Source organism: Zootoca vivipara, chromosome 3 (assembly GCF_965207765.1).
Source record: "Zootoca vivipara chromosome 3, rZooViv2.hap1.1, whole genome shotgun sequence".
NCBI lineage: Eukaryota > Metazoa > Chordata > Lepidosauria > Squamata > Lacertidae > Zootoca > Zootoca vivipara.
Genome location: NC_142586.1, coordinates 119,052,727 through 119,186,055, shown reverse-complemented (window position 1 = coordinate 119,186,055; position 133,329 = coordinate 119,052,727). Strand labels below are relative to the sequence as shown.

The 133,329-nt window shown below is 53.5% G+C and overlaps 7 protein-coding genes across 9 annotated transcripts; 4 read left to right on the top strand and 3 right to left on the bottom strand.

Annotated features, from left to right (window-relative positions):
* The first annotated feature begins 7,794 nt into the window (after positions 1-7,794).
* Positions 7,795-14,656, top strand: PREB (prolactin regulatory element binding). The gene is made up of 9 exons (XM_035110773.3): positions 7,795-8,166; positions 8,319-8,532; positions 9,665-9,885; positions 10,002-10,082; positions 11,108-11,232; positions 11,316-11,489; positions 13,097-13,169; positions 13,888-14,038; positions 14,169-14,656. The coding sequence occupies exons 1-9, from the start codon at positions 8,032-8,034 to the stop codon at positions 14,261-14,263; spliced, it is 1,269 nt and encodes a 422-aa protein (XP_034966664.3). The 5' UTR covers positions 7,795-8,031; the 3' UTR covers positions 14,264-14,656.
* Positions 14,657-15,703: 1,047 nt separating this feature from the next.
* On the bottom strand, positions 15,704-23,824 carry ABHD1 (abhydrolase domain containing 1). Its single transcript, XM_035110775.3, has 9 exons — positions 23,245-23,824; positions 21,189-21,349; positions 20,866-21,051; positions 20,365-20,410; positions 20,073-20,185; positions 17,095-17,268; positions 16,883-16,931; positions 16,597-16,762; positions 15,704-16,498 (listed from the first exon to the last, which is right to left on the bottom strand). The coding sequence occupies exons 1-9, from the start codon at positions 23,446-23,448 to the stop codon at positions 16,248-16,250; spliced, it is 1,350 nt and encodes a 449-aa protein (XP_034966666.3). The 5' UTR covers positions 23,449-23,824; the 3' UTR covers positions 15,704-16,247.
* A 1,929-nt stretch (positions 23,825-25,753) lies between these two features.
* On the top strand, positions 25,754-39,767 carry PRR30 (proline rich 30). The gene is made up of 5 exons (XM_088667071.1): positions 25,754-25,914; positions 31,023-31,072; positions 31,307-31,399; positions 37,127-37,970; positions 38,151-39,767. The coding sequence occupies exons 1-5, from the start codon at positions 25,858-25,860 to the stop codon at positions 39,645-39,647; spliced, it is 2,541 nt and encodes an 846-aa protein (XP_088523197.1). The 5' UTR covers positions 25,754-25,857; the 3' UTR covers positions 39,648-39,767.
* A 729-nt stretch (positions 39,768-40,496) lies between these two features.
* On the top strand, positions 40,497-47,302 carry CGREF1 (cell growth regulator with EF-hand domain 1). Its single transcript, XM_035110770.3, has 5 exons — positions 40,497-41,173; positions 41,258-41,329; positions 42,085-42,155; positions 45,478-45,602; positions 46,641-47,302. The coding sequence occupies exons 1-5, from the start codon at positions 41,091-41,093 to the stop codon at positions 47,016-47,018; spliced, it is 729 nt and encodes a 242-aa protein (XP_034966661.2). The 5' UTR covers positions 40,497-41,090; the 3' UTR covers positions 47,019-47,302.
* Positions 47,303-49,234: 1,932 nt separating this feature from the next.
* Positions 49,235-63,632, bottom strand: KHK (ketohexokinase). The gene is made up of 7 exons (XM_088667020.1): positions 63,415-63,632; positions 62,809-62,925; positions 54,967-55,039; positions 53,336-53,482; positions 52,165-52,253; positions 50,968-51,125; positions 49,235-49,590 (listed from the first exon to the last, which is right to left on the bottom strand). The coding sequence occupies exons 1-7, from the start codon at positions 63,504-63,506 to the stop codon at positions 49,505-49,507; spliced, it is 762 nt and encodes a 253-aa protein (XP_088523146.1). The 5' UTR covers positions 63,507-63,632; the 3' UTR covers positions 49,235-49,504.
* An 11,073-nt stretch (positions 63,633-74,705) lies between these two features.
* Positions 74,706-106,527, top strand: LOC118082917 (cGMP-dependent protein kinase 2-like). Of its 2 annotated transcripts, none has more exons than XM_088667038.1 (21): positions 74,706-74,788; positions 80,651-80,784; positions 83,440-83,602; positions 83,935-84,101; positions 85,047-85,160; positions 89,208-89,313; positions 89,723-89,786; positions 91,363-91,440; positions 91,897-91,985; positions 92,846-92,911; positions 94,205-94,243; positions 96,003-96,047; positions 96,834-96,963; positions 99,112-99,254; positions 99,670-99,759; positions 100,475-100,616; positions 103,078-103,241; positions 104,561-104,677; positions 104,814-104,876; positions 105,947-106,022; positions 106,122-106,527. In XM_088667038.1, exons 2-21 carry the CDS (start codon positions 80,709-80,711, stop codon positions 106,206-106,208), a joined length of 2,019 nt encoding a protein of 672 aa, XP_088523164.1. In that variant the 5' UTR covers positions 74,706-74,788; positions 80,651-80,708; the 3' UTR covers positions 106,209-106,527. The 2 variants fall into 2 exon arrangements, with proteins under 2 accessions (XP_088523164.1, XP_060129225.2); XM_060273242.2 differs by lacking the exon at positions 74,706-74,788 and adding an exon at positions 79,402-79,484.
* A 5,980-nt stretch (positions 106,528-112,507) lies between these two features.
* On the bottom strand, positions 112,508-132,248 carry EMILIN1 (elastin microfibril interfacer 1). Of its 2 annotated transcripts, none has more exons than XM_060273234.2 (8): positions 131,741-132,248; positions 125,140-125,265; positions 123,047-123,246; positions 119,255-121,255; positions 118,099-118,206; positions 116,866-116,883; positions 115,308-115,442; positions 112,508-113,785 (listed from the first exon to the last, which is right to left on the bottom strand). In XM_060273234.2, the coding sequence occupies exons 1-8, from the start codon at positions 131,929-131,931 to the stop codon at positions 113,451-113,453; spliced, it is 3,114 nt and encodes a 1,037-aa protein (XP_060129217.2). In that variant the 5' UTR covers positions 131,932-132,248; the 3' UTR covers positions 112,508-113,450. The 2 variants fall into 2 exon arrangements, with proteins under 2 accessions (XP_060129217.2, XP_060129216.2); XM_060273233.2 differs by having other exon boundaries at positions 123,047-123,249; positions 131,741-132,067.
* Between the last annotated feature and the right edge of the window lie 1,081 nt (positions 132,249-133,329).

The following is a 133,329-nucleotide window of genomic DNA, read 5'->3' as shown; positions in this document are numbered from 1 at the left end:
GATTTATGAGCTCGGCCTTGGCCCCAACCCCTTTCCCAGAGAAATACGGACAGGGCTGCCTTCCCTCTCCCCCCCCATCGCCCAGCAAGCTAGCCCCACAGGCAGCCCCTGCCAAATGTGGGTTTTTCTTCCCCCACCCCCACCCCACGCCTCCCATGGGGTTCTTCCAGAAGAAAAGATGGCTCAAGGCTCCCCAGACCCCCTCCTCAAGGACCCAGAGGATCCACCCCAATCTTCTTGCAGCCGTAGAAATGCACTCTGCATATGCTCAGAGCCACACTGTGCAAAGGATGCCGTTTTGTTAATAGCTGCCACCGATTGCATGCGTTTTGGGAGCTGGCAAAATCCAATGCAATAAAAGCATGATGCGACGTGCAAGATTTAAACACTAGGTCAGTGGTTCCCTAAGTAGGTGGTGGGGTTACCTGGGGGGGCGCTGAGAGGGAGGGGGCAGGGAGGTGTCGGAGGGGGAGATTACGGTCAGCTGGTATCACCAGATCCAATTCAACTGGTTTGAATTGGAATCTGAATAAACTGCAAACGGTTGTGACTGGTTTGGATGTGGTGGAGTTCGCTTCCTTATAGCGAGTCACGCAAACCGCCATTCTGAATAGGGTTTTCTGTAGGGTAGGGAGGGAGCACTGGGGATCCATTGAGGGAACCTAGGGGGCAGGCCCCTGAAAAAGTTTGGAACCCACTGCACAAGATGGGAGACTCAAAAGAACAGCTGTCCAAAGCTGCGGCAAGTTTAAAAGGTCTGGGGAGATAAAAGGGTTCTGTCCGCGCCACCCCCCCCCAAAATTCAGGAAGGCCTTTCTGGGGGAGGGTCTTTGGCAAGGAAAGGCCCGTCCTCTGGGCTCCAGGCCAGAAAGGGGCTCTGGCTCTGATGATCCCACAGGAAGAGGCAGCCCAGCCCAGCCCAGCCTTCTGGTCCCAAACCCTGAAGGGCTTTAGCAGTCAAAACCAGCCCTTAGAATTAGCCCTGGAAACATACAGCGGGGTGGGGAGCCAGTGCCGGTGGCATAGCAGGGACCCATAAGCTCAGCGCTAAAGCACCTGCCCTACATGTAGGGGGGGGACTAGAGGACCTTTAGAGTCCCTTCCACCTCTAGCATTCCAGCAGGCAGCAAGTGGGAGCCCCACGTGAAGGCGAGCTGCTTCTATAGAACAGTTATAAAAGATGTTTATGAACAAATTCCTGCAATGAAGGGGGTTGGACTAGATGACCCCAGGTGCCCTTCCAACTCTAGGATTCTATGAAATGTTGGAAGTGGTCTTGCAGCAGGTCGCCTCCCTCTGACCCACCTAAGACCTCCTGCATTAGATGATGCCTTATGAGGAACGGCTTAGGGAGCTGGGCATGTTTAATCTGGAGAAGAGAAGGTTAAGGGGTGATGTGATAGCCATGTTCAAATATATAAAAGGATGTCATGTAGAGGAGGGAGAAAGATTGTTTTCTGCTGCTCCAGAGAAGCGGACACGGAGCAATGGATTCAAACTACAAGAAAGAAGATTCCACCTAAACATTAGGAAGAACGTCCTGACAGTAAGAGCTGTTCAACAGTGGAATTTGCTGCCAAGGAGTGTGGTGGAGTCTCCTTCTTTGGAGGTCTTTAAGCAGAGGATTGACAGGCATATGTCAAGAATGCTTTGATGGTGTTTCCAGCTCGGCAGGGGGTTGGACTGGATGGCCCTTGTGGTCTCTTCCAACTCTACGATTCTATGATTCTTCTATGATTCTATGATATGGACTCCAGTCAACCCTACAAACAGCTTTTAAGGGGACCAGAGACCTGGTCTTTGACTGCCATAGGCTGACCAGGCTCCTGTAACCCACTCTCTGAATAGAGCAGCCTGTGACTCGGCTGTCCCTCCAAAAGAGGGCAGAGGAGGGTTTGGGGGGCATCCAGGCTTTCCCACAAGGCAGAAAGCACCCCATGGCACCATCATCCCTGGGAGAATCGTAGAACTGTCAAGTTGGAGGGATCCCCAAGGGTCATCTAGCCCAACCCTCTGCAGTGCAGGAATCTCAGCTAGAGAATCCTCTCCCTTCCCAGGGAGTACGGTCCACCATCAATCTTGCTTCACAGAGAGAAGTCATGGCTGTGCCCCCCTGGCATCAGGACCCACCTGACCCTCCCCACCGGGGGCAGGCGAGGGTGCGACTGCTGCTTCGGCGGAAGGGCGACCTCCAGGCCAGGAGCCCATGTAGAGGGTGCAGCGCATGGGCCACTTCTGCAAGACAGGAAGGGGAGACAGGGGAGGTGAGAGGGGAGAACGAGCGAGAGGAGCCTTGCCGCTCTGGTGCAAGAGGCTGGCTCTGTCGGGCCCCTCCTGCCTCAGATCTGGGCCAGCCAATCATATCTGTTTCAAAATCAGTGCCTGAGTTTTGAGTTTTCCTCTTCCCTCCCTGTTGCTTTTACCTTGCATGTCGTGAGGTTTTATTATTTTTTTGGGGGGGAGTGTTAGCCTGCTGGTAGGGCTTGTCTCATTTCAAATGTATATAGGCCACTCTGGAAGCCATTTGGGCAGAAGAGCAGAGTACAAAGGCCAAAAATGAAGCAAACAAACAAACTTGGGGGAGGAAGGGGCTGAGCCAAGCATGTCCCTGCAGGGGAGGGGGTGATGGCTCCTCCTCCAGGCCCAGGGACTACCACTACCACCCCTCCAGGGCTTGTTCAGAGGGTGCAGCCAGGGCTTCAAATATATGTTCAAATATATGAAAGGATGTCATATGGAGGAGGGAGAAAGGTTGTTTTCTGCTGCTCCAGAGAAGCGGACACGGAGCAATGGATTCAAACAAAAAGAAAGAAGATTAAACCTAAACATTTGGAAGAACTTCCTGACAGTAAGAGCTGTTCAGCAGTGGAATTTGCTACCAAGGAGTGTGGTGGAGTCTCCTTCTTTGGAGGTCTTTAAGCAGAGGCTTGACAGGCATATGTCAAGAATGCTTTGATGGTGTTTCCTGCTTGGCAGGGGGTTGGACTGGATGGCCCTTGCGGTCTCTTCCAACTCTATGATTCTATGATTCCCCAGGACTCTGGGACTCTGGCTGCTGAATAGATATTCCGGCCCGCCTGCCCGCCTCGCAGGGCTCCTTGTGAGGAAGCCACCAGCTCTTCAACATGTGACTTGGCCTTGCCAGTTCCCTGGTAGATGCTGCCAAAGCAAGGTTCCCCCCCCCACTGCCAGTTTGCAACTGCCAATGCCAGACCCCAAGAGGTGGAGCCCAGCCCTCCCCCCCCTTACCTTCAGTGGGTGCAAAAAGGCTGCTGGGGGCACCCTGGGTGTGAGGGGCCCCTCCTGCTGGAGGGTCTGGCTCAGGTGGGTGATGTAGCTGGTGGCCAGCAGGAGGATGTCCAGCTTGGAGAGTTTGGTGCCAGGGGGCACAGCGGGCAGCGCCGCCTGCAGGGCGAGGAAAGCCTGGTGGAGGGTCTGCATGCGACTTCGCTCCCGGGCAGCAAGGGGGGCCCTCCTGTGGCCCTGAGGACGAGGAGAGGCAGCGGCTTCAGCCCAACGTGATGCTACCAATGGCCCCCTGCCTGTCCGCTTGCGCCATGCCCAAGCCACGCATTCCTCTGGCCCCAGAGCAAGGACATCACATGACACCCCCCCAAAGCCCCCCCTGCTCTGCAGAACTGGGGGCTTGGCTACAGGTGCCCTTGTGCTCCTTTTATGCCCCTTTGTCCCAGATGTTTAGTTGCGATTCCTGCACTGCAGCGGGGTGGACTAGAATCATAGAATCATAGAGTTGGAAGAGACCACAAGGGCCATCCAGTCCAAACCCCTGCCAAGCAGGAAACACCATGAACCTTGGGAGCCCCTTCCAACCCTACGACTCTAAGCTCCCGACATTTCCAGCCGCATAAGAGCCAGTGTGCCATAGTGGTTAAAGGTAAAGGTAAAGGGACCCCTGACCATTAGGTCCAGTCGTGACCGACTCTGGGGTTGCGCGCTCATCTCGCATTATTGGCCGAGGGAGCCGGTGTATAGCTTCCAGGTCATGTGGCCAGCATGACAAAGCCGCTTCTGGCAAACCAGAGCGGCACATGGAAATGCCGTTTACCTTCCCACTGTAGCGGTTCCTATTTATCTACTTGCATTTTGATGTGCTTTCCAACTGCTAGGTTGGCAGGAGCTGGGACCGAGCAACGGGAGCTCACCCCGTCACAGGGATTCGAACCGCCGGCCTTCTGATCAGCAAGCCCTAGGCTCAGTGGTTTAACCACAGCGCCACCTGGGTCCCATAGTGTTTAAGAATGTCCAAATGGGGCCTGGCGGAGACCAGGGTTCAAATCCCCACTCGGCTATGAAGCTGACGGGGTGTGGCCGTGGGTCAGTCAGTTACATGCTCTCAGCCTGACCTCCCTCGCAGGGTTGCTGTGAGGATGAAATGGGGAGGGGCAGAAGCATGTACGCCACCTGGAGCGCCTTAGAGGGTCGTAGCTCAGCGGCAGAGCCTCTGCTTTCCATGCAGTTGCTGCCAGTCAGAGGAGGCACTACTGAGCCAGATGGAAGACAGGCAGCTTCCTATGGTCCCTATGCTCTCTGGTGGGATAGAAGTGCAATCAATAAATGCACGCTTGGTAAGGGTTGGGCCTCAGCGCCATCTCTCAAGCTGCGACCCCCCAGGCTCCTCTGCCATGGGAGCAGGGAATCTGCCGGGCCAGCAGTCGGGGCGGCCAGCATATCCAGCAATCGAGAAAGGAGTTGTTGCCCCCGGGGTCTCTGGTATGATCCACCGCACGTCCGCCCGGCTGCCAGCCTTGTTCTGCAAGCCCTCCCTCCTTGGACCAGCAGCTCCAGGTGTGGCATGTTGCTTAAGAAGAGAGGAACACGAGGCGAGCCCTCCTGGATCAGGCCCAGGCGGGGAGCCCCTCTACCCCAGTGGCCAATACCCCAAGGAACAACCTCGGAGTCTGGATAGACTGCCTCTGGAACCGGAGGTTCTATCAGACCACCTAGCTGCTGGCCAATGGGGATTCCACCCAGTCCAGTGGCCAACCAGATGCCCATCGTGGGAAACCCCCAAGCAGGATGCGAGCACGAGAGCAATCCTCTCCCCTGCTGCGGTTTCCAGCCCCTGGCATTCAGAAGCATCGCTGCTTCCAGCTCTGGACGCAGAACAGAGCCGTTGACTGCCCTCTCCTCCACCAAGCGCCCCCTGGCTGCTCCCCTCCTTACCCTCCTTGCAGCTGCGACTGGCATTTCGTCACCAGGCAGCCGGGGGGCTCCTTTGGCTCTGCTGCCCCTTCTCTGGCTCCTGCTCAGCCCCACTGGTCCCCTCCTTCTGTGGCCTGAGGAGGAGGAGGAGGCCGGCTGGGACTCCCTCTGGCTGCCTCTGCTACTCCCATGGCACAGGAGGCAGGCAGCTTGGGGGGCACAGGGGCCAAGCGTCTTCTCCCCGATCCCCGCCACGGGCTCTGGCTCAGCCATGCCTCCTGCTGCTGCTGGCCCTGATCCTCCTCCTCCTCTGGGGCCAGATGTGCTTTGCCGCTGCAAGGCAGATTCCAAGTGCCCCATCCCAGCTGGGAGGATCCGGCCCCAGCCCAGCTTCCTGCTAGGACAGCTCAGCCAGCTCCACCCACAGGGGCTCAGAGAACTCAGGCCCACTGCCTCTGTGCCAGCCCTGAGCATGGCAGGGGCACCTGCGGCCCTCCAGGTGGGGCTGGCCATAGAATCATAGAAATGTGGAGTTGGGAGAGACCCGCGAAGGTCATCTAGCCCAACCCCCTGCAACGCTGGGCCTTGCTTTGGGGCAGGCAGGCAGGCAGTGGCTCGGCAACACACAGCAGGGTACATAAGAAGATATTGCTGGGTCAGGCCAGTGGCCCATCTAGTCCAGCATCCTGTTCTCACCGTGGACAACCACAGATGCCCATTGTGGGAAGCCTGCAATCAGGATTCGAACACAAGAATCATAGAATCATAGAGCTGGAAGAGACCACAAGGGCCATCCAGTCCAACCCCCTGCCAAGCAGGAAACACCATCAAAGCATTCTTGACATATGACTGTCAAGCCTCTGCTTAAAGACCTCCAAAGAAGGAGACTCCACCACACTCCTTGGTAGCAAATTCCACTGCCGAACAGCTCTTACTGTCAGGAAGTTCTTCCTAATGTTGAGGTGGAATCTTCTTTCTTGAAGTTTGAATCCATTGCTCCGTGTCCGCTTCTCTGGAGCAGCAGAAAACAACCTTTCTCCCTCCTCTATATGACATCCTTTTATCTATTTGAACATGGCTATCATATCACCCCTGAACCTTCTCTTCTCCAGGCTAAACATACCCAGCTCCCTAAGCCGTTCCTCATAAGGCATCGTTTCCAGGCCTTTGACCATTTTGGTTGCCCTCTTCTGGACACGTTCCAGCTTGTCAGTATCCTTCTTGAACTGTGGTGCCCAGAACTGGACACAGTACTCCAGGTGAGGTCTGACCAGAGCAACTCTCCCCTCCTGCCGTTTCCAGCAACTGGGATCCAGAAGCACGGCTGCCTCTGACTGTGGTTGAAGAGTGGAGCCTACCTGAATCTGTCCCCCACTGCCAGCCTGCTGGGGAGCTCTCCCTCCCAGGGACCCCCCCTGGCTTGCTATACTTAGGGGGCAGGATGGGACAGGCTGCTCCTTTCAGCTCTATCCTTATGCAGATGTGCTTGCGAGTCAACAGCCCTGAACACAGCAGGGCTGGCTTGCAAGTAAATCTCCGCAGGATTGCACCCTTGGCCTTCCTTCTCCTCCGGTGCATGGGTCTATTCAGCACTGAAGACAAGCCTGCCTCGTGGGCTCAGAAGGCACTTTGGGATTATATTTCATTTCTTTTCACTGAGAGATTGCAAGGAGGCAACAAAGGTAAATGGTGCTTAAGAGGTTTACAACCAATTCTGTCAGCTCCCAGACTTGCTTTGTCTCCTGTCTGGCCCATCTTCTTCACACAGCGCACGCAGTGAGTGTTCAACTGTGGAACTCCCTCCTGCAGGAAGCAGTGATGGCCACCGACCTTTCAAAGAGGATTGGACAAATCCATGCAGGCGGAGCTTTCGATGGCTGCTAGTCAGGATGGCCAACCTCTGCCTCCACCGCCGAGGAAGCAATGCTTCTGGATCCCAGTTCCTGGAGATAGCAGGACAACAGGAGAATGGGGCTCAATCCTTTGACTCAATACACAACATGTTCAAATCCTGCTTGCTGGTTTCCCAGAATAGACACCTGGTTGTCGGACACTGTGAGGACAGGATGCTAGACGAGATGGCCTGATCCTTGGGCCTGATCCAGCCGGCTCGCTTTCTGTTCTTCGGGAACCTCCAGGTCCAGAGGCAGTCTATCTCGATTCCTAGGTTCTTTGGGTCTTTGCCGGACCCGATGGGCCCCTTCTCCTCTTCAGTCTCTGCTCCCCAGGAGCTTCCGATCGAAAACTGGCGGTGCAGCTGTGCTCCCCGCAGGGAGGGAAGAGAGGGGCGAGCGAGGCAGGAGCGCCGCTGCCGCTGCATCAGCTTCGCTCTTGGCCAGAGAGCTGGGACCCAGGAGAAGCAGCAGCAGCCCCCGGCCACGCACAGCTGCAATAATTTTAAAAATGCATATAAGGATCGCGTGCCCCTCTTTCTGTTCAGGGCACCGGCTCATAGCTGCCAAGTTTTCCCTTTTCTCGCGAGGAAGCCTATTCAGCATAAGGGAAAATCCCTTAAAAAAGGGATAACTTGGCAGCTATGCACCGGCTCTCTTGCAGGCGCAGCATCTCGAAAGCCCCAATGAAGCAGCAGACCCGGAGGCCGCTGTCTCTTTAAGATCTCCGGGCTTCCGCCCTTCCCAAAGATGGCGCGCGACGCGACGGAGGGACGCGGCTGACGCGTGACGCCTCTCGCGCCGGCCGGCCGAGCTTGGCGCTGACGTGGGCCGGGAGTCCGCGCATGCCCAGTCCGGACCTGAGCGCCGCCGCCGCCGCCGCCGCCGCCGCCGCGACCGAGAGGGGCTGCGGAGGAAGAAGACGAGCGCGGAGGGGGAGGCGCGGGCATGAGCTGACCTTTGACCCGGCCCCGCCATGGCCCCCCGGCGGCCCCCGGAGCTCTACCGGGCGCCCTTCCCGCTCTACGCCCTGCGCGTGCACCGCGAGGCCGGCCTGGCGCTGATCGCGGGCGGCGGCGGAGCGGCCAAGACGGGCATCAAGAACGGCCTGGTGAGGCGCCGGGAGACCCACCCCTTGGCACCCTTGGGTGCCCCCTTGGCACGGGGGGAGGGGGCGAGGGGAGGAGGGCCCCGGGGAGGGAGGAAGGCGCGAAGGAGCAATGGCTGACCTGCCCCCTCCCCTCCCCTCTCCCCCCCCCCCAGCATTTCCTGCAGCTGGACTGGCGAGGAGGGGAGCTGTGCGCCTCGCTGCTCCATGCCCACGACACGGAGACCCGCGCCACCATGACCATGGCGCTGGCCGGGGACCTCATCGCGGCCGGGCAGGACGCATCCTGCCACATCCTCAGCTTCCGCCTGCAGAAGCCCAGCGGGAAGAAAGCGGAGGCGGGCGCTGAAGGGGCTCCCGACAAAGCAGGTGGGGTCCCGGGAGAAGAGAGGGGCAGAGGGCGATCCCCTACCTAGAATGGGAGAGTTGGAAGGGATCTCCAAGGGACATCTAGTCCAGGGTTTCCCAACCTTGTGCCTCCAGCTGTTTTCGGACTACAATTCCCATCATTCCTGACCACTGGCCTTGCTAGCTAGGGATGATGGGAGTTGTAGTCCCAAAACATCTGGAGGCACAAGGTTACCCCCTCAAGAAGTCATGAGGCAGCAGTGTGATGCAGCAGCTAAAAAAGCCAATGCAATTCTGGGCTGCATCAATAGGAGTACCATATAGCATCTAGATCAAGGGAAGTAATAGTACCACTGTATTCTGCTCTGGTCAGACCTCACCTGGAGTACTGTGTCCAGTTCTGGGCACCACAGTTCAAGAAGGATACTGACAAGCTGGAACGTGTCCAGAAGAGGGCAACCAAAATGGTCAAAGGCCTGGAAACGATGCCTTATGAGGAACGGCTTAGGGAGCTGGGTATGTTTAGCCTGGAGAAGAGAAGGTTAAGGGGTGATATGATAGCCATGTTCAAATATATAAAAGGATGTCATATAGAGGAGGGAGAAAGGTTGTTTTCTGCTGCTCCAGAGAAGCGGACACGGAGCAATGGATTCAAACTTCAAGAAAGAAGATTCCACCTCAACATTAGGAAGAACTTCCTGACAGCAAGACCTGTTCGGCAGTGGAATTTGCTACCAAGGAGTGTGGTGGAGTCTCCTTTGGAGGTCTTTAAGCAGAGGCTTGACAGCCATATGTCAAGAATGCTTTGATGTGTTTCCTGCTTGGCAGGGGGTTGGACTGGATGGCCCTTGTGGTCTCTTCCAATTCTATGATTCTAAGAATCCCTGAGGGAGGGCCCTTTGGTCTCTGTTTAGAAACCTCCAAGGAAGCAGAGTCGATTCCAAGGGAGTCCATTCTTACCGTCAGAAAGTTCTTTCTAATATTCCATCGGAATCTCCTTTCTTGGTTTGGCTCCCTTCTGGAGCAGCAGAGAGCCAGCTTGTGGCATCCTCCATTGCAGTCTTGCTCCGTCTTCCGTGAGGGAAGGGGCATGGTGGGCAGCGAGTGGGCAGAGTTGCCCACAGCCCCTCGATCTCTTCCGTTGCGCCCCCAGGTGCTGGCGACAAGGGCCCCCGGAGGCGCAAGGCCCCCACCCCCAGCGGGCCGGGCAGCAACAGCGGAGTGCGCAGTGAGACGAGCGAGGTGGCCGTGGAAACTCTGCACTGCGTCCAGACGGACACCAGCCCAGACGCCCTGCAGAAGGCTGTCTGCTTCAACAACGACCACACTCTCCTGGCCACGGGGGGCGTGGACGGCTTCTTGCGCATCTGGGAGGTAAGGGGAGGGAGCCTGAATGGGTGTTGTTGTGATGGTGGGGAGGGGAAGAGGGGGGTGCTCTGGTGCCAGGGGGTAGGGGGCCAGAAGTGCCAAATATTTCCTTTTGTCTGCAGTTTCCCAGCATGAAGAAGTCCCTGGAGTTCCAGGCCCACAACGGGGAGATTGAGGACATAGCGCTGAGCCCAGACAACAAGGTGAGGGGGTGCTGGTCTGGTCCCTGGGGGTCTGTTAGGGGACACCACAGGAGCCCCCGAGACCCCAGTCCTGGTGGTCCTTGGAAGAGTCACTCGCTTGCAAAGGGAAGAGGCACCTTCGCTGTCTGGCTTCAGAGACCAGGACTTTGTTGAGGTGCCCTTGGGGTGTCCATGGGGTTGTTCCTCTTGTGGCTGTGCAGAGGTGTCTCCAGCATATTACTTCCTGGAGCAAGGGAGGGGGGCTCCAGAGGACCCCCCCCCCAAAAAAAGGCAAGTTGAGCAATGGATTTAACAAATTCATGGGGGAAAGGGCTGTTGATGGCTCCTGGCTGTGCTGTGCACCGCACACACACACACACCCCGTCACAGCCAGCGATGCTTCTGAATGATAATTGCTGCAAACCGCAGGCGGGTAGAGAGCTCTTGCGCTCGGATCCTGCTTGCTGGGTTCTGATCAGCCTCTATGAGAGCAGGATGCAGGACCAAATCTAGCAGGCAGACTCTTCATATGTCAAGGAAATGAAGCGTGCTTTTTATTTTGGTTGGGGAGGGCTTTGTATATCCTTGTCTCCCCTCGTCTCTCAGCCCAGGGGCTCAAAGCAAACGGCACCTTTTTAAAAAGTGGGGCAGGCAATGGGTCTGTGCTGCACAGCCCAGGGAGCAAAAAGAATGCAGGGTTTTGAGCCCATGTGGTCTCCCCCCTCCCCATGCTTTTTCCAGCCCTTCCTTGAGGCCATTTGGCTTCTTGCCAAATGCTCCCCCTGGGGCAGCGTACCGTGACTGCGGGCCAAAGTCCCTGCTGGTGGAAATGAAGCTCTCGGTTCCAGTCCATACCTTTCAAGGCTCCCTAGGCTGGGTGTAGAAGGGAGGAAAGGCAGGAAGCAGCCGTCGCTTTGCCTTCCTTCTTCCTCCAGCAATGAAAGCGATGGACCCGGGAGGGCCTCCCTCCCCTGAGCAAAGGCCGGTGGGCTTCTGGACGAGGGCTGTTTCTGGGGTCCCTCACCCTCCCTCTTGTTCCTCCGCAGGTGGTGACGGTGGGCCGGGACTTCCAGTGCTGCGTCTGGCAGCGGGACCAGATGGTGACGGGGCTGCACTGGAACGAGAACCTCCCGGGCATCCCGGAAAAGGCCTACCGCTACCAGGCCTGCAGGTAACGGCCTGCGCTGGGCAGGTGGGGCCCCTGGGTGTGCGCTGTCCGTCCCCTGACGACGACGCCTCCCCTTTCTGGCGCAGGTTCGGGACCGTGGAGGACCAGGCTCAGGCGCTGCGGCTGTACACGGTGCAGATCCCCTACAAGCGGGAGCGGCGGCCGCCCCCCTGCTACATCACCAAGTGGGACGGGCACAGCTTCCTCCCTCTGCTCACCAGGCCCTGCGGCAACGAGGTCATCTCCTGCCTCTCCGTCAGGTAGGGCAAGGCCTCTCTTGCTTTCCTCCTTCCAGAAGTGCGGGGCTGGGCTGGGGAACCTGGCGTAGATGGGCTCCAAATCCTCTCGTCCCTGACCATTGACCTTGCTGGCTCTTGGGGGTTGGAATCTGATGGCGTCGGGAGATGTGCCGGTCCCCTCGGCCTTGCTGGGGCAAGACTGATACTGAAGCTACTAAGGGTCCTTTAAGTTGCACCCAGGCAGGACAGAGATAGTCAATAATGACACTGGGGTTGAATTCAGAGAAAGAATTTAATTCTTATTAATAAGAGACTCAAGGTGATCAGCTCACGACAAGAGTAGAGAAACACAAATTGCAAAGCTTCTTATACACTTCTTTGGGCTCCTTTTCCCCTCCCTGTAAATGTGCGCATGCAAGGGGGGGTCACAAGTCCATATATGGATCTTCCTGTGTCCGGTCCTGTGCGTAAACACTTGCTGGCTTAACAAAGCCTTTAGCCTTCAGTTTACACATCAAGCTAGCAACTTCCAGCAGCCTTGAGTAAGATTACGCGTCAGGCATAGCAGCTGATAAGCCCTTCTGTGTTCCAGACAGGGCCAGCTCATCCGGCCTTGATAGCTTAGCATTCTGCCTGGCTTCCCCTTTGGCACACAGAGGCATAGAGGCAAAGAGGAAAGCATTTTAGGGGAAAAAGCATCCCAGGAATATGGGGCTAAGCCACACAGTCAGAATTGTACAATGCAGGCTATATGATCAGATTTATAACTCAATAACACAATTGGCAATTCTCTTCCTACACCCACTGCCTACAAACCACACCTTTCTCCTTTAATCCCAGGTGGATGCCGTTGTCGAGATTCCCGCCTTGCAGGGGGTTGGACTAGATGACTCTCAGGGTCCCTTCCAGCTCTACAATTCCATGAGAGACCCACTGGAAATACTCAGGGAGGGAGGCTGCCTTTCTTAGGAATCCTACAATTGTAGACCTGTAGGATTGGAAGGGCCCCCAAGGGCCATCTAGTCCAACCCCCTGCAAGGCAGGTACCACAGCTAAAGGGTCCCCGGCGGCTGGTCATCCGACCTCTGCATAAACGCCTCCAATGAGGGGTTCCTCGTGTGCGCTGGGGGTGAGATGCGTCTGACCATGAAAGGGCTCTCCGTATATATTCTGAAGAACTTTTGACATACTTGCCGATTGCTGTGAGGCAAACAGAAGCACAACCCAAGAAGCCGTTGCACAATCTAGCCTAGCAGGCCTGGTGTCGGAGCCCTTGCGACATTGCAGTCACCCACAAGCCACATTTGCTGTAGGTTAAAGGGAGTTTATTTTATCTGCCTCCGGATCACACAAAGAGCCAGAACAATTCGCCTTGCGCGATCTTCTCCCCATCGAGGTCCAGCTTCTGTTTTTGCCGAAGATGGGGTGCCAAACCTCCTGCTCTCCTGTTTTGCGATGGGGGAAAGGGAGTGTTTTATGCCGCCTTTACATTTTCTGTGCAACGGAAGCGATATTAAAAGGATATTAACCTATGTTTTGGGGTGGGGGGTCCCCCGCAAACCTGCGTGCCTGGTTCTGAAGCTGACGGCTGTCTGTCTGTCTGTCTGTCTGTCTGTCTGTGCTTGCAGTGAAACGGGCACATTCCTGGGGCTGGGCACCGTCACGGGCTCCGTGGCCATCGTCGTGGCCTTCTCCTTGCAGGTAGGCGCTTCCCGCTCCTCCTCAGGTGGCTCCTGGTCTCCTGGTGGGCAGCCTGACACTGGTGGCCTAAGGGCAAGAGAGAGCCAGCAAAGGCCCTGGGCAGGTCCTGTGGCTGGACCACAGAGAGGGGTGGGGCTGAGCCTGAGGACAGGCACGCTGCAGGCATGGCCAGCTTCTTCCCTCCAAGGGGTGGGGGCCTAAATGGCACCGGGGAACAAGTGCTGATCCTGAGAGCCCCGCCGCTGTTCCACACACACACACCAGTCCCCCTCTGGAAGACCTTCACGCAATGCATTGTTAAACTGGGGAACTCCCTGCCACAGGAGACTGCGAGGGCCACAAAACTAGATGGCTTTAAAAGAGGACGAGACAAATTCATGGAGGAGGAGAGGGCTATCAGTGGTTTTACAGTTGTTGGAAACTGCCCAGAGTGGCTGGGGCAACCTAGATAGGTGGCATATAAATAAATAAATTATTATTATTATTATTATTATTATTATTATTATTATTGCCAAAATTGCTGCGCTCTGCCTTCCCAGCTGGTTCAGTGCTTCTGAATCCCAGTCTCTGGAAACTTCAGGAGGGGAGAGGGGAGCTCTCGCACTCAGATCCTCTTGTGTGCATTTCCCCCTGGGGAATATGGCTGGTGACAGTGAGAACAGGATGTGGGACGTGACGGGCCCTCGGCCTGACCCAGCCGGCTCTTCTCTCCCCCCAGAGGCTGTACTACGTGCGAGAGGCGCACGGCATCGTGGTCACGGCCTTGGCCTTCCTGCCGGACACCCCTGACATGCTCCAGGACAACGAGGCGGCCCTGCTCAGTGTGGCCGTGGATAGCCGCTGCCGCCTGCACCGGATCCCTTGCCGACGTAGGTCGGGGGGTGGGGAGGCAGCGGTAGGGGCCCTGCTCTGCCAGCAGTGGAGCTTGGGGGGCCGTTGGAGGTGGGTGGGGGCCTCTCCCCTGCTTTGCTCTCAGTCGTCTCCCCTCTCTCCTTGCAGGGAGCTTCCCCGTGTGGCTGCTGCTGCTCTTATGCGCTGGACTCATTGTGGCCTCGGTCCTGCTGCTCCAGTTCGCCTTCCCCGGCTTCCTCTAGGCCTCAGCTCTGCCCTTCCTGTGCAGAGGGGGGGGGCACTGACCCCTTCCTCATCCCACAGACTGCAGAAGGCCCCGGGGTCCGGGGCGAAGGCTTGCCCCCCTCAGAGCCTGTGGACAGGTGTGCTTGGCTGAGCCGGGTGTTCCCTGAGCCAGGGGGGAAGAACCCCCCCCCCCCCGCAGATGAAGTCTTGGGGTGGGGCATGAACTCTCAAGCCCTCCCCCTCCCCCCGCGCTGGTGACTATGGGGTGGGGCAGCCCGACTCCTCCCTTTTGGACTGCCACGTTGAAACATTCCAGCCTCGGCTGCGTTGGGCAAGCGAGGCCCCTCCCAGCCCCACAACAGGGGTCTTGCAAGTTCCCATTAAAGAAGATGATGATGCTCTCCTCCCTACCTGCTTGGTCTGTCCCCTCCTGGCTGGGGTGGGGCTGGAGGACCCAACGGGTGCGTGAGGGGCTGGACTTGGAGCAGTGGAGATGGCCGGCCACGGGGGACTCCTTCCCTGCTCTGATAAACGGCTGCAGCCTAGCAGCCCCCACCTGGCCTTGTGCCCATGGATGTCCAGGCATGGGTGTCAGGGCACTAGGCAGAGAGGAGCAGAGGGGGCTTGTGTCTTTTGGGGGTCCATGTGCTTTTTAGGGGTTGCTTGTGCCATCAAGCTCAGATTCTTGCCTTGCAGTGGCTTGGACTTAGATGACCCTTGGGTTCCCTTCCACAACTTGAGATATGACCCAGCTAAGCCACAAAAAATCCCCCTAAGCAGTAAGCAGACCTCCTTCCTCTTGCTCAGCTCCAGCCGTTTCCCCGGTATCTGTTTTCCCTCCGTGTAACGCTAAACCCCTCTCTTCCTGCGGCGAAGACGATCCTTTGCTCCGCCGTGTGCAAAGGCTGTCAGGAATCTCTCTGCAGCTTCCCAGGGAGGCTCACATTTCGGCAGATCAGCTGTGAGGATCCTGCCTGGTGACGCCATTGGCTCCCCGTTGCCGTGTCCTGAAATGACGCCCGCCCTTTATTTCCCCAGCAGTGAACTTGTCTTACGAACGGCCTTTGCATGCCGCCTGACGACCTCTGCCCTCATTGAGGTGCAAGCAAGTCTTACCTGGTTCAGCGGCAGCAGCCCAGGTGTGCTCTGAGCTGGCTGCCCATCCCCCCTTGAGGGAGTGGACGAATCGGAGGCGGGAGGGCGACAAGGCCCAGAGCAGGTGTGGCCTGAGTTGTTATGGCAAGGACAATGAATGGTCTTCAGAGGGCCGGTCTCCACACGAGCCCACACCTGCTGCCCCAACATCCAGATTGGCTCTGAGTGGCATTGAGAGATTTTTGTGGGGTAGGTGGGCATAGAATGTGCACATTTGTGTGTGTGTATTTTACAGGAAATCGACCCAAAGATCTCAGCCCTTTCCCTCCTTTCACCAGTTTGGCTGGAAGTGGCTCTCTGGGTTTTTTTGTTCATTATTTTTTATTGATTATTGATTAATTTTGTTAGTCACTTAGGGCAACCCAAAGCGACTTGCGACCATTTTAGACTGGTGTCCTTTGCCAGCTGTTCTGACCCTCTATAGTTCTTTAACTGGCAGTAGCTCTCCAGGGCTTCTGACGGGGAGTCTCTTCCCCCAGCCCTCCCTGGAGACGCTGCCAAAGGGGATTGAACCCGAGACCTTCTGCAAGCAGAGAAAGAGGGGAAAGGGCTCATCATTGTGGTAGAAGCAGTTTCTGTGTGAGAGAATTGCAGCTTCCTTTGTGCCCAGAACGGAAGCAGCCTCACGCCAAGGTACTGGAAAAACCATATTGTATTCTGCTTGGTCCTGGTCCCAGCAGCACTCCTGAAGGACAGAGGCCAGGCCCTTGGAGGGGCTGCTGGTCCTCCTGGCCTCTGGTCTCCCCCCTTGGAAGGAGGGAGAGCTACAAGCTCAGGCCCTCCACCTGTGGGGCTCACGGGGCCTGCGCTGGGGGCCGCAGGAGCCCTCCTCCTCCCTGGTTTTGCTTAGGAGGTTCCCACCTGGGCGCTTGGCCCCTGTTCGTGGCGCTGCGGCGGCGGCTCCTCCTGCTCTGCTGCCACGGCTGCCGCCAGCTCTTCCTGGTGCTCAAAGACGGCAGCCGCAAACTGGGCAAAGACGCGGTCCATGTAGCTCTGGTGGCGCGGCAGGAGCCCCTCCAGGAAGCCAATGTGCCCGCCTCGTGCCGTCACCAGCAGCGCCAGGGTGGAGACACGCTGAGCTTCCTTCACGGGAATGGCTGCAAGGAAGGCGGCTGGGGGTCAGTCGAGAGCAGGAGCCCCGGGGGGCGGGGGCGCCCACCTCCCACCCCGCCTGGGGGAAGGCCAGGGGACTCACCGTGAAGTGGGGAGAAAGGGTCGTCGGAGGCGTTGAGGCACAGCACCGGGACGCGGAAGCTGTGCACCTTCTGGCAGGGGCTGGCGGCCTGGTAGTATTCCTCGCAGGAGCTGTAGCCAAAGGCCACGGCCGTGTAGCGCTCGTCAAACTCCCGGATGCTGCGCGCCTGGGAAGAGAGAGAGCACAAGGGCCAAAGCGTTAGCTGCGATTCCCGTGTCGCGGGGGGTTGGACTGGATGACCCTTGGGGGTCCCTTCCAACTCTACCAGGGAGGGGGGTGGCAGTACCTTCAGCACGTGGTCCACATCAATTCGCTCAGCAATGACCTTCCTGTGCCTGAAAATAGGGTCGAGGTGTGAGCAGGGAATGGAAAAGGGGGCAGCTCGGGGGGGGGGGAGGGGGTGGTTCTGGGAAGGAAGAGCCAAAGGGCAGGGGGTCTTGGGGCCCCTCCCTCCCTCCCAGACCTGCCTCTGCTCCCTCCCCACAAGAGCCAACGCACCGCTGGATGAGCTTGCGCAGGTTGGCGGTCAGGTGCTGGTTGAAGAGCACCTGGTTGAGGGGCTTCTCGAGGGAGTGGGTGGTCTCGAAGGAGTCCCAGCTGACGGAGCACGTCATGGCGGCCACCAGTCCGGCTTCAGGGCCCTTGCGCCCCAGGTAGTTCAGCACCAGGATCCTGAGAGCAGGAAGAGGGGGGCTTCAAATGGATGGAGGGGCACCATCAACCCCTGTCCTGCCCCTCTGCCCTCCCAAAGCCCCTCTCTCTTGCAGGCTGCCACTGCGATCGGCCAGCAGCTCTCTGGGAAGTGTGGAACTCCCTCCCCCAAGAGGTAGTGCTGGCCACCAACTGGGGTGGCTTGAAAAGAGAAGAGAAGGTTAAGGGGTGATACGATAGCCATGTTCAAATATATAAAAGGATGTCGTATAGAAGAGGGTGAAAGGTTGTTTTCTGCTGCTCCAGAGAAGCGGACACGGAGCAATGGATTCAAACTTCAAGAAAGAAGATTCCACCTAAACATTAGGAAGAACTTCCTGACAGTAAGAGCTGTTCGACAGTGGAATTTGCTACCAAGGAGTGTGGTGGAGTCTCCTTCTTTGGAGGTCTTTACGCAGAGGCTTGACAGGCATATGTCAAGAATGCTTTGATGGTGTTTCCTGCTTGGCAGGGGGATGGACTAGATGGCCCTTGTGGTCTCTTCCAACTATGATTCTATGAAAAGAGGAGGAGACAAATTCATGGAGGAGAGGGCTGCCGATGGCTACTAAGCACGATGGCTCTGCTCTGCCTCAACAATGAGAGGCAGCAATGCTTCTGGATTCATAGAATCTCAGAGCTGGAAGGGACCCAAGGGTCATCTAGTCCAGCCCCCTGCAATGCAGGAATTCCAGTCTTGCACTTGAATCCTGCCCATTAGGGCCACACTGGAGGAACAGGATGCTGGACTAGAGGAGCGACTGGCCTGATCCTGCAGGCTGTTCTTGCACTTCCGTGCAGTGAACTGCAAATGGCACCTGCACCCTCCTCTTTTGGGCAAAAACCCGGGCAGCTTTCAGGCTGCTCAGAACATTTCTTCAGGTAAAAACGGCTGCAGGCCAAAGCCTTGCCCCCCTCCCAAGAGAAAAGCTCACCCACCCCCATTCCGGAGCGTCGCCCTTGAGCCCCTTCTGTTTTGCACTTCTGGGTCCTGGTTTCAAATTTCCCGCACTAGCAGGAGAATGTGGGCAAGTTCTGGAGGAGCAGGCCTGCCAGTCCAGAGGGGCAAACGGGGCGGAAATGAACACCGACGGCTGCCACAGGCCACTTCCGGAGTCACACCGGACCATTCCTCGGATTCCTAGCGGTCCTGGGGGTCCCTTTCTCAAGCAGACTGGCTCTGGCAGCCCCTCCCAGCCCCGAGTTGGACTGAACCCATTTGCTCAAGGTTATCCGCTGAACCTCTGGAAGTGCTGCCCCAGGGCTTCCCTGCGTCCCAGCTGGCCAATGTGCTCTTGCTAGTAAGGGAAACCTTTCTCTAGATGCTGCTGGGAGCAAACTCCTGAGTCATACGAGGAAGGCTGACTCACCAGCTCCCGTAAACACCAGGGCCGGGCAAGCTGGGCTCTGCCTTCCCTTTCACCCAGATGATCAACCGCAGCAGAATCCCGGTTGTGTGCGTGCAAGAGCCTCTCTCCCCCATTTCAGTTCCTTTCCAGCTCCCGCCAAGGCTTGATTCAGGGACCCAGGAGGTCCAGGTCTGTGGGTCCCTCTGGCGGCACATGGGGAGCGAGGGGCGCCTTTCCTCCTTCCAAAGGGTTTCCCCCAGGACCCCCTCGCTCCTAACAGGCTGAAGGGCAGGGGCAGGGCCAGGAGGAGCCTCTGGGAAGGAGGCCCACTGGCTGCGCAAAGTTCACAGAAGCAGCAGGAGGTTACATGTGCCGGAGAATCCGCTCGCAGAGGACTTAGGCGCTGTTTCCGTGCCCTTTGCACTGCCATCCTGGAAATTTGTTTTTATGAGCAGAGTCATGGCAAAACGACGCAGAGGTCATTCTCCAGCTCGTGTCAGAGAATCATAGAATCATAGAGTTGGAAGAGACCCCAAGGGCCATCCAGTCCAACCCCCTGCCAAGCAGGAAACGCCACCAAAGCATTCTTGACATATGCCTGTCAAGCCTCTGCTTAAAGACCTCCAAAGAAGGAGACTCCACCACACTCCTTGGCAGCAAATTCCACTGCCAAACAGCTCTCACTGTCAGGAGTTCTTCCTAATGTTTAGGTGGAATCTTCTTTCTTGTAGCTTGAATCCATTGCTCCGTGTCCGCTTCCCTGGAGCAGCAGAAAACAATCTTTCTCCCTCCTCCATGTGGGGGTGCACATGTGGGTGGGCCCTTGTGGGTGGGCCCTGGAGTGAGCCCCTGCTGGGGCGAGGCTGGCAAGAGAACAGCAGGATCCGAAGAAAGGGGGCCCTTGGAGTCCAGCCCCCTGCTCTCACAGTGGGCACCCGGGTGCCCAGAAGCAAGCGGGAGCTGAGCGCACAGCCGCAACAGCCCCCTGTCTCCCTCCTGAAGTGCCCAGCAGCCAGGATTCAGAGGGCACCTTGGCATTGCCTGGGGGGGGGGGAGAAGGAAACCCGGCCTCAGGCAGGAGGGGGGATTCCAGGAGGGGCGGGAGGCCCAGGCGTCTTTCGGCAGGTCCCTCCTGGCTCAGCTCAGCGATGCCTCCGAATTCCCAGTTGCTGGAAACCGCAGGAGGGGAGAGTTATCCCGCTTTTGGGTTTCCCACAATGGGCATCTGGTCGGCCTCTGTGAGGACAGGATCCTGGGCTAGAAGTCTAGGCCACGGGCCTGATCCTGCAGTCCCTCCCGGTGCTCTTTCATTCCTACGAGCGAGAGGCCCAAGCTGGGGGGCAACAGGACTCCCCATACTGGGGCAACGGAGCCTCTTCTCTGTAGTGCAACTTCCATTTCCCACCCACCTCAACTCTTGCCCCGCCTGAGCCTCACCCGCCCAGCGAAACGCCCACCGCCATCAGGGGGGCTCGGGGGAAGCGGCTCTTGATGTGCCCCACCACCAGCTCCAGGTCTTCGGTGTTGTTGGCACAGAAAGCCCTGTGCGTCTGCGGAGGAGGAAGAAGGAGAGGGGAGATTGTGGGTGAGGCTTGCCTCTTCTGCGGAGACAGGGAGTCGGGGGGCCCATCCTGCCTTCGCCTTGCGGTCCCAGAGCACCCTCCCCTTCCCTCCTCCTCCACCAGCCAGCCCCCAAGGGTGCGCTGCCCCCAGCTATGGCCACACTCACCAGCAGCTCCTCTCCTTTGCAGCCTCGGTTGTTGAACACAACAGCCCTGCGAGGGAGACGGGAAGAGAAGGGTAATTGTGGCTGCAAGTCACAACCGTTGCTGGGAAACAGCAGTGGGGGGGGCAGAGGGCCAAGACCCTCCTGCTGTGGTGCTCCTGTGGGTCCCGGGGGGGGGTGTCCCCTGGTTGGCTGTGGGAACTTGATGCTGGACCTAATGGGCCCCCTGTGACCAGACCCAGGGCCGGGCTCTTCTCAGTTTTTTATGATTGCTAAATGGAACCTCCATAGAGAGAATCAGAATGGGAAAGGCAGTGGTGCATAATGGTTAGAGTGTTGGACTAGGACCTAGGGGAGCAGGGTTCAAATTCCCCCTAGGCCATAAAACTCACCTCTAAGCCTACCCTACCTCACAGGGTTGTTGTGTGCCACCTTGAGCTCCTTGGAGAGAAAGGTGGGGTGTAAATGCCATGAGTAATAGCACCCCGGGGTGCCCTTTCGCACCTGTAGCCCTGTCGCTGGACGCCCAGGACCATGTGCAGAATGTAGGTCTCCTGGCTGTTGCCCGTCAGTCCTGGCAGGAACAGGACAATGGGGCAGCTGTCTGGGTCAGGGCGCTGCCCGCTCTCTCCATCGCCATTGGCCCAATCCAGCATCAGCTGACCTCCGTCTGCGGTCCTCAGCACTTCACTGGATGGGAAAGGACAAGGAGGAGGCGGGTGAGCTGGGCTCCGTGGCATCACAGCGCCATGCCCACCATTTCCACAAGCAGACTGGTACTGCCCCCCACCCTCGGGCCTGGTTCCCCCCCCCCTCGTCGGGCTGACCTGTGGTAGGAGACGGGCGGGCTGGACTTGAGGAAGACGCGGACGATGGTCTGGAGCCGTCCTTCGAAGCACCACGGCGTAGGGTAAAAGGTCTCATTCACAATGGGGCAATATTTCTCCAGGAAGGAGCGGAAGGGCTGGCAAGCCACCAGCAGCGGGGGCTGCAGGGGGAGGAAGAGGAAGGTCACAAAGACGTCCTCAAGCTCAGGAGGCCACAGCGCTACCCCAGAGCTCTCCTTCCTTGGAGCTCGATATTCCTGCATTGCGGGGGTTGGACTAGATGACTCCTAGGGGTCCCTTCTAACTCGACGATTCTATGCTGCCTCTGCTGCTGCCCACACAGAGGTGGATTTCCTGCCTCTTGCCAAAGGGCCTCCGGCTGGCATTTGTTGTGCCCCTGGGCAGTGCCCTCTCCTGGTTCCACAGGCAGACTTTGCTGGCCCTTTCCTGTGAAAACACCTCTTACTCCCCAAGAGTCCTTCCTAATCTTCACTTTGCATCTCCTTCCTTGTCTCTGGAATCCATTCGTTTGGGTCTTACTCTCCAGAGCAGGAGGAAACACGATCCACATGACAGCCCTTGAGATATTGGAAGATGGCTACCATATCAGTGGCGGATTTGGGGAGCTCCAATTTCAGGGGAAGAAGGGGAAGAAATGGAGGCAGTGAGAGATTTTACTTTCTTGGGCTCCTTGATCACTGCAGATGGTGACAGCAGCCACGAAATTAAAAGACGCCTGCTTCTTGGGAGAAAAGCAATGACAAACCTAGACAGCATCTTAAAAAGCAGAGACATCACCTTGCCGACAAAGGTCCGTATAGTTAAAGCTATGCTTTTCCCAGTAGTGATGTATGGAAGTGAGAGCTGGACCATCAAGAAGGCTGATCGCCGAAGAATTGATGCTTTTGAATTATGGTGCTGGAGGAGACTCTTGAGAGTCCCATGGACTGCAAGAAGATCAAACCTATCCATTCTGAAGGAAATCAGCCCTGAGTGCTCCCTGGAAGGACAGATCGTGAAGCTGAGGCTCCAATACTTTGGCCACCTCATGAGAAGAGAAGAATCCTTGGAAAAGCCCCTGATGTTGGGAAAGATTGAGGGCACTAGGAGAAGGGGACGACAGAGGATGAGATGGTTGGACAGTGTTCTCGAAGCTACGAACATGAGTTTGACCAAACTGTGGGAGGCAGTGCAAGACAGGAGTGCCTGGCGTGCTCTGGTCCATGGGGTCACGAAGAGTCGGACACGACTAAACAACAACAACAACAATTTCAGGGGTACCATGTGTGCAATACCAATATTCGAGCCAGCTGCGCTTCCCTAAATCTGCCTTTGATCATATTGCCTCTCAGTCTCTCTTTTCCAGCCCAACTTCCTCCACCGTTCCTCATAAGGCTGTTTTCCAGACCCTTCATTGTCTTCCACCCACCTTCCAGCTTGTCAATACCCTCCTGAAACTGGGCTGCCCAGAACCTCAGAAGGTGTTCTCTGCCAGGGAGAGCCAAAACCAGGCGTGGCCACTGGGCTGGGAGGAATCCAGTTTCTGTCCCTGATGATTGTTGTGGCAGATCATACCTCATGAATACTTCCGAACCTGTTTTTCCAAAGCGGGGGTTTGCCTCACGTGCGTCAGCCTCACATGCCAGCCGGAGGTAGGTGGGCAGGCAGGCAGGCAGGCAGCCCACCCCACCGTCTGTGGCAAATGCTAGGCTTGGCCCCGAGACCCCCAAGGGCAGGAGTGAGGCACGTGCAGCCTCTGGAGCAAAGACCCCCCCACCCACCCCTTGGCCCCCCCGGTGTGTCTCTTGCCTCCATCTCGGAACCTGGCCAAGGGTTACGCCAGGCTGTCGTCGGGGGAGCTGGGCTCGTGGGGGTGGGACGGAGAAGGGTCCCCCCCAGCCTACTCCCTCGGCCGAAAGAGGGGTGCCAACTTAGGATGCCCGGGGTGCCCTCTCCTCCTCCCTCCCTCTCCCCCTTGCAAAGAGGCTCAGCCTCGCCCGCCCCGTCGAGGCTGCCCGTCCGGAGCAGCGCCCGCCCGCGCCCCATCCATGCTGACCTTCGGGACGCGCGCCCAGTAATAGGCCAGCAAGCCGGTGCTGAAGCCCAGCAGCAGCGAGAGTCCCAGCATCTCTTCCGTTCCGTCGGCGGCGTCGGGCCGGGCAGGTGCTGCTGCGGCAAACAAGGCACCCACGAAAGTGGCCCGGGACGGGAAGGCGCACGCGCAGGCGCACACGCCGCCCGGCCTCACCGGGGCGGCCATCTTTGGGACGGGCAAGAGGCCCCGCCCCGCCCCCCCGCGGCCATCTTTGGGGCGGGCGAGGCTCCATTCCGTGCCGTCCAGTCTGAAAGAGCCCAAAGAGAGGGAGGCTCCTTAGCCCAGTTTCTTAAGGAAGAGCTGGCCGGAGTCGGACAAGGGTCCCCCTCTGGGAGCTCTGCCCATGCTCAGAGGCACTCTTCTTTCTTTCCCTCCCTCCCTCCCAGGCTGAGCAGTGGAGAGAAGGGAGGAAAGAGGAGTGCCTCTGAGCATGGCGGAGTGCCTTCCTCCTCCTTACCTCTTCTCGGCCGGGGCTCTGCCTGCCTGCACAACCGGCGAGGCAGGACTTTGTGGGTAGCTCAGTCGGTACAGGGTGAGACTCAGTCTCAAAGTCGTGGGTTCGAGCCCCAAGTCCGGCAAAAGATTCCTGCATTGCAGGGGGTTGGGCTGGATGACCCTCGTGATCCCTTCCGATTCTCTTAGTCTCTGACTTAGAGCCCTGATCCCATCCCGTGGGCAGGTACTGGCTCGGGTGTGTGTGTGTGTGCCAAGCTTACTTTCAGTTCATGAATCAAGTCTATCTTCAAATGCTGGGTGTGGCTATGGGTTCCCCTAGAGGCCCCGCCCCCTAGCTAATATATTTATGGGTCAATTTGAAAAACCCCACATTTTGCATAACAACCCTTTTGTCTCACCTTTGTTACTCTATTTTACATATAGCGATTATTTATTTATTTTCTTTTTAGTAATGGAAAGGAGTTCGTTCAGTTTTCAGGATGGCTCAATTCTTTGCATCCTTTTTTGACTTTCTTATGGCAGCATAGTTCCGTCTCCTGTAATCAACTTCTTATACTTCAGCATCGTTCGAACATTATACCACTTACCTTCCTATTTGATTTTCGACAATTGACTTTTTGAGTTGTGACCAGCACAGACTTTCCTAGACTATTGAATCCTGCTTTATTTTTTATGTATTGAAGAGTATCTTCTATGAGTTGTTTATATTGTATACTATCATTTGCTGCCCTATTGACATAAAGAGTTCTTTTAGAATTGACTGCATTCCCATGTATGGTCGCGTGTTGCTCTATGTTTGAATCTCATTTGAATTGCAACACAGGGGTCTCTTTTTTGTATTTTCTAAGCACCAGTCCAGTCAATTGAACAGGGAACCAATGAGCACTATACCCCAGAATTCTGGGATATCTGGGGGACAACAGCAACGGAAGCCATGGCAGCCTGCCCTGTGGCAGCTTCTTCTATCCTGTTGGAAAACAGACCGTCCTCACCATTATTAATAGACCAGCAACCGCCTATTTCGCTTCTTCACACAAAGATTTATGCTCCAGAAATCTCCAGAATAACATGCCAGATCTTGGGCTCCTTGATCACTGCAGATGGTGACAGCAGTCACGAAATTAAAAGACGCCTGCTTCTTGGAAGAAAAGCAATGACAAACCTAGACAGCATCTTAAAAAGCAGAGACATCACCTTGCCGACAAAGGTCCGTATAGTTAAAGCTATGGTTTTCCCAGTAGTGATGTATGGAAGTGAGAGCTGGACCATAAAGAAGGCTGAACGCCGAATAATGGATGCTTTTGAATTATGGTGCTGGAGGAGACTCTTGAGAGTCCCATGGACTGCAAGAAGATCAAACCTATCCATTCTTAAGGAAATCAGCCCTGAGTGCTCCCTGGAAGGACAGATCGTGAAGCTGAGGCTCCAATACTTTGGCCACCTCATGAAAAGAGAAGACTCCCTGGAAAAGACCCTGATGTTGGGAAAGATGGAGGGCACAAGGAGAAGGGGACGTCAGAGGACAAGATGGTTGGACAGTGTTCTCGAAGCTACGAACATGAGTTTGACCAAACTGCAGGAGGCAGTGCAAGACAGGAGTGCCTGGCGTGCTCTGGTCCATGGGCTCACGAAGAGTCGGACACGACTAAACGACTAAACCACAACAACATTAATTATGAGTTATATAGCTTACACGGAACTTCCAAAGACTAGACTGAGGGTTTCTTTACATTTATTGGTGTCAGAGGTGCAAGTGTTGTAGATCGTATTTGGTGTTCACCCGGTCTTGCTGAGAAGGTGTACTGTTTTAATGTGTTTAACAGAGTCTGTCTGGGGAAGAGGGAGCCTTGGAGGGTCTGCAATATCCAGCCCAAGCATGCTTGAGCTTCAGGTCCTCTCATTTCAGAATCGAAACCTCAGCTGTGGGGCAGGTTCCACTCTTGGGGGGTCAGGGGGCAGTTGCCTCTCAGCCCAGCCCAGCTGGCTGACTGATCACAGAGAGGCCATGAGCCAAGCAGGGGGGGCTACAGCAGACATTTGTGATGCAAGTGTAACCTCGGGAGATAACAGGGCCCTGTGCCTGGGGTCCACTCAGAGCAGCTGCCTCCCCCCAACAACATGATGCTGCTGGTGCTGCTGGTCCTTTTGTTGCTGTTTGCTGTCAAAATATTATGGGTAAGCAAGCCACAGCCTTCTAGCATTGTAAGAATCATAGAATCCTAGAGTTGGAAGAGACCACAAGGGCCATCCAGTCCAACCCCCTGCCGAGCAAGAAACACCATCAAAGCATTCCTGACATATGCCTGTCAAGCCTCTGCTTACAAGACCTCCAAAGAAGGAGACTCCACCACACTCCTTGGCAGCAAATTCCACTGCCGAACAGCTCATACTGTCAGGAAGTTCTTCCTAATGTTTAGGTGGAATCTTCTTTCTTGCAGTTTGAATCCATTGCTCCGTGTCCGCTTCTCTGGAGCAGCAGAAAACAACCTTTCCCCCTCCTCTATAGGGAGGGATAGAATTCAAGTTCCAAGAAAGGAGATTCCGATGAAACATTTGGGAAAACTTTCTGACGGCAAGAGCGGTCTCCCTCAGGAGGTGGTGGCCTCCTTTCCTTGGTGGTTTTTAAGCAGAGCTTGGATGGCCATCTGTCATGGATGCTTTAGCTGAGATTCCTGCATTGCAGGGGGTCAGAATAGATGACCCGTGGGTCTCTTCCAACTCCAAGATTCTATGATTCTAACTCTGCTTTCCCCATGCCGTGCATAATTTTAAAAACTATTCTGCCACCTCTTATGTGCCTTTTCTTTAAAAAGTCCCAAATGCTAAAACCTTTCTTCATAGATAATATGACTAAAGCAACAGTTGAATTTTCCTGGCTAAACATGTTTCGCTCCCTCGGGAGGTGGTGGACCAGGGGCGCCAACTTTCGGGAGCTGTGGGTGCCTGAGGTCTCTCGAGGTCTTGGAATCTGAGTTTCGGTACCACCGGAGGTCAGGTTCCAAGGTGGGGGGGGGGATGATGTCATGACCTGGGGCCCACGTTGGCTCCTCTGTGGTAGACTCTCCTTCCTTGGAGAGCTTGGACAGCCATCTGCCATGGATGCTGTAGTGAAATAGAGGACTCTGGGAATAACCAGAAACTGGGGTTCATCGTAGAGTGCATTCTGGAACTGAGAAAGTGCGGCATTTTGGGACCTGGGCTATGCCGACCTTTTTCTGTAATGTGTTCTGGTCTTCTTTAAGAGCCTTGGTTACAGGTAGGTAGCCGTGTTGGTCTGGGTTGAAGTAAAATAAAAAAATTCCTTCAGTAGCACCTTAAAGACCAACTAAGTTTTTATTTTGGTATGAGCTTTCGTGTGCATGCACACTTCTTCAGATACAGTGAAATGGGAAATAAAAAAATTCCTTCAGTAGCACCTTAAAGACCAACTAAGTTTTTATTTTGGTATGAGCTTTCGTGTGCATGCACACTTCTTCAGATACAGTGAAATGGGAAATAAAAAAATTCCTTCAGTAGCACCTTAAAGACCAACTAAGTTTTTATTTTGGTATGAGCTTTCGTGTGCATGCACACTTCTTCAGATACAGTGAAATGGGAAATAAAAAAATTCCTTCAGTAGCACCTTAAAGACCAACTAAGTTTATATTTTGGTATGAGCTTTCGTGTGCATGCACACTTCTTCAGATACAGTGAAATGGGAAATAAAAAATTCCTTCAGTAGCACCTTAAAGACCAACTAAGTTTTTATTTTGGTATGAGCTTTCGTGTGCATGCACACTTCTTCAGATACAGTGAAATGGGAAATAAAAAAATTCCTTCAGTAGCACCTTAAAGACCAACTAAGTTTTTATTTTGGTATGAGCTTTCGTGTGCATGCACACTTCTTCAGATACAGTGAAATGGGAAATAAAAAAATTCCTTCAGTAGCACCTTAAAGACCAACTAAGTTTTTATTTTGGTATGAGCTTTCGTGTGCATGCACACTTCTTCAGATACAGTGAAATGGGAAATAAAAAAATTCCTTCAGTAGCACCTTAAAGACCAACTAAGTTTATATTTTGGTATGAGCTTTCGTGTGCATGCACACTTCTTCAGATACAGTGAAATGGGAAATAAAAAATTCCTTCAGTAGCACCTTAAAGACCAACTAAGTTTTTATTTTGGTATGAGCTTTCGTGTGCATGCACACTTCGTCAGATACAGTGAAATGGGAGTCCTTGTGTGAGGTGCCTTTCCCTGCTCATTGCCTTCTGTGTGAGATGGCAAGAAAGAGGGGGGTAACTTTCAATTATGGGTTGATTGCAGGATAAGGCTTAGCTGTGAAAGGGCGTCTAACCTTTGCCAGCTACTTGGGGAGGTGTCCGGGAATAGGAGAAGGGAGTGCCTTAGTTAATTCTTTGATATGGGTAAATCATATACATCTGGCTTTTGTCCTGTCAAGCTATAAGACGGCTGTCTATCAACCGGCTATTGGCTAGTCCCTAATTAAACAAGTATGTTAACTGGTTAATTCAAACTTTCCCTCCTGGGTCTGAGAAGGATGAAAGTCCCGTTCTTTGTCATGGAGATTGCTCTTAGCCCTGCTCTAAGCAGAGGCTTTTAGTCACTTCTTGGAGGAACTTGCCTAAGACTCTTGCCTGATTCCTACCTTCGGGAGAGGAGCCAAGGTGTTATTAATTTCTGTTCTGTTTGTCTGTACTTTCTTGAGTTTAGTCAGTATATTTTACAATGTTTTTAATTTGTTTACCTGTAACCTGTAATTGGGAACTATGTAATTTTGATATGATATGTGGTTTTCTTTAAAATAAACCTGAAAAAGATTATTTCTAGTCTGTGGATTTTTGGGGAACTTCCATGAGGCAAAGCGAAGTCTAAAGTGCTCCAGACTGCTCGCTCCTACTGTTTTGGAATTTAGTTGTGCTCACGGAAAGTGAACAAAGGTTGTGCAGCTGGAAAAGCAGAGGGGCTTATCCCTTTTCCCCTCTGGGCTGGCAGCGGTTATTTGCAAAGGGTGGTGGCAGCATTTCTATCAATTGGCTTGTTTTGGGGAGATAGGGTTGGGGGAAAGCCCTCCCCTGGCTAGTGAAACCTTGCTACAGATGCTTTTAGCTGAGATTCCTGCCTCGCAGGGGGTTGGACTAGAGGACCCTTGGGTGTCCCTTCTAACTATCTTGGGCCCAGTCTTGTTCAACATCTTTATCAATGACTTGGATGATGGGCTTGAGGGCATCCTGAGCAAGTTTGCAGATGACACCAAATTGGGAGGGGTGGCTAACACCCCAGAGGACAGGATCACACTTCAGAATGACCTTAACAGATTAGACAACTGGGCCAAAGCAAACAAGATGAATTTTAACAAGGAGAAATGTAAAGTACTACACTTGGGCAAAAAAAATGAAAGGCACAAATACAGGATGGGGGACACCTGGCTTGAGAGCAGTACATGTGAAAAGGATCTAGGAGTCTTGGTAGACCACAAACTTGACATGAGTCAGCAGTGTGATGCAGCAGCTAAAAAAGCCAATGCAATTCTGGGCTGCATCAATAGGAGTATAGCATCTAGATCAAGGGAAGTAATAGTACCACTGTATTCTGCTCTGGTCAGACCTCACCTGGAGTACTGTGTCCAGTTCTGGGCACCACAGTTCAAGAAGGATACTGATAAGCTGGAACGTGTCCAGAAGAGGGCAACCAAAATGGTCAAAGGCCTGGAAACGATGCCTTATGAGGAACGGCTTAGGGAGCTGGGTATGTTTAGCCTGGAGAAGAGAAGGTTAAGGGGTTATATGATAGCCATGTTCAAATATATAAAAGGATGTCATATAGAGGAGGGAGAAAGGTTGTTTTCTGCTGCTCCAGAGAAGCGGACACGGAGCAACGGATTCAAACTACAAGAAAGAAAATTCCACCTAAACATTAGGAAGAACTTCCTGACAGTAAGAGCTGTTCGGCAGTGGAATTTGCTGCCAAGGAGTGTGGTGGAGTCTCCTTCTTTGGAGGTCTTTAAGCAGAGGCTTGACAGCCATCTGTCAGGAATGCTTTGATAGTGTTTCCTGCTTGGCAGGGGGTTGGACTGGATGGCCCTTGTGGTCTCTTCCAACTCTATGATTCCATGATTCTAACTCTACAATTCTATGAAAGCAGCCCTCTCCTGGCTTGTGATTCCTAGCTGCCAGTGGCTTTCAGATGCAGATCACCTCTGACAGCGGAGGCAGAGGGACAGATGCCTCTCTGCACTCTTTTTGTACGGACATTTCTCCTGCCTGGACAAAATGACCCCCCTCCCGTCTCTCCCTCTGTGCTGTTCTGATGCTTTCAGAGGAAGCAGTGAGGGCCAATTTAAAGAAGGGGATTGGACAAGTTCACGGAGGAGGAGAAGGCTATGGCTGGCTCCCAGCCACAATGGCTCCGCTCTGCCTCCACATTCAGAGGCAGGAAGGCTTGTGAATTCAAGTTGCTGGGATCCACAGGAGGCAAGGGTGCTCTTGGGCTCAGATCCTGCTAACGGGTTTCCCATAGAGCAGGCACGTCCAACAGGTAGATCGTGATCTACCAGTAGATCACTGGACATCTATGGTAGATCACTGGCTCCCCCCAAAGAAGCTGAATAACTTGGGCTCCCCTAAAAAAACTCAACATTTTGGCCCTTCACCCCTTCACCCAAAGCGGGCCTTCCCTCTTCCCTAAAAGAAGCGCAACAAGTTTGACCTGAACCCCACATAACAGGGCTTTCCTTCCTAATAAAAAAACTTTGACCTGAACACCCAAGAAACGGGCTTCCCTCTTCCCTAAAAAAAGCTTGACGACTTTGACCTGAACCACCCAAAAGGGGGTAGATCACTGCCATTCTTTAACTCTGTGAGTAGATCGCAGTTTCTTGGGAGTTGGCCACCCCTGCCATAGAGGGATTTGGCTGGCCCCTGTGAGAGCAGAATCCTGGGCACGATGATCCAGCAGGCGCTTCTTCCGTTCTTAAGGAAAAAAACTGGGGTGGGGGGGACGGACGGACTTGAAACACATCAAGACTAACAGGGCCAGCACCTGCCCTGCACCCACTAAACCAAGTCGCTGTCCTCGGGGTGTAAGGGAGGATGTTGAAATAAGATTCAGCCGTCTGCCTGGGAGGAGGAAACTCCTTGCCCTTTGCTTCAGGCGGCAGAAAGCCTTGAACAGGCCCTGCAGACTATGAAAGGGATTCAGACCCATTCACCTCCCCGCCCCGCCTCTTGCTGTCGCTCTGTTGCCTTCAGCTCTGTTCTTCTTGCCTTGCTGTTCTCCGACAGGTTCCTCCTTGTATGGCGCAGAAGCAGACCCAGCACCCAGCAGCATGGAGGTGAGTCTTGATTCCTGCAGTGCAGGGGGTTGGACTAGATGACCCTGGGGGGTCCCCTTTCAACTCTACAATTCTGTGATTCCATGAAAAATCAGATGGGAAGCATCATCTGTCCCCGTTCCCCAAAGGTCATAGAATTGTAGACACTGAGAGTCATCTAGACAGACCACTGGCCTGATCCAGAAGACTCTTATAATGTCCTTATGCTGCCACGACTTCTCTGCTTTTTCTTAGGTCATGCGAGACCCTGTGCTTGTATCGCACTCTGCACACCTTGGACAAGAACATCCAGTATCTCACCTGGCAAATGAAACACATCAGCAGCACGTAAGTCACTCCTAGAAACCGCCATGCGCTTGCTGTCTGAGGGGCTTGCAGACCCGAGGTTCCTTGGCACAGCGCAGCCTTCGCGCGCGCGCGCACACACACACACACACACACACACACACACACACACGGATGCCCTCCAGATTATTATTATTTTTACATTTGTATGCTGCTCTTCATGCATAGATCTCAGGGCAGTTCATGGCAGAAAAGCAAAAGGTGAAAACACAAACAAGAACAAGCTGCATCAATAGGAGTATAGCATCTAGATCAAGGGAAGTAATAGTACCACTGTATTCTGCTCTGGTCAGACCTCACCTGGAGTACTGTGTCCAGTTCTGGGCATCGCAGTTCAAGAAGGACACTGACAAGCTGGAACATGTCCAGAGGAGGGCAACCAAAATGGTCAAAGGCCTGGAAACGATGCCTTATGAGGAACGGCTTAGGGAGCTGGGTATGTTTAGCCTGGAGAAGAGAAGGTTAAGGGGTGATATGATAGCCATGTTCAAATATATTAAAGGATGCCATATAGAGGAGGGAGAAAGATTGTTTTCTGCTGCTCCAGAGAAGCGGACACGGAGCAATGGATTCAAACTAAAAGAAAGAAGATTCCACCTAAACATTAGGAAGAACTTCCTGACAGTAAGAGCTGTTCGGCAGTGGAACTTGCTGCCAAGGAGTGTGGTGGAGTCTCCTTCTTTGGAGGTCTTTAAGCAGAGGCATGACAGCCATCTGTCAATAATGCTTTGGTGGTGTTTCCTGCTTGGCAGGGGGGTTGGACTGGATGGCCCTCGTGGTCTCTTCCAACTACGATTCTATGATTCTATTCATTTATTGGATTAGAACTCCCATGGTCCCTGACCACGGCCCATGCTGGCTGGCAGGAGTGCCAGCTTGGCCCGTGACTTGTGGGTGCCTGGGGCCATGGGTGCCAGGCAGTGTGCCCTAGCACTGAAATTTGTGGGTGCCCAGCCCCTTCATAGTCAGGGCCCCAGGGTGTTGCCACCTATGTCTTCTGGGGCTGACAAGAGTTGGCGTCCGACAATGAGAGTTGCTTGACAATGGAAGAGACTCCCTTGGGAGCTGGAGGTTCTTAAGCAGAGGTTGGACGGCCAGCTGTCCTGCATTGCAGGGGGTTGGACTAGATGACTCTTAGGGTCTCTTCCAATTCTACAATTCCTTGCATTAGCACTATTCTACAACAACAGTTATTATTATTTTATTTATACCCTGCCCATCTATTCCGGGCGGCTCCCAACAGAATATTAAATCATGATAAAACACCAATCATTCGAAAACTTCCCTATACAGGGCTGCCTTCAGATGTCCTCTAAAAGTCGGATACAGTAGTTGTTTCTTTCCGTGACATCTGGTGGGATGTCTGTTCCACAGGGTGGGCGCCACCACCGAGAAGGCCCTGTGTGCCTGGTTCCCTCAAGACTGGAATGGACCTTTATTCTCCATAATGATAAAACTCCTAGGTGGATAAAACTTTTCTTTTCTAATAAAAATAAAAATAAAAATAAAATAAATAATAATAATAATAATAATAATAATAATAATAATAATAATAATAATAATTTATTATTTATACCCCGCCCATCTGGCCGGGTTCCCCCAGCCACTCTGGGCGGCTTCCAAAAAAACAGAAATTCTAAAATACAGAAATCCATCAAACATTAAAAGCTTCCCTAAACAGGGCTGCCTTGAGATGCCTTCTAAAGGTCTGGTAATTGTTCTCTTTGATCTCTGGTGGGAGGGCATTCCACAGGGTGGGCGCCACTACCGAGAAGGCCCTCTGCCTGGTTCCCTGTAACTTGGCTTCTCGTAGCGAGGGAACCGCCAGAAGGCCCTCGGAGCTGGACCTCAGTGTCCGGGCAGAACGATGGGGCTTTAAAGGTCAACACCAACACTTTGAATTGTGCTCGGAAACGTACTGGGTGCTGCCCAGGACTCTCTCCTGCTGTGAGTGCCCACAGGCCCTGTCCCTGCCTCCTTCCACCTGGTCTAGGGCGGGGCCTGGAAGGCCTCATAAAGGACTGCTGCCGCCGCTCTGCTGCTGGTGCTGCCCAGGGGAACTTGAAACAGCACAGAGTTCTTTTTAAAATGCTTTTTAAAGAATTTTTTATGTTTTTATCTTCTTTGGGGTGGTAGGTGGGAGGGATTTTTAGTTGGGTGTGGGAATGTGTTAAATTTTAGTGTATTTGTAATTTTTATTGTTTTTGGTTTTATTGTTTTATTGTGTTTGGGGTGGTAGGTGGGAGGGATTTTTAGTTGGGTGTGGGAATCTGTTAAATTTTGGTGTATTGTAATTTTTATTGTTTTTGGTTTTATTGTTTTATTGTGTTTTTTTGTGTTTTCCTTTTGTTCCGTTCTTGCTGTTTTTTACAGAGGTTTTATTTTGTTTTTAAGGGGAGGGGTCAGGGCTGCCCGGGAGGGGGTCCCAGCAAGCAAAATGGCTGGGGCAGATTCCACAGGGGTGTGTGCACTGGAACAACCGATCTCAGTGGTCACGGGTAGGAGGAGGAGTTACGCTAAGACCAGACCATGTCATTACCGAGGAGGCAGACTTAGTCGTTGTCTGAGGACTATCCCTGCCTCCAGGTCTGGTCCTGACCGGACGGATATTGGAATAGGCAAGGGATACCCACATGACCTGAAGGTGCTGCTGTGCAATGCCAGGTCGATGATGAATAAGACCACCGCCATTCACGACCTGATTGTGGATGGAGGATTTGACCTGGCATGTGTGACGGAGACCTGGTTGGAGGAAGCCGATGGGCCCGTTCTTGGCGCTGCTTGCCCACCAGGTTTCTCTTATGCACAGCAACCCAGGCCATCTGGGCGGGGAGGGGGGGTTGCAGTGATTTTTAGGAAGTCATTAGTTTGCACCAGGCGTCCTATTGGGAAGACCCAGTTCTCTGAGTGCATGTTCTGGAAGTTGGGCAATAGAGGCAGTACAGGATTCCTTTTGGTGTACCGACCTCCCCGCTGCACCAAGGATTCCCTGCCCGAGCTGCTTCAGGTCGTGTCGGATGTGCTCCTGGAGACACCTAGCTTGGTTGTCTTAGGGGATTTTAACATCCATGCCGACACGACCTTACAAGGAGCCGCTCGGGACTTCGTGGAAAGCATGGCCACCATGGGGCTGTCCCTGAATAAGTCTGGCCCAACTCATAGCCGCGGACATGCCTTGGACTTGGTGTTTACCTCTATGGATGTTGGTGATCTGACATTAAGTAAAAGTGAAACAAAAGAAGTGCCATGGTCAGATCACTTTCTGGTGCAACTGGACTTCTCCGCAACCCTTCCCCTCTGCAGGGAGGTGGGACCAATTCGGATGGTCCGCCCCCGCTACTTAATGGATCCAATTGGCTTCCAAAGAGTGGTAGGGGATGATTTATTATTCATACCCCGCCCATCTGGCTGGGTTTCCCCAGCCACTCTGGGCAGCTTCCAACAGAACATTAAAATGCAATAATCTATTAAACATTAAAAGCTTCCCTAAACTACCACACATGACTCATTGTTGTTGCACTGAGCGGATCAATTTTCCAGGGGTTCCAGGCACAGGGCCTATGTTTCCTTCTGGAAATGAGGCACATTAAAACTCCATATTCACACATTTATTCACACACATATATGGTTTATTCACACATATATACAAGCTGAGGCTACGAACATGAGTTTGACCAAACTGCGGGAGGCAGTGCAAGACAGGAGTGCCTGGCGTGCTATGGTCCATGGGGTCACGAAGAGTCGGACACGACTAAACGACTAAACAACAACAACAACAACATCATCATATCACCCCTTAACCTTCTCTTCTCCAGGCTAAACATACCCAGCTCCCTAAGCTGTTCCTCATAAGGCATCGTTTCCTTATATGTTGTTTAGTCGTGTCCGACTCTTCGTGACCCCATGGACCAGAGCACGCCAGGCACTCCTGTCTTGCACTGCCTCCCGCAGTTTGGTCAAACTCATGTTTGTAGCTTCGAGAACACTGTCCAACCATCTCATCCTCTGTTGTCCCCTTCTCCTAGTGCCCCCCATCTTTCCCAACATCAGGGTCTTTTCCAAGGATTCTTCTCTTCTCATGAGATGGCCAAAGTATTGGAGCCTCAGCTTCACGATCTGTCCTTCCAGGGAGCACTCAGGGCTGATTTCCTTAAGAATGGATAGGTTTGATCTTCTTGCAGTCCATGGGACTCTCAAGAGTCTCCTCCAGCACCATAATTCAAAAGCATCAATTCTTCGGCGATCAGCCTTCTTGATGGTCCAGCTCTCACTTCCATACATCACTACTGGGAAAACCATAGCTTTAACTATACGGACCTTTGTCGGCAAGGTGATGTCTCTGCTTTTTAAGATGCTGTCTAGGTTTGTCATTGCTTTTCTCCCAAGAAGCAGGCGTCTTTTAATTTCGTGACTGCTGTCACCATCTGCAGTGATCAAGGAGCCCAAGAAAGTAAAATCTCTCACTGCCTCCATTTCTTCCCCTTCTATTTGCCAGGAGGTGATGGGACCAGTGGCCATGATCTTGGTTTTTTTGATGTTGAGCTTCAGACCATATTTTGCGCTCTCCTCTTTCACCCTCATTAAAAGGTTCTTTAATTCCTCCTCGCTTTCTGCCATCAAGGTTGTGTCATCTGCATATCTGAGGTTGTTGATATTTCTTCCGGCAATCTTAATTCCGGCTAGGGATTCATCTAGTCCAGCCTTTTGCATGATGAATTCTGTGTATAAGTTAAATAAGCAGGGAGACAATATACAGCCTTGTCGTACTCCTTTCCCAATTTAGAACCAGGATTGAAGACAGGGTTTGCAAGCAAAAAGACAATGGGAAGGCTTTCCCCACCTGCCTCCCTTCCTGCAGGGGAATATTGGAGGTCCTTGGGAGAGTCAAAATGGCTTCAGGATTGCTCTCCCATACTATTTCAGACACATGGTTCATCTAATTAGATAGGTGTGCATTTATGAGTATTTATTCTATATTTGAGACCTTCACATTCTTATAACATTCTGTTGCCGGTGACAAACAAGACAAAAGTGAAAGAAGGCCTGTTCTGACCTCCTTCCTTTTTAAAAATAATAATATATTTATTAGATTTTTTCAAACGAACAAAACTAACACACCAAAATAGCAAAGGGAAAAAAAGAAAAAAAGAAAAGAAAAGAAAATTACAAAAAAACAATACAATAACAAGAAAAAATAAACAATCATTATATAAACTCATTTCATAACACAATTTCGACTTCCCCGTCCCCCCCATCCCGGGCCTTTATGGTATCCCAATTTACGCAGCTTTCAAATTATAATCATATTACACATAATCATTATACCTTTGCATTTCATTACAATTCATTTGTATTATTCACTTATTATTATTATTTGATCAAATCTCGCTTCCAATATACATCTCTTTCTATTTAAAACCATATTCTGATATTTCATTATTCCATCTTTCATAATTTACCAACTCTCTATTAACTCCCTTTGGCCTATAATTTTTCTTTAAAAATATTCTATCCTATTCATCTAAAACTTATTTCTAACCCATTACAATTCCCACTACCCCCCTCTATCCCCTGGTTAGCAATTCCCTAATTAACAATCCCTCATACAGTCCAATTTCAAACCATGTAATCCATCCCATTCAAAATGCCTCTTCACTGTTCTGACCTCCTTGCTTTGCCTTTCTGCCTCTCCCACCCGACCCCCTCCAGGATCTCGCGGACTCCGTCCAATGTCTCCATGGCGTCCGTCACCTCCATCCAGAGCTGGGGCCATTCCTCAGGAGGAGGAGGAGGAGGAGATGTAGAAGAGGAAGAGGAAGAGGTGGAAGCTGACACCACCTGCTACAGCTGGTCAGCCGTGCCCCCCTCCCTGGCTCCTGCCTCCCAGCACAAAGCAGCAGCAGCAACAGCAGCTCATCTCCCCAAACCCCCCAGGGTGGTCTCCCACCAGCCCCACCACCAACCGCACCACCAGCCCCACCCCTGCCCCAAGCAGGACTCCAGCCTGTGCCAGAAGCGGCTGCAGGGGCAACGGGGGAGCCCCAGGCCTTGCTCGGACTCCACCGCCAGGCGCATCAGCACACCCCCTCCTTGGCACCCCGCGAGCAAACCCCCCAGCGGCCCACCCCACCCACCGAAACCACCCAACAGGATCAGCTTCCTGGACTACAAGTCCCAGGAGCTGCTCAACTGGCATGTCCACACCAAGCAGCGCCACCCCAGGAAGGAAGAAGATGCGGTGCTGGCAACGCTCTCCCACCGGGACCCCAGCCCCAAAGGCAGGGCCTGTTTGGTCAGCGTCGAAGCTCCCAAGGGCGGGGTCCCTCCATGGGCCGCCAGCCCGCAGCTAACCACAGGTCAGAGGTTGCGCAGCCGCACGCCCCCTCGGCCCCACCTGGCAGGCCGCCAGAGCCCACCCAAGACCCTCCATGTGCGCAGCCCGTGCCCCAGGCCCCCCCCACCGCCCCGGGAGGAGCTGCTCACTCATCCCATCCTCAAGACTGTGAGTCACAGCAGCCTCCGGGGCCTGGCCACGGCCGAGTTGGGCAGCGAGGCCACCAAAGAGGACCTGGAGACCCTCCTTGCCCTCCTTGGCCCTGGCAAAAGCCCCCGGGGCCTGGCCACGGCCGAGCTGGGCAGCAAGGCCACCAAAGAAAGCCTGGAGACCCTCCTTGGCCTCCTTGACCCTGGCAAAAGCCCCCAGGGCCTGGCCACAGCTGAGCTGGGCAGCGAGGCCACCAAGGAGGGCCTGGAGACTCTCCTTGGCCTCTTTGGCCCTGGCAAAAGCCCCCTGGCCAAGGAGCTGAGCAGACCCGGCACCCCCAAGGAAAAGGAGAGGGATGGTGGGGGCAGTCAGAGGCCCCACAGCAACCCCAAGGAGGCCAGAGTTGCCAGACCAAAGGGCAGACCCGCTAGCCCCAAAGCCAGACCCGCTAGCCCAAAAGCCAGACCCGCTAGCCCAAAAGCCAGACCCGCTAGCCCAAAGGCCAAGCCCCTGGAGATCGAGATCAGCGCCACCGTGGACCGCAAGGTGCGACGCCTGAGCTGGGCCGACGCCACTGCGCCCGAAGCCCCGAGGCAGCTGGCCATCTGCGATGCGATGAGCACCACCCGCCCACCAGTCCTGGACCCGTTATTCATGTGCCAGGCGCAGCTGGAGATGCCCTGCTTGGCCCTGGGCCCAGCCAAGCTGCAGCAGGAGGTGTGCCAGCCCGCTGTGCTGCCCAGCAAGACCCCGTGCCTGGCCCACACGCTGGTGGAGTCGCTGGACCAGGACCAAGCCATGCAGGACCTGCACCGGGCCCTGGCCAAGGGGCTGGAGAAGGGGCGCGGCCGGCCATGCGTGGAGTACCCCGTCTGCCTGCTGTGCGCCCGCTGCACCCCCTACTGCCCCCACCCACCCACGCGGTACAGCCCTTCCCTCGTGGTCTACCCCCGGCTGAGCGTGCGGGAAGGGGAGGTCCACATGGGCCTGGGCTTCTTGCTGAAGATCAAGCGCTCCGAGGCCAACGATTGGGGGCTGGGGTGCAAGCCGGACACCTCCCGGACACGCCCGGGCAAAGAGGGGCTGCCCTCCAAGTTAGACAGGAGCAAGAGCAAGCGGCGGAAGACCAAGGCAGCCGCCCCCCAGCCTCGGGACCCAGAGAAGGTGGTCCGCCTGCCCAGGCAGGACTCGGCAGAGAGGCTGGACCTGAGGCCTAAAAGCCACGGCAGGAGGGTCCCAAAACCCACCCCACAACCAAAAATAAAGCCCGAGCCGGAACTCCGAATGCCGGCCCCTAGCACGAGGCTTGCCGTGCCCCCCCAAAAGCGCCCCAACATCCTAAAGCGGCTGCTTCTCTGCATCAAGAACATGTGGGCAAAGGTGCGAGGCAAACCCAGCAAGCCCCCCAAGAGGCAGGGCTCCCCGCCTTCCCTCCCCAAGTCCCCCGAGATGTCGTCGTCCCCTCCGTCCCCTCCATCCCCTCCATCCTCTCCCGATGACTCCCAGCCCCCAAACCACGAGGGGATCTTGCTCCGCAGGCGGGACTCTCTGCTCACCAATCTCGATGCCATGGAGCCCAGCCCCAGGCAAAGTTCCCGGAGGGGGTCCCTGCAGCTCGGCACACCCAAGGTGCCACGGAGCCCACAAAAGTCTGGGGCGCGGAAGAAATTGCCCAGGCAACCCTCCCCGGTGCAATTCAGGAAGGCCGCATCCAAGCAGAAATCCCGCAGGAGCAGCGCACCCTAAGGGCCTCGCCAAAGACGCTCGGCCCGCTTGCCTTGGCCAGAGGGCTGGGGAATGGAATAAATGTCCTTAAGCATATGCACCCAGTATTGGAAAGTGTTTGAAAGCCTGATTTGGGCTCATTTATTTCATGACACGTCTCACCCATCCTGTCTACAGAGGATCTCAAGATACTGACATTGTTCTTCCAATGCACCTGTTTTATTCTCACAGCAACCTTGTGAACTGGATTTAATGGTGGGAGGGAGCCTTGCTGGGTCCATTGGGGGCAGGATCACCTACGGCGGGGATTTGTAACTAACAGATCGTGCCTTCTAAAGGGAATTCATGGTTACGCAGGAGTTTTTTAAGCAGAGGTTGGGGGCATAGCTGCCAAGTTATCCCTTTTTTAAAGGGATTTTCCCTTGTGCTGAATAGGCTTCCTCGCGAGAAAAGGGAAAACTTGGCAGCTATGGTTGGGGGGGGGCGCCTCGTGGCAGGAATTCATCTTGCATGACAGGGGGTTGGACTAGATGACCCCTGGGGGTCTCTACAGTTCTACGATCCTAAGTTCCCATAAAATCTCCTGTACGGAGTCTTTCCATCTTGGAGAACAACTAGATATCTCTCTATGCCTGCATGTCTGGTGCCGTTGCACCCCCTCCCTCGGAGAGCGCCACGTCGGAGCCGGCTGCAGTGCCGCCCAGACTGGCTGCGAGGCCCAATGGTCGGAGCGCCTGGCAGGCAGCTCCCGAGGGAGGGCGCAAGGGGGGCGCAGGCATGGGAGCTCCCGCCCGCCACCCCCGCCACGTCAGTCGCCCGTGGGTCCCTCCCTCGGTCTGCCTGTCATCTCCACCCCGTCAGCCCCACGATCCCCGCGTGGAGCGAAAGATCCCTCGGGCTGCGCGTGGCTCGGGCTGGGGCTGGGCAGCAGCCGGGCGGGCGGTGGCATCTCCTGGGAAGCTCGTTGCCCCTCCCTCCCCCCCGGCCCATAGCTGTCAAGTTTCCCCTTTTCTCGCGAGGAAGCCTATTCAGCATAAGGGAATTTCCCTTTAGAAAAGGGAGAACTGGACAGCTATGCCCCGACCCCAGGTCCTCCCTTCCGACGTGCAAGGTGATCTTCCCCCCCTCCTGCATTGGTACAGTCCATTCTGCCGCCGCCGCCGCCGTGCTCGCGCACCCTCCCATCTTGGGGCGTCCCCGGGCTGGGGAGGCGCGTGCCTGCCTGCGCGTGAACGAAACGGGTCTGGCTGTCCGCTGTCGGAATCCGTGTTCTGGGTTGTCCCCCGGCTTCCCTGCCTGCCCGTGGAGACGCGTCCGTCCCCGTGGCCCTTGCCACCTTCGGCAGTTTCGTTGGCAAAGCCCCGGCCGGTGCCCACCGAACAGACGAAGCGGGCAGCCCTCCGCCGCGTTGGCAGCAGCAGGGCATGAGCGGACGGCGGGCAACTCCTCCTGAACGGTGCCAGGATGAAGGAAATGCTTCTGGCCACGCTGCTGCTGCTCGCTGTGCCAGCCAGCTGGGCGCCGCCGCCAAAGGATGGCACTAACAGGTACCAGGTGGGGAACTGGGGGTGGGGAAGGGGAGAGGGTCCTCGGTGCCCCCTCCAACCTCACCTTCTCCTTGTGCCCTTTAGGTCTGAGCCCCTCCCCCATGCCAAGGAGCCACCCGTCCTGAATCCCCTTGACCCAGGGCAAGAGGCTGCCAGGTGAGTTCCTTCCTTGCCCATCACACACCTTGCCCTCTGGGGAGGACGCATTTGGGGGGAGACTGGCAGAGAGGTAGGCAAGGCCTTTCTGCCCCAGTCAAATCCCCACTCCATTGTTACCCTCAAAGGGTCCCCCCCCAGGCTTGAAGCTGAGGAACACCCCCCCCCCCGGAGAACCATAGAAATATGGAATTGTAGAATTGGAAGGGACCCCAAGGGTCTTCTAGTCCACCCCTCGCAATACAAGTGGGTAGCTCAGTCCTTGTTCCTCTCCAAGCAGAGAATGGGCCCCTCCCCCCTCTACTTCTGTCCCCCCCCAGCAGTCAGTTTTCAGTTGGGCCTGGTGCTCATTCAAGCCCCCAAACCTATTTCAAAGCCAGGCATATAGTAAGGCAGCTTCTGAACATATACAGGTAGTTCATAGTAAGAGGGCCTCTGAGCATGTGCAGAATACACACCCTCCCCGGCCTTCCCAATGAGGAGCTGCAGGTGTCCCTCCCCACCCCTTCAAGGCATAGTTTCCCCATCAGGCATGCATGGGGACCCTGAGCAAACAGGAGCTGCCCTAAATTCTTTGTCTGCAAATGCCTCAGTCTGCCGTTCCCTAGAATGGGCAGCTCTTCTCTCCTTCCTGACCGTTGCACCCATTGCCCAGGCCCAGAGGCTCCCTGCTGCCCCCTGCTGCCCTGCCCTTGCCAAGCCCCACAACCCTCCGCTGCCCCTGCTTCGCTGACCTGTGGCTTGGCCTGGCTTAGGTTGATACAGGACTACCTGAAGAACGTTGGGCAAGAGGATGGCAAGCCCAGCGCCATGAGCAGGAAGCAGGGTAAGTTGCAGGGGGTCTCGGGGTCATGATGGCGTTAGATGGCACCTCTGGGCCTGGAAGGGCGGGGAGCGTGGGCTGGGGGCGAGGGTAGAAGGCTGGCCCTGCGCACCCCGGAGGCTGGGGGGTGAGTGGGCTTTCTTCCAAGAGGGGCCACGGGGAATCCCCTGGGGCAGGTGAGCTTGTCCTGCTCTTTATTTGTGTCGGGAACAGATGCTTTGGGGAAGAAATGGGTAAAAATGAACAAATTCTGCTGGGGGGAGCTGAGCAAACCTTAGAACACGCACAGGTGTGTGTAGCAAAAAGTGGGGGGGGACAGCTGGATCAACAGCTGATTTTGACAAGAGGAAAAAAGAAGAATCAGAGAACTGTAGAGTTGGAAGACACCCCGAGGGGTCATCTAGTCCAACCCCCTGCAATGGAGGAGTTGCAGCTCAAGGCCCCCCCCCCAACAGATGGCAATCGAACCTCTGCTTGAAAACTTCTGACCAAGGAGAGTCAAAGAGCTCTTGCAGCCAGAAAGTTCTTCCTAAGGTTTAGTCGGAATCTCCTTTCCTGTAATTCGAATTCGGGTGCCGCCCTCTGGAGCAGGATGTAAACAGAGCAAGGGGAGAGGAAGCGGAGAGCCTCTCTGTGTATCGCAGGAGAGGGGAAGTCAAACAGGGAAACTTGGGTCTAATGGGAAATAGGTGCTTTGGGTCTTGAAGAGAGATGGGGGGGGGGGGCTGCTCAGTTTGCTCAGGGAGAGGGGGGGGAGAAGCCTCTCTCTGAGCCAAACCAGCAACTTCCAGGCCCCTTTTGAAGTTAAGCCACTCAATAAACAGAAAAAGACCTTCAGGTAACAATGTGTCAATTTAAAAAAACAAAACCCTTTTTTAAGGAAGGGAGAAAAGGACCTAGGAGTCTTGGTAGACCACAAACTTGACATGAGTCAACAGTGTGATGCAGCAGCTAAAAAAGCCAATGCAATTCTGGGCTGCATCAATAGGAGTCTAGCATCTAGATCAAGGGAAGTAATAGTACCACTGTATTCTGCTCTGGTCAGACCTCACCTGGAGTACTGTGTCCAGTTCTGGGCACCACAGTTCAAGAAGGATACTGACAAGCTGGAACGTGTCCAGAAGAGGGCAACCAAAATGGTCAAAGGCCTGGAAACGATGCCTTATGAGGAACGGCTTAGGGAGCTGGGTATGTTTAGCCTGGAGAAGAGAAGGTGAAGGGGTGATATGATAGCCAGGTTCAAATATATTAAAGGATGTCATATAGAGGAGGGAGAAAGGTTGTCTTCTGCTGCTCCAGAGAAGCGGACACGGAGCAATGGATTCAAGCTACAAGAAAGAAGATTCCACCTAAACATTAGGAAGAACTTCCTGACAGTAAGAGCTGTTCGGCAGTGGAATTTGCTGCCAAGGAGTGTGGTGGAGTCTCCTTCTTTGGAGGACTTTAAGCAGAGGCTTGAGAGGCATATGTCAGGAATGCTTTGATGGTGTTTCCTGCTTGGCAGGGGGTTGGACTGGATGGCCCTTGTGGTCTCTTCCAACTCTATGATTCTATATTCTAAGCCATGACAAGGATGCTGGGAAAGGGGCCTCCTTGCTCCAGAGACGTGGCCCCCTCAGATGTCTGTGTGTCCTCCCCCCCCCCCGCCAGCATCTTCCCACCGAAGCACAGCCTGTGATTATGCAGAGCCTAAAATAAGCCCCTGGCTGCCCACACAGCCCAGCCTGCCTCCGGGGCTCCTCTGCTCTCCTTTTCCCAAGGGAGGGGAAGGAAGGGAGAATTTCCTTATGAGGAAAAGGATCTAGGAGTCTTGGTAGACCACAAACTTGACATGAGTCAACAGTGTGATGCAGCAGCTCAAAAAGCCAATGCAATTCTGGGCTGCATCAATAGGAGTATAGCATCTAGATCAAGGGAAGTAATAGTACCACTGTATTCTGCTCTGGTCAGACCTCACCTGGAGTACTGTGTCCAGTTCTGGGCACCACAGTTCAAGAAGGATACTGACAAGCTGGAACGTGTCCAGAAGAGGGCAACCAAAATGGTCAAAGGCCTGGAAACGGTGCCTTATGAGGAATGGCTTAGGGAGCTGGGTATGTTTAGCCTGGAGAAGAGAAGGTTAAGGGGTGATCTGATAGCCATGTTCAAATATATAAAAGGATGTCATATAGAGGAGGGAGAAAGGTTGTTTTCTGCTGCTCCAGAGAAGCGGACACGGAGCAACGGATTCAAGCTACAAGAAAGAAGATTCCACCTAAACATTAGGAAGAACTTCCTGACAGTAAGAGCTGTTCGGCAGTGGAATTTGCTGCCAAGGAGTGTGGTGGAGTCTCCTTCTTTGGAGGTCTTTAAGCAGAGGCTTGACAGCCATATGACAGGAATGCTTTGATGGTGTTTCCTGCTTGGCAGGGGGTTGGACTGGATGACCCTTGTGGTCTCTTCCAACTCTATGAATCTATGATTCTATGACGCACAGAGAAGGGCAGCCAAGATGGTCAAGGGCCTAGAAACCCAGCCGTATGAGGAATGGTTGACACAGGCGGGGTGTTGAGCCTGGAAAATAGGAGACTCAGGGGAGATCGGAGAGCCATCTTCAAATATCTCATGGAAGATGGAGCAAGCTTCTTTTTTGGGTGAGAACCCAAAGGGATGGATTGAAATGCAAGAAGGATGGGCAGACCAAGTGGATGGATTATGCCAAAATGACTAAAATAAACGAAAGACTCAGAAATCAGGAAGATCAAAATTTTAATAAGGAATGGGGGAAATTTATAACTTCTCTTAAAAACCCTGGCAAACAGTTAAAATGGTTAGTAGGGTTGGAATATCCCTTGTAGTTTAATGGGGAATTTTGGATACAATGGAGAGGTAAAATATTTGGATTATTATAAAAGATGCAGGTGGAAATGATTAACAGTAGGAGCCACAAAGGGGAGGAGGGAAGTCCAGGAGATTCCTTGGAACCTTGTTTTTATGTTGTATGTTGAATATGTGACTGTGAAATTTTAATCTGAAAAACCAAATAAATTAAAAATTAAAAAAGAAAAGAAAAAAATGCCAGAAAGGAGATTCCCAGTGAAGCAGCTGCAACATCTGCCCAGCAACTCTGGTCTGAGTGCTGGGGACATCCTGGGAAATAGGGGTCGTGTTGTGTTGGGGAGGGCTCTGTGGGTCAGGAAGGAGAGGTGAGAGGGTGGGTGGGAGTCCCAGGCCCCACGGTCCCCCCACTGACTCTTGCTCCGGGCAGGATTTGGGCTCCTGTGCCCTCTGGCTCAGCCTCCCAATATCTCACCACACCCCCCACGTCCCCCCTCTGGTGTTTCAGCTCTGTTGCTCCTCTTCGCCCTCCACGACTACGACGAGAGTGGACGGCTGGACGGGCTGGAGTTCATGAGGCTGCTGAGCGAGATGCCCTCCCAGAGAGACAGGGGGCGCTCTGAGCCGGACTCGGTAGGTGCTGTTTTCACTCCTTGGCCTTTCGTGTGCCAGGCAGAGGGGGGCATCTCTCCCCAGGCTGCAGGGTGTGTTTACCTGAGTGTTTCGCTGCCTCCGTCTGCCTGCGATTTCAAAGCCCGTCCGCTTAGAATCATAGAATGACAGCGTTGGAAGGGGACCCCTCGAGTCATCCAGTCCAACCCCCTGCGATGCAGGCATCTCAGCTAAAGCATCCGTGGCAGGTGGCCACCCCACCTCTGCTTCCAGACCTCCAAGGAAGGAGGCTCTCCAGCCCTCCATTTCTGCGTACACTGGACAAGCGGAAAAGTGTTTGGAGTCGACGGTCAGAGTCGGCTGTGTTGGAGACCACAGAGGGGAAGAGTTCCTCTTGCGCTCAAATCCTGCTTACTGGTTTCCCCTTGGGGGATCTGGTCGGCCACTGGGAGGACATGGTGCTAGACTAGATGGACCATTGGCCAGATCCAGCTGCCTTCTCCTCCCCCCTCCCCTCCATGAATTTGTCTAACCCTCTTTCATATGGAGGAGGGAGAAATATTGTTTTCTGCTGCTCCAGAGAAGCAGACACGGAGCAATGGATTCAAACTTCAAGAAAGAAGATTCCACCTAAACATTAGGAAGAATTTCCTGACAGTAAGAGCTGTTCGGCAGTGGAATTTGCTACCAAGGAGTGTGGTGGAGTCTCCTTCTTTGGAGGTTTTTAAGCAGAGGCTTGACAGCCACATGTCAAGAATGCTTTGATGGTGTTTCCTGCTTGGCAGGGGGATGGACTAGATGGCCCTTGGGGTCTCTTCCAACTCTATGATTCTATGATTCTAAAGCCATCCCAGTTGGTGGCTATCGTGGCTCCTTGCAGCAGCGAGTTCCAAAGTTTAATTATACGCTGCATGAAAAAGTCCCTTTTTAAACCTGTCCTGACTCTTCCAACTTTCATTTTAGTTTTATTCTCCTTGAGGTGGGATTTTATTTTTTTCAATCAAGGGGTGTGTAAATGTTATGAAATAAATGGAAATGCCCCCCCTTGACCCCCTGCAGGTCGTACTGATGGTGGACAACATCCTGGCGACTCAGGACCTGAACCACGATGGGTTGCTGGAGCCCTCAGAGCTGCTTCAGGGGCCCTGGCACAGCCAGACCCCCACCCTCCTCGCTGCCCCCCATGGAGAAGAGGGCAGCGTACTGCGGGCAGACCCTGAACCTGACGGACAAGACGACGGCCACCTGGATCCTCTTGGCCAACAAGGCACTGCTGAGTCCCTGGCTGCGTCAGAGGAGGCTCAGGATCAGGGCGTGATGGAGGCCCCCTCGCTGAGCCCCCCGGCACAAAATCAGGAGGGGGCACCGGGACAAGGAGAAGCCGCTGATGTACCTCAGCCTCAGGAGACTGGGGAGCCTCTCGTGTCAGGAGACTGAAAGACACACACACACACACCCCGAGCAGAAGGGGGACCAGCGGAGGAGGACTGAAAAGCTGAGGCTGCGCAGGGTGGCAAAGCTGACCCATCCCATAAAACCATAGTTGGAAGGGGCACCGAGGGTCAACCTCCACAGCAATGCAAGACTCCTTGGCAGGTGGCCGTCCAACTTCTGCTTAAAAATCTCCAAGGAAGGAGAGTCCATCGCCTTCGGAGGGAGTCTGTTCCACTGTTGAGCAGTTTTTATTGTTTTTGTCAGAAATACATTTATTGCCATTTGAATCCATGGGTTCGAGTCCTACCCTCCAGAGCAGGAGAAAGCAAGCTTGTTCTCTCTCCCATTTGACAGCCCTTCAGATATTTGAAGATAGCTCTCGCATCTCCTCTCAGTCTCCTCTTTTCCAGGTTAAACATAACCCAGTTCCATCAACCGTTCCTCATATGGCTTGGTTTTCAGACCCTTGATCATCTTGGTCGCCCTCCTCTGCACACCTTCCAGCTTGCCAGCCTTCTTTTTAATTTGTGGTGCCCAGAACAGGTATGGCCTGACCAAGGCAGAATGTGGTTTAGTCATTTAGTCGTGTCCGATTCTTCGTGACCCCATGGACCAGAGCATGCCAGGCACCTTCTTCCACTGCCTCCCGCAGTTTGGTCAGACTCATGTTCGTAGCTTCAAGAACACTGTCCAAGGCAGAATAGAGTGGGACTATTCCTTCTCTTGGATGTGGGTGGCGCTGTGGGTTAAACCACAGAGCCAAGGGCTTGCCAATCAGGAGGTGCGGTTCGAATCCCCGCGACGGGGTGAGCTCCTGTTGCTCGGTTCCAGCTCCTGCCCACCTAGCAGTTTGAAAGCACATCAAAGTGCAAGTAGATAAATAGGGACCGCTACAGCGGGAAGGTAAATGGCGTTTCCATGTGCTGCTCTGGTTTGCCAGAAGCAGCTTAGTCATGCTGGCCACATGACCCGGAAGCTGTCTGCGGACAAACGCTGGCTCCCTCGGCCTATAGAGCGAGATGAGCGCCGCAACCCCACAATTGACTCATGATGAGCGCACAATTGACTCATGACACACGTACTTTTCTCATGTTCTACTTGTAAGCCAGGTGTCCCCCATCCTATATTTGTACATCTGGTTCTTGCTGCCTAAGAGCAGAACCTGACTTTTGTTCCTGTTGTGATTCATCTTATAATTTTGAGCCCGGTTCTCCAATCTGTTAAGGTCATTTTGAATTGGGATTCTGTCTTCTCTGGCCCCCTTGCTATGCATTGCCCCACAAGATCAAATGACCCACCAGCAGTGGACCTTGTGTCTCCTCCCTCAGCTCTCTCGACTTATGCAATCTCTTCTGCAGCCCGGCAGGACAGAGCTCCCTCCCTCCCCCTTTGCTGTGGGTCAGAAGAGAGAGCCCCACCATACCTGCCAAGTCCGGGTCGTAAAGATCCGGGATCGGCAGCGCGCGCATGACCGGACGTTGCGCGACGCAACTTCCGGTGGCGCTTCGCCCTTCTATGGGCACCAGAAAATGGCAGCGCCAGCGCTGGAAGTCACTTCCGCGCATGACCGGAAACACGTAAAGCAACTTCCGCCGCTGCCATTTTCTGACGCCCATAGAAGGGCAAAGTGCCACCAGAAGTCGCGTCACGCAACTTCCGGTCATGCGCGGAAGCGACTTCCGGCGGCGGCATTTTCTGGTGCCCATAGAAGGGCAAGCGGCACCAGAAAAATGGCCGGGTAACAATTGCATTCTCCTCCACAGTCATAGCTGCCAAGTATCCCGATTTAAGGGACAATACCGGGATTTTCCGCTAAACGGGAGACCGCCGGGAAACGGTAAGAAAAAAGGGGTTTTCCCGGTGGATACGGGATACTTGGCAGCTATGAGCCCCACTCGCTGCTCCATCCTTGCTGCCTTGGGCTCCCTCTTCTGCGTCCCCCACAGCCTGTACTTCTCCCTCCAGTGGGATACTGTGATTGGAGTGTCAGATTACGACCCGGGTTCAAATCCCCACTCGGCCACGAAGCCCACTGGCTGACTGGCCCTGCCTCTTCGCCTCATCTACTTTACAGGGATTAGTTGAGGGGGAGAACCATGCGTGCCACCCAGAGCTCAGAATATAAATGCAAGAGATAAATAGAATATGTGGGGCAGGCCAGCCCTTTCCATCCTGCCCCCTCACCCTAGCCCACACAGGTGGGGCTTCCACACAGAGGCCACTGGTCCAAGCGTTTTATTGATCTGCCTTTGCAAAGAGGCAACGTGGGCAAGTCTCTCCCTCTCTCCAGATGCAGGCCCAACCAGGGCGGTATGGGCAGAGCCGAGAACCTGCTTTGGCTGCCCAGCCCTTTGGGACCTTTCACAGAAGCAGCACAGTTGTTCCTCACTGAGTGCCAAAGAACAGGCTCGGGGGGCTTGTGTGATTTTGGTCCATGGTGTGGTGAAGGTCCCCAGACAGGTGGGCAGACACGGCTTGCGGCGTTCAGCTCACACGATCCCATCGTAGCCATGCACCCCGCACTTCCGGCCGGCCACCTGACACCCGTAGGTGATTGCTTCGGCCAGGGGCCTCCCTGGAGGGGGTAGAGAGAGAGGGGGGGCAGTTTAGCTCTGAGGCAGAGAGGAGCCTTGGGGTTCAGGCACCAAGAACTCTCCCCCCCCCCGCCAAGACCCCTCTCCCCATGCTCCAGGGCTACTCTTTATCAGGGGCGGGCAGAATTCAGGGCTTGTTTTTCTGCTCAGAAGCCAAAGATCCACCGAGTCTGAAATTGTGGCCGGAGGCGGTAGGGGGAAGAGCACAGAATGAAGGGCATGCTCTGCTCTATCCATGCTCAACCTCCCCAGGAACTTGGGCTACCAGAAGTGAACTCACAGTCCAAGAATCCTAGAATGAGAGAGTTGAAAGGGGTCCCCAGTCTGCTGCAATGCCGGAACCATGGCTAAAGAAATTTTGCCTGGCAGCCTCCCCTCCTCTCTTGAAAAACCACCCGCGAAGGAGAGGGCACCACCTTCGGACGTCTCCACCCCCCCTGTCAAATGGCTCCAACCAGCAGAAAGTTCTTCCAAAGGTTTAGCTGGAATCTCCTTCCCGTCGTTTGAATCCATTGGTTTAGTTCTCACCTTCGGGAGCCACATGAAACCAGCTGGCTCCATGGGGCAGCCCTTCAGAGAGCTGAAGATGGCTCTCCTATCTCCTCTCAGCCTCCTCTTATCCAGGCTAAACATCCCTAGCTCTTTCAACCACTCCTCATAAGGCAGGGGTCTCCAAACTAAGGCCCGTGGGCCGGATGCGGCCCAATCGCCTCCTAAATGCGGCCCGTGGACAGTCCGGGAATCAGCATGTTTTTACATGAGTAGAATGTGTCCTTTTATTTAAAACGCATCTCTGGGTTATTTGTAGGGCATAGGAATTCATTCATATTTCCCCCCAAAATATAGTCCGGCCCCCCACAAGGTCCGAGGGACAGCGGCCTGGCCCCCTGCTGAAAAAGTTTGCTGACCCCTGTCATAAGGCTTGGTTTCCAGACCCTTCTTCGTCTTGTTCGCCCTCCTCTGCCCACCTTCCAGCTTGCCAACATCCTCCTTAAATTCTGGCACCCAGAACTGGGCACAGGACTCTGACCCAGGCAGAATAGGGGGGCTATCACTGGTGCCTGGGCGTTCCACAGGGCGGGCGCCACCACCGAGAAGGCCCTCTGCCTGGTGCCCTGTAACTTGGCTTCTCGCAACGAGGGAACCACCAGAAGGCCCTCGGAGCTGGACCTCAGTGTCCGGGCAGAACGATGGGGGTGGAGTTAAAACTTACAGAAAGTCCGAAGCCCACGGTGATCTACTGCAGACCCCTAGAGATCCCTCAGTAGATCCCATGTCTGAGGAGCAGATCAAAAAGGGGAGATAGGGACAAGCAGGCGGCGGGGAGGGGAGGAGGAGAGAAGCCCCCCACGACTCACCCCTGCTGAGGGCCAGGATCACGGCTGCGTTGAAGGTGTCCCCAGCTCCCAAGGTGTCCACGATCACCTCGGGGGAGAAGGCGTCCGAGTGCACCAGGATCCCGTCCGGTCCCATCGCGTCAGCCCCCTCCTCAGCCCAGGCACAGACCAAGGTGGCTCTGGGAAGGGGGGGGGAGGAAGAGGGGGGAGGGGAGAGGAGGAGGAAGGAGCCTTTAGCCTTGGGACAGAGACCCCGCAGGTGTCTGGATGGGAAGGAAGGCCCAGGGGACGGCCAACACGGTCGGAAGACAGAAAATGGGGCCACCCCGAAACACCCTCCCCACCTCAAAAAGCCCTTGTTCTTTCTCACAAGGGAGCTGGGCTCAACGGGGCCTGTTTGGTTCAACCCAGGGAGGGGGAACCTTTTGGAGGGGTCCTCCACGTCCCAGCAGCCAGGGTCATTTTAGCAAGTAGAATTGCTTAATAATAATAATAATAATAATAATAATAATAATAATAATAATATCCACCCTTCACCCTAAAGTTCCAGGGCAGGTTGCAGCATTGAAAAACATATTAAGCAACTACGTAAAGCAACTTACAACCACTTTAAACAAGGTGTCAGAAGCTGCTTTGTAATTAATTTTTTTAAAAAATATAACTCATTTTTAATGTCTGCTCTTACGGATATTTTAAATGAACATTTGAAGATCATCTTTTTGCAAACCGTTTGGGAGCCTTCAAGGTTTTGGGCAAACGGCGTACTGTAGATACATTTTGTTAAATAAAAACATTCTGTAAAGAAATTAGGACGGGAAGGCAGCGGCTAAGGAGCAGTTCTGGAGCGTTGCGTAGAACTGCAGAGTTGGGAGGGGCCATGAGGGTCATCTAGTCCAACCCCCTGCAAGGCAGGAATCCTTTTGGCCCAACCTGGGGTTCGACCCCACGACCCTGAGATGAAGAGGCTCATGCTCCACCGCCTCAACTGCCAAGGAGGTTTCATGTGGTTTCTGCCACAGGAGAGGAAGCCCCCTCCCCTAAGTCCTTTGTAGCCCCCTTGGCATTTTCCGCAGAGCACCAAAGGGCCAGTGGCCAACTACGCATTAAATCTAGTTAGGGTAGTTGGCACGAGTGCCCCTCACATGCCAGAGAGTGGGCAGGGGGGCACCCCAGAGGCAATCCAGCCTGCCCCCTTCTCCTTGGGTGGTCTCCACCTACCCCGGCTTCAGGTGTCTGCGGAACCCCTTGACAGCTTCAGCGGCTGAGGAGAAGCCCCACGCCTTGGCCACGTCCTTGCTGACAAAGACCTGGAGTGGGGGGAGAGAAGCCAGAGTCACTTTCTCTTGGTCACAGAGAAAGCGGGCGAAGCTTTTCCTTCCTCTCTCGTAACACTAGAATTCCCAGACGCCCAATGAAGACGAATGTTGGAAGATGCAAGGCAGATAAAGAAAGGAGTCGTCCCTGCAGCACAGTGTTAGACTGTGGAACTCCCTCCCACAAGGGGCAGCGATGGCCACCTACCCGGATGGCTTTAAAAGAGGATTGGCTAAACTTTTGGAGGAGAACAGGGCGGTCCATGGCCACTAGCCAGGATGCCTCTGCTCAGAGGCGGCGATGCTTCTGAATGCCAGGGGCTGGAAACCGCAGCAGGGGAGAGGGTCGCTCTCGTGCTCGGATCCTGCTTGGGGGTTTCCCGTAATGGGCATCTGGTTGGTCACTGTGAGAACAGGATGCTGGACTAGGTGGGATCCCCACTGACCAGCAGCTAGAACCTCCAGTTCCAGTGGCAGTCTATCTAGAATCCTGAGTTCTTTGGGGTATTTGGCCACTGTGAGCAGAACAGGATGCTGGGCTCGATGGGCCCCCTTTGGCCTGGTAGAGCTCATTTTATGTTCTGAGGTCAGTCCTCCACCTGCTGCTCAGCCCAGGCAGTGCTTCACAAGCAGAACTTAGACTCATAGAATGGTAGAGTTGGAAGGGACCCCCAATGGTCATCCAGTCCAACCCCCGACCATGCAGGAACCACAACGAAAGCACCCCCCCTGCCAGGTGTCCACCCATCTTAAAAATCTCCAAGGGAGTCCGTTCCATGTGAGGAGGACGTCCCGAGTATGGAGGGAGAAGCCTGCCCCACGGTACCACCAGGCGAGGAAGGCTGCCTGGTCCAGCCTGTGCCTCTTCCGCAGGCAAAGGCCTCTTCCGTGTGAGAGTCGGAAGCAGCAGCTGCTGTGCTCAGAGGAGGCTGCTGGGCAAAGGATCAGGCCAACGTTGGGCAGCCCCAGGGAGGGGCAGCCAAGCCCTGGCCCTGAATGGGGGCTCCTGGTCCGAAGTCAGGGGGCTGCTTCTGCCTCATCATCCTGGCTCCTCCCTCAGACAGAGGCCTTCCTACCACGTCTCCGTAGCCAAAGAGCTGGTACAGCTCTGGCCGCGTCTTCTCCACCTCCATGGATGTGGTCACTCGGTCGGACGGCGGGCAGGTCCTGTTATGCGCCTCCACCCGTTGGATCATCTTCACCTGCTCAGAGGCATTCCTGCCCTGGGGGTGGGAGAAGGTGGGTCTCAGAGGGAGGCAGGGGCTCACCCTGGCATCCCAAGGAGATTCTGTGGCCAGGACAGCTGCACCCACAGCCAGAAGGTGACCACGGCAAGGCGCATTCATGCTCTGCTGAGCTCTAGATTACTGCAATGCACTCCATGAAAACTGCCTGGAAATGCCCCCCCCCGGGGGTGGGTGGGCACCAGGTGGCTAATGGCCAAGAGCTGGCATCCTCAAGGGCAGTGACTTTAAGGCAGTGGCTCCCAAACTTTTCTGGGCCCCTGCCCCCTTAGTTCTATAAAGTCACCAGCGACCCCTATAAAAAGAATTAGTCAGCGTGCACACACCACTTCCGAGGAGAAAAACCCAATAAAATTCAAAAAGGGAACGATTGCACCTTTATTCAAAATCCAATTAAAAACTATTTAGCTTAATTAACCCGACAAAACTGATAAACTTGATCCAGTGGTGCCAGCTTTTCGGAGTCTGATAGGTCACGGATAGCTCCAGCGCCCTGGAGCCCCTCCTTGCCTCTTGGTAATCCCACTACTCTAAGATCAGGTAACAACAGACTTGACCCAGGTGGCACTGTGGGTTAAACCACAGAGCCTAGGTCAGGGGTCAGCAAACTTTTTCAGCAGGGGGCCGGTCCACTGTCCCTCAGACATTGCGGGGGGCCAGACTATATTTTGAAAAAAAAATATGAACGAATTCCTATGCCCCACAAATAACCCAGAGATGCATTTTAAATAAAAGGACACATTCTACTCATGTAAAAACATGCTGATTCCCGGACCGTCCGCGGGCCGGATTTAGAAGGTGATTGGGCCGCATCCGGCCCCTGGGCCTTAGTTTGGGGACCCCTGGCCTAGGGTTTGCTGATCAGAAGGTTGGCAGTTCGAATCCCTGCAACGGAGTGAGCTCCCGTTGCTCGGTCCCAGCTCCTGCCCACCTAGCAGTTCGAAAGCACATCAAAGTGCAAGTAGATAAATAGGTACTGCTCCAGGGGGAAGGTAAACGGCGTTTCTGTGCACTGCTCTAGTTCGCCAAAAGCAACTTTGTCATGCTGGCCACATGACCCAGAAGCTGTCTGCAGACAAACGCCGGCTCCCTCGGCCGATAGAGCGAGATGAGCGCTGCAACCCCAGAGTCGGACACGACTGGACCTGATGGTCAGGGGCCCCTTTACCTTTACCTTTTATCCCTGAATCAAGGCCCTGCAAATGCAACAGAGAGCCAACTGCCTTGTTTTCAAAACCATTGCATGCATTTACCGGCTCACAGGAAGTCTTGTTCCCAAGAGCGGTTTCTGTGTGCGAATGGCCAGTGTTGAGAACTTACCGATGGCCACCTATACTTTTCCGTGCTCATTTCCTGCTGATGGCAGCAACGCCTCGTGGCACCTGCACCCCTGCAACTCAGGAAGACCCTCCCTCCCTCTTTCTCCCCCCCCAATCTCCCCAGCAAGGGGTTCCCTCACTCACCTCCCAGTGGATCCACTTGTATTGAGACAGGTTGACCTGCTCAAAGTCGGCAGCCGTCACTTCTGGCAGGTTGCTGGTTGGGGTGGGGAGGAGAAGGAGGAAGGCGGGAGGGTGGGTGGGATGGAGGGGGGTACAAAGGTCTATGAGATGCAAGGCCTTGACAGCCTCCTCTCCCACCTGAGATTATTCATTTGAAGAACTTGAAGACCCCGATCTAGTCATGGATTAAAAAGCACAAAGCAGGGTGTTGTTTTTTTTAAAAAAGTATCTGACCCAGGACTTCCCGAAAGTCTTGGTCTCCCACTGTAGCCCAAGCCAGGCCAAACTGGCGGGGTCCGGGCAGCCAGACATCCTCCCCCTACTAGGGGACACCCAGGTGCCCCGCAAAATATGTATGGAGGGGGCATTGAGGCAATAGTCAGCCCCTCCTCTCTGACCCCAGGGTCCTATCAGGAAGCTCACTGCCTCAAAAGCACGGAGGGTCCATCTGTGTCTCGGATGCGAGGCTGATGATCTTGCAAAGAGCTCTCTCCACTTTGATCCCTTTCTATGTCCAGTGGTGCCTTGGTTCCCAAATGCCGAAAACCTGGAAGTAAGCGTTCCAGCTTTCGAATGTTTTTCGGAAGCCGAATGTCCGATGCAGCTGTTGGCTATTGTTTCCGGGGCGCCTGCACCAATCGGAAGCTGCGCCTTGGTTTTCAAACATTTCGGAAGTCAAACAGACTTCCAGAACGGATTAAGTTTAGCACTTTTGTTTTTGCTATTTATTTTGCATTTTTGTTTTTGAGGTTTTTCCGAATAATTTGTTTTTGTGACTGTGTGGGTCCCAGTTCAGCTACTGATTGATTAATTGATTGATTGATTGATTGTGTGACTGCGGAAATGGATGAAAGCAAGCAATGACTATCATCAGTACAGGCAAGAGAAAAAATAATTTTAATTTTTATCATCTACAATACTATCTTATTTATTTTATGGTACAGTATATTGGTTATTGCTTTCATTTATGGATCAATGGTCTTGTTAGTAAAATTCATGTTAAATTGCTGTTTTAGGGGTTGTTTTCCAAAGTCTGGAACGGATGAATCCGTTTTGCATTGCCTTCTATGGGAAAGCACGCTTTGCTTTTGGAACGGACTTCTGGAATAGATTAAGTTTGAGAACCAAGGGACCACTGGACCACTGTAGGCTGGGAACCATCCAAGGTGCTGGTTCCGATCTGCACAGCCCCAAAGAGCTGGACTCCAGATTATGTGGCCACCAAGACCACAAAACACTGGTCCTGAAAGACCTATATTGGCTCCCAGTACGTTTCCAAGCACAATTCAAAGTGTTGGTGCTGACCTTTAAAGCCCTAAACGGCCTTGGTCCAGTATACCTGAAGGAGCGTCTCCTCCCCCATCATTCTGCCCGGACACTGAGGTCCAGTGCCGAGGGCCTTCTGGCGGTTCCCTCGCTACGAGAAGCTAAGTTACAGGGAACCAGGCAGAGGGCCTTCTCGGTAGTGGCACCCACCCTGTGGAATGCCCTCCCACCAGAGGTCAAAGAAAACAACAATTACCATACGTTTAGAAGGCATCTTAAGGCAGCCCTGTTTAGGGAAGCTTTTAATGTTTGATGGATTTCTGTATTTTAATGTTTTGTTGGAAGCCGCCCAGAGTGGCTGGGGGAACCCGGCCAGATGGGCGGGGTATAAATAATATATTATTATTATTATTATTATTATTATTATTATTATTATTATTATTATTATTATTCAAGGGCTGCCTCTTGAGCCTGCAGTTCCTGTATTGCAGGGGCTGAACTAAACGGCCCTTCGAACATGACAGTTCTACGATTGTGGCCTAAACCCTCACATCTGGACAACCAGAAGAAGCATTATCATAAGAACGTAATAAAAGCCTGCAGGATCAGGCCAGTGGTCCATCTAGTCCGGGATCCTGTTCTGACAGTGGCTGACCAGATGCTTGCAGGAAACCGGCAAGCAGGATCCGAGCACAGGAGCAACACTTTGCCCGCCTACGGTTCCCAGCATCTGGTCTTCAGAGACGTCCCTGCTTTCTCCATAGTTCTAGTTACAGGGAGGCAGCCATGTTGGTCTGACATAGTCGAAACAAAATAGAAAAATTCCTTCCAGTAGCAGCTTAGAGACCAACTAAGTTTGTCATTGGTATGAGCTTTCGTGTGCATGTATCTGAAGAAGTGTGCATGCACACGAAAGCTCATACCAATGACAAACTTAGTTGGTCTCTAAGGTGCTACTGGAAGGAATTTTTTAAAATTTTGTTTTGCCTCCTCCTCGAATTTGACGGATCCTCTTTCAAAGCCATGCAGGTTGACCGCTCTGCATTGCTCAGATCACCCAAGCTCAAAAGGACTGGGGAAGTTTCACAAAAGGGCAACCCAGCAGATCCAGGGGTTGGAGAAATGGGAACAGCACCTGGGGCTCTTCAGCTTAGAGGAGAGGTGACCAAGGAGGGCTATGGGGACGCCCCAGAGGTTTACCAAAGAGCAGAGAGGAGATGGGAGGGAGAGAGAGATTCTTCTTCCTCTCTTGTAGAGGCAGCGATGGCCACCAACTTCAAAAGGGGAGCAGACCAACAACGTGAAGGTCAATAGCTACAAGTGACTGCAGATTCTTAGAATTGTCCAGTTGGAAGGGACCCCCAGGGGCCATCTAGTCCAACCCCCTGCAATGCAGGAATCACAGCTCAAGAATCCCCCGACAGATGACTGCCCAAGCACCTTGGGAGGGAGTCTGTCCCACTGTCATACGACTTACCATCAGAAAATTCTTCCTGCCACAAGATCCCAGAAGGAAAGGACAGTGTCCCCCCACCCCGGCAGCCCTCCCTCCCAGTAGGCTTCCTGTTGGGGCATCCGGAAGGTCTCTGTAGGAGGACTTTCCTTGGGCCTGATCCGGCTGCAGCGGCCAGACGCTTCCCACATTCTAAACTCTGCTTAGAATCATAGAGTTGGAAGAGACCACAAGGGCCATCCAGTCCAACCCCCTGCCAAGCAGGAAACACCATCAAAGCATTCTTGACATATGCCTGTCAAGCCTCTGCTTAAAGACCTCCAAAGAAGGAGACTCCACCACACTCCTTGGCAGCAAATTCCACTGTCGAACAGCTCTTACTGTCAGGAAGTTCTTCCTAATGTTTAGGTGGAATCTTCTTTCTTGAAGTTTGCTTCATGAGTCTCTTGCACTGTCAGTGGAGAGGCACCTACTGCAAAGGGTTAACCCTTGGCTCTAAGCCCCCTTCGGGGACTGACCTCTACCCGCAAAGAGGAACTTTCTCAATGATTAACTGCCAGAACAGGAGCAGTGGATCCTGCCCTCTGAGCAAAGGCCGGCCAGATCTAGGGAGGGGGTGTCACGGGGCCCTCTCTCTCACCCATGACCCTTCTCTGGCCCTCTTCTCTCCCCAACACAGCCACCTCCCTGCCTCCTCCCAACACCAGATCCTGCTTTCTGCAGCTCCATGAGACCAGGCAATGACCAGGAAGGCAGATCAGGAACGGATTGTGGGGGGTGATTGGCTGCTGCGTCTGGGCTGAATTATCAGGTGAATCTGCAGAGAATTAGCAATGAGGGATTCCTGGATTGGCATGCATGGCTGTGCTTTCTCCTCTTCTCCCACTGGGTGGCGCCACTCAGGGAATGCCTGGGGGGGGGCATTCCAACTCCCGTTCAGGCTTCTCAAGCAAACCACTACCCCCTGAACCGGGCCGTAAGCCAGAGGGTGCAGACAAGCCTCAGTCCGCTTGGCCACAGGTACGGGTCAAGGGATCGGAAATTGAACTCCTGAAGTTATATTTATGATCACTTTGATGTGTATTTGGGGGGGGGGACAGGGGAGGGTTTTAGACAATTTTATTTACTTTTCCTGTTCGTGACTGGAGCAGGAGCTTCACTCCCGCATAAAAATCAGGGTCCAAGCAGGCAGCGATTGAGGGATTGATTTCTCAATATCTGCAAGACCTAAATACTTACGGTACATTCAGCTTCTCAATGCAAGAGGCATCCGAGCTCATGATTCTTGGGATTCCACTCCTGGAAAGCAGCTGCCCCTTGCTCTTTAACCCAGCTGTGTGGTGACTAAAGGAACTCTCTACATGCTCAGAAGGACCAGGGAAGGTGTGGGGGCCTTTATCTTTCCCATACCCAGAGCAGAGTCCCAGCCCCAGGACTCTTAACGGATCCTTTCTTAAATAACACTGCCCTGCCACATCTCATAGAATCAGAAAACTGTAGAGCTGGAAGGGACCCAAGGGGACATCTTGTCCAACCCCCTGTAACAGGGTGAGGCCTCCTTCTCCCAGGCTTATTCTCTTCCCACTTTGCAGACTGGAGTCCTGCCATTCAAACTGGTTCTCAGAGCTGAATTCAGCCGACTAACTCATTAGGGCAATCCAGCCACTGTCTGGAAGAAAACTGCAGGCCACTGGAGCCCTCTTGGGGTTTGTGCCTCTCCCTCACCCGCCCAGCAAAGCACCAGGATCTGACCCTGCTCCTCAAAAACCAGCAATGGATGGTGGGGTCAGAAATCAGCAATGGGTTTTTTTCCTGGCATGTTTTGATTTGAGAAACTTTCTGTCCCCCTGAATCTACAGAGATCTGATTCCAGCATGTACATCTGACATACATTTCGTAAACAAAACTCACAAGTATGTAGTGTTAACTTCACATACTGTAAAAAAAAATCTCAGTGCTATATAAATATCTTAAAAGTATTTCTAATTGTCGAAAGTAGTTGAAATCGAAGGGGGTTTGGATGACCGTTGGGGGCCCCTTCCACCTCTACAATTCTTTGATTCTATGAAATGAGATTTGAGGCCAGGCGAGTGAAGGAAAAAGCCAAGGAAGCAGACAGAAGCTCAGCCTGCCTTTTACTTGCGAGTAGCCCTAATAAAATACAATTCGACTTACTTCCAAATAAATGTGCAGGGGGTTAAATTATGCCGTTGGAACAAATTTTATTGTAGATAAAGCTTTTGTGGGCGAGAGTCCATTCTGCCTGATGCAGGAAGAGTTTATCCTCAATTGACAGGTACGTTCACTCCCAGGTGTAGAAAAAAAATGGCAAGCTGTGAGGTCTGATTCGCATACATCAGGGATGTCCAACAGGTAGATCACAATCTACTGGCAGATTGCGGGGTATCTGTGGTAGATCGTGGGACTCTTCCCCCCCCCCCAAAAAAAAGCTCTAGAATTTTGACTTCCCAAGAAAAGCTCAACAACTTTGGTAGATCACTGCCAGTTTGTTTTTTTATAGTGGGAGAAGATCTCAGTCTCTTGAAAGCTGCACATGCCTGGCATACATTTGACCTCAGGTAAGCAGAGTGTGACCATTTACACAGAAGGAGTTGCTGCTAATGCAACCAGCCTTTCCTTGCCAAGCGAATTGGGCCTCTCTGTTCATGCACAAGAGGGTCCTTCTCCTCTCCCACCACAGGACCTAATGCAATGGCAGGATGATTCTGCTACCCCCAAGTGCTGCTGCTGGAAAGGGGCCCCTGGGCTCATCCTATTTACGCCACCTTTCTCTTCCAAGGACCTCAAGGTGGTCCCCACGGTTCTCTCCCCCCCCCATCTCCTCCTCATTACCAGTGCTTTTTTCTGGGGGGGATCCTAAACATTTTGTGAATCGAAGTTCGGCCTCATTGAGGGGCAGTAGGAGGGGAGTAGGAAAAGGAGAGTACCCCTAAACATTTTTTTACTGTCATTCAAAAAAGCACTGCTCATAACAACCCTGTGAGGTAGCTTAAGCTGGCTCCAGGTCAACCCGTGAGCTTTGTTCAGGGAGGCTTTTAATGTTTAATAGATCATTGTGTTTTATTTTTCTGTTGGAAGCCGCCCAGAGTGGCTGGGGAAACCCAGCCAGATGGGCAGGGTATAAATAAATTATTATTATTATTATTATTATTATTATTATTATTATTATTATTGTGTCTGAGTGGGGATTTGAACCCTGCTCTCCCAGGTCACAGTCTGATCCTCTCACCACTACTCCACACTTGTCAGTCCTAGACATTGATACACAATTGTCACAGGCAGCCTTTATTGAATTCCATTGCCATTTGACTCAGCAACTTATATCCCCCCCCCCGCCCTACTGTCATGGATGCTGAAATTCCTGCATTGCAGGGGGTTGGACTAGATGAGCCTTGGGGTCCCTTCCAGCTCTACAGCTCTATGATTCTTTGACTCTGCCCCTCTGCCCCAACCAACACCTGCCAACTGCTGAGCCTTAAATTAAAGCCTTTAATCTCCCACAAGACTTGGCTATTCATTTGTCATGCTACTTATTAATGTTAGAAGACAATGTATTACTAAAAGTAGGGAAAGGGCCCTGGAAAAAACAGAGGAGTGGAAATTCCCCAGCCCTCCCCCCCCCTTGGAAAAGGCGTCAGGGGCGAGGCTGGGACCAGCACCCAAGTCCCTCCACCCGTGCCCATGCCAGAGCCTCCTGCCAGGCAGGCTTCCACCCTGGGGCCCCTGACTTCCCTGGAGGAGGATGGATGGATGGATCGGCATTCAATACCATTCTACCGCGACATCCGATAACTAAATTGGGTAATCTGGGGCTCCCGCTATCGCTCTGTGGGTGGATACTGGACTTTCTCTCAGATCGCTCCCAGAGGGTCCGGTTGGGCCCTTATATGTCTAACATGCTTAGGACTAACACAGGAACACCACAAGGATGTGTGCTTAGTCCGCTCCTTTATACTCTTTATACCTATGATTGTGTCGCTGCCCACCCTAGAAATAGGGTTGTCAAATTTGCAGATGACACAACTGTGATCGGGCTCATCTCTGATAAGGAGGGTGAAACGGACTAGAGAGATGAGGTGGAGCGGCTGACAGAGTGGTGCAGAGTCAACAACTTGCTCATAAACACAAAGAAAACTAAGGAGCTTGTGGTGGACTTTAGGAGACAGAAGAACGAGGTCCAGCCACTTTTGACTGACGGAATTTGTGTGGAGAGGGTCACAACGTTTAGATTTCTAGGCATTGAGTTACAGGAGGATCTGTCCTGGAGTGTTAATACAAGGGGGCTGGTGAAGAAGGCGCAGCAGAGACTGTATTTTTTGAGAATCTTAAGGAAAAACCATCTTCCACAAAAGCTGCTGCTTGCCTTCTATCACTGTGCCATACAGAGCGTGCTCACGTACGGTTTATGTGTGTGGTACGGAAGCTGTACTTCTCAGGACAGAGCAGGGCTGTGTAGAATTATTAAAACAGCAGAGAGCATTATTGGCTGCTCACTCTCCACCTTAGAACAAATCTATACCACCAGGTGCCATAAAAAAGCACTAGATATATCAAGAGATCCAACGCACCCTGGTCACCCTTTCTTTCAGCTCCTGCCATCAGGACGGATATATAGAACAATGCAGGCAAGAACGAGCTGTCTCAGGAACAGTTTCTTCTCTAGAGCAATTTTGGCCTTAAATGGAAAGCCTGGACTTTGAAGTCCTCTTATTTTACTTGTTATTTTGTATTATATTTACTGTTTTTAATTAGGTTTTTGTAATTTTGGATTATGTGGAATGCTTTATCGGAGTGGATGTAGCAACCGAGCAATTTCGTTGTTCCCGCAAGGGGACCATGACAATAAAGATATCTTATCTTATCTTATCCTGCAAGAAAAGGAGCTGAAAGGGACCCCGCGGGTCATCTAGTCCAGCCCCAGTCCAAAGGACACACACCTGGCTGCCTCCTTTGGCAGGGTGCTGGGCAAAGGGCCGGTGGCCTCACCCCCCCCCTTCACCTGAAGGAGACCCACAAGGCTCGCCCCTCCCACCGCCCCTTCCCAGCGGGCGGGGGGCACTTACTCTGCGGCGTGGCCGGGCGCCAGGGAGCCCATGAAGGCGCAGGGGGCGCCCAGCAGGGCCAGGACGGTGCAGGTGTTGGAAGCGTTGCCCCCGCGCTGCCATCGCTGCGACAGGCACCTGCGAGCCAGGGAGGGAGGGAAGAAAAAAGCAAGGAAGGTTGTCGGTCCCGGGGCATAGCTGCGAGGAAGCCTATTCAGCATAAGGGAAAATCCCTTTAAAAAAGGGATAACTTGGCAGCTATGTCCCGGGGGCGCCAGCTGCCCGCGACCCCTGCTGCATAGATGACCCTGGGGGGGGGAGCCAATCCAGCAGCTCAGCGCGGACAGGGAAGCCGCCTGCCCCTGGCACCCGGCGCGTCTCCAGTTCCGGGGTGCCAAGGCAGAGCCAGCCGCCCGCCCGCCCGCCCGGAGCTCCTGCCTGCGGGATCCTGGCTGGGCAGATCCGCCGGGAGCCTGGCAAGGGCGAGGGCGCAGGCGTGCCAGCTTGGCTCCCGGGCCGTAGGTGCCATGCAGCGTGCAGTGCCCTGGCACTGAAAGTTGTGGGTGCCCGGCCCCCTTCGTGGGGCATTTTGTGGGAGCTGAGCTGGCACCTCTGCCAGGGGGGTACCTGGTGTCCGAGTCCTCGGCCGGGTACCGCTCCACGACGCTGATGATGTCGAGGCACACCAGCCCCACGCACAGCACCCGCTTCTCGCCCATGGGCGCCGCTGCTGCTGCTGCTGCTGCCAGCCCGGGCCCGGCCCGCTTCTCCCAGGCTCCGCGCGCCCGGCTCCGCTCTCCCAGCGCACTCGGCGGCCATTGGCTGGCCCGACCGAGCCCCGCCCGGCTCCCGGGGCACATGCAAATCGCCGCCTCTCTATTGGCCGACCGGGGCAACGCCCCATCTCTCGCCAGCCCCGCCCCGGGGTGCAGGGCAGCCAATCAAGAGAAAGGGGGAGCAAAGGAGGGCGTTCCTGTGGGCTGGAGCCCTCGCTCTCACAAATTCCCCCAAACCAATTAGAAAGCTAGAGAGTTCCAGAAAAACGTCTACTTCTGCTTCATTGACTATGCAAAAGCCTTTGACTGTGTCGACCACAGCAAACTATGGCAAGTTCTTAAAGAAATGGGAGTGCCTGATCACCTCATCTGTCTCCTGAGAAATCTCTATGTGGGACAAGAAGCTACAGTTAGAACTGGATATGGAACAACTGATTGGTTCAAAATTGGGAAAGGAGTACGACAAGGTTGTATATTGTCTCCCTGCTTATTTAACTTATATGCAGAATTCATCATGCGAAAGGCTGGACTAGATGAATCCCAAGCCGGAATTAAGATTGCCGGAAGAAATATCAACAACCTCAGATATGCAGATGACACAACCTTGATGGCAGAAAGTGAGGAGGAATTAAAGAACCTTTTAATGAGGGTGAAAGAGGAGAGCGCAAAATATGGTCTGAAGCTCAACATCAAAAAAACCAAGATCATGGCCACTGGTCCCATCACCTCCTGGCAAATAGAAGGGGAAGAAATGGAGGCAGTGAGAGATTTTACCTTCTTGGGCTCCTTGATCACTGCAGATGGTGACAGCAGTCACGAAATTAAAAGACGCCTGCTTCTTGGGAGAAAAGCAATGACAAACCTAGACAGCATCTTTAAAAGCAGAGACATCACCTTGCCGACAAAGGTCCGTATAGTTAAAGCTATGGTTTTCCCAGTAGTGATGTATGGAAGTGTGAGAGCTGGACCATAAAGAAGGCTGGTCGCCGAAGAATTGATGCTTTTGAATTATGGTGCTGGAGGAGACTCTTGAGAGTCCCATGGACTGCAAGAAGATCAAACCTATCCATTCTTAAGGAAATCAGCCCTGAGTGCTCCCTGGAAGGACAGATCGTGAAGCTGAGGCTCCAATACTTTGGCCACCTCATGAGAAGAGAAGAATCCTTGGAAAAGACCCTGATGTTGGGAAAGATTGAGGGCACAAGGAGAAGGGGACGACAGAGGACAAGATGGTTGGACAGTGTTCTCGAAGCTACGAACATGAGTTTGACCAAACTGCGGGAGGCAGTGCAAGACAGGAGTGCCTGGCGTGCTATGGTCCATGTGGTCACGAAGAGTCGGACACGACTAAACGACTAAACAACAACAACAAGCCGTGTTGGTCTGAGTCGAAGCAAAATAAAAAAGATTCCTTCAGTAGCTGCACCTTAAAGACCAACTAAGTTTTTATTTTGGTATGAGCTTTCGTGTGCATGCACACTTCTTCAGATACACTGAAACAGAAGCAACCAGACCCTTATGTATATTCAGAGAGGGGGTTAAGGGAATGGGTGATGGGCTGATAGGAGTGGTAAACCTGTTGATGACTGTTAACGACTGTTAATGACTGCAATTGGTCTTTCTAAGTTTTTATTTTGGTATGAGCTTTCGTGTGCATGCACACTTCTTCAGATACACTGAAACAGAAATGACCAGACCCTTACACACACACACCCCTCTGAATATACATAAGGGTCTGGTTACTTCTGTTTCAGTGTATCTGAAGAAGTGTGCATGCACACAAAAGCTCATACCAAAATAAAAACTTAGTTGGTCTTTAAGGTGCTACTGAAGGATTTTTTTTTTATTTTCCCCCAAACCAAGTTAGAGATGAGCTTGCAGTATCTCCACATCTGGGAGAGTTGTGTGCAGCTGCTAACCAATGAAAAACAACAAAGCCAGCGGACCTCATGGGATACCTGCCGAAATCTTCAAAGTGGGCGGAATTGAATTTACACAACAACTTCACAAGCTCATTGAAAAAAATCTGGGAGAGAGAAGAGATCCCAGCAGACTTTCGGGATGCCAAAATTATCCATCTCTTTTAAAAAGGTGACAGAATGGATTGTGGAAAGTATCCAGGCATCATCTCTCTATTAGCTGGGGCTGGCAAAATTCTTGCAAGGATCTTACATCACAATGGCTCTCAAAAGTGAACCATTCGCAGTGGGATCAGGTGTTAAACAGGGTTGTCTTACTGTCCCAACTCTTATTCATTGTTTTCATTGCCAGGATCCTACACTTTGTCCTGGAGTAGAAATCATATATCGAACAGATGGAAAGCTCTTCAATCTGAACAGGCTGAAAGCAAAAAGTAAGGTTACCGTAACTTCCGTCATAGGGGACCCAGGTGGCGCTGTGGTTAAACCACTGAGCCTAGGGCTTGCCGATCAGAAGGTCGGCGGTTCGAATCCCCGTGGCGGGGTGAGCTCCCGTTGCTTGGTCCCAGCTCCTGCCAACCTAGCAGTTTGAAAGCATGTCAAAATGCAAGTAGATAAATAGGAACCGCTACAGCGGGAAGGTAAACGGCGTTTCCATGTGCTGCTCTGGTTTGCCAGAAGCGGCTTTGTCATGCTGGCCACATGACCTGGAAGCTGTACGCCGGCTCCCTCGGCCAATAATGCGAGATGAGCGCGCAACCCCAGAGTCGGTCACGACTGGACCTAATGGTCAGGGGTCCCTTTACCTTTCCTTTAACTTCCGTCATAGAGCTTCAGTATGCTGATGACAACGTAGTGTGCGCACACTCAAGAGGATGACCTCCGAACCATGCTAAATATCTTTGCAGAAGCTTACGAAAAGCTTGGCCTATCACTCAACATCCAAAAAACCAAAGTGGTGCACCAACAAGTACAAAATAACCCCCCTGCAGCGCCACAAATCCAATTCAGTGGTGTAACGTTGGAAAATGTTGATCACTTCTCCTACCTAGGCAGTTACCTTTCCACAGGGGCCAACATTGATGCCGAAATCCAGCATCGCCTGAGCTCTGTGAGTGCGGCTTTCTCCCGATTGAAGTGCAGCGTGTTTGAGGACCGGGACATTTGCAGAGAAATGCAATTCTGGGCTGCATCAATAGGAGTATAGCATCTAGATCAAGGGATCTAGATTGGGAAACATGGCCCACTTATAAACGCCATCTCCAACTCCTCAAAAGATTCCATCAACTGTGTCTCCGAAAATTTTTACACATCACTTGGGAAGGCAGATGAAATAATACCAGTGTACTGAAAGAAACAAAGATCACCAGTGTTGAAGCAATGATTCTTCAACAGCAACTACTCTACTCCAAACTTGAAAATGGAAAGCATAATACTGGTGGTCAAGAAAAGAGGTTTAAAGATTGTCTTAAGGCAATTTTTTAAAAAAATGCAGTATAAACACCAATAATTGGGAAACACTGGCCTGCGAGCGCTCCAGTTGGAGAACAGCCTTTACTAAAGGTGTCCTGGGCTTTGAAGACACTCAAACTCAGGACAAAAGATTCACTGTTAAGACTGTGTTCATGGAAGACAATTGTACTTGGCTGCAAGGGATCGCCAAAGGAAACACAAAACTGGATTTCCTGCTGCAGCGGATCTTCTGCAAATGCGATGGCCAGAAACTGATCTCTCTGCTGCTTCTCTTTCCTACCATACCTAGGGGGAGCTCTCGACTTTCCCGCATCTCGGCACAGAGGTTTTTGCATGACCCAAGGGGACCTTGTTCCTATCCAAAGGGCGCAGGGAAGGCTCTCTCTCCCTGGCCAGCCTGTTGCAGGGCCAGCAGCTCAGGCCAGTCACGAGCCAACTGCCTGCCTCTGGTCTCTCTCTCTCTCTCTCTCTGCTGGATCTCTCAGCGGCTTTTGACACCATTGACCATAACATCCTTCTGGACCGTTTAGAGGGGTTGGGAGCTGGGGGCACTGTTATACAGTGGTTCCGCTCCTTCCTCCTGGGCCGTTTTCAGAAAGTGGTGGTGGGGGATGAGTGTTTGGACCCCTGAGCTCTCACTTGTGGGGTGCCTCAGGGTTCTGTCCTCTCCCCCATGCTTTTTAACATCTACATGCAGCCGCTGGGAGAGATCATCAGGGGGTTTGGGCTGGGTGTTCATCAGTATGTGGATGATACCCAGCTCTACCTCTCTTTCAAATCAGAACCAGTGAAGGCAGTAAAGGTCCTGTGTGAATGTCTGGAGGTGGTTGGAGGATGGATGGTGGCTAACAGATTGAGGTTGAATCCTGACAAGACAGAAGTACTGTTTGTGGGGGACAGGAGGCGGGCAGGTGTGGGGGATTCCCTGGTCCTGCATGGGGTAACTGTGCCCCTGAAGGACCAGGTGCGCAGCCTGGGAGTCATTTTGGACTCACAGCTGTCCATGGAGGTGCAGGTCAATTCTGTGTCCAGGGCAACTGTCTATCAGCTCCATCTGGTACGCAGGCTCAGACCCTACCTGCCTGCAGACTGTCTAGCCAGAGTGGTGCATGCTCTAGTTATCTCCCACTTGGACTACTGCAATGCGCTCTACGTGGGGCTACCCTTGAAGGTGACTCGGAAACTATAACTAATCCAGAATGTGGCAGCTAGACTGGTGACTGGGAGTGGCCACCAAGACCACATAACACCGGTCTTGAAAGATCTACATTGGCTCCCAGTACGTTTCCGAGCACAATTCAAAGTTTGTGGCCTCGATCCAGTATACCTGAAGGAGCGTCTCCACCTCCATCATTCTGCCTGGACACTGAGGTCCAGCACCGAGGGCCATCTGGTGGTTCCCTCGTTGCGAGAAGCCAAGTTACAGGGAACTAGGCAGAGGGCCTTCTCGGTGGTGGCGCCTACCCTGTGGAACGCCCTCCCAACAGATGTCAAAAAGGAAAACAACTACCAGACTTTTAGAAGACATCTGAAGGCAGCCCTGTTCAGGGAGGCTTTTAATGTTTAATAGATTATTGTGTTTTATTTTTCTGTTGGAAGCCGCCCAGAGTGGCTGGGGAAACCCAGCCAGATGGGCGGGGTATAAATAATAAATTATTATTATTATTATCTCTCTCTTGAGGCGGAGAAAAAACAAGAGAAGAGAGCTATGCATTAAAAGGTGCAACTCCTGTAGAGTTGGAAGGGTCATCCAAGGGTCATCTAGCCCAACCCGCTGCAGCACAGGAATAATGATGCAAAATATTTATTTATACTGAACAGGGGAGGCCTCCCTTGCACTGGGTCCTGGAGCTGCGGTCAGTGTAGAAAGCAGGATCGCTGGCGGGAGTGAGAGCCAGTCAGCACGCAGCACCTATGCTCAGAGATCTGCACTGGCTCCCTGTTTGCAAATGAGTCAAGTTCAAGGTCGGAATATAAAGCCCTTGGTGATATAAAGTCCAGTATATAAAGTCTTACTCCCTCAAGTGCTTTGAGCCACAGAGCTGGCACTGGGAACAGGTACAACATAAGACAGGGGTCCTCAAACTTTTTAAACAGGGGGCCGGTTCACTGTCTCTCAAACACTGTCGGGGGCCAGACTCTAGTTGTTGTTTTTTTAAAAAAATATGCGTATTCATGTGGAAGTTGCTCCCCTATTTTTTACTCAAGAGTAAACCCGTTGACATGAGTGGCCATGCCTAACCCGGGTCCATTCATTCCAGCGGGCCTGCCCTCTGCGTAAAAGAGTTGACATCACATCCCACCCGAGCGCAACAACTCCTGTTTAAGTGCACACCGTGCAACAGTCACAACAATATTGTGGCAAGGTCTCAGTGTGCGGACGTCATCGCCGGCTCCATGCAAGCGCCACACCAATCTTTGTGCAACGATCATCCCCTCTGCTTTGCACGCTCCTCTTCGTTGTCGACCCCAAACATAAGATCCGCTTTGCACTTGTAATAAATTGATCTTCCGATGGGGCAGCAACTGAACTTTGGAACTCCCTTCCTGTTGACCTCAGGCGGGCGCCTTCATTGTTTCAACACGAGTAATTCCGTTGTTCGCGCAAGGGGACAATGAAAATAAAGATATCTTATCTATCTTACCTGCTAAAAACTTTTTTGTTTAGAAAAGTCTATCCAGGCATGTAGAGGCTACGTATAGAAGCAGCTCAGACTGGCTGGGGCAACTCCGTCAGAGGGGCAGAGTACAGATATTATTATTATTATTATTATTATTATTATTATTATTATTATTGCACGTGTTTTATCTTCTTGGTAGTGGCGCTGACCCTGTGGAACGCCTTCCCATCAGATGAGTAATACAGTGGTACCTTGAGTTACAAATGTCTCAGGTTACAAACTCCACTAACCTGGAAGAATTCCTTTCGAGTTGAGAACTTTGCCCCAGGATGAGAACGGAAATCATGTGCCGGCGGCACAGCGGCAGCAAGAGGCCCCATCAGCAAAAGGGCGCCTTAGGTTAAGAATGGTTTCAGGTTCAGAACAGACCTCCAGAACGAATGAAATCCGTAACTCGAGGTACCACTGCATAACATTTAGGAAACATCTGAAGGCAGCCCTGTGTAGGGAAGCTTTTTAAGGTTCAACGCTTTACTGTGTGTTTATATATGCTGGAAGTTGACCAGAGTGGTAACCCAGTCAGATGGGCAGGGGACAAATAATAATAATAATAATAATAATAATAATAATAATAATAATAATAATAGATAATAATAATATTTTGAATGGTTTTAAACACCTCTTTATAGCTGTTTTTATCAAGAGTGCTAATGTTTTATGCTTTTGTGGTATAGAAATTAAAATAAAATAAAAATAAATAAGGAATAGGTGCTGTTTTTTTGGGTCTTCTGGCTCCATCAAATTGCGCTTGAGGGCAAAAAGGAGCTTAGCTCTGCTCCCTGCAACTAGCTATTATTATTATTATTTATTTGTTCAACTTGTTCAAACAACTAGCTATGCGGACAGACCCTGGCAATAAAAAGGGATTTGTTAACGTACAGGAATGAGATTCCATTTCTTGGAATCGGCAACTCGGAAAGGGTCAGGGCTGAGGCTAAATGCAAAGACTTTATGATGCTCAAGAGGTCTCAGTGGAGAAGGAGAGCGGGGGCTGCCTACTTGACTCCCTGGCACCAGAAATTATGGCAAGGAGCAATTGCTGGAAAATTGACCTGCAAGATCTGCTCCTCCAAGAGAGCGGCGGCTAATTTAGATTTCTGCTCTGTGCGGCACGGCTGCATAACTTACAGAAATGAAAAGGATGGCGATCGACACCTTTTAAAACTTCCTTCCACTGTGGAAGAAAAGCTCCTGTTCTGCATCTTCTTGTCTGTGGACACGGTGACTGTGTCAGCCTCTAGGCACCCACTTGCTCCTCTCTGTTTTGTTTTAATGTTCATTTTTGTATAGAGTTTTTTAAAAGGTAAAGGGACCCCTGACCGTTAGGTCCAGTCGCGGACAACTCAGGGGTTGCGGCACTCATCTCGCTTTAGTGGCTGAGGGAGCCAGCGTTTGTCTGCAGACAGCTTCCAGGCATAGCTGCCAAGTTTTCCCTTTTCTCGCGAGGAAACCTATTCAGCATAATGGAATTTCCCTTAAAAAAGGGAGAACTTGGCAGCTATGCTTCCAGGTCATGTGGTCAGCAGCATGACTAAACCACTTCTGGCGAACCAGAGCAGCACACGGAAACACCGTTTCCCTTCCCGCCGGAGCGGTACCTATTTATCTACTTGCACTTTGACGTGCTTTTGAACTGCTAGGTGGGCAGGAGCTGGGACCGAGCAACGGGAGCTCACCCCATTGCGGGGATTCGAACCGCCGACCTTCTGATCGGCAAGCCCTAGGCTCTGTGGTTTAGACCACATCGCCATCCGCATCCACAATAAAAATGTAGGCACACCTCTTCCCCCCCCCCGCCCCCATCATGCCAGAACTGCCTCCCAAGATGCCCAAGATCCGAGGGGGAAAAGCAGGCCCCATGGAAATGAATCTGATCTGCAGGAGAGCCTAAAGACCAGAGTTTAGTTCAGGTTGGAAAGCTCACCAGACATTGCTGTGTGCCGCCTCTACCGATCTGCGTGTGCTGAAGGACAGCCAGGCCCATTGTGTGGGCGCCCATGTGATGCCCAAAGGCATCTCGGTCGGCCATAGACATCTCTGTGCCTGATCCAGAAAACGCAGGTGCCTCCCTCCCTTTGAGGAAGGGAGCGTAAAAGCCGATTATCCTAAATTGGAAGGGTCCTGTAGTCCAAGCCACTGATGCTGAGCCCTCTGGGTGTCTTGTGGCTACCCTGGTGAAGCTCACAGAGCGATTTCCCCAAGAAGAAAGAGGAGGGAGGTTGGAAAAGGAATGGTTGCCTGAGAGATGAGTGCTCCCTTTGAGGATTTCTAGGAAGCGGCCGTGGCACCCATCCCTTTCCCTGTGCTTTCTCCGTGCTGAAATGAGTAACGGAAGCAATTTGGGCTTTTGAATGTCAGAACCTTAGAAAACAGACATGGAGGCAGATGAAGTCATTTAACAACACAATACAGAAGAACGGCATGCATAATATATGGTGGTGGTGGTGAGAATATTGTTGCTGGCACATGGGCGTAGGCAGGGGGCAGGAGGGGGCAGTTGCCCCCCCAGAAGCAGGGCCGCTGGTGGCCAGCCTGCCCCGCTGCCCACCGTCACCCGGTGCCATCTCCCTTCTCCCTGGCTGGCTGTGGGGCGGGTGGAGGGAAAGCCAGCTTCCCTCCACCCGCCCCGGCGATCGCGGAGGGGGAGGAGGGGGTCGGAGCAGCCCGATTTCGGGCTGATCCTGGTGTCCCCTCGCCCCTGAACGACCATGGCTTCCCTTGCCCCACTGTGGCCCCTCCCCCCGTGCCTTGGCCCCACCCCTTGCTCCTTGCCCCCCCCCAATTTTGATCCTGCCTACGTCCATGTGCTGGCATCTGTCTGTCCTGGGAGAAAAGGGAGAAATGGCAGCACCCAAGGGACCTCCCTGGGGTGCAAGCCTGGGCTGTGTGTCTGGAGGTTCTGGGCTGCCCAGATGGCAAGACCGCCCCCCCCCCATCCTCGCTGATGTGGTCCAAAGGAAAGCAGAGTGAGATATTTGGCACCAGTTTGGCTGCAGGAGTTGCCGGAAGGAGGCGGACAAGGCGCCATCCAACCGCCTTAAGGACTCCACCCCTGATTTGTGTAGGGTTCACTCCTGAGCCTTTTCTTCTTCTGGAGACGTCCTGCAAGGCAGTGGGGCAAATGAAAATACTTTGTATTACAAAAAATGCTCGTAACTGAAAGAGTAGCCAGCACCTTTTTAGGATGCTATTTGTTTATATTTGACACTTGACTACAGTATATTATGTGTGTTTTTTAGGCTGTCCGCCCTTTTTATTTGTTTGTTTAGTTATTTTATATCCGCCTCTGCCCAAGCCTCAGACTTACAACAGGCGAGCAAATAAGAAATATGTAAAAACCATCATGAAATCCAACCTTAACAGCCAGGAGCAATTCCCTGAAGAGCAATTGCAAACAGCAGCAGCTGCAGCAGCAATCAGGCCTCCCTTCCTGCTGGAAAAGATGTGACTTAAGCAGCAGAGAGATTTGGGCCAGACGCACATTTGAGGAGCCACCACAGAAAAGACCCTTCCCCAAGCCTATAAAACACATCTGTAGATTCAGGACAGGTTAAAGGGAAGGACATTTTCATGCAGTGCATGGTAAACCTATGGAACTCCTTCCTGCAGGAGGCAGGGATGGCCAAAGGATTGGACCAATTTGAGGAGGGGGAGGAGGAGAGGGCAAGGGGTGGCTCCTAGCCAGAATGGCCATGCTCTGCCCTTCAGGGTCAGAGAGGCAGTCCTGCTTCTGAATCCCAGTTGCTGGAAACCGCAGGAGGGGAGAGTTGCTCTTGCGTTCGAATCCTGCTTGCAGGTTTCCCATAAGGGGCGTTTGGTTGTCCACGGTGAGAGCAGAATGCTGGACTGGAAACGATGCCTTATAAGGAACGGCTTAGGGAGCTGGGTATGTTTAGCCTGGAGAAGAGAAGGTTAAGGGGTGATATGATAGCCATGTTCAAATATATAAAAGGATGTCATACAGAGGAGGGAGAAAGGTTGTTTTCTGCTGCTCCAGAGAAGCGGACACGGAGCAATGGATTCAAACTACAAGAAAGAAGATCCCACCTCAACATTAGGAAGAACTTCCTGACAGTAAGAGCTGTTTGGCAGTGGAATTTGCTACCAAGGAGTGTGGTGGAGTCTCCTTCTTTGGAGGTCTTTAAGCAGAGGCTTGACAGCCACATGTCAAGAATGCTTGTGGTCTCTTCCAACTCTTCTCACCTCTGCTTCCAGACCTCCAAGGAAGGAGGCTCTCCAGCCCTCCATTTCTGCGTACACTGGACAAGCGGAAAAGTGTTTGGAGTCCACGGTCAGAGGCGGCTGTGTTGGAGACCACAGAGGGGAAGAGTTCCTCTTGCGCTCAAATCCTGCTTACTGGTTTCCCCTTGGGGGATCTGGTCGGCCACTGGGAGGACATGGTGCTAGACTAGATGGACCATTGGCCAGATCCAGCTGCCCTCTCCTCCCCCTCCCCTCCATGAATTTGTCTAACCCTCTTTCATATGGAGGAGGGAGAAATATTGTTTTCTGCTGCTCCAGAGAAGCAGACACGGAGCAATGGATTCAAACTTCAAGAAAGAAGATTCCACCTAAACATTAGGAAGAATTTCCTGACAGTAAGAGCTGTTCGGCAGTGGAATTTGCTGCCAAGGAGTGTGGTGGAGTCTCCTTCTTTGGAGGTCTTTAAGCAGAGGCTTGACAGCCATCTGTCAGAAATGCTTTGATGGTGTTTCCTGCTCGGCAGGGGGTTGGACTGGATGGCCCTTGTGGTCTCTTCCAACTCTATGATTCTATGATTCTATGACTGGACAGAGCAGGTTCGTCTCTGGAGCACAGGGCGGGCTGGACAAGGGCAGGGGAGCTGTGGGGCAGGACCCCCGCCTTGCCGCAGTCAGAAGGGCGCTGAGACCCCTTCCCCCTTCCACCCCCTCTGGGCTTAGCCATGGCAATCCCTTCCTGCTTTTGCCATTTGTGGGGTGCCCCGCTGTGCTCCTGGCACCCGCCCCCTTTCCTTGCTGCCAGTGGGGAGCCGAGGAGGCAGCTCTTCCTGGGAAGGAGGGAGGGAGGGGAGGCAACTCCTGGGTTAATGCCTAACTTGCAGGCAAGGTGTGGCTGGCCAGGAGCTCAGGGACACTTGGAAGATTCGAGGGCTGACATGGAACCCCACCAGGTTTGCTCAGGGCAGGGAATGGGGCTGGGGGGGGGGCTGGAGGAGATGGGAGGAAGAGGAAGGGGTGGGCGCACAGGGGGAGAGAGGGGACCCCAGTTCCACCCCAGGGCAGACCCACGTCCTCCAGTGCCAGAGGCAGGAGACTGGGGGTAACTAGGCGGGGAGGGGAGGCCTCCTGTTGCCCTTGCATCCTGTTTCTCGACTTCCCAAGAGGCATTTCGTGGGCTGGGAGGCTGGACCCTTTGGGCCTGATCCAGCCACTGCTGCAGGGCTCTTAAGAGGCTCAGGCTTTGGAACTGGGATTCCCAGAAGTGGCTGGGAGGCTGGACCCTTTGGGCCTGATCCAGCCACTGCTGCAGGGCTCTTAAGAGGCTCAGGCTTTGGAACTGGGATTCCCAGAAGTGGCTGGTGGTCTCTTGGGTGTGTGTGGGGGGGGGGGTAGGTGTCCCCTCCTCAATGTGTCCAGGGGTCTTGGGGTCTCCCCTGTGTGCCTTTACAGCTGTGTGTTTCTGAGACATTCTCCTTGCATGTGCTCCTTAGATGTGCAGGAGAGCTCTTATGGGGGGGGGGAATGCCCCCACAGCTAGGTTTTTTCAGGGGGTGGGAGTCTCAGCCAAGAGCCTTCCTTTAAAAGGAAAGTCAGGTCTCTGCCCTGGTCCAGGCTACAGAAGGCAAGCAGCTGGGAGCCTGGGGAGAGGGGCAGAGGGGCAGGGGGGCAGAGGGCATCTCCCTCTCTCTCTCATTTAAAAAAAAAATTATTTTCCATTAATCATATACATTCACACCATCATTATCCACTTTACTGCCCTAGTTCTTCAGAGCCTATCAACTTCCTTCCCTCCTCCCACCTCATGGCTTTCAAAATTAACTTCATATCATTGCATTTTCTACGTTTTTCAATTCTAATTGCATTCATTAAAAAATAAAGGTAGGAAGGTGGAAATTTTCTCCTTCAGTGCTAGTGATGTTAATTGCTTGCAATAATCTTTCAAATATCGTCTACATTCACTCCAGTCCTTTTGGAATACTTGATCATGCTGGTTTTTCAGATTTTTCCCGTCAGCTTCGCCACTTCCGCATAGTCATAGAATCATAGAGTTGGAAGAGACCACAAGGGCCATCCAGTCCAACCCCCTGCCAAGCAGGAAACACCATCAAAGCATTCTTGACATATGCCTGTCAAGCCTCTGCTTAAAGACCTCCAGAGAAGGAGACTCCACCACACTCCTTGGTAGCAAATTCCACTGCCGAACAGCTCTTACTGTCAGGAAGTTCTTCCTAATGTTGAGGTGGAATCTTCTTTCTTGAAGTTTGAATCCATTGCTCCGTGTCCGCTTCTCTGGAGCAGCAGAAAACAACCTTTCTCCCTCCTCCATATGACATCCTTTCATATATTTGAACATGGCTATCATATCACCCCTTAACCTTCTCTTCTCCAGGCTAAACATACCCAGCTCCCTAAGCCGTTCCTCATATAAGGCATCGTTTCCAGGCTTTTGACCATTTTGGTTGCCCTCTTCTGGACACGTTCCAGCTTGTCAGTATCCTTCTTGAACTGTGGTGCCCAGAACTGGACACAGTACTCCAGGTGAGGTCTGACCAGAGCAGAATACAGTGGTACTATTACTTCCCTAGATCTAGATGCTATACTCCTATTGATGCAGCCCAGAATTGCATTGGCTTTTTTAGCTGCCGCATCACACTGTTGACTCATGTCAAGTTTGTGCTCTACCAAGACTCCTAGATCCTTTTCACATGTACTGCTCTCAAGCCAGGAGTCACCCATCCTGTCACTCTTCACCTGCCCCTCTTCTTTCGTTGATACTTCTTGTTACTATTTTTGGGCTAAAATCATTCTTGCCGCAGTTGTTGCACACATAAACAGTCTTTTATCTTCCCTCGGTATCTCTTCACCCACTATCGCCAGTAAAAAGGCTTCTGGTTTTTTAACAAAAGTATTTTTAAACATTTTCTTTAACTCATTATATACCGTTTCCCAGAAAGCCTTGAGGGGCGAGGGGCATTTCAGTCTCCTCCCGTGCTCTCAGTGGGCAGCTTCCAGCCTCCTGCCCAGCTGGGCACCCTCAAAACCAAGCTCCGGCCATCCTGAATTTGGTCAAGCTCTCAGTAAGAGGTGACATGTTAGAAGTCTCTAAAATTGCACAAGGCGTGGACAGAGGACACCAAACTTACAGACATCCAATAAGCTGAAGATGGAGGAAAGATGAAAGAAATGGCTTCTTTAATACGAATCTTGGTCAAAATTGTGGAATGAAACTTTAAAATTTACTGCTTGTATGGCCTTCCATTCTGAAGGAAATCAGCCCTGAGTGCTCACTGGAAGGACAGATCGTGAAGCTGAGGCTCCAATACTTTGACCACCTCATGAGAAGAGAAATCTCCCTGGAAAAGACCTTGATGTTGGGAAAGATGGAGGGCACAAGGAGAAGGGGACAACAGAGGACGAGATGGTTGGACAGTGTTCTCGAAGCTACGAACATGAGTTTGACCAAACTGCGGGAGGCAGTGGGAGACAGGAGTGCCTGGCGTGCTCTGGTCCATGGGGTCACGAAGAGTCGGACACAACTAAACGACTAAACAACAACATGGCCTTAAAATAATGTAATGAAAATGATGTACAGTATAGGTGGTCCTTGGGACCCAGGTGGCGCTGTGGTTAAACCACTGAGCCTAGGGCTTGCTGATCAGAAGGTCGGCGGTTCGAATCCCTGTGAGCTCCCGTTGCTTGGTCCCAGCTCCTGCCAACCTAGCAGTTCGAAAGCACGTCAAAATGCAAGTAGATAAATAGGAACCGCTACAGCGGGAAGGTAAACGGCGTTTCCGTGCGCTGCTCTGGTTCACCAGAAGCAGCATAGTCATGCTGGCCACATGACCTGGAAGCTATACGCCGGCTCCCTCGGCCAATAATGCGAGATGAGCGCGCAACCCCAGAGTCGGTCACGACTGGACCTAATGGTCAGGGGTCCCTTTACCTTTACCTATAGGTGGTACTTAACACCGGTGAAATTGGCCAAAATGTATAGGATGAGGAACAAACTCTGCTGGAAGTGTGGAGAGAAAGATGGAGATTTTTATCATATGTGGTGGGAATGTGATAAATAAAAGTATTTCGGGAATTGGTCTACAATGAACTAAAAAAGATGTTTAGATATACCTTCCCCAAAAAACCTGAGGCTCTTTTGCTGGGTTTGATGGGAGAGGAAATTGCAAAGATGGACCAATGACTATTTATGTACGCCACAACAGTGGCAAGAACTTTATTAGCCCAAAGATGGAAATTGCAGGAATTACCAACGATTGAGGAGTGGCAGACGAAGATGATGTGGTCTATACAGAATTGGCCAAACTGACAGGCAGGATCCGGAACCAAGATGACCAAAAGTTTCAAAGAGATTGGAGTAAATTTATTGGGTATACAAATAATTATTGTAAAAATGTGAAGACACGAGCGGGATTGATGTAAATTCTGCAACGAAAAGACTGTAAATCTCAAAACTTTATAGACCATTGAGACAGGGATATAAAGGTCTGAAGTAGAGGATATAAAGTGCAACACAAAGATTTGAAAATTAAAAACCGGTTGAAGGAGATGGAGGGAAGTCACGAGCTCAGTAGAGCAGAGAATTTATTACCGCAAGAGAGGAGAGGGCTGCTCTCGCACTCAGGTCCTGCTCGTGGCTTTCCCATAATAGGCACCGTTGGTCCCTGTGAGAACAGGATGCGGGACTAGATGGGACACTGGCCTGATCCAGCAGGCTCTCCTCATGTTCTTGTGGAGGAGGAGGTCCAGACCCTCCCAGTGTCCCAGTTTTCCAGGGACAGTTCCAGAATGAGAGAAGCCGCCCCAGTTTCTGATTTGATCCCGGAATGTCTTGGTTTTTTTCCTTTTTTCCTGCTCCCCCACAGAGAACAATTAAAAGTGGTGGCTGGGTGTGTAGGTGGGTAAACGGAGTCCTGTTTCTCCCGAAAATAGCATCCCTTCACCAGATGAAGGAAGCACTCATTCTCATTCTCACAGTTTCCAGCTGTCTTAGTATTATTCGTTCACCCCACCTTTCCCCCTGGCAGCCTCAAGGCAGCTCACCCCGACATTTTTATTTCATTCCATTTATCTGTGGAAGGTGTTGTGCACAATTACCCTTTACAACAATCCTGCGAGGGAGGCAGAGAGGCAACGGGGGTCTGTGTGTATATGATGTCCATTTGTGCGGGAGATTAAAAGGCAGAAGATGCTTCTTGGGGTGGAATGGATGTCCCTGTTTTCACTGGAGAAAGGTTGGAGGGCATGGAGATGCCCCCCTCACCACGTGGCAGGTGCCCACTCCTGGCCTGGCCCTCTGGAAGGACCCCTTGCCCAGAGGTGGAGAGCTGAGCAGAGCTTGGAGGGCTCCTTTGAGGGCATCCAGTTGGCCCCAAGGGGCGTTTCATCTGCCTGCCCAGCCAGGGCCAGATCAGTTTCTGGCAGGAGGCACTGGGACATAGCCCCCCCCCCGTAAAGCCCCTTCCAGATTCCTGGTTGCCCCACGGCTCTCGTGCTCCTGACATGCTCAGAGGCACCCTCTTCTCATTCACTACCTCGTAGGCAGCTGCCTTCAACCAAGTCAAGCCTATTGGTCCACGTAGCTCAGTCTTGTCCACATTGACCGGCAGCAGCAACAGCTCTCCGGGGTTCCAGGTAGGAGGCGGTTCCCGGCCCTGCGACCTGGCAACCTTCTGGATGCCAAGCAGGTGCTCTGCGCCTGAGCGACTGGTGGCCCTTCCTTTGGGCTGGTTTGCAGCAGGAGAGAGAGGGGTCATTTTCTGTCTTGGAATAAACCCTGGAGGAGCTTGCCAGGGTGAGACCATGAGTCGTGGCTCCCTCTCTGTGGCCCTGGCACATCAGCCTGGCATCTACCCCTTGCCTCAGGGTTGCCTCTTGGGGGGGGGGAGGAGAAGAGAGGATTTGCTGGGTCTCCTGAGTCCCCACTGCCCTGCCTTTCTCTCTGTGGTGGTGGGTGTTTTAGGACAAGTTGGGGGGTTGGACTAGATGACCCCTGGGATCCCTTCCTTCTCCACAATGCTCTGATTCTGCTATATGACTGAATGGGCACAGTGTTTGGCTCTGCTAGACGCCCCCTCCTCTCCCCTCCCCACTCCTATTCCATCAGCGATGGAGTTTGCCCCACCTGCCCCCGCCCCGGTCCAGGACGGATGCCCCCCTCCCCCAGCTCACCCCACTTTGCTTTGCCATTCTCCCCCCCCCACCCCCTGCATTGCTGATGGCTTCTCTGGGGAGAATCCGGCGCTTGAATGAAAGGCGCTGGAATTGGGCTGGTTGCCCTGGCAACAGGTTGGCATCATGTTTGGCGGAGGAGCTCAGAGGGCAGGGAGCTAGCGGCGGCGGCGGCAGCGGCAGCCATGCCCAAGCGAGGATGTTGGCACGCCCCTCTGCCCCCCTCCCCCCTCCCACAGAAACTGGGGTGACTCATTCGCCCACCAGCCCCTCACTCGGCAGCTGGAGCGGCGGCAGAGCGGAGGCACGCGGGCGCTGGGCAGCGCTTGAGAGCTGGGCTACAGGTGCCAGCTTGGGGAGGGTGGCACGGAGTGTGGGGCAGGGGGGCTCAGGACTGTGGGGGGGGGCTCTCTGGGTCCTGGCGGGACGGAGAGAGCCTGGGTGTTGCTGCTGGAGACTCCCGTTCCCCACCCCTGGCTGGGTGCCCCAGAGATCCCTGGGGAGATAAGCTTCCCTGGCATCAACGGTGCCGCTGCCCCCCCACCCCTGGCTGGCATCAATGGCAGCAGGGGGAGTTACTGGGGGGCATCTTTCTTCACCCTCCCCAACACTCTTCTGCTTTCTGACAGCCTCGAAGAAAACTGAGTTGACGCCTCTTTAAATCCGCCCCCCCCCTCGAAAAAGGAGATGGATCTCCGCCTGAGGGATCTACGCTTGCAAGAGGAGAAGGAATTCCTGGAGAGCGTGGCACTGCCCCAGGCAGGTAAGGAGACCCTGGGACACAGGGTTGGGGGGGGGGGTTGTGTGCCCAGAAAAGCCCTTTGCCCTGCGGGGGTCAGAGGAGAGGGGGACCCAGAAAGAGGTGGGGGCGCCCCCCCTTTCTGCCTCTTTCTGTCTCTGGAGTTCCACTGGAAGAGCAACAGGTTGCAGAAGAATCTCGCCCTCCGCACAGAGTTGCGGAAGATCATTCTCGGATTCTGAGACATCCAGGTCGGCAGGCAAAAATCTCGGACGGCACCTTTGCGCCTTCCCATTCATCGCAACGGGACATGATCTGGCAGGAAGTTCTCCTGCACAAGCACAGTATCGAGGACCCCTGTTCATCTCAATGGGGCTTGTGCAGGAGGGCTCGTCCCGGGGGAGATGGGGAAATGTCACAGGATCTCGGGGTTTGGGAGTTGGGACCCTTCAAGCGCCATTTCACCCCTTGCAATTCAGGAATGGCAGCTCAAGAATCCCTGACTGTGACAGGTGTCCAATGTCTGCTTAAAGATCTGCAATGGATCACAGAACCGTAGAACTGATCAGTTGGAAGGGACCTCCAAGGCTCATCCAGACCAACTCCCTGCAATGCAGGAATCTGTTCCTGATGGGCAACTGGCCAAGGAAGGAGGGTCCCCCACCTTACAAAGGAGCCCCTTCTGCTGCCAAGCGGCTCTTCCTAAAGAAAGAAGATTCCACCTAAACATTAGGAAGAACCTCCTGACAGTAAGAGCTGTTCGGCAGTGGAATTTGCTGCCAAGGAGTGTGGTGGAGTCTCCTTCTTTGGAGGTCTTTAAGCAGAGGCTTGACAGGCATATGTCAAGAATGCTTTGATGGTGTTTCCTGCTTGGCAGGGGGTTGGACTGGATGGCCCTTGTGGTCTCTTCCAACTCTATGATTCTAAAGTTCTTCCTGTGGGTCAGCTCTGTCCGCCACCCAGCCTGCCGCCTAGGAGGGGGTGCCCCACGTAATCTCCCCACCCCTTGCCTTGCAGTAAAAGCAGCGACTGTCTTGAATGCCTCTGGCTCCTTTGTCTGGATTTCTAGGCTGCCTCCGCGTTGGGGCAGAGACCTTTTTTGTCCTCTCTCCTTGGGGCTGCCCCCTCTGGCCTGATCTGCCAGACTCTTCTGATGTTGTGTGGGGCATTCAGTTCAACAGGTGCCTCGCCCACAGCTCTTCCTGCCCCATAGGTCTTTAAGGCATAAGAGCCCCTACTGAGGCTGCCCAAATGCCCCCCCCCCATCTTCAGAAGCAGAACTCCCCTCAACGGCACACCATGGAGAGGTTGGGGGGCGGGCACAGAAACCAAGCCTTATGAGGAGCGGTTGAAGGAGCCTGGGAAAGAGGAGACTGAGAGAAGATAGGAGAGCCCATCTTCAAATATCTCAAGGGCTGTCAAATAGAAGAGGCAACAATCTTGTTTTCTGCTGCTCTGGAGGGTAGGACTCGAACCCATGGCTTCAAGTTGCAAGAAAGGAGATTCCGACTTAAACATCAGGAAGAACTTTCTGACAGTAAGAGCTGTTTGGCAATGGAACGGACTCCCTCGGGAGATGGTGGCCTCTCCTTCCTTGGAGGGCCATCTGTCAGGGATGCTTTAGCTGAGATTCCTGCATTGCAGGGGGTTGGACTAGATGATCCTTGGGGGTCTCTTCCAACTCTACAATTCTATGATTTCAGAAGCACGGGGAGCCGCCTTACACTGAGTCAGATCTTCAGTCTGTTCAGCTCCATGTTGTCAACAGTGACAACAGGCTTTCGGACTCAGGCCCCTCCCAACCCTACAGGCGATGTCATGGGGCTGGGACCTTGCAAGACGGGGGGGGGGTGCCACACTAAAGCCAGGGTGGCCCTTCCAGCAGCTTCTTTCAAGAATGGTGCCCACCCACCCCTGTTTTATCCCTACACAACATCCCTGTGAGGTAGGCTTTGGCTGAGAGATTGGGACCAGCCCAAGTTCACCGTGTGATTTTTGTGGCTGTCCGTTGCCGGCTCTGAAATTGGGCTCTCAGAGTGTGGGATGGGTATCGGAAGGAGATGGGCTCTCCTCCGTTGGAGGTTGAGAGCTCAGATGGTCAAGAATTCCTGCACTGCAGGGGGTTGGACTAGATGACCCCTGGGGTTTCCTTCCCCCTCGATGGTTCCCTGTATAAGCATGGCAATGCAGTGTGTGTGTGTGACCACTATGGGAATAAGCCATGTCCAGTTATAAAACAGGAGGGAGATGGAAAGGACCTTGGAGCCCCTCTGGGGGAACAAAGGAGAGATCTGGAATGGGGGTGTTTTTCTTGGGGGAGGGAGAGCACAGTAGGGCTTATTTCTGCTTCCTCTTTCTTTCTTTTGCTTTGCACAGACTTTTATTATTATTGTTAAATTTATTTATTTAATATTTCAACTTAATTTCTTACAGAGATCTATCAAACGTAAATAATAAAAACAAGATTCCAAGGAATCTCCTGGACTTCCACCCTCCCCTCCGTGGGTCCTATTACTAATCAGTTCCTGCCACATCTTTTATGATAATCCAAACCCTCTACCTCTTCCATTATGTCCAGAATCAACCTTAAACTACAAGTGATATTAACTGGTTTACAATGGTCTTTAAGATAGGTTACAAATTTTATACTGTCATTTCTTTCTTCCTCTTTGGCGGCAGCTGAGGACTCCGAGGAGGCCAGGGACCCCACCACGGGCGAGAGCGCTCTGGACCACTCCCCGGTGGAAGACTCCCGGAGGGGCAGCCGAGGCCACGGAATCGTCCCCGAGCCCCTGGACTCCGATGGCGACTGGCAGCTGCCCTGCATTCCCAAGTCCCTCCGGTAAGTGGGTGGCCTGGCCTGGCCAGGTGGGGCTGCTCTGCTCAGGCAGGTGGCGGCCGAGCTGGAGATGAGAAGGACATGAAAATCGGCACATGGATGAGGCCAAAGGAGCCCAGCATCCTGTTCTCACCGTGGGCCAACCAGAAATCCGCAAGCAGGTCCAAGCACATTTTCCAGAAACTGGGATTCAGAAGCATGGAGGCAAAGCTGAGCCGTTGTGGCTCATAGCCACCCCCAGATCCTCTTCCTGTTTGTGATTCTGGGACGGTGGGTGCTGGGTGCTGGGGGTGGAGGCAGCCGCCGCTACCAACTCCCTCCTCTTCCCTCCCCAGGGACACTGGCCTGATCCTGGACGCGGTCAAGCGCAGCGAATTCCTCCGGTGCCTGGGGGACGGGAAGAGCCAACCGCTGGTGGAGAGCTTTATCCCCGAGCAGCACCAGCCGGGGGGCACCGTGGTGGCCGAGGGAGATGATGGGCACACCATGTACATCGTGGCTGGTGAGCAGGCAACAAAGGGCCCCCCACTCTAGAGCCCAGCTCCTTCCTTGACCTGGAAGACCCCAGCCCCAAAGAAGGGCTTATCAGCAGGCAGCTCCACCCCACCCGGGCTCCTGCGTTGGGGTGGCCCCTCCACGCACACACACCTAATGGTTGGCTGCAGCTCCTCGCACCCAGGGCCAAAGAGGGATTTTCTGCCTGCCTAAAACCACTGAATTTTAGAGATCGGAAGCACTCCAAAGGGAGAGGGGCTCAATTTGCTTTTCTAAAGGGTGGGACCCTTGGGAATCGCCTTCATTAGACACCTTTCGGTGGAAAAGTTCCTCTTTAACCAGCCTTTTGCTGATGGACATCTGATGCCCTTTTAAAATACGTTGTGGGGGATTCTTTTTTTTGGTATGTTTTTGTTCTTATTTTTATTCTGTATTTTGTGGTTTTTATATTGCAATTTTATCTTGTGAACCACCCAGGGATTTATGGGAATAGGGCCGTATACACATTTAATTAACAATAACAATAACACCAGCAGCAATTCCTGGCTCTGCTGGGAAACCAGAGCGGCTACACTGCTCCCCTTCCAAGGCAGGACCACGTGCCGTAAGAAACGAGGAGAGAGGGTCCCTGAGCTGCTGCAGAGTGCTTTCCCTTAAGCACCTGACTTCCCCCAGAGACTCCTGGGAACTGTAGTTTGTTTAGGGGGCTGAGGTGGGATGGCCACCTGTCAGGGATTCTTCAGTTGTGATTCCTGCATTGCAGTGGGGTAGGGCTGGATGGCCCTTGGGGGTCCCTACAATTCTGAGATTCTTTCCCACCCTTTGCCCAGCCCCCCAAGACATTTTCCAACCACCTGCCACTTCTACTTCTACAAGTGCTGAGATTCCAAAGTTGCGAGAGCAGGAGTGTTGTGTGTACATGTGTGAACCCGCCCTTATTCTCCCGTTGCAGACGGGGAGCTGAGTGTGACGCAGAAAGGGCGCCAACTCCGCCGCCTGCTCCCGGGGGACGTCTTCGGGGAGCTGGCTGTGCTGTACAACTGCCGCCGCACGGCCACCGTCACGGGTAAGGCATGCGTGTGTGTTGGGGGGGGTTGTCCCTGGGACCCTCCTTGCCCCCTTCTGCCCCTGACACCAGCTGCGAGTGGGTCAGGCCATCCTGCCCTTTCCCACCCACATGTCCCACTGCAATTTCCCTGAGCACCTGGGAGGGATTTTCTGAAACCTGCTCTGCTCTCCAGATGGCGGAAGGTGCATAAGAGCGAGAGAAGAGCTGGCTGGATCAGGCCAACTACCCATCTTGCTGTTAAGCCTCCTTGAGTCCGTGTCAGGGGGAAAGGTGGCATGAAACCGGCAAGCAGAATCCGCTCCTCTTGTGCCTTTCAGCAACTGGGATTCGACTCAGGAGGCAGAGCATAGCCATTATGATGTGTTTAATAATAATAATAATAATAATAATAATAATAATAATAATAATAATAATTTATTATTTATACCCCGCCCATCTGGTCGGGTTCCCCCAGCCACTCTGGGCGGCTTCCAACAAAATATTAAAATACAGAAATCCATCAGACATTAAAAGCTTCCCTGAACAAGGCTGCCTTGAGATGCCTTCTAAAATTCTGGTAGCTGTTTTACTCTTTGACATGTGATGGGAGGGCGTTCCACAGGGCGGGTGCCACTACCGAGAAGGCCCTCTGCCTGGTTCCCTGTAACTTGGCTTCTCGTAGCGAGGGAACCACCAGAGGACCCTCGGCACTGGACCTCAGTGTCCGGGCAGAACGATGGGGGTGGAGACGCTCCTTCAGGTATACCGGACCGAGGCCGTTTAGGGCTTTAAAGGTCAACACCAACACTTTGAATTGTGCTTGGAAACATACTGGGAGCCAATGTAGGTCTTTCAGGACCGGTGTTATGTGGTCTCGGCGGCCGCTCCCAAACACCAGTCTAGCTGCCGCATTCTGGGTTAGTTGTAGTTTCCGAGTCACCTTCAAAGGTAGCCCCACGTAGAGCGCATTGCAGTAGTCCAAGCGAGAGATAACTAGAGCATGTACCACTCTGGCGAGACAGTCTGCAGGCAGGTAGGGACTCAGCCTGCGTACCAGATGGAGCTGATAGACAGCTGCCCTGGACACAGAATTGACCTGCGCCTCCATGGACAGCTGTGAGTCCAAAATGACTCCCAGGCTGCACACCTGGTCCTTCAGGGGCACAGTTACCCCATTCAGGACCAGGGAGTCCTCCACACCTGCCCGCCTCCTGTCCCCCACAAACAGTACTTCTGTCTTGTCAGGATTCAATCTCAATCTGCTAGCCGCCATCCATCCTCCAACCGCCTCCAAGCACTCACACAGGACCTTCACTGCCTTCACTGGTTCTGATTTGAAAGAGAGGTAGAGCTGGGTATCATCCGCATACTGATGAACACCCAGCCCAAACCCCCTGATGATCTCTCCCAGGGGCTGCATGTAGATGTTAAAAAGCATGGGGGAGAGGACAGAACCCTGAGGCACCCCACAAGTGAGAGCCCAGGGGTCTGAACACTCATCCCCCACCACCACTTTCTGAAGACGGCCCAGGAGGAAGGAGCGGAACCACTGTATGACAGTGCCCCCAGCTCCCAAACCCTGTTTTGTGTTTTTATATTGTGATGTTATGTTGTGAAGCACCCTGAGACCCGCCTGGGTCTAGGGCAGTATACAAATTTAATACAGAATCATAGTAGCATGGGCCGCCCTCTCCTCCTCCATGAATTTGCCCAGTCCTCTCTCAAAGCCGCCATCCAAGTTGGAGTCCATGGCTGCCCCCTGCGGGAGGGAGTTCCGCAGTTTAACTCTGCGCTGCATGAAGAAGCCGTTCCTTTTGTCGGGTCCCCCAGGGAGAGCAGGGGGTGCGTGTGCCGAGGGCATCGTCCGTAGCTGCAGCTGCTCTTCCCTGAAAAGGTTTAATTAAGAGAATAATAACCAGAATAATAACCCGAACACGGCACGTCACCCCGGCTCCTGCGGCGCCGTAAAAATGAACAAATATTCATTTGGCAGAAGCTTTTGTGCCCCAGATACCACTCAAGTTTTTTAATACACTACAAAAGGAGGAGTGTGGGCTTTTATGTAATAACTTGACGGTAGCAGCTACTCATAACACTGAGCAGCTGGGGAAACTGTTTCCACTTATCTAAAATAATTAGGCTGAGAGCCGGAAGGGAATCAAGGGTTGGGTAAGACTTGACCCACTTAGCAAGCCCCCACCCCACCCCCCACATTAGCAATGGGGCTGCCCCAAGTGGGTCTCTGCCCTGGGCAGCCATCCCTGCCCACAAGGGTTGGCTTTCTCTTGCCTGTTTGGGGCCCAGGAGGCGGGGAAATGCCTCCGTGGGTCCTGCCTTTGCCAGCCAAGCCGGCTGGGGCATCCTTGTCCTGTTGCCATGGCGATGATACAATGGCACCCTCTACCTATTGTACAGAGGCTGCTTCAGCCTCCCTTGTTTCTCCCCGTCCCTCCTGTCTCCAGAAGATTGCTGGCTGGGGGGGGGGGGAGTATAAGAAACAAGGTGTGTATGGAGGGCCCCCCCCCTCCCTGCTTTTTAAGTTCCAGCCCTTGGCTTTAGTTCCGGAACGAGGACTTTCTGGTGCCGTGCTTATCGTCTATCTGAAGCGTGGCAGGCTTTTTGCCATGCAGTGTGCTGCCAGCCGAGATGCAACGGTGGGTTTTTGGAGAAAGTTAATGGCAAGAGAGCTGCCCACGCGGCGCCTTGGAAATTGCCGTTCCCTTCCGCAACCCCCTCGTGCGCATTGACGACACTGGCATGTGACAGTTGCGCTTTGTGAGTGGGGAAGAGGCGAGGGATTGTAAAGCAGGGAGCATTCTTGCGCAGGGGAGGCCCTGGCAGGTATCAGGGCGAGGGATGCGGGCAGCCCCCTTGGCTCACTGGCGTGTGGGTCATGGGGGGCGTCTCTGGAAGGCAGCCGTGCTTCCGAATCCCAGTTTCTGGAGTTGCTCTTGTGTTCGAATCCTGCTTGCAGGCTTCCCTTTGTGGCATCTGGTCGGCCACAGTGAGAACAGGATGATGGACTAGAGCAGTGTTTCTCAACCTTTTTTGGGCCACGGCACACTTGTTCCGTCAAAAAAATCACGCGGCACACCACCATTAAAAGACGGGGCAAATCCTGGGGGTTGGGAATGGGTGGGGGACTGAGGAATAGGGAGGATGAGGTTGGTGTACTTGCTGAGAGAGCCCTCGAGCACCGCCTCCGTCGTCCTGCCTGCCGCCAGCCCCCCGCTCCCTCCTGGGCTGGCCGCGGCTGAGCTGGGGCTGCTGCTGCTGCCGCCACCGCCGCCTCCCTCCGGCCTCCCCGCTGGTGTAGCCGCCGCCGCTGCTCCTTGGCGGCCCGAGAGCCCTCCCCGGCTGGCGGAGGAGGACGGCGAGGAGCCCACCGAGGTGGGGCGGCTGCTGCTGCGGCTGCTGCTGCTGTTACTGCCACCGCTGGACGGGGCTGCTGCTGCTCCAGAGTCCCCGCCGCCCTGCGCCGCTGCCTTCTCCATTGAGCGCGCGGGGAGAGCGCGAGGAGGCAGCCTCGGCCATGAAGCGCTGCCTCGCTCAGGGAGCGAGCGCAAGGAGATGACGGAGGAACACCCTTCGCGCCCTCGCGCCCTCCAGACTGACCCGGCCGGCTTCCTTTCCGGCGGGTCAGCGCTGCCTATTGGCGGCCGCAAATCGCCCTTCTTGTTGCCTCACGTTGCGGCACAGCAGCCACCGTCTCGCGGCACAGTAGTGTGCCGCGGAACAGTGGTTGAGAAACGCTGGACTAGATGGGGCCCCCCTTTGCCCTGATCCAACAGGGCCCTTCTGAGGATCTTATGGAACCTCCAGCTCCAGAGGCAGTCTACCAAGATTCCTAGAACAGGATGCTGGACTCACTGGCCTGAACCAGCAGGTTCTTCTTAAGCTATTCAGCCGCACATTTTCTTCAGGGGCCAGCTGGCCTCTTCTTGCTTTCCGAACAGGGCCAGTGCAGAGTTGCCTGGCAGGGAGGGGCTTAGATGTCTTGGGAGGGGGGGGGTCGGGGTCGCCTGTCTCCTCAATGCAACCCCAATCCTGCTTTTCTCCCTCCAGCACTCACCCTGGTGGAGCTATGGGCCATCGACCGGCAGACGTACCGCACTATCATCACCGAGAATGCCAAGCGGCAGAGGGCAGAGGTGCTGGCCGGCCTGCGGAGGTGAGGGTGGCCAGGGAGACCCCCTCAAGCAGCTGGACACCCCCCCCCCACTTGACTGTTCCAAGCAGGAATCTGGTGCTCCCTTCTCTGGGCAAACCTGTTGTGAAACCTCCCTCCCTCCCCCCCTTCTCAAACACAATCACACACCTCCTTCTTCCGCATCATGGGATGGATTCCCTTTTGGGCTTGAGAAGAGAGGGCACCTCTGAGCATGTGGCGAGTGCATTTCCTCACCCCAGTTGGGCAACCCCACTTGATGCTGGAGCTCGCAGGCTGCCTTTGGCCTGGCGGATTCTTTCGTTGTGATTCCTGCGTCTTAGCGGGTTGGACTAGATGACCCCTGAGGGCCCCTTCTGACTCTGTGATTCTACATCTGGGCTAGCTGGGGCGTTTCTGTTTCCTCTTTCAGGGTGAAGCCTCTCCAAGGCCTGTCAGATGCTGCCCTGTCCCAGCTGCTGGACTCTGCTGAGGAGGTAACAAAGGCCGGTCCTCCTCTTGGGGAGGAGGAGCCGCTTGCTTCAGGGGGCAGGCAGAGGAGAGGGGGTGATCTGGGCTGGGTAGCCAGGCACCCCCCTCTCTCTCTCCTCTGCTACTGGGCTGGCATGGGAGGGCAGTGCCCTGCTCTGCAGCTTGCCAAAGGTGTGATCTCCAGTACCAAGACGGGTGTGCAGTGAGCACACAGACTCCACTTCTCTCCCCCTCCCTCTGTGCATGCCTATTTCTTCGTTTCATAAGAGAAATAAGGGGGCGGGACCTCAGAGTGGTTTACAAAAATCTAGAAAAATCTACCACAATACTTTAAAATGCAAAAAGTTCAAACACTAAAACAAGAAAATTCACAGCAACACAAGAATGGGGCCTTTTCTGCAGTGGCTCCCCAATGGTTGAATAATCTCCCAGGGAGGCTTACGTGGCACCTTCATTATACACCTTTAGGCACCAGGCAAAACCGTTCCTCTTCAACCAGGCCTTGGGCTGATTGACATCCTATATCCTTTTTTAAGGATAGAGGAGAGCGCAAAATATGGTCTGAAGCTCAACATCAAAAAAACCAAGATCATGGCCACCGGTCCCATCACCTCCTGGCAAATAGAAGGGGAAGAAATGGAGGCAGTGAGAGATTTTACTTTCTTGGGCTCCTTGATCACTGCAGGTGGTGACAGCAGTCACGAAATTAAAAGACGCCTGCTTCTTGGGAGAAAAGCAATGACAAACCTAGACAGCATCTTTAAAAGCAGAGACATCACCTTGCCGACAAAGGTCCGTATAGTTAAAGCTATGGTTTTCCCAGTAGTGATGTATGGAAGTGAGAGCTGGACCATAAAGAAGGCTGATCGCCGAAGAATTGATGCTTTTGAATTATGGTGCTGGAGGAGACTCTTGAGAGTCCCATGGACTGCTAGAAGATCAAACCTATCCATTCTGAAGGAAATCAGCCCTGAGTGCTCACTGGAAGGACAAATCCTGAAGCTGAGGCTCCAATACTTTGGCCACCTCATGAGAAGAGAAGACTCCCTGGAAAAGACCCTGATGTTGGGAAAGATGGAGGGCACTAGGAGAAGGGGACGACAGAGGACAAGATGGTTGGACAGTGTTCTCGAAGCTACGAACATGAGTCTGACCAAACTGCGGGAGGCAGTGGAAGACAGGAGTGCCTGGCGTGCTATGGTCCATGGGGTCACGAAGAGTCGGACACGACTAAACGACTAAACAACAACATCCTTTTTTAAGTCTGTGGGGGGGGGAGTTCTTGCTTTGTTTTGTTTTTGTTCTTTATTTTGAACATCTGGGTGGGTTTGTCTAAACAAGAATGTCAGGTGCCAAAAAGAGTACAGTGAAGGTGTCCGTTTAGCGTCAAGGGGCAAGGAGTTCCGCAGGGTAGGTGCTGACACACTGAATGACCAGGTTCTCACAAAAGTGGAATGGGTATTCTGTGGCAGCTCTAATGCCGCCGATTGAAGCGGCCAAGTGGGGCTCACATGTGGGGTGAGGCGACCTTGTTTGTAAACTGGTGCCAAGTTGCAGCATCTCTTTCTCTGTCCCCTCCAGCGCACCTTCGCCCAGGATGAAATGATCATCCAGGAAGGAGATGAGGGACGGACCTTTTTCTTCATTCTCAGTGGACAGGTGGGTCCCAGTTCATCCTTGCCGCCCCCCGCTCTACCCCAGAGTTTTTTGAAGGGGGAATGCCCAGTGTCCGTGCCCCCCAACTTCACTGACAGCCTTCTATGTGTGGGGGGCTGAGAGTGTGCCTCTCAAGAGCCCCAGAACCTCACCCCCCCGCCCTTTGCCCCAGCTGGGCTCTGCATGTGTGCTTTGGCAGGGCCGAGAGCCTCTCTGCATTGCAGGGGGCTGGACTGGATGACCCTGGGGGGTCCCCTATGACACTATAAAGAGCAGCAGGGTAGCCAGGCCTTCTGCAGTGACCTCCAGGGAAGTCCCTGGCCAGCCACATCCATGCCAGGGCCACCTGACGGGTGGGGAGAGGACTGCCCCCCCTCCCTGGCCATGGGGCAGCAGGGAGCTGGGGAGGCCAGCCACGCACCCCCCTAGTCTGCTTCATGCCCTCCCTGGGATCCACAGGTGGAGGTGACAAGGAGCGTGGAGGGGAAAGAGGAGCACATCCGAGTCCTGAAGGCCGGGGACCATTTTGGGGAGCTGTCCCTCATCCGGTAAGCCATTGGTTTACAAGCTCCCCAGGCGAAGGGTGCCTCTGGGGCTGGCCAGGGGGTGCTTCCCAGGCCCCTGGGGGGCAGTGTGAGGAGGCAGCTCAGAGACCAGGGGGGGCAGTGGCGGCTGCCCAGAGGACTGGGTATGTTTAGCCTGGAGAAGAGAAGGTTAAGGGGTGATATGATAGCCATGTTCGAATATATGAAAGGATGTCATATGGAGGAGGGAGAAAGATTGTTTTCTGCTGCTCCAGAGAAGCGGACACGGAGCAATGGATTCAAACTTCAAGAAAGAAGATTCCACCTCAACATTAGGAAGAACTTCCTGACAGTAAGAGCTGTTCGGCAGTGGAATTTGCTGCCAAGGAGTGTGGTGGAGTCTCCTTCTTTGGAGGTCTTTAAGCAGAGGCTTGACAGCCATATGTCAAGAATGCTTTGATAGTGTTTCCTGCTTGGCAGGGGGTTGGACTGGATGGCCCTCGTGGTCTCTTCCAACTCTATGATTCTATGACTCCCAAGGGGAGGGAACCCCCCACAAGGGAGGGTGTCTGAGAAAGGGTGAGAGGCTGCCGACTCTGCAGGCAAGGGGGGACGCAACTGGGCTCTTTAGCCCCCCAGGGGTGCTGCAGAAAGAACGTAGTTGGTCAAGGGAGCCGTGGACCCAAAAAGGTTGAAAACCTTTGTGGTATGTGGTCAAGCAGGGGGGTTGGTGGCCCTCTGTTTTGGAGAGGACCCACCTTCCTGGCAGGCAATTGTCAACAAAGCCACAGGCCCCCCTCAAAAATATCCCTGGGGTAGACTTAATTCTTCTGGTTTTTTTTTTTTCTCTCCCTGCCTTCTCTGCTTCTTCTCCTTGCTTGCAGCAACATCCGCCGGACAGCCAGCTGCCGGGCCCAGGAGGAGGTCACCTGCATTGCCATTGCCAAGGAGTAAGCCAGGATCCCATCCAGCCTGTCTGTGGGGAGGAGGGGCGTCATCCGCACATTTCAGGAGAGTCCCCCATCCATGTCCACCCCAGCTTCTTCTGAACCCCCAAATTCAGCTATGGCAATGATTCCCAAAGTGGGTGGTTCCACCCCCTGGGGATTCCCTAGGGGGTGCTAAGAGGGAAGGAGGCAGCCGGGGGGGGGGGCACAGGAGGTTTAAATGAGTAGCAGGCTTTGCAAAACTGGTATCACGGAATTGAGTTCATCCATTTTGTTGAGTTAAACTAAGTACTTTTAATTGGGGTTTCGAGAAACGCGCAATTAATTGTTACTGCTTTGAATTCTACTTAGTGGGCCGGGCAGGCTGCTGTTCTTCTGAAGAATGCTTTTGAATAGGATGGGGGCAGGGCCGGTGTGCCCATTTAGGCGGACTAGGCCATTGCCTAGGGCGCGAAAATGGAGGGGGCGCTGCTGAGCCTGCCCCGCAAAAACCCCGCGCCACCGCCGCCCTCCCAAGGCGTGCGCTCGCGCTCCTCCCGCCTATGGAGGGGATGCCGAGAGCTCCCCAGCTGCGGCGGGCGCTGCGAGCGAGCGGTGGCGGTAGTGGCGGCAAGCGCCCATAGCCGAAGCCTTCAGCTATGGGCGCTGCCGCCGCCGCCCGCCCACCCACTCGCCAAGGAGCCCCCAGCGTCCCCTCCACAGGCCACGGAGGGGACGCTGTGAGCTCCCCAGCGGCTGCAGCGAGCAAGCGGCGGCAGCGCCCGCAGCTGAAGCCTTCAGCTATGGGTGCTGCTGCTGCCGCTGCTGCTCAGGAGCTCAAAGCTTCCCCTCCACAGGCGGGAGGGCGCCGAGCTCCCCCCTTGGCCCGCGCTCCTCCCGCCATTGGAGGGGACACAGGGGCATCAGCGGTGTGCGTGCGTCCGGGGGGCGCCAGAAGGTGTTTTTGTCTAGGGCGCAAAAAGCCCTAGCACCGCTCCTGGGTGGGGGGCACAGGGGATGAGCTTATGGAGCCAAGGGGACGGGGGCTTGAAAACCTTTGGGAGCCACTGAGCTTATGGCAGTTCCCCAAATTGGCGCAGCTCTCAGCTATTTGCATGGATGGGGGTTTGAAAGGTTAAAGGTCTCTGAACTCCCAAATCAGCGTTTGCCCTCAACCCTGAATGTCAGTCAGTCAGGAGCTGAGATCCAGCGCCACCTTGGGCCTTCCTGGGGGCAGGTCTGCACCTGAGTCCAGGTGGGGCTCCAAGCGAGATCTCAAACTCTGACATCGCCTCTCTCTCCTGCCTTTCCCCACAGGGACTTTCAGGAACTGAGCCCAATGTGCAGCCAAGAGATGTAAGTATTTGGCTCCCCTTTAGAGGGGCTTCCATGGCAGGATACTTGCCTTCTTCTCTCCATATCAAGACCACCCCCCACGCAAATCTGGGGTCCCCTGGCCTGGGGTGTGTAGAAGCTGCAGACAGCCTGTCTTTGGGGTTCAGCAAGACTTTGCAGGAGGACATTCTGGCCCCAGTTTCTTTCTTTCTTTCTTTCTTTCTTTCTTTCTTTCTTTCTTTCTTTCTTTCTTTCTTTCTTTCTTTCTTTCTTTCTTTCTTTCTTTTTCTTTACATGCTGAAAATCATGGTCAAAGTGCAAATCAGGAACACAACCAAACCATGCAAGAAGCCATTTCATAATAACACCGCAAAACAACACAACGGCAAATGCAATAGCATACAAAGAAGCATGTTTCAATACTAGAAATATACGAAGATTACATAAGCAACACCCAGCATTCAACAGGCAAACTAATAAGGGGGCTTGAGAGAGGGAAACCCGGCTGCCAGGATGTGGCTCACAGTCCCTCTCCTTCCGCAGGCTCTTGGGTCTTGCCTGCATGCTATTCGATCTCCCCCCCAAAAAAACATATTTTATTGTTTTCACTTATTTATACAAGAAGCAACAATCAATATTCAGCGATCCCACCCACTCCCAGCAGAAGCACCAAATGTCTGTTTAATTGCGTTTAATTTCCAAATCATTTTGGCTTTCAAACAAAGGCCTCGTTCCACAAGTTGCCATGTGTCCTCGGAGGCCCATCGCCATGTTCCGTCGCTGTTGCGGAATCTAATACAGTACAACTCTGTCAGGTGGATGGGAATGTGGCTTTGGCTGTTGAACTCTCTCAGGTGGTGGAGAGTCCCAGGGTTGTGAGGTCGGCATTTAGGGTCTTCCGATACCTTGCAAGGGGGTGTTGGGGGCCTCTGACCCCTTTCCGGTTGCCCCATCCTTCAGGCAGCAACTGGGGTGGGGATTCCTCCTGCCCTGTGGAATTGCCAAAGGCGCAGGGGGGGTGGGCTCTGCCTGCGGGTTCCATCAGGGTCCTTCCTCTTCCTCGCTTAAACCTGAGGTTCACCCGGGGCCCCAATCCAGGATTCTGTCATCCCCCTTGAGCTTTGGTGGCATCCCAGCGCAATTCATTCATATCCCAATTTCTTCTCCAAGGAACTCCAAGGTGCCCTTTCCTCATTTTATCCCCACAACGACCCTGTGAGGTAGGTTAGGCTGAGAGAGGCAAGTCAAGTCACCCCCAGTGGGCTTCATGGGGATTTGAACCCTGGTTTCTCCCAGGTTCTAGTCTGGCGCTCTAACCACTACACCACGCTGTCAAGATGAATGGGCTCTCCGTCCCTTTGGCTGAGTTGGTAGAGTTGGCTTCAAGTCTCCGCCTGAGAACTGTTTAAGTGACCCTCAGTCGGTAGAGCAGGAGACTCTGAATCTCAGGGTCGTGGGTTCGAGCCCCACCTTGGGCAAAAGATTCCTGCACTGCAGGGGGCTGGACTAGATGACCCCCCAAGGTCCCTCCAACTGGGCAATCCTATGATTCTGTGACCTGATTTCTGCACTTTGCCTGTGTACTCTGGGGCAGAGGGGGCTCTTTGGAGCCCTAGAGGATGAGGAAGAGAGTCGCCAATAGTTAGGAAGGGTGGTTTGGAACGAGGGGGCTCCTTTCGCCCTGGGGGTGTTTGTGGGTGCATGTTTGGGAAGAGCTGGGAGGGAGGGGAAAGGGACCTTTCCTTTTGCTGATTTCACCTTTTCTTCCCCCTCCCCACAGGGAAATGGCAGCGCAGGAGGCTCCCCCCTTCTCTGAGCCCAGACGGTCAGTGCTAAAACTCCTGCGGTTTGGGTGGGGGCATCAGGGCTGGTGGGGGCCTCTGTTGGGGTTCCCTGTGGTGGCCCAGGGAGCCCATTTGTGGAGAAAGAAAGAAGTGAGTGGGTGTGTTCCCACATTTTGGACTAGGTGGGTCCCTTGGACCCCTTCCAACTCAACCCTTTGCCCTCTGTCCAGGTGGGGAGCGCCAAGGGAGCCTTCCCCCTGCCTGGCCACTTTCTCTCTCTGTTCCTGAGCCCAGGCAGGTGCTTCGCCTTGCCTGGCTAGTGGCCAGGCCTCTGGGGTTGCCTATTTTGGGGAGACCTCCTCCACAGCCAGGTGGGGTCCCTTGCTAGAGACCCAGGGAAGCGGCAGAGCCGCTGTTTTTCATCCTAATCTACAGCCAAGCTTGGCATCTCCGGGCACGGTAGGGCTGGAGTGGTGTTGCTGCCAGCCAGTGTCAGCACTATTGAGCTAGAGGGAACTGGCTCTGCAGAGCTTTCCCTGCTCCTGTGTCTCTTCTGTTTCTGGGGCGCCACTGCAGGGCTGGCGGAAGATGCAGGGAGGGGCTTGGCAAGGGGCCAACGATGGGCCCACAAGCAGGGCCACTGGCAACTTCCCCTCCCAGGGGCAGGTGCAGAGCCTAAAGGAGGCAGCTGCTCCAGCTGGCCATGGTGGCAACGAGAGCGAGGGACTCCGAAGAAAGACCTGAATCTTCACCCCGGGGAGGGAAAGCCTCCAGCAAGATTTCATGGCTGCTGGGCACCCAGTCTCTCTCTCTTTCTGTCTCCCCAGGGGGTCCTTCCTGGAGGGTGCTCAGAACCCCCTGCAACTCCAGGACCTGCTGCCTGTTTTCTACGAAGACGGGGATCAGCGAGGGAAGCCAGTCGTCTTGGGCACTGGGGGCTTCGGCACCGTGGAGCTGGTAAGGTCTGGGCGAGGAATGTGGGTAAAAGAGTATTTTGAAATGATCAATAATGAATTGAAAGAAATGTTTAAAAGTAGACCACAAACTTGACATGAGTCAGCAGTGTGATGCAGCAGCTAAAAAAGCCAATGCAATTCTGGGCTGCATCAATAGGAGTATAGCATCTAGGGAAGTAATAGTACCACTGTATTCTGCTCTGGTCACACCTCACCTGGAGTACTGTGTCCAGTTCTGGGCACCACAGTTCAAGAAGGATACTGACAAGCTGGAACGTGTCCAGAAGAGGGCAACCAAAATGGTCAAAGGCCTGGAAACGATGCCTTATGAGGAACGGCTTAGGGAGCTGGGTATGTTTAGCCTGGAGAAGAGAAGGTAAAGGGGTGATATGATAGCCATGTTCAAATATATAAACGGATGTCATATGGAGGAGGGAGAAAGGTTGTTTTCTGCTGCTCCAGAGAAGCGGACACGGAGCAATGGATTCAAACTTCAAGAAAGAAGATTCCACCTCAACGTTAGGAAGAACTTCCTGACAGTAAGAGCTGTTCGACAGTGGAATTTGCTGCCAAGGAGTGTGGTGGAGTCTCCTTCTTTGGAGGTCTTTAAGCAGAGGCTTGACAGGCATATGTCAAGAATGCTTTGATGGTGTTTCCTGCTTGGCAGGGGGTTGGACTGGATGGCCCTTGTGGTCTCTTCCAACTCTAGGATTCTATACTTCCCCCCTCCCCCCCCAAACTGAGTCTTTTCTGTTGGGGATAATTCAGACCGAAATTCCCAGGTGTCAAAAAAGGTTATTCATGTATGCTTTTTCTGCGGGCCGCCTTTTGTTAGCCCAAAAATGAGAATGAGCGAGGTCCCAACCAAAGAAGAATGGCAACTTAAACTGATGGACTATGCGCAGCTTGCAGACTTAATATATATAATAAGGGAACAAGAAAAACATACGTTTAGAGAAGATTGGAAAACCTTTATTGAATGTATAGGAAATAATGGTGTACAGCTGAAAAGGTTGGCAGCATTAAGATAAATTCAACAGCGAAAATAAGTTTTGATGGATGCAATGCAGTAATGGAATAGTGAATGGTATAGTTTTTTGTAAAATATGCAGAGATTTATGATATGTAAAGTGAACCATTGAAAGAGAAGAAGGGTGATATCTTAAGGGTGTAAAAGTGCATATTCTAAATTGTAAAACAGAAAATTTAATAAGAATTACCAGTACTGTATATACAAAGGGCTGGGGGAGGAACGGACTCCCTTGGAGGGCTTCAAGCAGAGGTTGGGTGGCCATCTGGCCAGGGGTTCTCTAGCTGTGACTCCTGCTTATTCGACTGGATGACGGATCCTTACACCTTTACCTTGTCATCAAATACCCACCCTGGGCAATGCCACCTCCAGTGCCCTGCTGGGGTCTGGCTGTGCCACCCAGAGGGTGGGGACAAGAGAAGGAACCTAAGAAGGACTTGATGGATCCGGCCAGTGGCCCATCTAGTCCAGCATCCTGTTCTCACAGGGGCCGACCAGATGCCTGTCAGCAGGCCCTGGGTGCAAGAGCAGCTCCAGCAACTGGGATTCAGAAACGTCACTGCCTCTGACTGTGGAGGCAAGGCAGAGCCCCCCTGGCTACTGGCCATCAATAATCCTCTCTTCCTCTCTGAAATTTCCAATCCTCTTCCAAAGCCATCCATGTTGCTGGTCATCCCTGCCTCCTGCAGCAGGGAGTTCCCTAGTGAATCATAGAATCCTAGAGTTGGAAGAGACCACAAGGGCCATCCAGTCCAACCCCCTGCCAAGCAGGAAACACCACCAAAGCATTCTTGACATATGCCTGTCAAGCCTCTGCTTAAAGACCTCCAAAGAAGGAGACTCCACCACACTCCTTGGCAGCAAATTCCACTGTTGAACAGCTCTTACTGTCAGGAAGAAGGACTTCCTTTTGTCTATCCTGAATCTTCCAACAAGGCTCATCGAATCCTAGAACTCTAAAGCTGGCAGGGACCCCGAGGGTCATCTAGTCCAATGCAGGAATCTTTTGCCCTACGTGGGGCTTGAACCCGCGGCCCTGCTCCACCGACAGAGCTGTCTTGGCCTGCGCTGTGCCAGCGGCTCCCCACTTCTCCCCTCTCCTCCCTGCCTACCTCGCAGGTCCGTTGTGTGGAGGAGGGCCAGGAGCGCTTCTTTGCCCTCAAGCGCCTGCGGAAGGACCACGTGGTGCAGAAGCGGCAGCAGGAGCACGTCCTGATGGAGAAGAAGGTCCTCCGGCAGAGCCGCTGCCCCTTCATCGTCAGGTGCTGGCTCCGTCCTCTTCCCTCTCCCCGTCTCCAGCTTGGGGCAAGGGGTGGGCTGGGGCCCAGGGTCCACAGAGGTGGACATCAGAGGCTGCGTCAAGCCAGAGGTGGCCCCACCAGAGACCAGAGCCCTGTTCTTGCAATGGCCAAATACTCCTAAGGACCTCGGAATCCAGGTAGACTGTCCCTGGAGCTGGAGGTTCCACAGGAACATAGGAAGGGCCTGGCTGCTGGAGGAGGTCCTTCTTGTTCCCTGTGGGACGCCCTCCCATCAAATGACATCAAGGAGATGAAGAACTATACGATTTTCAGGAGGCAGCCCTTGGGTCTTTTATTGTGTTTTATATCTGCCGGTTTCTGGGGTCCCCTCCCTCCCCACTGCCCCTTCTCACCCCCTGCCCTCTCTCCCCTGCAGGCTCTTTGCCACCTTCCGGGACAGCCGCCACGTCTATCTGCTGCTGGAGTTCTGCCAGGGGGGCGAGTTGTGGGCCAAGCTGCGCGAGGCGTAAGTGGGGGTAGAGGGAGGGGCGGGGATGTGGGGCAGGCTGTGCCAACAGGCGGGTGGGGGCTGTGAACTGGAAAGGGGGGCTGGTTGGGACAGATCATAGACTGGAACCATAGAATGGCAGAGTGGGCGGGAACCTCTGGGGCCCTGGGCAGTAGCTCCACCTCCTGGCCACTGGAAGCTCCGCCCCAGGGGAGAAGGCCACGCCCACTCAAGGCCAAGCTGTCCCCATGAGCAGGAGGGGCCCTGGGGGTGCATTACAGTTATGCCTGATCCTAAGAACCGACCTTTCACCATAGGAGAGCCTTTGCATTGCAGGGGGTTGGAGTAGATGACCTTTGGGTACATTCCATCTCTACAATTCTACGAGACTCTGAGTCCCTCCAGAGAGCCTTTCCCAGCCCTGCCTGCAGCTGCTGGAGAATGAGCCGCAGGCAGACCTTCTGTATGCTAAAGCAGCTGGCCTATTCACCTGAAGGCAAAGCAAGATTCTAGTCCTCCTTGTTCTGAATTAAAGGGTTGATTTAAGCAGGAACGAGAAAGCTGCCTTACTCCAAGTCCACCAAGCTCAGTATTGCCTACACTGACTGGCAGCAATGGCCTTCCTGGGACCCCAGCCCTGCCCAGAGCCTCTGGGGTTGGAGCCTGAGGCCATCTGCATGCCAAGCAGCTGTCCTGCGTCTGAGCGTGGCCCCGTCTCCTCTCGCCCCTCCAGCCGCTGCTTCTCGGAGCCGGTGGCCGTCTTCTGCTCTGCCTGCGTGGTCGAGGCCCTGGACTACCTGCATGCCCAGGGGGTCGTGTATCGCGACCTGAAGCCAGAGAATTTGATGCTGGACGCCAAGGGCTACGTCAAGCTGGTAACGGAGAGGGGGGGGGCGGGGAGGGTGGCACAGAGGGGTTTCTGGAAAGGTGGGCAGGGGCAGCTATCCCACCTCAGAACAAGCCCCCCCCAAACCCCTGACCTCTGAGGGTGGAGGGATGGACCGTTGGCGATGGCAAAGGGGAGCACACTCTGCATGTGCTCAGAGGTGCTTTTCGCCAGTCAAACGTTGCATGTGAAAAAAATGGCTCTGGTCCCGACATCTTGTTCAGCTGAAGCACTGCGGGAAGAAATGCCCTCTAGATCAGTGACTCCCAAACTTTTTCAGGCCCCCCACCCACCCGGCTCCAGTGCCCCCTCCCCTATAAAAAGTGTTACATATGCTTTAGTTGAGATTCCTGTATTGCAAGGGGCTGCGCTAGATGAACCTTGGGGGTCCCTTTCAACTCTATGATTCAGAATAGTGGGTTTGCATGAGCCATCAAGGAAAATAAGAGCACAGCGAAATTCAAAACGGTCACAAGGAATCCCACCTTTATTCAAAAATCCAATTAAAACCATTTCCTTTAACTGATTATCTTGATCCAGTGGTACCAGCTTTCCCAATGTCTGATAGTCATTTACACCTGCTGCCCCCTGCCCCCTTTTAGCTCCCCACAGGTAACCCCACCACCCTCCATGGGGCGGAGCGCCCCCTTGGGAAGTGCTGCATTTATGCCTGCAGGGAGAAAGGGCAGCGACAGAGAGGCTCAACTCGCTTGGCAATGGGAACGGCCGTTGCATTAGCCACAGCTCATGGTCGCTGTGTCCTCCTTACCTGTGGGAACCCATGAGGTCAAATGTAGCAAATCTGACCTCACAGCTTACCATTCCCCCCCTACACCTGTGCGTGGACACACCTGTCGGTTGAGGATAAACCCTTCCTGCGTCTGGCCGAGTGGGCAGCTTCGGTTCCAGTAAAATTGGTTTTGACATTACTCACTGTGTTCCCTGTAACGGTGCTTCCCTCGGCACATTTATTTGGAAAGAAATAATAATAATAATTGTTAGGGAATTTTATAGGGGGGGGGGCACCCAAACGAGGCTTCATTTGGGAATCAAGATTGGCACTAATGCCCTCAAGGGGACCCCATTTGATCCTACAACACCACTCTAGTATCGCACCAACACGAACCCCCTCAAGATCAAGCCCTGAGTAATAAAGGCTCCCTTTCCTACCCTTTCTCTGTTGCCTGAGACTCTATGTTACCATATTTCTTTATGAATGATTACAGTGTATCTTTATTTCTAAATGAAACCCCCTTTTTCTACTCTGGCCAAGGGCTCTCAGGGATGCAGGGAACAGCCATAATCCCTTAAGCAAGAGGTCAGGTAGCCAGGGTGGTGCTACTCTGCATATCCATAATCCATTCAGGTACCATCTCCTGCCATTCCCAACCCTCCGAAGCCAGAGGCAATACACACAACTGGACCCATTGTTTCCCCCCCCCCCCGCCAGGTACTCAAGGATCCCCTCCCAGATACTTACTGGTACTTGCTTATCAATGTCCTGGGACATCCTGCATTGTTACCTTATGCTAATCCTGTTTACCTCCTGTTTACCTGTATGCTAATGCCCCTTGCACCTTCCCCTTTTCTGACGTTTTACCCTGTCACAAGTGATGTATGTATGATGCTTTCGATGTGCATTATGGGATGGTGGTGGGAAGTTTTAAAAGTTCTTGCAGCCCTGTTCACGGTGTTCAGTCTGGCATTGAACCTGCTGCGCAGTAATAAACCTTGCTGTTTGCTCCGGATCGTGGCTGGACTCCTTCCTTTTATACTCCGCAACGACCACAGGCCCTTGCCTGATGAGCTGGGTGGCTGAGCATTCTGGCACCCAGAATTTTGCCCTAACATTAATAATAATAATAATAATAATAATAATAATAATAATAATAATAATAATAATAATAATTTTTTACTTATACCCCGCCCATCTGGCCGGGTCTCCCCAGCCACTCTGGGTGGCTTCCAACAGAAAAATACAACACAATAATCTATTAAACATTAAAAGCCTCCCTGAACAGGGCTGCCTTCAGATGTTTTCTAAAAGTCTGGTAGTTGTTTTCCTTTTTGACATCTGTTGGGAGGGCGTTCCACAGGGCAGGCGCCACCACCGAGAAGGCCCAACCCTATTCAAGAAAGAGGTCCGGGCAGCGACGGGGGGGGGGGGTGTCAGCATCATTCTCTCTCTCTCTTCTTTATTGGTTTCCCACTGGGGCCCCTCCTCATCGGCCCCTGAGAGAAAGGATCATGGGCATGATCCTATCAGGACAACTACTGTGATAGCAGAACCTCCAAACCCAGGTGCAGTCTACCGCTGAATACCAAACAGTGGGGGACACAACAGGAGAGTGCTTGTGGGTTTCCCATTGGGGCATTTGAACAGGATGCTGGACTCATGGGCCTGATCCAGCCGGTTTCTTCTTAACCCCCAGCGGCTTGTTTCTCTGTAGGTAGACTTTGGCTTTGCCAAGGCGCTGAGGCGGGGGGAGAAGACCTACTCCTTCTGTGGGACCCCCGAGTACCTGGCTCCCGAGATCCTCCGCCACGAAGGGCACGACTTTGCCGTGGACTTTTGGACCCTGGGGGTGCTCATCTTTGAGATGCTTGTCGGACGGTGAGTCACACACAAGATTATGGGGGGGGCCCTTGTGCTGGGTTCTCTTCACTTCCAGCAGCAGCTGTGGGGTTGGTTGGTGGGGAGAAAACACAGGTGCAGAGGCGGGGAGGACAAAGCAATGGGTGCACCCAAAGTTTGGAGGGTGCCAGAGCTGCCAGCTGGAGCCCAGCAGGGGGAAGGGGCTGCAGTGCTGCAAGAGCCAATGCAATTCTGGGCTGCATCAATAGGAGTATAGCGTCTAGATCAAGGGAAGTAATAGTACCACTGTATTCTGCTCTGGTCAGACCTCACCTGGAGTACTGTGTCCAGTTCTGGGCACCACAGTTCAAGAAGGATACTGACAAGCTGGAACGTGTCCAAAGGAGGGCAACCAAAATGGTCAAAGGCCTGGAAACGATGCCTTATGAGGAACGGCTTAGGGAGCTGGGTATGTTTAGCCTGGAGAAGAGAAGGTTAAGGGGTGATATGATAGCCATGTTCAAATATATAAAAGGATGTCATATAGAGGAGGGAGAAAGGTTGTTTTCTGCTGCTCCAGAGAAGCGGACACGGAGCAATGGATTCAAACTTCAAGAAAGAAGATTCCACCTAAATATTAGGAAGAACTCCCTGACAGTAAGAGCTGTTTGACAGTGGAATTTGCTACCAAGGAGTGTGGTAGTTGGGCATAAAGTTCCCAAACACTGATTCTTAATCCTTCCATGGCCAATATAAACTAAGTTTATATTTTGGTATGAGCTTTCGTGTGCATGCACACTTCTTCAGATAGGGGTGATATGATAGCCATGTTCAAATATATAAAAGGATGTCATATAGAGGAGGGTGAAAGGTTGTTTTCTGCTCTATGGCCTTCCTTGATGCAATCTGGGGTGCCCTCTTCATAGAATCATAGAATCATAAGTTGGAAGAGACCACAAGGGCCATCCAGTCCAACCCCCTGCCAAGCAGGAACCACCATCAAAGCATTCTTGTCCATCATTTTCGTCTGCCACTCTTCAATCGTCGGTAACTCCTGGGTTTTCCATTTTGGGGCTAACAAAGTCCTAGCCGCAGTTGTCACATACATAAATAATACTTCATCTCCTTTCTCTATCTCTTGTCCTATAAGTCCTAATAAAAAAGCTTCCGGTTTTTTGGAAAGGTGTATTTAAAAATCTTTTTCAGTTCATTATATATCATTTCCCAAAATCTTTTGATTTTAGAGGTTCCCAGAGGCCGCTGCTACTCTGCCCAAGTAAAAGCCCCCTTAGACTTTGCGATGGTGCAGTTGATAGAAGAAAATTCATGACAGCTTCCCCTGTCTCCCCAACCCCAAGGCCCCCCTTCCACAGCGCTGAGCCTCAGAAGATCTACAGCAAGATCATGGACGGCATCTTCTCCTTCCCGGTGTTTGTGAGCGAGTCGGCCTGCTCCCTCGTGGCCAAGCTGTGCAGGTGTGTCTCCTTTGGGGGGGTCTCAGGCTCCCCTCTTATCACATGGAAAGTGCATGCGTTATGTGCAAAGGAATGAGGCTGAACCTCCTCTTCTCTCCCCTCCCCCGACCTTTCCTGACTCTGGTCTTTATGGCAGGCGCCGGCCAGGGCAGCGCCTGGGCAACACCAGCAGCGGCATCCGTGGCATCCGGAAGCACAGGTGAGTCCACAGGGCAGAAGCTGCAGTGCCTGTCTCTGCCAGAAGGAGGCGCAGGAGAGGCCAAGGGTTTCTCTTCCCTCCTTTGGCCTTCCTGCACCTGGTGCCTTCCAGCTGCTTTGAACTACAACTCCCATCAGCCCCAGGGCGAGGGGAAGGGACATAGGAAGCTGCCTTATACTCAGACCATATTGTGGTTATTGATATCGCACATTTGGGAGCCGTAGGATGAATCCAAACTGACTGTTCTTGAAATAAAAATTGTCCGGGTAAAAAATATGGTTCAAAAGCTTTGCTAACAGAACCCGCAGCAAAACAAACTTAAATCAATAATGTTACATCTGGATGGTTGCATATTATCGGGTGCTGATCCTAGCACAGATAGAACATCTTAGAAATATGACATGTCTTCCTCCAGAGCTGAAATCAAAGCTCTGCCTCTCCAAACCCAGTTTGCATTAGCTGGAGGCTGGGTCCCTAAAGAGAGAGGGCCCTTAGCACAGCCTTTCTTCTTCCCGGCTGCTTTCAGAACAAAGACTAGCACACCCAAAATGGAGACTTGTAACTGAATGCCTCTTGTGACCTAAGTTAAACACCTCCTGAGAGCTAGCAGAGATGCATTCTCACCTGATGATTAACTTGTTAGGCACTCTGAGAGGTTTAGTTCAGCTCTATCGAACTTTCCATATCATGCTATACTTTTAGCAGTACAGTGATACCTTGGTTCTCAAACTTAATCCATTCTGGGAGTCTATTCGACTCCCGAAACCGTTCGAAAACCAAGGCACAGCTTCCGATTGGCTGCAGGAACTTCCTGCACTCAATCGGAAGCCACGTCGGACGTTCGGCTTCCGAAAAAGGTTTGCAAACTGGAACAAATGGGCATTCGGGAGCCGATTTGTTCGGGAGCGAAGCCGTTCAACTACCAAGGTACCACCACACACATACAGAGTTATTTTTTCCATTTCAATGAACAATTATTGGTCCAGTTTGGACCATGTGTTGGGTGAAGAGGGATTTTCCTTGATCTGTCCTGAATCTTCCAACCCCATGCTTTGCCTTCTTGCCCACAGGTGGTTCAGCTCCCTCTCCTGGAAAAAGCTGGCGCTGCGTCAGATCGAGGCCCCCACCACCGTTCTGCTCAAGCAGGTATCGGGTGGAGGTGGGGGGCTCTTTTGGGGCAGCAAGGACTCCCCTCCAGCTGCCGTCTACCCTCACAATTGCCTACTTTCCCCCCTCCTCCTCCAGGGCTCCCCCTACATCAACTTCAAGCGCTTCTCTGTCTCCCGGCAGCAGCCCGAAGAGGAGTTCTCTGGCTGGGATGAAGACTTCTAAGCTCCTGGAACCACAGAGGGGGGAGGGCAGAAAAACCCTCCCTTTGACCCCACAGACTGGAACTGCAGCTGAGAGGGAGCCCCAGCAGCCTCTCTCTCCCCTCGAAATGCTTTTCAGCAGGGGCCCCCCAGCCTGGATGTCCTCAGCCCCCTGCCCCCCAGTGCTTGGCAAAGGCTCTCGTGTGCCCCTTCCTCTCCCCCCACAACTGCCTTCTCTGGGAGCTGATGGCTGCAGTGGGCTGAGTCACTGTGAAAGGGGGAGACCCTCCAATCTGCCTTGTCTCGTCCTGCTCAATGTGGAAAATAAAATTAGTTCAGGGAACAGTCTGGCCCCCGCTTCTACGATTTGGGCATGCGGGCGGGGGGGGGGGGCAACTGCTGGTTCGCCTTCTGTCTCCCCCAGCTCTCCAGGTGCGACGACATTTGGAATACACTGTGTGCTGTTCTGGTCAGCTCACCTCAAACGGGAGATTGTAGAGTTGGAATCATAGAATCGTAGAGTTGGAAGAGACCACAAGGGCCATCCAGTCCAACCCCCTGCCGAGCAGGAAACACCACCAAAGCATTCTTGACATATGCCTGTCAAGCCTCTGCTTAAAGACCTCCAAAGAAGGAGACTCCACCACACTCCTTGGCAGCAAATCCCACTGCCGCACAGCTCTTACTGTCAGGAAGTTCTTCCTAATGTTTAGGTGGAATTTTCTTTCTTGTAGCTTGAATCCATTGCTCTGTGTCCGCTTCTCTGGAGCAGCAGAAAACAACCTTTCTCCCTCCTCTATATGACATCCTTTTATATATTTGAAAATGTCTATCATATCACCCCTTAACCTTCTCTTCTCCAGGGAAAGGTTCAAAATAACCAAGGGGATAGAGTAACTCCCCTTTGAAGAAAAGCTGCAGAGTTTATGACTTTTGGTTTAGAGAAAAGGCCAGGAAGAGGCAACTTGATATAAAATTAGGCCTGGCCTGGAGAAAGTGGCTGCAGAAATGTTTTTCTTTCACTCTCATAATGCTGGAACTCATGGCTATCCAGTGAAGGTGAAGGTTGGGAAGACTCAGGAGAGATAAAAGGAAGCCATTCATCACACAGCACAGAGTTAAACTGGGGAACTCCCTGCCACAGGAGGCAGTGCTGGTCACCAGCTTGGAAAGCCTTCAAAGTAGATTGGGCAAACTCATGGAAGAAGAGGGGGCTATCGATGGCTACTAGCCAGGAGGGCTCTGCTCTGCCCTCCACAGTCAGAGGCAGCAAGGCTTGTGAATTTCCAAGACTCTCTGGGAAGCAGAGGAGGAGAAAGAGTTTTTGTGTTTGAATCCTGCTTGCCGGTTTCCCATAAAGGACACCCGGCTGGCACTGTGAGAAGGGGATGCCAGTGGGCCGCTGGCCTGATCCAGCTAATGGGTCTTCTTATGTTCTTACGTTCACCCAAGGCAGGATCGTGGAGCCTTCCAGCTGTTGCTGGACTCCAACTCCCAGCAGTCTCTGCAGCCAGCTAGGCAGCCAGTTAGGCATACCAAGGGAAGATGGGCGTTGGAGTCCAGCAAGACCACAGGAGGCACCAGCAGCCCCCCCCCCATGTCTCTCTCCCCAACCCGACAATCCCAGATTTACAGAAACTGTCCCGGTTTCTGGTTTGATCCCAGATTGTCCCATTTTTTTCCTTTGGACGTCCCTATTTTCATGGCAGAAATGTTGGAGGGTGTGGAATAAGATGTTCCCAGGGCTTTTTTCCCAGCCGGAGCTCGCAGGAACTCTGTTGTGGCAACTCCCTCTAAGAGAATGAGGGGTTCATGGCGGGTTCCGGCACCTCTGTTGCTAGAGAAAGAGCATCAGGTCCCCCCAACCTAGACTCTGCTGTGGCTTCAGGTTCCATCTGGTCATAAAGGTAAAGGTAAAGGGACCCCTGAGCATTAGGTCCAGTCGTGACCGACTCTGGGGTTGCGCGCTCATCTCGCATTATTGGCCGAGGGAGCCGGCGTATAGCTTCCAGGTCATGTGGCCAGCATGACAAAGCCACTTCTGGCAAACCAGAGCAGCACATGGAAACGCTGTTTACCTTCCCGCTGTAGCGGTTCCTATTTATCTACTTGCATTTTGACGTGCTTTCGAACTGCTAGGTTGGCAGGAGCTGGGACGGAGCAACGGGAGCTCACCCCGTCACAGGGATTCGAACCGCCGACCTTCTGATCAGCAAGCCCTAGGCTCAGTGGTTTAACCACAGCGCCACCTGGGTCCCCTACCAAGGCACCCTAAGGTAAAGGTAAAGGGACCCCTGACCATTAGGTCCAGTCGTGACCGACTCTGGGGTTGCGCGCTCATCTCACATTATTGGCCGAGGGAGCCGGCGTATAGCTTCCAGGTCATGTGGCCAGCATGACAAAGCCACTTCTGGCAAACCAGAGCAGCACACGGAAACACAGTTTACCTTCCTGCTGGAGCGGTCCCTGTTTATCTACCGGTACTTGCACTTTGACGTGCTTTCGAACTGCTAGGTTGGCAGGAGCTGGGACCGAGCAACGGGAGCTCACCCTATCACAGGGATTCGAACCGCTGAGCTTCTGATCAGCAAGCCCTAGGCTCAGTGGTTTAACCCACAGCGCCACCTGTGTCCCGCCCATCTGGTCATAAGCAGGGCTTTTTTTCTATTTAAAATGTTTAGGGATACTCTCATTTTGACTCAAGAAAACCACCATTTTATAGTTCAAACCGGAAAAATAAATACAGTAAATGGACAAAAGTACAAAGATGCACAAAATGTTTAGGGGTATGCATACCCCTGCCCCCCCCCCCTGGAAAAAGCACTGGTCATAAGAGAACATTTCCTTTTCTTTGGAAGCCACCCAGGGTGGCTGGGGAAACCTAGCCAGATGGGCAGGGTACAAATATTATATTATATATTATTATTATTATTATTATTATTATTATTATTATTATTCTCAGGAGTAAGTAGCTCTGATCCTCTTACGAGGACCATTTAAAGAATATAAATAAATAACATAACTTATGCTCCACAGAACGGGGGGGGCTGTTAGTCTAGTTCAGGGGGGGCCAACTCCCAGGAGACTGTGATCTATTCACAGTTAAAAACTGGCAGTGATCTACTCCCTTTTGGGGGGGTTCAGGCAGGTCAAAGTTGAGCTTTTTTAGGAAGGAGGGAGGCCCATTTGGGGGGGCTTCAGGTGAAAGTTGTTGAGTTTTTTCAGGGAGGAGGTAAAATGTTGAGCTTTTTAAAGGGGAGCCAAAGTTGTTCAGCTTCTTTGGATGGAACCAATGATCTATCAGTGATCTACCGCAGACGTTCAGTGATCTACCGGTAGATCATGATCTACCTGTCGGACATGCCTGGTCTAGTTCTTCCTTTTTCTTTTTAATGGGGCCTCTGTCCTCCTCTTGCCCTGTCACCTAAAGAAAGACAGATGAAGACAGACAGTGGTGGTTTTGAAACGCGCCTTCTGAAAGGGCTCCATCCCGGTTAGCGAGCAAGTGCCCCACATTTAACCCTCCAGGACAGGCGGCGATGGGGGGGGGGGTCGAAGAAGACGCATTGCGTGACATGATCCAGGGCGCAAGAATCCGCCTCCGTGACAAGACGGCCACTCCTGCCTCCGTTCCGGCTGCTTGGAGAACCACGGCTGCAAACACAGCTTTTGTGTTTGAAACACCCCCCAAAAAAAACCCAGAAGAAGAGCTTTTGCGGAGCTGAAATTGCCTCGGGGAACAAAGAATGCATGATGTTCCGCCTGCTCTGAAAGAGAGACGACAAGCGCTTCAGTGCCTCTGAAAAGATTTCCAAGCTTAGTCACTCCTGGTTTCCACGGAAAACTGTGATTCGTGTCGGGGGGAGGGGGCTGGGGGGGCTCATGACGCCTGACAGGGAAGCCTGGCAACCCCCAAAGTTCCTCCCCCTAGAACTGGGTTTCCAGCTACCGGTGTACGGACCTTCGTCCCGTCCCGTCCCGTCCCTCCATCTCTGCCGCCCCCTCTGCCTCTTGCGGACGCAGGACCGGACCTGCATCAAGAGAGAGTGTTTTTTTGGGGGGGGTCTTTGTCCTCCTGGGCAGCAAGGCTTTCTCTTCCCCTGCGCCCCCTTCCGTGGTCGGTCCCGGGGACGGCCTGACAGCCACGCGGGCGCAAGATGCCAAGTTTTTTTGGGGGGGGGAGAAGGGAGATCAAAGGGGGCTGGTACCCTCAGGGTCAAAGGGCAGAGGGAAAAAGTTGGGTTGGGGCAGGCAAGGCCCCTGAGGGCTTTGAGGGTTATGGATGTGGGGCTGTGAATAGGGGAGAGAGGGGCATGTTTTTTGAATCAGAATGGTAACAGTGGAAGGGACCCCCCAAGGTCATTCAGCCCAACCCCCTGCAATGCAGGTACCACAGCTAATGAATCCCTGACATGCCCCCCCAACCTCTATAAAAAGGTCCAATGAAAGGGAGTCAAAGGACCACGTGGTTTTCTAAAGGGAGAGTCAGCAGCTCTCTGAAGCTAAGCAGGTCTGAGTCTGGTCAGTGCCTGGATTGGAGACCCCCAGCAAGCCCCCAACCCCTGTCTCAGCCCCCCTGGGTTCCACCCCCCGAAAGAAGCCAGGATGTGAAGGTAGGAAAGAAATAAGGATCCTTTGCATCAGGCCAAGGTTGTGATGGCATTTAAATGAAGAGAAGGTTAAGGGGTGATATGATAGCCATGTTCAAATATATGAAAGGATGTCATATAGAGGAGGGAGAAAGGTTGTTTTCTGCTGCTCCAGAGAAGCGGACACGGAGCAATGGATTCAAACTTCAAGAAAGAAGATTCCACCTAAACATTAGGAAGAACTTCCTGACAGTAAGAGCTGTTCAGCAGTGGAATTTGCTACCAAGGAGTGTGGTGGAGTCTTCTTCTTTGGAGGTCTTTAAGCAGAGGCTTGACAGGCATATGTCAAGAATGCTTTGATGGTGTTTCCTGCTTGGCAGGGGGTTGGACTGGATGGCCCTTGTGGTCTCTTCCAACTCTACGATTCTATGATTCTAAATGCCCTGGAGTCAGGCGGAGGGAGGTGTTGCCTTGTTTGCCAGTGGAAAGAGCAAAAGGGCAAGAGGGGGGTAGTTGGTGACACAACAGTTTAAAATTAACTGCTTTAAGTTGGGCATAAAGTTCCCAAACGCTGATTCTCAATCCTCAATCCATGGCCAGAAGACTGGAGTGGAAGGCCACCTTCAGATCTATATTCACCAAGTGGTTGGTGTCGGACATCATCAGATGGTCCTGGGCAGTGTTTGAAATTCGCCAGGTGCATTTTGCACCTGCATATCTGCCACTTGAGACCCAGTGAAGATGCCCAGGCGCCAGGATGATGCCTGGCATCTCCACCACCTGGAGGGGCATCCCTGGGGATCCTGGGTTCTTGACTGTTTTCACACATTTCAGACTTGCCCACCTCTCCTCCCTGCTGAGAAGCTGTTATTGTGAAACCCCCCCCCCCAATGCCTCATTCAGTAAAGACCTCTGCCCGCCTGCAGCCAAAATACCTGAGACCTAAGCCCAGAGAGCGGCATTTGTGAATACCCCGCTCCTGCTCTAGTTGAAATTCTAACTGTGGGCTCCTGGGGGCAGAGACCTGGGATGGATCTACACACAGGGAAAAAAATGCGTTAAATAAGTCATAAATTAGGGTTTGTTTTTTGTTGTCATGATCTGTGTAAAATGGTGTAGAAAAGTTTTCTGCTCTACAGCGCCGTCTGGTGTCACAGTGTTATAACGCACGTAGAGCGTTTTTTCTTTACTAGTGTAGCAGAGTCCCGGGTTTCGACTCGTGTTGCTCTGTAAAACACCACGTGGCACGGATGGTTCCAGATGGAGGACGGTGGCAGCGGTGGCTGAGGGAGGTGGTGCCCTTTTGAGGTGCAAGGGAGACACACACAACCCCCCCCCCCCGGTCCTTGGAAGCCTCAGTGCCAGTTGCTGCAGGAGGGGCTGCAGTGAGCAGCCTCAGGGCAGGGCAGGGCTGCTCATCTCAAGGCCCAACGCAGAACTGCAAAGCCTCCTTGTTATTTTTGCTCTTGGGTGTGTAGTTTATGCAATCTTGTTATCTTTCTGGTACGGAAATGCCTTTTTTCATATGTTGTTACATTTGGCAGTGTGTTGTTTTGCTATGTTGTTATGAAACAGATGTTTGCATCGTTTGGCTTTGAAACGCACTCCTGCTTTCTTTGTCGTAGCTGATTTAAGTGTGACATTTTGTGTGTGGAAAAACAGCATAGAAATAAAAACAGTGAATGAATGAATGAATGGTCCCCGGATGACAGAGAAAAGCACAGGGCCGTGGTTGGTGGTTGTTGTTTTTTTATAAAAAAAAAAGTTGTGTTTCTTTATTCAATAATTATATTGATAGCTGAGTTGGGCCTTTACACAGCATATACATGAAGGGTGACCCACACAGGAGACGGGGCTGGAGGGAGGCCCCTTCCTCCTAATCTTCTTCTTCCTCCTCCTCCTCCTCTGCCCACCACCCCCTCCTCCTCCCTCCCCCCAGTCTTGCAAAGGGGCCTCTCCTCCTTGTCTCACGTAAATGGCGGTGTTGGCTCCTTGCGGTGGGGCTCCCGTGTCTGGCCCATCCATGGCAAGCATGGCATAGCATTGGCATCTGAGCAGCTCTGCAGTGGACGTGGCGAGAAGAGGCAGCCCCAGCGGTGGCAAAGCTGTGACAGAGAGCCAAGGGGGCAAGCCGGCTGGTGGTGGAGGGCAGTGGCACGAGGAGGGAGGGGGAGGGAGGGAGGGGGTCCTTTCTCTGGGGTACGACAGACACAGATAAATAACAAAAGGGACCTTTTCATTCCCACTGGGCCACGGATCCAGCTGGTATTGAAGTGGCACTTTCTGATGGCCTGAGCAGTGGCACACACACACACACCCCGCCAGGCCTGGGGAGATGAGTGGGCAGAGGGCAGAATGCTGCCTTCAGGACCCACTCGCTCCTCCCCACAGCCTGCAGCGCCTTGGGAAGAGAGAGAGTCTTTGCAAGCTTTGTGCTGCCCCGTGGCTGGCAGGGAGGCCAAGGGGCAGAGGGTGCCAACAAGAGGAGAGCCTGGCGGCTGCAAAGAACACTCTCCCTGCAGTGCTGGCCCAATTCCTGGGTGGCCCAGAGGTGGGGGGAGGGGAGGCTTGGCTGGGGCTGCAAGAGGGCAGGGTGGAGGGATCCTCAGCTCTCCCTTCCCAGACTGGACGGAGGCGCCGCTTCAGCAAGCCCCCTTTGCCAGCCCAGAAGCCAACTAGACCCCCAAGTCCTCCTCGTAGAGCAGGGCCGCACTGAAGACAGTCAGTGGCTCATCCGAGGAGCGGGCCAGACGGCCAGAGACCAGGTCCACACAGAGAGTTTCTCCAGCCTCCATGGGGACGACGAGGGTGAAGACGGCCAGGGCTCCCGTGCTGGGCTGGCTCTCAGCCACCGGCTTGTTCTCCAGGCCTTCGGGCTGGTAGCCAGCCGAGTCGCTGCGGGCGATGGCCTGGTTGGAGCGGGAGAGGACCGCCTCGATCTTCTCCCCCCGGTGGCCGGTCAGGATGGCGCTGACCAGGTAGCGGCCAGGAAACGGAGCGGTGAAGATTCCTGCGGGGAGGAGAGACCAGTTACAGGTGCCTGGCCTGGGTCCTCCCTCCTGCCTTGCACCCCACCCAAAGCACCCTCCCCTGCTTTGGGAGCCCCCTGAGAACATCAGAACATTAGAAAAGCCCACTGGATCAGGCCAGTGGCCCATCAAGTCCAGCATCGTCCTCTCAGAGTGTCCAACCAGATTCCAGTTTCTGTTTGGATCCCGGAATATCTCGTTTGTCAGCAGGGTCACGCCAGAGCACCTCCTGGGAGTGGGAATGTGGAGGATAGTAAGAGAGGATATATTGATTAAATATGATCCTTCCTCACTCACGCTAGGGAGCTAGTAGCAGAACACATTTCCTTGTTCATTGCAGGAAACTAGTTGATGGATTCGTGAGAATCATTTGAGTTCAGCAATTCAGTCTGGCTTGTCCAGATTGGATTGTTCCTGGCAAATCCCCTTTAGTTCCCTCTTAAAAACAATAATGACATAACAGTATTCTTTTAAAAGTAACGATAAGGTTTACTTACGTTCAGTTCACAGTATAGTCCTGAAGGCAGGCTTTAGATTGTAGTTAGTTACAGAGAAAAGTGCGGCTTCATCCTCTTGTGAGCCCATGTGCTGCTGGCTGAGAGCCAGCAGACAGCAAAAGGCATCAAGATGGGATAAGGCGGGAAAGGGAAGATAGCTTTGTGACCAGCCCTTCTGTAGGGTCTGCCAAGGTCACGCCCATCTACCTGGTCACATGCAGGGGGAGGGAGCTCCAGACCAGGTGTGACAGGAAGTCCTCCTGGTTGCAGCAACAATCCCCTGTGTGTCCACTCTGGGCAAACAGGAAATGCTGTATTTGACTGCTTCAGTGATGTTCCATCCCACACTGGGATCACCTGGGTGACTGTCAAAAGGACGTGGTGAAGTGCCTCGGGTTACAGGCGCTTCAGGTTACAGACTCTGCTAACCCAGAAATAGTACCTCGGGTTAAGAAATTTGCTTCCGGATGAGAGCAGAAATAGGGCGGCGGCGGCGGCAGTGCAGCAGCAGGGGGAGTCCCATTAGCCAAAGTGGTACCTCAGGTTAAGAACAGTTTCAGGTTCAGAACGGACCTCCAGAACGAATTAAGTTCTTAATCCGAGGTCCCACTGTATTTGTAACTAAGCCTGCCTTCAGGGATCCACCTGTGGACTGGTGTACATAAACTTCTTTTTATTGACTTTGAGTAAGATTGTGGCGTCTTTATTATTTCAAGAGGGATTCAAGGGAACTTACCAGGAACGTACAATTCAGTCTGAGACAGACTGAATTGTATAATAGTGAGAAGCTCACATGAGCCTGCAGCCAGCTCTATCTGCTGTGCTTGTAAAAGGGGAATGTAAACTCTGCTAAGTAAAGGAACTTGCTAGCGCAAGTTAGGAAGGATATTAATAAGGAATATATCCTCTCCCGCCACCCTGAGCATTCCCACACACCTGTCTTTCTGAGGCTCTCCCACCCCAAGCCCCTTCTTCTCCTTCCCTCATTTCTCAGCCCCTCACTGACCAGATTTCGGGTCGTAGGAGTCCCCGTCGTTCAGCAGCACCCGGTCGAAGGCTATGGTCCCCGTCTCCACGTGGCGGGCGGTCAGTGCTGCAGTGAAGGAGACCTTGGGCGTCGATCCAGGTGGCCCAGGCAGGCCTGCAAGTGGACAGGGAGAAGGGGGCGGGGGGGGGGGACAGAAAAACTTTCAGGGACTTCTCCCTTTCTCCCTGCATTGACCACCCACAATAACTGGCTCTCAAGAACTGGCTGGCTTCTGTGCTGGCAACTCACTCTGTATGTTCCTGCTTCCCACATAACACCTGTTCTGCATTTGTACGAATTCAGTCTCTTAGTGGGGCACCACCTGCACTTCGGAACTCCCTGCCTCTTGACATCAGGTTGGCGCCTTCACGCGACTCTTTTTGGCGCCTGCTAAAAACATCCTTGCTTAGACAAGCCTGCCCAGATGTTTAGAAAGTTGACGCAATCCTGTTTTTAGTCTGTTTTTATTTTAACTTTCCAGATGTCTTAAATGACTGCCATTAATATTCCTTAGGATAATTTTATTGCTTTGTCTTTTTTGTAAACCTATTTGATGTGATTTTTAAAAAAACAATCAAGCAATTTATAATTTTATGAAATAAATAACTAAATAAACCCGGACACTTCCACCCAGGCCTGTCCAGCTGTCCAGCTGCTCCTCATAGCAGGGACCTGGGGACTCAGCCACATTAGTCAAAAAACAGCATTTTGAATGTGTTATAAACCTGCAACACCAAGATGGTGCTGGAGAGCAAAAAAAAAAATCTAAGCGTTCTTCCATAGTGTTTTTCCTTTTCTTTTAATAGAATCATAGAGTTGGAAGAGACCACAAGGGCCATCCAGTCCAACCCCCTGCCGAGCAGGAAACACCATCAAAGCATTCTTGACATATGCCTGTCAAGCCTCTGCTTAAAGACCTCCAAAGAAGGAGACTCCACCACACTCTTTGGGAGCAAATTCCACTGCCGAACAGCTCTTACTGTCAGGAAGTTCTTCCTAATGTTTAGGTGGAATCTTCTTTCTTGAAGTTTGAATCCATTGCTCCATGTCTGCTTCTCTGGAGCAGCAGAAAACAATCTTTCTCCCTTTTTGTTTTAATGATTTAAATTCTGACTTATTTAGAGTGTGTTTTTTCTGTCTGTGTAGATCCACCCAAGGGCCTTTTCGCAAGCTCTTTGGGAGGGCAATGGTGTTGCACAGCCCAGCTTCATCCCCTGATCTCTCCAGAGGGCAAAGACCCCCGTTCGCCTCCCTGGGGAGCTATTGCTGGGTAGTCCTGAGCTCCCTTTAAGGAGCTGCCTGGAGTCCCAAGGCTCACCCCCCCCACACACACACAGACACTGCCTGGAATCTAGCTTCCCCACAGAGGAGGGAACAGGGTATGTGGAAGCAGGATTAGATGACTGGCCGTGCTGGCCGCTGGAGATGCTGGAACCCAGTGGCACTGGGAGGACACCAGTTCCTCCCCCCCCCCCCGCTGGAGTGGACAGGAACACCCCTGCCCCCCCCAGCCCTCGCAGCTGTGCGCGGTCATTACCTTGTTCTCCGGGGAGACCTGCAAGAGACAAGGGAAGACGGGTGAGAGGTGGGAGGGGTCATCCCCATCCCACTTGTTAATTAATTAATTGCTATTAGTGTTATTCTATTTATTCAGATCCCGCCTTTGAACCCGGGCCAGGATTCAAGGCGGCTTGCACAAATTAAGACACAGTTAAGAGATGCAAAGCTATCAAACATATCATGGGTCATTGTTTAAAAGTAATCAAACCCTAACAGAATGAAAACAAATCTCTTAAGATACAGATAATATTGTCCTGAATATAAGCCACACCCAAATATAAGCTGCACCTTTAAAATTGGAGGGGAGTAGGAAAAAAAGAAAAAGCCCTTGAATATAAGCTGCTCCCTTCCTTGCTCCTGGTAAGGTTGCAAATATAAGCCACACTTTTAAACTTTTCATGGTTGGAATTTGGGGGGGGGGGTTGAGGCTTATATTTAGGGAAATATGGTAAAAACAGTCTGGCACTATTACAAGCCCTTTCCTTTAGAAATAAAATAAAATAGTCAGTTCCCAAATGCCTGTTGGAATAAGGGAGTCTTTAGCTGCCGGTGGAAAGACAGCAAGGAGGGAGCCAGTCTAACTTCTCAAGGCAGGGAGTTCCTAAGATGCCTAGGAGCCACCACCAAGAAGGCCCTCTCCTGCGTCTGCAACAAGCAGGACTGGAGGTATTAATGAATGACCAACTCCCTCGAGACAAGACTGGGTGCTCTCCAGAAGGGAGACAGGGGGGGGGTCGTGTGTGGTCAGCCAGGCAGGTGTGCACACCTGAGGTGGTGGAAAAGGCCTCTTGTGGAGGGGTGGCTGTGGGGTTGGCAGCTGCCACTCACACAGCTCACAGTCTCAAATGGGGCAGGGAAGGGGATCCCCTCCCAGTGCACCACCCCCTCTGTCCAGGAGAGGGCGCCACCCACTGCAGCACATGGAGGGTTAATTGTTCTGGGGAGACTCTTGTGACCTTCCAAAGGCCCCGATCCCCTGGTGCTCCCAGGGCAAGGAAAGGGGGTTGTTGGGGCACAATAGGCTCCGGGAAGCCAAGCAACCCCCAAATTGTAGAGTTGGAAGGGATTCCCAAAGGTCATCTAGTCCAACCCCCTTCCGAGGTAGGCACAGAACCATAGGACAGTAGAGTTGGAAGGAGCCCAGAGGGTCATCTTGGTGCTCCACTGTCAGACATCAGGATACAAAAACTCAGCCTGGCCAGCTGCTCACCTGGAGGCCCCACAGGGCCGGTCCTTCCGTCCTTGCCAGGGGGCCCAACTGGGCCTATGGCCCCCTGCTTCCCCATGGGGCCCTCCGGTCCAGGGGGCCCTGGAGGTCCTGTGGATGGAGAAGAACATTAGATGTCTAGGCAGAGACAGAGGCAAGAGGCCCCACCTGCTGTGGGATGTGAAACACAAGAGCAGTCAAATGGACATAGAAGGGGATGTCTAGACCAGCCAGTTTTCCTCTGCATGTGACTAGAGGTGGGCGTGGCCTCACCTGTGCAGGTAACACAAAAGCATTGGGCTGGCCGCCATCTCTCTCTCTCTGACTTCGTTTGCCAAAGAAGCAACATCTGCTTAGCCAGAAATGCTCTCTTGAGAGAGGTCAAAGGAGCTATCTCCTTATGGGATAGTTTCCAGGTGTATGTTCCTTATTCTAAGCTAAGTCTGCCTTCTGGGATCCTGTTGTGAACAGAATGTGAGGGAGCAAACTCTTTTTATACTTTTATAGAAGACTGTGTCATAGAATCATAGAATCATAGAGTTGGAAGAGACCACAAGGGCCATCCAGTCCAACCCCCTGCCAAGCAGGAAACACCATCAAAGCATTCTTGACATATGCCTGTCAAGCCTCTGCTTAAAGACCTCCAAAGAAGGAGACTCCACCACACTCCTTGGTAGCAAATTCCACTGCCAAACAGCTCTTACTGTCAGGAAGTTCTTCCTAATGTTTAGGTGGAATCTTCTTTCTTGTAGTTTGAATCCATTGCTCCGTGTCCGCTTCTCTGGAGCAGCAGAAAACAACCTTTCTCCCTCCTCCATATGACATCCTTTGATATATTTGAACATGGCTATCATATCACCCCTTAACCTTCTCTTCTCCAGGCTAAACATACCCAGCTCCCTTATCTTGCCTTATCTTTTGCGTGTCTTATCTTTTATGAGGGACTAAAGGGGGAAATACCAGGACAATATTATTATAGAGGCTTTAGCGAGCCTGAGCAACGCATACGCTGTGTGACTTTAAAAGGGGAATGTTACTCTGCTAAATTGTGAAATTTGTTAACACAAGTTGGAATAGGAAATAATCCAATAATATATTCTCTCCATCCCTGAACATTCCCATACCTGCCCCCCCACCCGGTCTGCCCCAGAGTCTGTACCTGTGAGGTCTTGCAGGGTGAGGCCATGCAGCTGCCCCTGCAAGGTCTGGAGAGAGCCGTTGAGGGTGCTGAGCCGGCGGTGGATGGTGCCCAGCTGGCTGCCGTGGATCTTGTCCAGGAGGGCTCCGTGGGTCTGCAGAGTCCCGTTCACGTCCCGCAGGCAGCCCCACAGGGCCGAGACGTGCTTGTCCAGCCCCTCCTTGATCTTGCGCAGGCTCCCGGAGACCGTGTCCAGCCTCTCGCACGCCCCCTCCAGCTTGGCCAGCCTCTCCGCCAGCCCCCCGGAAGCCCGCCGGCAGTCGGAGGCCTCCACGCGTAGGGCGCCCCCAAAGCGCTCCACCTCGCGGCCCAGCACCTGGAAGCGCTCGTCGCTCTCGCTGACGTGCTCCGTCACCTCCTGCTGCACCCGGTTGATCTCGGCGATGATGTGGTCCTTGGTGGTGCCCAGTTCGTGGATGTCGGTCTGGTGCTTCTCCACGGTGGCCTGCAGCCCAGCCAGCGTCTCGTTCAGGGAGCTGAAGCCCAGGATGACCTCCGACAGCTCGCCCTGCAAGGACTGCAGGTGGACGCTGGAGCTGCCCCCGATCACGCTGAAGCCGTCCAGCGGCCGGGAGGCGTCCCCTGCTTCCTTGCCGCCGCCGCTGCCCAGGTTAGGGCGCTGGCCGGGAGGCTGGCAGGCAGCCTGGCAGACCTCCACCTCGGACCGCAGCTGGCCCACCTCCTCGCGCAGCTCAGCGCACTCCTGTCCGCAGGAGAGCTGCTCTAGCCCCCGGAACTCCTTCTCCAGCTCCTCCAGACGCTGCCGGGTACGGTTGGCCTGCAGCACCAGCTCAGGGGGCCCGGCACTGACGGAGACCACCACGCGGTTCTCCAGCTCGCCAACCTCCCCTGCCAGCCTGCTGAGGGCGTCGCTGTGGGAGCCCACCAGACCCTGCAGGCTGCGCAGCTTCCCCGAGATGTCCAGCTGGTGGAGGTTGCTGCCCAGAATGCGCAGCTGTCCCTCGGTGTCGAGCAGCCTCCTCTCCAGGTCGCTCAGGATGGTGCTGATCTGAGAGTCCTGGTTGCCCGCAGGGGCACAGACCTGCGTGCAGGCATGGGCCGTGCTGTGCACCCGCTCCAGGGCCCCCTGCTGCTGCAGGCTGCTGTCCTTCAGGGCGCCCACGTCCCTCGACAGGTTGGCCAGCGCCCGCCCCACGTGGCTCTGGAAGTCGTTCAGGCGGGAGAAGGCCGAGTCCAGCTGGCCCTCGGCACGGCGCAGCCGCTCGTCCGCCCCTTCCAGCATGACCTGCAGGTCCCCAAAGTGCTCCTCCAGGCTGCGCTGCGTGGTGTTGACGCGGCTCTCCACCTCCGTCATGCGCCGATCCACGCTCCACGGAGGGGGCGGGGGTGTCCTCCGCCCAGCCAGGTGCTCACTGAGGCCGGAGAGGGCCTCCGTCACCCCGTCGAGGCGCCGCTCCAGGCCGCTCACCCTGCTCTCCGCCCGGGCGCAGCAATCCTCGGGTGGCTGGGAGCCCAGGCGGCTCACGTGTTGCCGGACGGCGTCCACGGCATCCCGGTTCCGCTGGTCCACGGAGGCCACCAACTTCTCCAGAGCCCGCATGCGGTCCTGGTCCTCCTCCCGCTGCTGCCGCAGCTCGTGGACACCTGTCACGCAGGAGGAGCAGGTTTCGTGGATGGTCCGCTCCACCTCCCGCAGGACCTCGCCGTGGACGTCTGTCCCGCCTCCCTGCGCCGCCACCCCCTGCCCGTTCTCGTGGTTGGAGATGCGGTTGTCTAGGCGCTGCAGGTGGCGCTGGATCTCGTTGAGGGTCTCCTTCATTTCCGGGTGGGCGGCTGCGTCCGCCGGCTGCTTGCCATTCAAGGAGGACTCCACAGCCCTGCGGACGTCCTCGGCCAGCTTGGTATTGCTGGTCTCCATGGTGGACTGCAGGTCCTGCAGCTGTTTGCTCAGGCGCTGGACTTTTTCTTCCAGCTGTTTGACCTTCTCGGAGTCCCTGTGCCCTGGGAGAGGAGAGGAGAGAGAGAGAAGAGAAGAGAACCACATCAGGACACCTCCACTCTGTCCAGGTCTGTCATCTGGCAAAGCAGCTGCTCCACACAGCAGGGAATCAGACCCTCTAGTCTATGCAAGGGAACTAAGCTAAGCAATGGATTCAAACTTCAAGAAAGAAGATTCCACCTCAACATTAGGAAGAACTTCCTGACAGTAAGAGCTGTTCGGCAGTGGAATTTGCTACCGAGAAGTGTGGTGGAGTCTCCTTCTTTGGAGGTCTTTAAGCAGAGGCTTGACAGGCATATGTCAAGAATGCTTTGATGGTGTTTCCTGCTTGGCAGGGGGTTGGACTGGATGGCCCTTGTGGTCTCTTCCAACTCTAGGATTCTAGGATTCTAAGCTGCACTATGCTGATCCTGAGCTGCTGGTGAGCTCCCATCTAAGGTCTTGCAAAGACGCTTTGAGAATGTGCAGGAATGGAAACGCCTGGATCAGGAGAATAGAGACAAAATTGGACTCAGCTCCACGGACCGAATTTACTCCATGCCTCTTTCAAAGCTAACCTCCAAGGCTGAGGTTATGAGCTTAAATCACCCAAGAGTTGGCCAGCCTCACATAACCAACATGCTTAAGTCTAATTAAGGCATGAAGGTGTTTAATACCATAGAGCAAGGTGTCCTGTCAGGCTTAGCTAGTTCCATTTCCCTTATGGCTAATCAAACCTATTGTTCTGACAGTCTGCTTGCGAAGAGGTTTGAGTTGGTTGCTCCAGCTTAGACCGCATGGCTCTCACAAGCCACTCTTCAGTTCCGATGCCAATAATTTAGGAACTTTCACCACTTTCTAACAGCTAATTTTTCCTGCCTGTGCAACTTGTCTGAAGCACAGGAACCTGACCATTTTTAACTTAACAAGTGTGTGGTCTTTTTCCTTTGCTGGAGGGAGAGGGGAACTTTGGAACTTGCATTAAAGGGCATATTTTAAAGGTCTAAGAGATGGGCTTCTCTCACCAAAGAGTACTTGCCCCAAACTTAAAGCTCTGCATCAGGAATTCTCTCTCATTCATCTATCTATCGATCGATCTATCTATCTATCTATCTATCTATCTATCTATCTATCTATCTATCTATCTCTATCTATCTATCTATCTATCTATCTATCTATCTATATCTATACACACACACACACACACTAGTAGGTAGCTGTGTTGGTCTGACATAGATACAAGATCTCAAAGTAGCTGTCTTATTACAAAATAATTTCAGAAATAGACTGGAAAGAGAAGTTGGTGAATTGCAACTTATTACCAAACTTAAAACCATGGAGAGACCTGGTCTGAATATACATGATAAAGCTATTTTTAGCCATCTCACCCCTTGCTTTTTCCTGTAAGACCAATTGCAGTCATTAACAGTCGTCAACAGGTTTACCACACCTATCAGCCAATCACCCATTCTCACCACCCTTCTGAATAATACCCCTCCCCATCTTCTCACTGTATATAAGGGTCTGAAGACTTCTGTTTCCAGTGTATCTGAAGAAGTGTGCATGCACACGAAAGCTCATACCAATGTCAAACTTAGTTGGTCTCTAAGGTGCTCCTGGAAGGATTTTTTTAAAAAAATTTGTGTGTGTGTGTGTGTGTGTGTGTGTGTGTATCTCGTGCCACCAGGTTTGGCATTGTGACATTGGTGACTTGGCCTGCAGAGGTGGGGGAGATGTGTGGGTCCAGCCCCCCGCCTCGGCCTTCTGGGTTGAGGTGGCAGAGCATCTTCCCCCCTGGATCCTCCCCGGGGTACCTTCTCCGCCAAGACCGCTGAGCGTGTTGCTGAAGCCGGAGAGGTTGGGACGGACAGGCTGAGTACGTGGGCGGGGGGTGGTGGGTGGCATCCCGCCTTCAGCACAGTCGTCACCCGAGTAGCCAGGGCAGCAGCGCCACTCCATGTCCGAGACAGTCTTGTAGGCCACCTTGTAGCGAGGGCGAACGAAGCTTCGGTACCTGCTGGTTGGGAGAAAGAAAAGCACCTGAGAACCAGGACTGGGACTGGGGGGAAGGGGTGCCCTGGGTTCCAGCCACATGCCCAGGCCAAGGAGCAAGTGTTTCAGATAGCGGACAGTTAGGGATTCTTCAGGGGGTTGGAGTGGGTGACTCTTGGGGTCCCTTCCAACTCTACAATTCTAGAAATCATTGGAGGTTTTAAAGCAGAGATTGAGTGGCTACCTGCCACAGGTGCTTTAATGGTGGTTCCTGCATTGCAGGGTTTTGGGCTCCATGACCTTTGGAGGTCCCTTCCGTTGGATGTAACATCACAGAAAGCAGTCAAGGACAACATTTCCTGTTTTCCCAGAGAGGACACATGGGGGATGTTGCTCCAGCCAGAAGGACTTCCTGTCACACCTGGTCTGGAGCATCCTCCCCCTGCGTGTGACCAGGGAGATGGGCGTGACCCTGGCAGACCCCATAAAAGGGCTGGTCTTGATGCCGCTCTCTTGATGCTCTTTTGCTGTCTGCTGGCTCTCCGCCAGCAGCACATGGGCTCAATCCCCATATGAGATAAACTCAACACTCTCTTCTGTAACTACAAGCTAGAGCCTGCCTTCGGGATCATACTGTGAACTGGGTGCAAGTAAACGTCTTGTTACTTTGAAGAGAAGACTGTTGTGTCCTTATTCTTTTTAAGAGGGAATAAAAGGGGAATTTACCAGGATCAATTCAGTCTGGACAAGCCAGACTGGATTGCTTAACTCAATGAGATTCTAACAAATCTACCAACTAGCTTCCTGCCATATACAGGGGAACATACTCTGCTACCAGCTCACTAGCATGAGTGAGGAAGGATAATATTCAATCAATAGATCCTCTCCTACTATCCACAACATTCCCACATCTTCCAGTTCTACAGTTCTATTACTCCAGGCATGTCCAAAGTCCGTTTCGGGGGCCTAATCTGGCCCGTTGGTTGATTTAATCCAGCCCCCGTGGCAGTATATGTCCTGGGGTGAAATCCTAAAAAACAACTTCAATCCTAAAAAAAGCTCAACAACAACTTACAACTTTGGTCAGCCCTCACGCATGTTCACTTCATTAAATCTGGCCCTCTTTGAAAAAAGTCTGGGCACCCCTGCTTTTGGTCTGGTCTAGTGGGCCTCCATCTGTCTTGAGAGACAATGGAGTATACCTCTGGGGGTGAAGTAAAATCACTGCATTGGAAGCACTGAAGGGACCTCCCTGGGATGCAAGCCTGGGCATTGTGTGGAGGTCCTGGGCTGCCCAGACAACAAGACCCCCCTCTTGGCCTCACTGATGGGGTCCAAAGGAAAGCAGAGCGAGACACTGGGCACCCGCTTGGCGTACAAGACAACATCCAACTGTCTCAGGGACTCCTGAGCCTTTTCTCCTCCCAAAGAGGTTTAGGAACAGAGTTTTCCTTCCCGGTCGCCCTGCCAGTTCAAGAGGAAGAGTCTCTGTAGAGCTGGTCCCATTGAGAAGGTTACTGGAGGGGCTGGACACTTGGCCCTCCGAACCAGCACAGCAGAGGGGAAGGCCAGAGACTCCCTCTGCAGGCACTGGCTGGCAGACCCACCCGCCTCTCCTGGGCAGCTGAAGGAGCACATCCTCTTGCAGTCCTGAAGATGCCCACCAGGGGGCAGGCAACCCCCTCCCCACAGGCCTGGGCCATCTGGCTCCTGCTGGGCAGCCTCTTCCCTTGATGGGCTGGGCACGCGCCAGGCAGCAGCCACAGGCATCCGCCACTCCACCCCATCTGCCCACGGAGGCCGTGACCCCGCAGTGCCCCACCCAGGCAGCCAGCAGCAGCAACGCACCACCAGCCCTCGGCGCCCCCCTCCAATTCTGCTTCCTCTGGGAAGGGGCTGCCCCCCACACACTCACGTGATGACGCGGGGGCACTGGAGCTGCCCCCAGGCGCACGGCTGGTAATCTGGCTTGACATAGGTGTCCACGCCGTCCTCCACGACGCAGCTCACGCTGCGAGAGACCACGTAAGCACACCAGTTCCTGCAGCAGAGAGAGAGAGAGAGAGAAAGAGACTGGTTGCAGAAAGCACTGGGGAGACCCCCCCTTGCCCCACATGGCTTCCAGTCCAGCTCACAGCAGCAGACCCAGAGCAAGCCCCACCCCAGACCTCCACATTCCAGGAAGGCCTCTGTTGCAGGATGAAAAGGAGCCAGGGCACCAGAAGCTGCAGGGTTGGTGCCAAGGCTTCGCCCGCCGAGAGGTTCTCTGCATGCAGAGTGTGTTCTGCTCTCAAACCCCACCCTGCCCACAGAGAGCGGAAGAACGGAAGAACAGAAGTGTCACTCTGGTGGATCAGGCCCATGGCCCACCTAGCTCAGCATCCTCTTCTCGCAGTGGCCAACCAGGTGCCCCCCCGGAACACACGCAAGCAGGATCTGAGCACAAAAGTGTCACTTTTCCCCTCCTGCGGTTTCCAGGCATTCAGAATCATCTGGAGGCAGAGCATAGTTGTGATGCTGGCAACCCCACAAACATGTCTCTTTTAAAGCCATCCAGGTCAGTGGCCCTCCCTGCCTCCTGTGGGAGGGAGTTCCACAGGTTAACCCGTTTACTCCAACCCACTTGGGATGGTAGAACTGAGCTGCTCCTGGAGGCTTGGAGGCAGGGCAAAGAACCACAAGCTCTTTTTTCGGAAATCAAATTCCAGTGGCTCAGGCCAGGAGGGAAGGGAGGTCAGCCAAAGGCTGGCACCTTGGTGGTGCGCTCTCCTGGACTAGGAAACACCTCAGCAGAGCCACATCCTGGCCATGAAAACCCACGTCTGGTCCCTCCCCGTTCCCATGCTTAGCTAGTCTCCACACCCACCAACATTGGCATTCAGGGCTTCAGATGTGCCACCAAGCTTAGAACACCGTCGAATAATAGAATTGCAGAGTTGGAAGGGACCCCCAAGGGCCATCTCTAGTCCACCCACCGCAATGCAGGAATTGCAGCTAAGGAATCCCGGACACCCAAACTTCCAAAGCCCTCAAGTAAAAAGGTACGCTTAAGTGCAGTCAAAGGTGACTATGGGGTTGCAGCGCTCAGGCTGAGGGAGCTGGCGTTTGTCCACAGAAAGCTTTCCTGATCATGTGGCCAGCAGGACTAAACCGCTTCTGGCGCAACAGGATACTGTGATGGAAACCAGAGCGCACGGAAATGCCATTTACCTTCCCGCCAGAGCGGTACCTATTTATCTACTTGCACTGGTGTGCTTTCGAACTGCTAGGTTGGCAGAAGCTGGGACAGAGTGACGGGAGCTCAGTCATGGGGATTCGAACCGCCAACCTTCTGATCGGCAAGCCCGGCAAGCTCTGTGGTTTAAACCACAGCCTTAAGCAGGATGCAAGCATAGCAACAGTAGCTCCCATGAACCTCAGCAACTAGTATTCAGACACCAGTGGAGAGATGCCTTGGAGCTGATGTGGTCCAGGACAGCCTGTTGCCCCTCCCCCCCCACTGTTTTCACCCAAGTCCTCTCTATGGGCCAGAGGAGGTGGGCTAGTCCTGCCTTCCTTTCCTTCAACAAATCCCAACTCTAAACCCCTCTCCCCCCCCCCCCGTTCTTTTGCATCTGAATGGCCAAGAGCTGATTGCTGTGGCTTGCTTTTTTTTTTTTTTTTTTTGCAAATGGGCAAGAGACAATTGGGTGGGAAGGTCTGAAAAGGCTTTTTCTCTCAACCTACATTTGCCATCTTCTGTTGCTTCAACACTAATTATGCAATTATAGAATTGTAGAGTTGGAAGAGACCCCAAGGGACATCTGGCCCAACCCCCCCACCCCGCATTGGACAAGGACATCAGAACAGTTTCATTAGGTGGCTCTTAATTCCGACCACACAGTGACTTAAACTTTAGAAGTTGGCGCTGTGGGTTAAACCACAGACTCTAGGGCTTGCCGATCAGAAGGTCGGCGGTTAGAATCCCTGCGACGGGGTGAGCTCCCCTTGCTCGGTCCCAGCTCCTGCCAACCTAGCAGTTCGAAAGCACGTCAAAGTGCAAGTAGATAAATAGATACCGCTACAGTGGGAAGGTAAACGGCGTTTCCGTGCGCTGCTCTGGTTCACCAGAAGCGGCTTTGTCATGCTGGCCACATGACCTGGAAGCTATACGCCGGCTCCCTCGGCCTATAGAGCGAGATGAGCGCCGCAACCCCAGAGTCGGACACGACTGGACCTGATGGTCAGGGGCCCCTTTACCTTAGTTGCTGCTAGGATGAAAAGAAGCGACAGTTTTTTAGAGAGCTGAAGGGAGCATGGAAGAAGGGTGGTGTCTCACGGCACAGGACTCTCTTCCCAACATTGCCTGTGGCCAAAGAGTTCCAGGAGGTTCTGGCCTTAATTCCAAAACTTGCAAAGTCTATTTGACCACATGCAACAGGCTCATTCTAAAGAAGATGGACCAAATGCACAACAACAAGCCTCTTGGATGCCTCTTTCAACTTGCTAAGTTCAAGCCAGACATGAAGGCTTCAGAATCAACCAGCTGATACATGGCAAAAAATGACTTCTTGGTCCTGCCCTCTGGCTCAAGCCCTCCCTTTCTAAATTAAATAATTAGAAAGAGAAAGGTGTTTTTTCTCCCTCTTTCCTAATGCTAGAACTCATAGATGTTCAATGAAGCTGAAGGTTGGAAGATTCAGGACAGGCCAAATAAAGTCCTCTTTCATGCAGTACAGAGTTAAACAGTGGAACTCCCTCCCACAGGAAGCAGAGGTGGCTTGGATGGCTTTAAAAGAGGATGAGACAAATTCATGGAGGAGGAGGAGAGGACTATTAAGGGCTATCAGCCACAGTCAAAAGCAGCAATGCTTCTGAATCCCAGTTGCTGGAAACCACAAGAGGGGAGAATGCCTCTCTTGTGCTCAAATCCTGCTTACAGGTTTCCTATGGCTACAGGCATCTGGCTGGCCACTGTGAGAACAGGACACTGGGCTAGGTGGACCATTGGCCTCATGAGGTGCCGCAAGATGAGAAGGGTACTGAGCGGAGGGCAGGAGGGGCAAGGATGGGGCAGAGGCATCAGAGGGGAAGTTCTCCAGAGAGCAGGCCCCAAAGGATTGTGCTCAATGAGACAGCCTGGGACGTTGCTTAGAAGGGTTTGTCCCACGGGAGCAAGGAAGGCGTCTCCAACCAGCTCCAGTTTCTGGGAGATGATCAGGCTCTTGAGCAACAGAGGATGTGGCTTCAACTGGGAATCTCCCTTTGCTTCTCTCCAAGAGATGGTGGTGGCTTTTGTCTGGCGTTGCTCCATGGTCAGCCCCTCCCTCCCTCCATGCACAACTGCAGTCAGTGGGGGGGGCTGGTCCATAGAGGGAATGGGACGCTTCCCCGCCTGCCCCCCGCCAGCTCCTGCCTGCTCTTTCTTTCTGCACTTATATAGATCATCTTTTTTTCTCTCCAAGGAGCTTGAGATCCTTAGTTCTCCCTCTTCTCATTTAATCCCCACAACAACCCTGTGAGGAAGGCGAGGCTGAGAGAGGAAGGGACTGGCCCACAAGGTCCAGTGAGCTCCGTGGCTGAGTGAGGACTCAAACCCTTCCCTTGTCTTCCCCCAGTTCCTTATGAGGAACGGCTTAGGGAGCTGGGTATGTTTAGCCTGGAGAAGAGAAGGTTAAGGGGTGATATGATAGCCATGTTCAAATATATGAAAGGATGTCATATAGAGGAGGGAGAAAGGTTGTTTTCTGCTGCTCCAGAGAAGCGGACACTGAGCAGTGGATTCAAACTACAAGAAAGAAGATTCCACCTAAACATTAGGAAGAACTTCCTGACAGTAAGAGCTGTTTGGCAGTGGAATTTGCTGCCAAGGAGTGTGGTGGAGTCTCCTTCTCTGGAGGTCTTTAAGCAGAGGCTTGACAGCCATATGTCAAGAATGCTTTGATGGTGTTTCCTGCTTGGCAGGGGGTTGGACTGGATGGCCCTTGTGGTCTCTTCCAACTCTACGATTCTATGATTCTAGGTCCTGGTCTCAGACGCTCTGCACCACAATGGTTCTCACAAGCCACCCAGTGGGTGGCCCTGGCCCCTCAGCTTCCTCCTCCGCCTCATTTTGGCCCGCCTAAAAATCAGCATGGGTGTGAAGAGGATGGGGTCAAAGCTAGGATGAGTTTGGCCCTGCCTCTCATTGGTCCAGGCTCTGCCCACCATTGGCCTCTCCACCTCTTCCCCCCCCCCCGCCAGTCCCAATGGGCACCAGGCACCACTTGGTCACGGCTGGGTGCTGGCAGAATTGGGGCTGTTGTGTCCAGGAGTCCTTTCCTGCCTGCCTTGGTCTCCCTTGTCCAGGGACCTTTGATCAAGGAGGGTGACCTGCTTGGGATGGGCGGGGGGGGGGGGGAAGAGGCCAGAGGAATTGCCTCCAGCCCTTCCTAGCTGACCCTGATCTGAGCCAACATTCAAGCTTCCAATCCCTGCAGCTGGTTAATATTTGCTGGTTTCACCTCCTCACCTTTCCGGCTGCTCTCTCACAGGAAGTCCCATTTCCAGCATTTTTTACTGGGTGAGCCAGGCCTCGCCATAGCTGCCAAGTTTTCCCTTTTCTCGCGAGTAAGCCTATTCAGCATAAGGGAAAATCCCTTTAAAAAAGGGATAACTTGGCAGCTATGGGCCTCGCTCGGCCCCTGAAGGCTTTCCGTGTGGAATAATCACAGGAGGCGCCTCTGAGGGTGTGCAGAGTGCGTTTCCTGCACCGCAGCCACAACGGGAGGGGTTTCATTTCGTGGGTGGGGCAGCCCCTCGCAAGCCTCAACCCAGCCTGCCTGTGTCTCTGACTCTCTTTCTCCATTGGGGGGGGTGTCTCCCAGGCGCCCCCGGAGGTATCGCCCTCATCCTCTGGGGATTTCTGGAGGACGGTTCAAGCCCCTCGGCTCTGCCAAATCTTTGGGATCCGATACAGTGTTCGACTTCCGTCTAGCTACTATTTTGGTTACAGGTAGGTAGCCGTGTTGGTCTGACGCAGTCAAAATAAAAATAAATATTCCTTCCAGTAGCACCTTAGAGACCAACTAAGTTTGTCATAGGTATGAGCTTTCGTGTGCATGCACACTTCTTCAGATACTATGCTATTTTGGTGTCAAGGCTGCGCACAACCTCCTAACATTGTTGGACTCGCTTCATTCCTTTTAAACAATTTGTACTGCTTAGCTGAAACTGTCTCGAAGCAGAGGGCAAGAAACGCAACACCAAAAAGGTAAAACTATAAAGGCAGGCTTCAATTAAAACGCCTGCTGGATTTATTTGTTTTTTAGACGTCCTCAATAGGTGGCAGAAGTTCAACAGGGAGAGTCTGACCTCAACAGGAATACAATTCCCGGTGAACACAAACCCTGCACCGGAGCCATGGCAGGGGGTGGGGGTGGGACAGAACTAGCAGTGACTCCCCTGGAGATCTCAGCGATCTGGCAGGGGAGCAAGGGATCGGGTGGTCCTCCTGGTCCTATTCCTGGTTGGTTTTACCTGTTGCTGCAACGCTACTTGGAGGGTCTGAAAAGCTGCCTCGCATCCCGTTGCGAATCAATAATCTCGGGAGCCCCAAAACCTGCCCACGAGGAGGGGCCTGGCTAGGAGGAATCTGGGAAAGACCCTCCCCTGCACCTGGGTTGGTCTGGGAATCTCCCGGAGTACTAAGAAAGACCGAGGGGGGGGGTGAAGGAGGTGCCTACAGAGAGGAGCCCCTCTTTTGCCCCCTCCCTTGTTGCTTTTCCTATCTCCCCTAAGGCGATGCTGCTGCTGCTCCGGCTGTTGGGGCTGCAGCCTCAGACTTGCAACGTGCCCCACGTGCCCCCCCCCTCAGACTGGCTTTCCCGACAACCCCCCTTCTCCCAAGCCTGGCACCCACCCAAACCTTCGCTTCGCCAGCCTCTCCCACAGGGAGTCTCACACACCCCTCCCCCCCCCCCCGGCCAAGCGCCCCGAGGCCCGCCGTCCCCTGCCCGGACTCCGAACGAAGCAGCCACGTCCCAAGTCCCCATGGACACGCCCCGCCCGGCCCAGCACCCTCAGCCCATCCCCCACCACACGGCGGGAGGGCCAGGGAGGAGCCCGGCCGGGGGCTCTTCCCCTTCCCCCCCATCTCTTCATGGCCTGTTGGCACCACCCCGCCCCATAGAGCCCCCCCCCCATCCCCTTGGCAGCACAAGGCCTTCCAGAGCCCCTGGCTGGAGCTAGGGGGGGGGCGTCCCGCTTCCCTTCTCTTCTCTTCTCCACTTCAGTAGGATGTTGGTGGGAGGCAGAGCGGGAAAGAAGCCCCTCGCTCGCCCGCCCTGCTCTGTCTTCCCGCCCCCCGAGCTGGTCTGGGACTTCCAGCCTCTTGCGCCCCTGGCTCGCCCTCTTGGCGGCTCAGGGGCAGAGCGCCTGCTTGGCATGCAGAAGAACCCCGGGAATTCCTAGGCGAGCGCGGCTGCCAGCCAGTGCAGGCAACGCGGGGCTAGATGCGCCCCTGGCCTGCTTCTCTCTCCCTCTGCGCGCCGGCTTACCTGTGGCGACTGGCCACGCGCGCCCCTCCGTTGGCCGCCTGCCCGGCGCCTTGAACCTGCGCGGCGAACGGCAGGCCGGCGCCCGTGTAGAGGCTGTAGCGGGGCGGGTAGTTCATGGTCCCCGCCGGCCCGGCCAGCAGGCCCCACCAGAGGCAGAGCCAGAGCCACGCGGCGGCCCCGGGGCCGGTCATCACGGCGCCTGGTGCTTGGGGGTCCCAGGGAGGGAGCGGTCAGCTGCGCATGGCGGGGGCCCCCGACGGCAGTCCGGCCGGGACTCCTTCCTGGCTGCTGCGCTCGCTCTGGGCTCCGCCTGGACGCGCAATGACAGCTTCGAGAACTTCGCAAGGCGAGCAGGCTGGCTCACTCACTCCCCCCGACTTCCTGCCTGGCCGGCCTGGGCCCCCGCGCCCCGCTGCCCCCGCCCGCCCGCCCCATCGTGGGCTTCCCCGCTCGCTCTGCCCCGGCTGGCCTTGGCTAGCCCCCCAGCTAGCCCCCCTCGCCTCGCCAGCCAGCGCCCGGCCACCACCAGGAGGGGAGTTTCGGCCGCTCCTTCGGGCCGCCCCCTCCGCTCCGCTCCCTCCTCGCTGCGGCTGCCGACATCTGCTTCTCGTTACTGTCGGGGACGGGAATAGGAGGGGGTGGGGAGGAGGAGGCGCGGGGAGGGGACGGGAGCGGGCCCGCAGCCAGCCCGCACGGCCCCCGGGAGGACGCGCGGTGCGGCGCGGCTACCGAGCGAGGTGCCTGCGACGGGGCGGCTGGTCACGGACCCACCACGCCGCGGGGGCCCCGTCGGGGGCAGCCCCGCCGCGGCTCCGGGTGGATTCCTGGCTGGCCCCCGTCCCACCCCAGTCGTCCCACGTCACTAGCCAGGAGAGCTGCCAGGCAGCAATCCGTCTGGACGGTCCCAAGGGGTGTATGTCACGTCTGAGACAGGGAAGCCTTTGTTTTTTAGACGGGGGAGACACCGCTCGCGCTCCCCCGCCTGGTTCCTGCCCGCCAAGATCGCTTCTGGGATCTCTTTCATCCACATCGATCCCTCGGGGCCAAGACCCCAGCCCTGAAATAACCTCCGTCCGTCCCACGCCTGTCCAGCCAGGCTCTCCCGCGACCCCAGCCCCGCCAGGCGCGAAGTCCACGAGGCCACCGGAGGCAGAGAAAGGCAGGGGTCCTTCCACGGGGGACCTCGGAGGCCCGCGGGAGAAGCTGTACATGACCCGGCTCAGCCTGCCAGGAGGCTCAGCAACCAACCACCCCACCCCCACCCCCATTCCCCAGAAATACCAGTCTTCTGCCTGTGAGGTTAGGTAGCCCTCTGGAGCTACAAGTCCCAGTGCCCTTAGAGAACTACAGTTCCCTGGGTTATTGCAGCGGGGAGGAAGCCATGTCCTTTAGAAGTATGGCAAGTATACAGCCAGTCTCAAATTGAGTGATAAGAACTGTCTGGTATTCAGAGGTAGACTGCCCCTGGGCATGGAGGTTCTGCAATCGATATGGAGAGCCAATGAACCAAAGAAGGACCAGCATCTTGCCCACCCAATGCCTTGGGGAAGCTGGCAAGCAGGACCCGGGCCTCTCCCTGCCCTCTCCAG

Coding starts and splice junctions, on each gene's coding strand:
- ABHD1 (XM_035110775.3), bottom strand. CDS start 23,448: ATGGCCGCCCCGGTGAGGCCGGGCGGCGTGTGCGCCTGCGCGTGCGCC. Junction 17,269..20,072: donor GTGGGCGTTTCGCTGGGCGG/GTGAGGCTCAGG, acceptor TCCTGCTCTCAG/GATCCTGGTGCTGAACTACC. Junction 16,932..17,094: donor CTGCGCAAGCTCATCCAGCG/GTGCGTTGGCTC, acceptor CCCTATTTTCAG/GCACAGGAAGGTCATTGCTG.
- PRR30 (XM_088667071.1), top strand. CDS start 25,858: ATGATGCTGCTGGTGCTGCTGGTCCTTTTGTTGCTGTTTGCTGTCAAA. Junction 31,400..37,126: donor ATGAAACACATCAGCAGCAC/GTAAGTCACTCC, acceptor GACCCCCTCCAG/GATCTCGCGGACTCCGTCCA. Junction 37,971..38,150: donor CGGCCGAGTTGGGCAGCGAG/GCCACCAAAGAG, acceptor CTGGGCAGCGAG/GCCACCAAGGAGGGCCTGGA.
- CGREF1 (XM_035110770.3), top strand. CDS start 41,091: ATGAAGGAAATGCTTCTGGCCACGCTGCTGCTGCTCGCTGTGCCAGCC. Junction 41,174..41,257: donor CCAAAGGATGGCACTAACAG/GTACCAGGTGGG, acceptor TGTGCCCTTTAG/GTCTGAGCCCCTCCCCCATG. Junction 45,603..46,640: donor GGCGCTCTGAGCCGGACTCG/GTAGGTGCTGTT, acceptor GACCCCCTGCAG/GTCGTACTGATGGTGGACAA.
- PREB (XM_035110773.3), top strand. CDS start 8,032: ATGGCCCCCCGGCGGCCCCCGGAGCTCTACCGGGCGCCCTTCCCGCTC. Junction 8,533..9,664: donor AGGGGCTCCCGACAAAGCAG/GTGGGGTCCCGG, acceptor TTGCGCCCCCAG/GTGCTGGCGACAAGGGCCCC. Junction 10,083..11,107: donor CGCTGAGCCCAGACAACAAG/GTGAGGGGGTGC, acceptor GTTCCTCCGCAG/GTGGTGACGGTGGGCCGGGA.
- EMILIN1 (XM_060273233.2), bottom strand. CDS start 131,931: ATGACCGGCCCCGGGGCCGCCGCGTGGCTCTGGCTCTGCCTCTGGTGG. Junction 125,266..131,740: donor CGCGTGGCCAGTCGCCACAG/GTAAGCCGGCGC, acceptor TCTCTGCTGCAG/GAACTGGTGTGCTTACGTGG. Junction 113,786..115,307: donor CTCCTACGACCCGAAATCTG/GTCAGTGAGGGG, acceptor TCCTCCCCGCAG/GAATCTTCACCGCTCCGTTT.
- KHK (XM_088667020.1), bottom strand. CDS start 63,506: ATGGGCGAGAAGCGGGTGCTGTGCGTGGGGCTGGTGTGCCTCGACATC. Junction 55,040..62,808: donor GCGCCCGGCCACGCCGCAGA/GTAAGTGCCCCC, acceptor CACCCCAACCAG/CAACCTGCCAGAAGTGACGG. Junction 52,254..53,335: donor TCTTTGGCTACGGAGACGTG/GTAGGAAGGCCT, acceptor CCCCCACTCCAG/GTCTTTGTCAGCAAGGACGT.
- LOC118082917 (XM_088667038.1), top strand. CDS start 80,709: ATGGATCTCCGCCTGAGGGATCTACGCTTGCAAGAGGAGAAGGAATTC. Junction 89,314..89,722: donor GTGCTGGCCGGCCTGCGGAG/GTGAGGGTGGCC, acceptor TTCCTCTTTCAG/GGTGAAGCCTCTCCAAGGCC. Junction 100,617..103,077: donor CCAAGGGCTACGTCAAGCTG/GTAACGGAGAGG, acceptor GTTTCTCTGTAG/GTAGACTTTGGCTTTGCCAA.